General features: G+C 44.3%; 8 protein-coding genes, 5 long non-coding RNA genes and 1 pseudogene across 23 annotated transcripts; 7 read left to right on the top strand and 7 right to left on the bottom strand.

The window, feature by feature from the left end:
- Positions 1-1,597: 1,597 nt before the first annotated feature.
- LOC132711150 (uncharacterized) lies at positions 1,598-10,404 on the top strand. Of its 3 annotated transcripts, XM_087879786.1 has the most exons (3): positions 1,943-2,069; positions 6,079-7,665; positions 7,895-10,404. In XM_087879786.1, exons 2-3 carry the CDS (start codon positions 7,657-7,659, stop codon positions 9,155-9,157), a joined length of 1,272 nt encoding a protein of 423 aa, XP_087735912.1. In that variant the 5' UTR covers positions 1,943-2,069; positions 6,079-7,656; the 3' UTR covers positions 9,158-10,404. The 3 variants fall into 3 exon arrangements, with proteins under 3 accessions (XP_060545401.2, XP_087735912.1, XP_087735911.1); XM_060689418.2 differs by lacking the exon at positions 6,079-7,665 and having other exon boundaries at positions 1,598-2,069; XM_087879785.1 differs by lacking the exon at positions 1,943-2,069 and having other exon boundaries at positions 4,915-7,665.
- A 2,042-nt stretch (positions 10,405-12,446) lies between these two features.
- LOC148111753 (uncharacterized) lies at positions 12,447-39,985 on the bottom strand. Its single transcript, XR_015730218.1, has 2 exons — positions 39,554-39,985; positions 12,447-12,654 (listed from the first exon to the last, which is right to left on the bottom strand). It is a non-coding gene; the product is annotated as an uncharacterized LOC148111753 (long non-coding RNA).
- Positions 15,664-19,942, top strand: LOC148111754 (uncharacterized). The gene is made up of 2 exons (XR_015730216.1): positions 15,664-16,428; positions 16,666-19,942. It is a non-coding gene; the product is annotated as an uncharacterized LOC148111754 (long non-coding RNA).
- On the top strand, positions 26,686-30,311 carry LOC132711945 (uncharacterized). Its single transcript, XM_087879864.1, is given in 3 exon segments — positions 26,686-28,417; positions 28,419-29,178; positions 29,264-30,311. Coding segments are annotated over 3 exon segments (3,219 nt in total). The 5' UTR covers positions 26,686-26,893; the 3' UTR covers positions 30,199-30,311.
- Positions 39,986-46,237: 6,252 nt separating the features above from the next.
- LOC148111752 (uncharacterized) lies at positions 46,238-48,262 on the bottom strand (the record flags this gene model as incomplete). Its single annotated transcript, XM_087879856.1, has 1 exon — positions 46,238-48,262. A coding segment is annotated over one exon (1,026 nt), but the record flags the coding sequence as incomplete, so codon positions are not given.
- Positions 48,263-51,377: 3,115 nt separating this feature from the next.
- LOC132711159 (uncharacterized) lies at positions 51,378-61,475 on the top strand. Its single transcript, XR_009621993.2, has 2 exons — positions 51,378-51,494; positions 61,167-61,475. It is a non-coding gene; the product is annotated as an uncharacterized LOC132711159 (long non-coding RNA).
- LOC132711157 (uncharacterized) lies at positions 52,459-58,550 on the bottom strand. Of its 2 annotated transcripts, XM_087879782.1 has the most exons (3): positions 58,457-58,550; positions 57,696-58,231; positions 52,459-54,212 (listed from the first exon to the last, which is right to left on the bottom strand). In XM_087879782.1, the coding sequence occupies exons 2-3, from the start codon at positions 58,218-58,220 to the stop codon at positions 52,935-52,937; spliced, it is 1,803 nt and encodes a 600-aa protein (XP_087735908.1). In that variant the 5' UTR covers positions 58,221-58,231; positions 58,457-58,550; the 3' UTR covers positions 52,459-52,934. The 2 variants fall into 2 exon arrangements, with proteins under 2 accessions (XP_087735908.1, XP_060545406.2); XM_060689423.2 differs by lacking the exon at positions 58,457-58,550 and having other exon boundaries at positions 57,696-58,429.
- A 2,655-nt stretch (positions 61,476-64,130) lies between the features above and the next one.
- On the bottom strand, positions 64,131-66,610 carry LOC148111751 (uncharacterized). The gene has a single exon (XM_087879920.1). It carries the CDS (start codon positions 66,608-66,610, stop codon positions 64,991-64,993), a length of 1,620 nt encoding a protein of 539 aa, XP_087736046.1. The 3' UTR covers positions 64,131-64,990.
- Positions 66,611-77,891: 11,281 nt separating this feature from the next.
- Positions 77,892-100,524, bottom strand: LOC148111749 (uncharacterized; annotated as a pseudogene). Its single transcript, XR_015730148.1, has 2 exons — positions 97,213-100,524; positions 77,892-85,888 (listed from the first exon to the last, which is right to left on the bottom strand). The product of XR_015730148.1 is annotated as an uncharacterized LOC148111749 (transcript).
- LOC148111748 (uncharacterized) lies at positions 86,285-117,999 on the top strand. 3 transcript variants are annotated; one of them, XR_015730214.1, is made up of 3 exons: positions 86,285-92,534; positions 114,196-117,807; positions 117,892-117,999. It is a non-coding gene; the product is annotated as an uncharacterized LOC148111748 (long non-coding RNA). The 3 variants fall into 3 exon arrangements; XR_015730213.1 differs by lacking the exon at positions 117,892-117,999 and having other exon boundaries at positions 114,229-114,411; positions 115,678-116,273; XR_015730212.1 differs by lacking the exon at positions 117,892-117,999 and having other exon boundaries at positions 114,196-114,411; positions 115,678-116,273.
- Positions 94,900-97,188, bottom strand: LOC148111750 (uncharacterized). The gene has a single exon (XM_087879799.1). It carries the CDS (start codon positions 96,972-96,974, stop codon positions 95,523-95,525), a length of 1,452 nt encoding a protein of 483 aa, XP_087735925.1. The 5' UTR covers positions 96,975-97,188; the 3' UTR covers positions 94,900-95,522.
- Positions 100,754-138,590, bottom strand: LOC148111745 (uncharacterized). 4 transcript variants are annotated; one of them, XM_087879753.1, is made up of 5 exons: positions 138,410-138,590; positions 137,877-138,287; positions 117,701-119,584; positions 107,503-109,396; positions 100,754-102,635 (listed from the first exon to the last, which is right to left on the bottom strand). In XM_087879753.1, the coding sequence occupies exons 1-5, from the start codon at positions 138,416-138,418 to the stop codon at positions 101,881-101,883; spliced, it is 4,953 nt and encodes a 1,650-aa protein (XP_087735879.1). In that variant the 5' UTR covers positions 138,419-138,590; the 3' UTR covers positions 100,754-101,880. The 4 variants fall into 4 exon arrangements, 2 of the variants coding, with proteins under 2 accessions (XP_087735879.1, XP_087735878.1); XR_015730146.1 differs by lacking the exons at positions 100,754-102,635; positions 137,877-138,287; positions 138,410-138,590 and adding an exon at positions 105,794-106,565 and having other exon boundaries at positions 107,129-109,396; positions 117,701-119,563; XR_015730147.1 differs by lacking the exons at positions 100,754-102,635; positions 137,877-138,287; positions 138,410-138,590 and adding an exon at positions 105,794-106,565 and having other exon boundaries at positions 107,129-109,396; positions 117,710-119,563.
- On the top strand, positions 123,230-127,213 carry LOC148111747 (uncharacterized). Of its 2 annotated transcripts, none has more exons than XM_087879809.1 (2): positions 123,230-123,375; positions 124,135-126,098. In XM_087879809.1, the coding sequence occupies exons 1-2, from the start codon at positions 123,367-123,369 to the stop codon at positions 125,473-125,475; spliced, it is 1,350 nt and encodes a 449-aa protein (XP_087735935.1). In that variant the 5' UTR covers positions 123,230-123,366; the 3' UTR covers positions 125,476-126,098. The 2 variants fall into 2 exon arrangements, with proteins under 2 accessions (XP_087735935.1, XP_087735934.1); XM_087879808.1 differs by lacking the exon at positions 123,230-123,375 and adding an exon at positions 123,394-123,888 and having other exon boundaries at positions 124,135-127,213.
- Positions 127,315-135,644, top strand: LOC148111746 (uncharacterized). The gene is made up of 2 exons (XR_015730217.1): positions 127,315-128,134; positions 130,862-135,644. It is a non-coding gene; the product is annotated as an uncharacterized LOC148111746 (long non-coding RNA).
- Positions 138,591-141,182: the final 2,592 nt, after the last annotated feature.

Below are 141,182 nucleotides of genomic sequence, written 5' to 3'. Positions count from 1 at the left end.
TTCCTTCCTGCTAATGAATTTCCTCTCATTCCAATACATTATTGTTGGAAAAAGGAAACAGGGAATCATGCAATTTTGATAAGATCCAAGTTGGTTTCTTTCTGAGTCTCCTAATTGCTGGATCCCTCAACATTTGGCCAAAAGAGGATCATGTGACTAGGGGGTTCAGCATCCTGTCAGATCCCTAAAAGTGATACTGCCATTCAAGTGAAGGAAGGGGGGATGTGGATTCGATTTACTAGCATGGCCTGTGTCATCATATATTTTACAACCTATATCCTGGCGCCAAGGAAGCCTGAGATTCCCTTTACCTGCAGGAATTTATATGATAGTCATGTGGGTTGTCTTACTTTAAAGGGTAGTGGTGGGAATGCATGTTTGTTCGGGTTCTCAAAAGAAATAGTAAAGAAAACCTCTTCCCACTTGTGTATTGGCTAAAATCTGCATTCTGACTTAAAGGGAGGGGTCTCTACCACTTTAATCCTACTGCTTTGCCTAAAGGTATTCAGATTGTGATTTAGCTGGATGGTTTTCACTTCTGCTTAATAAAAGAATCCTTTTGAATAACTACGTTTCAAGAGTTCGTACTTTCTTAGGTTGGAAGGAGAGGAGATCCTTACAGAAAGCACAATCTGCAAAACGGTCAACCCAGAGAAGCAATCTTTGCCCTGCTGAGGGGACCTTGCAAACTATGTCTGAACAAAGCAGAGAGCTGGGAGAAACCGATTGCTGGGGAGAGACAGTAAGCGCCACCCAGTCGGATGCCTGCCTCGTGCACCCCATCGGAGAGGATGAGGTAACCCTGGAGAATCCGGAAAAGCCCCGCTGGTCAATTGGCATTGGGAAGAAAGATGGCTGGGATGAGAGAACCAGAGGAGTCACCCTCAACCGTGGCAACCGAAAACCGGGGTGGAAACTGGAACTAGAAGCCCTTACTGACCAGGGGGGGCTGACCGAAGCACCCCTGAGGGAGGACTATCTGAAGAGGCATGTAACCCGATTGGTGATGGAGACTTTGGAAAATCTTAACATCCGAAGGGAGCCAGGACAACAACCAAAGAGCACTGAAAGGGCAGCAGTCATGGATGATGCCAGGGGAGGCACCCCCCCCGGAGGCCGCCTATCGAGCAGATGGTGCAGCAGCTACGGGAGGAGACCCAGCAAACCCTCCCCTCCAGGCAGCACGCACACCGGCGCCCATTCCCAATCAACCCCGGGCTCCTCAGCTGGAAAGAGAAACTCCCCCTCTTGGGGTGAAGTTTGATGGGAATCCGCAACAATTAGGATTCTTTGTGGCACATGTGCTCACCTACATGCAAGAGTATGGGCGTGATTTCCAAACCCAAGGCTCCCGAGTGCGAGTTGTGACCCTAGCCCTAGAGGGTGCCGCAGCCAGATGGATGGTGACCCTACATAATGCCAACGCACCAGAACTGTGGAATTTCGACCATTTCATGATGGCCCTGCGACGTCGGTTCGAGGACCCACTGGCAGATCGCAAAGCACGTGACCGCATTAAGGTGGTGAGGCAGGGGCGACGGCCAGTAGCAGAGTATACTGAAGAATTCCGGGACCTTGCGTGTCGTGTGCACTGGCCGGAAGATATTTTGGTGAGCTGTTTCAAGGATGGACTGAGTGATGATCTATACAATGCCTGCGTGGCCCGAGGGGCACCGAATGACCTACATGAATGATATGTCACCGCCGAAGAAGCTGAGATCGATATGGCCAGAAACCAGTATCGAGCGGGGCGAGCATGGAAGAAATCCTCACCCCAATGGAAGCAAGAGCCCCACAAACCACAAACCGCATTCTCCCCGAGATCTTCAGCCTGTTTCAAGTGTGGAAAAGAAGGGCACCGAGCTGCAGAGTGTCGTTCGCAAACACCCGCCCGGAACCACCCACCGGGGGAGGGTCCTGGAAAACCGGGTCGGCATGGGAAGGAGACTGCCCTGAGGAGCAGGGAGACCATAGAAGTCCCATCCTCTCCCCTCTTTGGGGAAGAAACCCTGGCATCTGAACAGGAGAAATCACACTCGTTCGGAAGCAATCCAGATGATGAGCCACTGGTAAGCAAACCAATTAAACCGCTTACCCTCCCCTTAAGACTATTTATCCCAAACCAGGACAGGGAGATAAGTATCCCCACCCTAGTGGATTCGGGGTGCACCCGTTGTTTGATCAGCCCAACCTTAGTAGGGAAGTTAGGGATTAACGTAAGAAAGCTGAAAACCCCCATTGCTTTCTGCCAACTAGATGGGTCAATAGCAGGAGGGGAGCCAGCTTCTCTGGCCACCGTGCCTCTACATATAGGCATTGGAAGCCACGAGGAAAGGCTTACCTTTATAGTGGCACCTGGCATGGAATGGCCGTTGGTTCTGGGCCTTGCGTGGCTAAAAAGATGGAACCCACAAATCAATTGGAAACAAGGCATCATAAAATTTCAGAGGAAGGTGACATTTGCTGAGTATCCACATAAAGGACTTGAGGGGGCAGAGAATCGAGAAACGGCCATGCCTGGTCACGCCACACCAACTGAGGGCATACCCATAGAATACAAGGATTTAGCTGAGGTTTTTAGCGAAAAAGCCTCAGATGAGCTCCCCCCCCACCGCGCCACTGACTGTGCAATAGAAATCTTACCCGGCGCGAAACTCCCTAAAGCCAAGATGTACAGCATGTCACCGAGGGAGTTGGAAGAGCTGAGAACATTCATTGAGAAAAACCTAGCAAGGGGTTTCATCGAGCCAGCCCAACCAAAAATTGCAGCCCCAGTGTTGTTTAGAGAGAAAAAAGATGGTTCAAAACGCTTATGCGTTGACTACCGGAACATTAATACTATCAGTGTGCAGAACGTGTATCCTCTCCCCCTTATGAAATATATGTTAGCACACCTCACTAAAGGGAAATTTTTTTCAAAGCTGGACTTAAGGGAGGCTTACTACTGTGTCAGAATTAAGGAAGGGGATGAGTGGAAAACAGCATTTAACACCCCCCTCGGCTGCTACCAATTTAAGGTGCTCCCCTTTGGGTTACAAGGAGCCCCTGCAGTGTTTATGCAGTTAATAAATGAAGTGCTGTATCATGAAGTTCTGGTCTATTTGGACGACATTTTAATCTATACCGAGACCAAAGCAGAACATGTAAAACTAGTCAGGGCAGTTTTAAACAAACTCCGTGCTGCCAAACTTTATGCCAAACTTTCCAAATGTGAATTCCATCAAGAGAAGATTGACTATTTGGGATACCGCATTTCACACCAGGGGGTTGAGATGGATCCTCTAAAAGTGCAGGCTGTACTTGATTGGGACCCTCCACGCACACGTAAACAGTTACAGAGCTTCCTGGGGTTTGCCAACTTTTACCGCCAGTTTATCCCTGCATTCGCTCAGATTGCCCTCCCCATCACCAAGCTCTTAAAAACAAAGGGGGAGGACAACCCTAAACTAAAGCAACCATTGAACTGGACTATGGAATGCCAGGCAGCATTTGAAAAACTTAAACGGCTGTTCTCAGCAGAACCAATTCTACAACACCCGGACACGGAGAAACCATTTGTCATACAAGCAGATGCCAGCGATGTGGCAATAGGAGAGGTCCTGCTTCAGAAGAATGAGCAAGACCAACTACAACCCTGCCCTTACACATCCAAAAAGTTGAATGAGACTGAGCAAAGGTGGGCTATTTGGGAGAAAGAGGCGTATGCAGTTCGTTGGGCATTGTTAACCTGGCGGCACTTCCTAGAAGGCAGTAAGACCCCTTTTGAAGTCTGGACTGATCATAAAAATCTAGAAGCCCTAAAGACCCCAAGGAAACTCTCCCCAAAACAAGTATGATGGGCTCAGTACTTTAAACGGTTTGATTTTACTCTAAAATACCTCCCGGGGGAAAAAAACTTCCTGGCGGATGCGCTATCCAGAAAACCGCAATACATTCGTGCAAGGTCAGACGTAATCAAACCTATAGTACAAAACAGTCAACTAGCCGCTAAAGTAGTCACCAGATCCCAGGAAAAACAAGAAACAGTGACAGACAATGACATCACCCAAAATTTTAAACAAGCATTGGCCACTGATGAATGGTTTTTGAACAACAAATCCAGCTGTCTGATGAAAGAAGACTTGGCTTGGGTGGGGGGGAAGTTGTATGTCCCTGCAAGCCAAAGACTATACTTAATGGTACGGTGCCATGACTCCAAATTAGCTGGACATTTTGGGTTTGTGAAAACTTTACACCTGATTAAAAGACAATTTTGGTGGCCATCACTAAAAAAGGACATAGAAAGCTATGTAGCAGCTGCCCCATTTGTGCAGCAGCAAAAAGACGCCAGGGGAAATCCCCAGGTCTATTGCAGAAGGTAGCTGAACCTGCAGCGCCTTGGAGAGAGATTGCTATGGATTTCATCGTGGAATTGCCAAATAGTGAGGGAAATACTGTTATTTGGGTTGTGACAGACCTATTTTCAAAACAGGCACATTTTATACCTGCCAAAAGATCCCAACTGCTAAAAGTTTAGCCAAATTATTCCTAATACACATTTATCGACTTCATGGTGCTCCACAAAGGATCATCTCCGACAGAGGGGCTCAATTCACCTTCAACTTTTGGAGGGCGTTTTTGGGCTTACTTGCTATTGGCCAGGGGTTGAGCACATCCTTTCATCCTTGTACTAATGGTAATTCTGAAATTTTGAACTCGGTACTAGAACAATATTTTAAGATGTTTCATTAATTTTCAACAGGATAACTGGACCGAACTTTTGCCTTTTGCTGAAGTTGCGTTTAATAATGCTGTCCATTCAAGCACTGGTTTTACCCCTTTTAGAGTAGCAACAGGCCAGGATTTCAGCCCCATGCCTGAACTACCCACAGAAGAACCCACCATCCCCTCACTTAAGGAGTGGATGGATAATTTGCAAAACACGTGGCCAGTGGTTAGATTAGCCTTACAGGAAGCTAGAGAAGCTTTTAAGATTCAAGCTGACAAGAAAAGGATGGAACCCAAACCTTTTCATATTGGAGACAGAGTATACTTATCTACAAAATTCTTGAAATCATTACAACCATCAAAGAAACTAGGGCCAAAGTTCACTGGACCTTTCCCCATCACTAGAATCATCAATCCAGTAGCAGTTGAACTACTTCTTCCAAAGACACTCAGGCAGATCCACCCAGTATTCCATATCAGTTTACTCAAACGAGAAGTAATCTCATCCCTCAGACCACCTGCATCTACACCACCCGTTCCCATCATGATTGAAGGTGAACAACACTTTGAAATCAAGGAAATCCTTGATTCTAGGATCCACAGAGGGAAAGTCCAATACTTAGTTGCTTGGAAACATCTACCATCAGCACACAATGAATGGGTCGCCAAACACCACGTTAGGGCTCCGATCTTACTGAGAAAATTTCACTCCCAACACCCTAACAAACCTTGTTGATCTACTATCATGAAATCTTGTGTATATTTGTTTTTGTTTTTTTACAGGTGGACCCTTTTGTTTTCTAAGGAGGGTAGCATGTCAGATCCCTAAAAGTGATACTGCCATTCAAGTGAAGGAAGGGGGGACGTGGATTCGATTTACTAGCATGGCCTGTGTCATCAGATATTTTACAACCTATATCCTGGCGCCAAGGAAGCCTGAGATTCCTTTTACCTGCAGGAATTTATATGATAGCCATGTGGGTTGTCTCACTTTAAAGGGAAGTGGTGGGAATGCATGTGTGTTCGGGTTCTCAAAGGAAATAGTAAAGAAAACATCTTCACACTTGTGTATTGGCTGAAATCCGCATTCTGACCTAAAGGGAGGGGTCTCTACCACTTTAATCCTACTGCTTTGCCTAAGGGCATTCAGATTGTGCTTTAACTGGATGGTTTTCACTTCTGCTTAATAAAAGAATCCTTTTGAACAACTACGTTTCAAGAGTTCGTACTTTCTTAAGTTGGAAGGAGAGGCGATCCTTACACATCATTTGTTTACTGACACTGAATACATGTATCATTTCTTTCTGTACCCTCTTTAAAAACATGAATGTTTTTGCTTTGCTTGAATTAACTGATGATCTGTATTTTCAGGTGGGCAAAGAAACACATTTGCAAAGGTAAAAGTTTCAAATTCAGGATCTCAAGTCCTTTTCAGCTCCACAACAAACTTGGTGCCTGAGTTTGGAGATTAAGACATGATTCAAATTCATCAACCAATAATTAAAAGTAACAGGAAAAACAGCTGGGTGTTCTCATTTTCTCTCTGCTTCCCTTTCCTAAGAGGCCAAATGAGCGTTTTCGTCCTTGCAATACAATTCTTGATAAATTGGCTGCAAATAGAGGGAAGATTTCCCAGAGTCCAGGAGCTCTTCTGAAGACTGACTAACCTCTTGAAGGCATCTTCACTCTGACAACTGACAGTAACTGGCAGTTTAGCCTGCATGGATGAGGTCATAAAGCCATCAGAATTCCCATGGAGATGACAGGTGCCTATCAAACCTCACCTGCTCCACCTTTTCATTCCAATGCCAGGCAAATGCCTTTAGGAGGCAACCAGACAAATCACTCAAGCTGCCCATTTCTCATCTTTTTGCACAAAATGCAGATCTTTGGATGTAGACTGCCTCTGCCAAAGGAAGCTCTACACATTAATGTAGCTCCGGGTCAACTTCCCATCACATTCCCTTTGTGTTGCCGTGCTGTTTTGTGTTTTGTTCCATCATCCCAGGTGAGCTCCCCCCATTATTTCTGCTTAAGTGCAGACATGGCCCCCAAGGCACATGACCCTCTTTTGGCCAAGTTCCAGATGTTGAGGGATAAAGCAGTTAGAGAGACCCAGGAAGAAACCAACTTGGATCCTGTCAAAATTGCATGATTTCCCCTTTTCTTTTTCCCAACAACGAGCTATTGACTTCTATGAGAAAATTCACCAGCAGGAACCACTGGCAGGAGGTTCTCCTCCTTAGCTCCTCTCTAACTGGAGATGGTCTCCTTTTGTGCATGAATTCCGAATTCTTCTATCTAGGATCAAGAATTTTCCTGCATCAAATGGAGGCCATGTAGTTGCTATTTAAAAACATCAGACATAGTGAGTTTATGTATTTATTGGGATCCTGCCTTTATTATTTTTACAAATAAGGTGGAGAACATATGCAACAAAACAAAGGAGAAAGCCTGCAAGAAGACAAGGTCTTCTCCCAATGATGACACCTTCCTCCTCTTTTCTCCCAACAACAACCCTGTGAGGTGGGCTAGACAGAAAGTGGGGCTGATTCAAACTTGAACTCTGCTCTCTTGCTTTCTACCCGGTGCCTTAATCACTGGATCCCCTTCATAGACTGCTATAAGGTCGCAGCCACAGAAGAGCCTCTGATCTCCGCCTGCCTCAATACAGAGCGGCTGGGAGGGGGAGATCGGACCCCAAAGTTCAAGGGAAGCCCCGCCCCCCTTCCACGTCCTCGGCACCGTGCAGTCACCATCTGGGTTATTGAATGAACACGGACGTCCATTGGTCGCTCTGGGGAGGGCAGCGATTGGCAGGAGGACTCCATGGGGCGGATCCTCCAAAGGAAGAGGTGGAACTAGTGGAGAAAAGGGCATGAAGCCTCCACTTCCGGAACTAAACCGGGCAACGACTGAGCTGCAAGAATCGGCGACAGAGGAGCGCGGATGATGCAGGTTGGGCGCAGGGGATGCTGGGAGTTGAAGTCTGGGAGGGTCTCTCCGGAGGCCTGGGAGCCCGAGGCCTAGTCTGGGGGGCGGGCGGGGAGGGAGACGGGAGGCTGGGAGGGGGCCATGTCCGCCTGGAGAATGCCTGGGTGGCCCGTGGGAGGCGGGGGCTTGGGCCTGGGCGTCCCCTGCGGGGAAGGGGAGGCAGCCGTGACCCTCTTCTCTTTCTCCCCTGCAGGAGGACGGAGGATGGCAGCGGATGCAGGAAAGAGGCGCCGCCCAGGAGGAGGAGGAGAGCGGGCCCCGCAGAGCAGCCCTGACCGGTCCTGGAACGGCTTCCCCGGGAGACAGCGGAGAAAGGCCGGGGGGCTCCGGGGCTGCAGGAGGGATGAGCCCAGGAGGAGCCCAGGAAAGGCGGCTGCCTGGAGGGCGATGCGGGGAGGAGGAAATGGGCGGAGACCCCGAGATGGGTCTGGAGGGCGGAGGCTCCTTCGGAAGACCCCCAAAGCCTCGAAGGATCCAGGAGGAAGCAAAGGAACATCCATGCCCAGAATGTGGAAAATCCTTCAAAAGAAATCATCATCTCCAAAGGCATCTTAGCATCCACTCAGGAAAAAAACCTCATAAATGCCTGGAGTGTGGAAAGAGCTTCAGTCAAAGGGAAAATCTCCATTCACATCAAAGACTCCATTTAGAAAACCAGTACCAATGCTGGCAATGTGAAAAATCCTTCAAAACAATTCAAATCCTTGAAAAACATGTAAGAATCCATTCATTAGAGAAACCATTTAAATGCCTGGAGTGTGGAAAGAGCTTCCATCATTGGAGTAACTTCGATATACATGAAAGAATCCATTCAGAAGAAAAAAAGTATGAATGCCCAAAATGTAAAAAATCCTTCAAAAGAAACGACCATCTTCAAAGGCATCTAATAATCCACTCGGTAGAAAAACCTCACAAATGCCTGGAGTGTGGAAAGAGCTTCAGTCAGAGGGGACATCTTTATAGACATCAAAGAGTGCATTTACAAGAAGAGTATGAATGTGGGGAATGTGAAAAATCCTTCAAAACAATTCAAATCCTTGAAAAACATCTAAGAATCCACAAGCCAAATATATGCCTGGAGTGTGGAAAGAGCTTCAGTCAAAGGGGAAGTCTTGATAGCCATCAAAGAATCCACACAGGAGAAAAACCCTACAAATGCCTGGAGTGTGGAAAGAGCTTTACTGAGGGTGGACACCTCCGTCGACATCAAAGAGTCCACACAGGAGAAAAACCACATAAATGCCTTGAATGTGGAAAGTGTTTCAGTAGGAGAGGAACTCTGTATGGACATAAAATGATTCACACAGGAGAAAAACCGCATAAATGTCTGCAGTGTGGAAAGAGCTTCAGTCAGAAAGGAACCCTTGACGGACATCAAAGAATCCACTCAGGAGAAAAACCCTACAAATGCCTGGAGTGTGGAAAGAGCTTTATTGAGCGTAGTAGCCTCCGTTGACACCAAAGTGTCCACACAGGAGAAAAACCACATAAATGCCTCAAATGTGGAAAGTGTTTCAGTCGGAGAGGACACCTTAAAAGACATCAAAAAATCCACTCATGGGAGAAGCCATATAAATGTCTGGAGTGTGGAAAAAGCTTCAGTCAGAGAGGAAAACTTTCACTCCATCAAAAAATCCATTCCGGAGAAAAACCACATTAATACCTGGAGTGTGGAAAGAGCTATATTCAGTGTAGGGGCCTCCATCGATTCATGCGGGAGAAAAATTATAAACATGAGTGTGAAAAACCTTCAGTCCCAGAGTGTATCTCAGGAATTGAATTGAATTGCGCATTAAATCTGGCCAAGTGTGAATAGGCACACTAGGAATTTGTCTTAAGCTCTCAGTGTACATACAAAGCAACAGAATAATGATATTCATGATAATTATAATAATTCCAATATGAGGGCGGAGTAAAGAAGATATTAAGAAGGGTAAATAATAACTGCCAAATAAGGGACTTTCCCAGGCTGAATAATAAAGGGCTTTTTCAATTGTACATACGAAATGTTTCAACTGGCTGAAATTGTACTTTTTCACAACAGACTTTCCTGACTCATGATGCCATTTCCCATCTGGACGTTCTTTTAATGCAAGGCTCATTATTATAATATGGGATGTTAATTTCCATGTCTCTGATGTAACTGTAACTGAGCAAGGTGATTTCTTCCAGGGTGGATTTCATTTAAATCAGGTTGATTTAAATCACGATTTAATTTATTATGTAAATCACTAGCAAAAAGGCCCATGGTTACTGTGAAATTGTGTGAATGTATCAGTGCAGTGCATGTTATCTCAGCTTGCAGAGCTTGGATTCATCGAATGAGTTTCCCAGAAATTTAAATATTGCAGAAAATACCCCTTCATGCTTCATAACTAAGCTCCATTTCATGCTGAATAAACTAGATTGTTAATACATCTTAAATATAGAACCATCTTTAGATAGATTTTTACATCAAAAGCATTTTATTGAAATGAATTTGCTAAAAATAAAAAACCCGATTTCAATAAAAAAAATCTATTTTTTTTTAAATTAAATTGATTTCTATCCACTGATTTCTTCTAAGCAATCAACTGTTGTTTTGTACTTTTTCTACTGTTTGGAGTATAAAATGAAACCTGATTCTGTGTCCTGGATTCCTTCTTTTCATTGAGGGAAATCTCTTTGCTACAATACTCTTAATAAATTGCCTTTGAATGCTCATCCCACTCAGATCCTAATTGGAGCAAGTGTGCTGTGGCTGAATCTAGGGCTCATTTGGCCTTCATTGTTGGGGGTGGGAAGGAGCTTCTCCCTGCCATTGTTTGATATAATCTATGTGGATTTCCCAAATGTGGGGACCTATTAAGACCATCTCCAAGCATCTGAAGCTCTCAGTTGGATTCCCTGAATGGTCCCCTTGTCTTCCAGCAGAAACCCCTACAAGAGACTCTCTAAGGCCAAGGAAGCTTTGTGAGATATGAGCCATATTCTTAAAAAGCCTCCACTCTTTTAGCCTTAAACACCTGGCTCTTCCCCAGGTGCTGGGAGATGAGACAAGGAGAAGGTGGCATGGATTGGCCCCAGGTTTTTCTTTATTTTTAAAACGGTTTTTGGGAGCTGCACTGAGTTGACTGAAAGATGGGCAGTTATAAGAATTTTTCAAATGAATCAGACCCATTGGGGACCTCTTTGATCTCCCACTAGGTGCAGAGACTAGGTTTTCCCCAGTTGTCAGGATAGCGAGAGTCCCCCATTACTAGGCTTTCCCCTTCTCTCCCTCAGGCTGGTCCCCCAGAAGCCTCTCCTGTCATCTCCTCTCCCCTTCTCTCCCTCAGGCTGGCCCCAAAGATCCCCTCCTTCCGATCCCCTTTACTCCCTCAGGCCTCCCCATAGATCTCCTCCTATCCCCTTCTCTCCCTCAGGCTGGCCCCATAGATCCCCTCCTTCCTATCCCCTTTTCTCCCTCAGGCCTTCCCATAGATCTGCTCCTATCCCTTTTCTCCCTCAGGCTTCCCCATAGAAGCCTCTCCGCTTCTCTCCCTCAGGCTTTCTAGCTGCTTCTCTCCATGAGGCTTTCCCCACAGAAGCCTCTCCTATGCTATCCCATTCCCTCCAGAGTTATTTTCAAGTTGGGAGGGGGAGTTGAACGTCTAACTAATTAGCATCAGAGCGTGTTATAATAATATAGGAAATACTAATGCTCTGATGGTCGTTTCAAAAAATCCTTTCTTAGTGAGCACCTAGAAGCCAAGAGGAACATAGGTGGCAAATTTCAAGCTTGTAGGCTTTACGGTTCTGGAGATTTCGTGATTAATGCGTGAGTGGTTTTCGCTTATATGTAGATTAGTATCCTGCACTGGATACTTTGGCTCCTCTGGACTAATGCAACCCATGAATTTGTCTCTTGTGGGATGTTATCTAGAATCAAGGTTTTCTGTTGTTCAAACTTCATAAGCAATCAGTGTATTTAACATTTGATCATTTGTTTACTGACACTGAATCAGAGGTGGGTTGCAGCAGGTTCTGACCAGTTCTGGAGAACCCGTAGCGGAATTTTTGAGTAGTTTGGAGAACCGGTAAATACCACCTCTGACTGGCCCCGCCCCCATCTATTCTCTGCCTCCCGAGTCCAAACTGATAAGGGAATAAATGGGGATTTTGTAGTATCCTTCCCCTGCCATGCCTATCAAGCCACACCCCACTGTGCCATGCCATGCCCACCAAGCCACACCCACAGAACCGGTAGTAAAAAAATTTGAAACCCACCACTGCACTGAATATACGTATCATTTCTTTCTGTACCCTCTTTAAAAACATTAATAAATGTTTGTCTCAAGTGCATCAGCCCTCAGTGTATCTAGAAAGCAACAGAATAATGATATTTGTGATAATAATTATAATTCCAATAAGAGGAATTATTTATCTTTACTTCAATTGGGTAAAGAAGACAATAAGGGTAAATAATAACTGCCAAATAAGGGACTTTCTCAGGCTGAATAATAAAGGACTGTTTCAATTGTACATGCTAGATTGTACAACTGGCTGAAATTGTACCTTTTCACAACAGAGACTCCTGGTGCCATTTCCCATGTGAATGTTCTTTTAATGCAAGGCTCATTTCAGTGGTTATCCTTAATATTATGGGATGTTCCTGTCCATGTCTCTGATGTAACTAACTGAGCTGGATGATTTCTTCCAGGTTGGAATTGATTTAAATCATGTCGATTTAAATCATGATACAAATCACTATTAAGAAGCCTTGATTTAAATCAACTTTTTATATCATACTTTTTAAAGAGCAACCCTCATCTCTGTCCCGCAGTGTCTCCTCCTCAGACCCGCTGTTGACTCACCCACAGTCCCGTTCACTTTCAAGGGATGGCTGGTGATGCGGCAGGGACACAACTCGGTGAGGGTCGTGGCTGGCAGGAGGTGAGTGGATGCCCGCTAGCAGGTGCTGCCCCGATGGATCTGAAATGACAGGTGCTCTTTAATACATTTATAAGCTGCTTAGAAGGCTTCACTTCCATTTTTATTGCTTGCCCTTTCTCCTCACACTGGGAGCCTGGTGGTACAGATGCATTTCTCTTCCCACAATCAGAGTTTGTAGTCTACATAGATTTGCAAAAGAATGGGATAAAGGAATATTCCTGCGCTTTATGATTTATCCCACAGTTACTGTGGAATTGTGTGAATGTATCAGTGCAGTCCGTGTTATCTCCGCTTGCAGAGCTTGGATTCATTGAATGAGTTTACTAGAAATTTAAATATTGCAGAATATACAGCTTCATGCTACACAAGCAAGCTCCATTTCAAGATGAATAAACTACATTATTAATGTATCTTGAATAGAAAATTATCTTTAGCTAGATTTTTACCCCAAAAGTATTTTATTAAAATAAATTTGATAAAAAATGACCAAAAAAATCTGATTTAAATTTTTTAAAATCTGATTTTTTATTTTTATCTTTTTAAATCTATTTTTATCGACCCTGATTTCTTCAATGCAATCAACTCTTATTTTGTACTTTTTCTACTTCATGGAGTATAAAATGAAACCCGATTCTGTGTCCTGGATTCCTTCTTTTCATTAAAGGAAATCTCTTAATACTCTTCATAAGTTGCCTGTAAATAGTCATCCCACTCAGTGCCTAATTGGAGCAAGTGTGCCGTGGCTGAAGTCTCTACTGTCTAGTATTGTAAGGGGTGGAAGTATAGGAGGGTTTCTCCTAAAATCTACCACCATTTCTACGGTTTTGAGTGCATTTAGTTCAAGATTGTTCTGGTTGCACCACAAGGCTAGTTGTTCAACCTCCGGACTGTATGCAGATCCATTGTCGTCTCGAATGAGACCAGTCACTGTTGTGTCATCTGCAAACTTCAGTACTTTAACAGAGGGATCTTTTGAGATGCAGCCCTTGGTGTAGAGAGAGAAGTGGCGAGAGCACACAGCCCTGGGGGCTCCTGTGCTAATTGTACAAGTATCTCCAGTCAGAAATGAAGAAGCTTCTTGGATGAGAAGCGAAATACCTTCAAAGGAAAACCAGAAAGTCCAGCTGCTTCTTGAAAAAGCACCTTTGGGACAACCATGACCTGGATGACGGAGAATCTCCAGAGACATTCAGGAGGCCTTCTACAGTTCCAGACAAGCGGGAAGATGCTGCATTGGGAGCAGCTGGTAGAGTCTTTATTGGCTTCTATGTTATTGTCTGCGTGCGCTTGTATAAATGTCATGCATTCCTCTCAATGGAAATAAGGAATTCAGTTCTGGGAGCCTGAGGTGCTGGCCCCACCACTGGGGGGGTGGGGGGTGATGGCCAGTTTGGGGGACGGGGCCCACGTATATATCTTTTATATCATTTATATCTTCTGACTTTGCAACATTTGAAGGAACTTGAGTACAATGTCAAGGTAAAATAAAAATCAACACTGCCATTTCTTGCCAAGTACTACCTGTAAAGATCTAGTACTACCTGTACAGTTTGGGGGCAATATATCAAACTCATGAGCGATAACTGCAAAATACGTCCCAGAGACAGTAAGCAGGGTTGAGTCAGCCGGCCCCTCCCCACCTCTAGCTGCCTTACCAGCCCCTCCCTCCCTGGATCCAGCTTCTCCTTTCTCTTTGCTCCTCCTTTCTGAAGGACCTTTGGAAAACTACAGCAGAGGGGGAAATCCCCTCCAATACTGCCCCCTTCATATTTGGATTTTGCAATCTTTTTTGAGCCCTTGGAAACCTGATGCCGAAGTTGAGACGTGTGTGTATATATTTTCCTCCCACACACCCTCTTTGGAGAGGCTCCTCTTGCAGCTGCTGCTGGGGCCAGGGTGCCCTGCGATATGGCCCTCCGCCTCCCTCATTTTCTCTTATTCTTGCAGCCGGCTGGCAAAGCAACACACCTGCTTATCTGCCAGCACATTTGCAAGTTCCCTTCACACCAACCCACCCTTGGGCTACCTGTAAAGCCAGGCCTCTCCCCCTTAATCAAGGAGGTAAAGACTCTTGAAATTTTGCATTTCAAAAGGATCCTTTTATTGAGAAAGAACTGATAGTTGGGCGAAAGCAAAGCAGGATCTGGGGTCCTTAAGGCAATACAATAGGAATAAAAGAAGTTAGAATCCCCTCCCAACCGTCTGATGTGGATTTAGCCAATCCACATTCCCTCCCCACTCCTGGGGGAAGGATACCGCAAAATCCCCATTCCCCATACAATAAGCCACCCAGAGTTATTGGGAGTTGGGCTGCTCTACAAATTTAATAGAAGTCATACCTAAATAAATGGGTTCGTCCCCCCGAAATTTCCTGCCCTTGGATATCCCAGAGGGCCACTTTGAAACATCCCCAAGGACCCCAAAGTATTGTTGGATGGTGCCACGTTTAAGGACAGTGGGAGAGAAATTCTCTCCTCAAAAGTTTGAACTTCAGGCATCGTTTCTCATACAGCAGTCCAGGACAGAAAGCAAAATCCCGTCTCCGTTGAACCACTTCTGCCAAAATAAAATACCGCATAGCTTAATGATGCTGAACCCCCAAGGCACATGACCCTCTTTTGGCCAAGTTCCAAATGTTGAGGGATCCAGCAGTTAAAGAGATCCAGAAAGAAACCAGCTTAGATCCTATCAAAATTGCCCGATTTTTCTGCTTCCTTTTTCCAACAATTATGTGTTGGAATGAGAGGAAATTCACTAGCAGGAACCATTGGCAGGAGGTTTTCATCCTTAGGTCCTCTTTAACTGGAGACGGTCTGCTTTTGTGCATGAATTCTGAATTAGAATAGAATCCCAGAGTTGGAAGGGACCTTGGAGGTCTTCTAGTCCAACCCCCTGCTTAGGCAGGAAACCCTACAGCATTTCAGGCAAATGGTTATCCCATATCTTCTTTAAAACTTCCAGTTTCCACCTGTTGCTTCTTGTCCTGCCCTTGGACAATAGAGAGAATAGCTTGGCTCCCTCTTCTTCTATCTCGGAACAAGAATTCTCCTGGATCAAACAGAGACCATGTAGTTGCTTCTTAAAAACAAATTTCTCAGTTATTGAATCCATATAGAGAATTTATTAGAATCCTGGATTTATTTTTACCAATAAGGCGGAGAAGACATGCAGCAAAATGAAGGGGAATATTTGGAGCTGAGGGTTGAACTGAGGGGTCTTTGGAGCTCTCTGAGCCCCCCTCCCTTCTAGCCATGAGGAAGGAAGCTACTTTGGGCAATGAAATGTCTGCAAGAAGAGAAGCCCCCAGGAGCCCCTCCCCCTCCTCCCATCCAGCACAGCTTCCTCCTCTCTTCCCCCAACAACAACCCTGTGAGGTGGGCTGGACTGAAAAAGGAGCTGTGCAACCCTTGAACTCAGGGTCTCTTCTTTCTCCCCTCCCAGCCTTCATCCCTGGCTCCCCTTCAGAGGTTGCTAGGAGGCCGCAGCCCCAGAAGAGCCCCTGACCTCCCCCTCCGTCAATACGGAGGGTGCAGGGGGGGGGGAGATCAGACCCCAAATTTCAAGGGGAGCTCCGCCCCACTTCCAAGACCTCGGCACCACGCAGGCGACATCTGGTTGATTGGAGGAAGGTGGACACCGATTGGACATTCTGAGGAAGGCGGCGATTGGCAGGATGACTCCGTGGGGTGGTCCCTCCGAATTTAGAGGCGGAGCTTTTGGAGAAAAAAAAGGCACGAAGACTCCAATTCCGGAACTAAAATGGGCAACGAGGGAGCTGTCTGAATTGGCGACAGAGAAGCTCGGATGATGCAGGTTTGGCTCACGCGATGATGGGAGTTGAAGTCCGGAAGGATCTCTCCGGAGAGGGCAGGCCCGGGAACACGAGGCCTAGATTGGGGGGTGGGCAGGGAGGGAGACGGGACGCTGAGAAGGAGGCTGTGCCTGCCTGGAGCATGCCCGGGAGGCCCGTGGAAGGCGGGGGCTTGGGCCTGGGCCTCCCCTGCGGGGAAGGGGATGCAGCCGTGACAGTCTTCTCTTTCTCCCCTGCAGGAGGATGGAGGATGGCGGCAGATGCAGGAAAGAGGCACTGCCCAAGAGGAGGAGGAGGAGAGCGGGACCCGCAGAGGAAATGCATTGGTTACAATTGATGCTCCCCAACTTCTGATTCTTTTGCCTTTTGAACATCTTAGAAAGATTGGAAAAACTTCTCACAAAACGCCAAGGTCCCCAGTGTGTTTTCGATCCTCTCTAGTCTGGTCTCTTTGCTGCCGCCCGGTGCTGGTAGCACTGTTTATTTATATCGATAAAGTAGGGATAATCCCTGAAGGGTGGAGGTTAGCTATAGTTTTTCCAATTTTTAAGAAAGGTGACAGAGCCGCCCCATCCAACTACCGCCCCATCAGTCTTCTTAATATAATTTCAAAAATGTATACGAAACATCTCCTAAATAAAATAGAGGACTGGTGCTTGGATAAGGAAATTCTGGCAAATGAGCAGGCAGGTTTTAGATCAGGTAGGTCTACCATAGACAATTGTTTTGTCCTTTCCCACTTAATTAATAAATACAAGACCCAGGGGAAAAAACTATATACCGCCTTTATTGATCTTACTGCTGCTTTTGATTCTATAGATAGGAACCATTTGTGGAGGAAACTACAAGTTATGGGGATGGACCCCAGACTTATTTTGTTGATCAGGACTCTCTATACTAATACGGCAATTAGAGTCAGATATGCAGCAAATGGGGCCTCAACAAACAGCATACCGACAACTAGAGGAGTGAGGCAGGGCTGCCTGCTGGGCCCTACTCTTTTTAACCTTTATATAAATGATATCCCAGCGCAGCTGGATGATCTTATGACGCACAGCCCCCAAATAGGCTCTAGATTTATTAACGTATTAATGTATGCCGATGACTTAGTGTTGTTTTCTAGAACCCAAATAGGAATGAGGAGACTTCTTGACAAGCTCACACATTACTGTACTGCAAACCACTTGACTATAAATGTAGCTAAATCAAAAGTTTTAGTCTTTGGCAACAAGAATAAAAAGCACAATTGGCAGATTAACAACACAAAAATTGAACAAGTTACCCAATATACTTATCTTGGAATTGTTTTTTCCAGTGCAGGAGGTTGGACTCCGCACCATCAATACCTTTCTCAAAAGGTTAGAGCAGGAACAAGCCTTGTATCTAAATTAAGTAAACGAATCCAACCAACCTCCATTTTACCTCTTCGTAAAGTCTTTCAGGCTAAACTTGTTCCGATCATGCTCTATGGTGCTGAAATTTGGGGTCTTACAGAGGCCCCCATATTAGAGAGAACTCAAAATAATTTGTTAAGGAGGATGCTTGGGGTAAACAATTCCACTTCAGCTGCAGCCGTCAGAGCTGAATTGGGACATTTCTCACTATACACCTATACAATCACTAGGGCGGTAGCCTACTGGCTAAAAATGACCCAGATGGATGCCAGCAGACTCCCTAAAATATGTCTAGAGGAACAGCAGATTTCAAATCCTCAAAGGTATTCCTGGCTAACCCGGCTGTCAGAAATATTGAACCGATATGGCGTAGGGTTCCCGTTGTGTGACACACTGAACCAAGTTAAACAACGGATTAAAGATATACATGGGCAAATGGATATGGCAACCCTTTCAACTAATCATTCCCTTAAACTGCTGACAGCAGTTAAAACAACTTTCACTCTGGAAAAGTATTTACATTTAGAAATGCCATCAGTGGAGAGACAGTTATTTGTTAAGTTTAGATTCGAACTTCTAGATACCAACGTTAGTTTCAGCCGTCATCGGAAAATCCCGTATGACAAAAGAATATGCATATGTGGGGTAAACGTCGTGGAGGACACGGCGCATATAATATTCGAATGTAGTCTCTATCAGGAAGTTAGAAATCAATATCTGTCCCCAATTATAAATAAATTTCCCCACTGGAATATAAGCCAAAAATTAGCATTTCTGTTGAGGGCTGACTCTCCTCCCCTGGTAAGAGCGATCACTCGATACCTTAAAAGGTTGACGGCAATACGAGCCAGTTATATCAAGGAAAATTTTATCGATTGTAAGAAAGATGAGCTCAGTTAGAGAGGAGCTATCCTATTTGGGTTATCTAGTCTTCTAGTCTTGGCAACTTAGCTATCGAAATTTGATATGGTAAAATTTTAATGTCATCTATCATATATTTTTAGATTGCTATTTTTGTAACTGTTTTATCTTTTTCCCTTTTTCTCTTCTGTTTTGTTTGAAAAGGCCTTCGGGCTATTCAATAAACTATACATGCTGCTGCCCAGAACTGTCCCGAACTGCAGACCAAGACCCCAGAAAAGGTTGAGAAGGGAGACCCCGATAACCCCACGGTCCTAGACCTGGACCAGATCAAGGAAGCCTTTGCCCAATGTGTGGGGCCCAAAGGCCTCGATGGGAACCAGTCCAGGCCATGTGCACAACTCAGTGAACCCAGCTGGCTGTGTTGTAAGGGTGCCTTTCCCCCCCAAAATAAACCTATGAGGGAGCCTCCCACCATCGGGAGGAAAAGGGCCCTTCATGCAACCTGTATCTTGAGCCAAAGGATCCGGGCTCTTGGTGGAGGAGAAACCCATCACGTGTGGTCATGGGAACCCAACTGCAGCAGTTCAGAAACCCTGGCAACTACGGTGAAGGGCTGGCTCTGCTTCCCTGACTCCATCCCGTCCATCGAATGGCCAGCTTGATGAACAGAAGGACCGAGGTGGGGGATTGTTCACCTTGCTGGTTGAGAATATCCCAAATTGTCTCCTCAGCAAAAGCATCTTTGATCGCATCCTACAAAGCCTCCAGTGGTAGAGGACGTGCCCTGAGGGTTCAAAGGGTCCCAAATCCCCCTTTCTGGGCATAGCCACACCTGGAAAGCCTTTCTCCTCAGAGTCCGTGGGCAGTGAGGGAGACGTGGCGGCTGCTGGGGCAAACAGCCCCACCCTTTGCTTCATGCCACAGTAAGGGTCTCCGTGCCCCGAGGCCAAAGCCCCACTCCGCTTCTCTGCTGCAGAGGGGAAGGTCAGCTGGTGGAGAAGGCCAGGCCCTTCCCTTCCTCCAGGCTGGGGCAGAGCAGGAGAAGAAAAGCTGTTGCAGGGATCACCTTGGCTGCTATACTTGAAGGTATCGCTAATTTATTGTTTTTGAAGCGGGTCTCTTGTGATTTGTGGGAAGGACAGGTGGGGAAAGGAAGCAAAGAGTTTGAATTCTTTCCCTTCCCTCTGAGAAGTCAAAGAGCTGCCAAATTCATTCAGAGATCTTGGAGTAGAGAGAGAAAATAAAGTTGTTGAATAAACTGTTTGTGAGCCAAGTTCTTTGGAAATTATTTTCTCAACACTCCGGGACTAATGCAGGTGTAGGAAGGAAACACAGGGAGAATAAAAAAAGGAGGAGATGCCTACACATCAACACCCAAAGTATGAAGAATAAACAGAGGGAACCTGACGTCCCAGAACACGAGAGCAAAGATGAGTTTGCTTCCGTTACTGAAACATGGTGGGATGAAATTCAGGAGGATTTAAATTTTTCAAAACACCTAATAAAAAGAGGTGGAGGTGGAGTTGCACTTAAACAGCTGCACCTTTGTAGAAATGCAAAAAGTAAAAAATGAAGAAAACCTCCTTGAATGCATTTGGGTTAATATGAAAGGAAAACGGAATGAGGTTGCCATAGGTGTATACGATGGACTGCCCAATCGGAGGAACTAGATCAGGGGCGTCAAACTGAAGGGTGCTTGGATCTGGCCCGTGGGGAACAGATCGGACTGGCCCACAATGTCTCTGCCAGTGAAAACAGAGCTTGGGAGGGAAGCGTGTAGCCCTACCAGGCCCAGTTTTCAGTTGCAACGGCCGCCTGCACTCCTCCGCCCCCAGCTCCATTTTCACTGGCAGAGGATTAGGAAAAGAAACTAAAAGCAAAAGAAATGTTTCTCCTTTTGCATTTGAGCATCCAAGAAGGGCCAGGAAGGAGAAAAGGCATAGAAGGAAAGACGAGAAGGGAGGAAGAAAGGAAAAAGAAGGAAAAAGGGAAGGAAAAAGAAGAAAAGGGAAGGGAGGGGAGGGCAGGAGGAAGGAAGGAAGGTTATGAGGGAGGGAGGGTCTGAGAGAAGTCCTGTCCTAGCACTTGGACACCACAGGTGCCCACAAGAAGAGTGAAGATGAGAATATTTTGAATATTTTTGAAACAGCGGGGATCTCACAAAGAGTTACAAGAAACACAACAAAGCTCAAAATAACAGACAAATAAACACTAGCGGAAATGGAAGAAGAAATAAAGCTCATTTCCATAAATATAAATGGTTTAAACTCACCAAGCAAAAGACATCAAATGTTTACAAGGTTGCAAAAATTAGAGGCAGACATAATTACATTACAAGAAGTACACATAAGAAAACAACAGAAAAAACTACTTGAAAATAAAAAATTAGGAGTAATATATACATCTTTAGAAGATTGCAAAAAAAGGGGAGTGGTAACATATATTAGAGATCATATAAGATCTAAACTGATTTACACTGATAAAGAAGGCCGAGTCTTAATGGTAGAACTAAAATTGGAAATAAAAACAATATTGTTAGTAGCTATTTACGCTCCAAATGGAAACCAATTAGATTTTTACAAAAAATTACATGACAAACTAAAGGAGTTGGACTACGAAAATGTATGCATTGTCGGCGACTTTAACGCGATAGTAAACTTACGAGGAGATTACCACAGCACTAGGAAGAATAAAATTAAAAGGAATACATTGCCACAAACATTCAAAGATTTAGTACAAGAAATGAGCCTACACGACACCTGGCGAGAAATAAATACCAAAACAAAACAATATACATATTTCTCGGGCCCACATCAATCGTGGTCCAGGCTGGATATGGCTTGGATGACACCTCAACTAAGTAAAGAAACACACGAAGTAGAAATTATGTCTAGTATATGGGCCGATCACAATCCTATCAAAATAGTCTGGAAAGGTTTCCAAAAACAGAAGAGATGGAAAATGAACACAAGTATAATAAAGGAAAAAGAATATCAGCAAATGATAGAAAAGGAAATCAAGATATTTCTACAAATAAATACAAAAGACACAACATCATTACAAAACCTATGGGATACCACGAAAGCCTATATTAGAGGCCTAACTATTGCATATATGGCAAGAAAGAAAAAGGAGAAACAAAGAATCAGAAATGAATTATTGGAAGAAATTAAGACAGAGGAACTTAAATTACAACAACAGCCCAACAACACGAGTGTGCTACAAAAGCTAAATTTGGCCAAACATAAACTGAATCTAACCACAAAAACTGAATTGGCACAGAAAATAAGAATGGTAAAACAAAATAATTTTGAACATGCTAACAAAACTGGACGCTGGTTAGCATATAAGCTAAAAAAGCAAACAGAAAAAAGAATTATACACCAACTCCAAGACGAATCAGGAACTCTTTACCACACACATCTGGAGAAGAAAAACATAGCCAAAATTTTTTTTTCAAAAACTTTATTGTCAGGAAGAGGTCCCGGAAGACCAAATAAAAAAATACCTCCAAAAAACCAACCTTATGCACTTCACAGAAGATCACAGAGAGATGTTAAACCGGCCCATAACAATGCTGGAACTAATGGAAGCCCGCAAAAAACAAAAGAACAATAAGACTCCAGGACTGGATGGAATTCCTACTGAATTCTATAAACTTTGTCAACAATCGATAGACCAAATACTGTTACAAGTTTTTAACGAAGCACTACTGATAGCAGAAATTCCAAAATCTTGGACAGAAACTATTATTACATTAATACACAAAGAAGACTCAGATCCGACGCAAATTAAAAATTACAGACCAATTTCATTACTCAACGTGGACTATAAGCTATTCATGTCAATACTAGCTCAGAGACTCAAAGCAATAACACATAACTATATACATCCAGACCAAAACGGTTTCATACCTAAAAGACAAATAAAGAATAATTTGAGAATGATTATAAATATTCTGGAATACTATGATCAGAAGATAGACAGAGAAATGGCCATAATCTCCCTTGATGCCCAGAAGGCCTTCGACAATTTGAATTGGTCTTTTTTCACAAAACAACTTGAACTAATGAACTGTGGAGAGAAATTTCATAATCTGATTAAAAAAATTTATTCCCAACAAACAGCAAAAATCTCAATAAATGGCGACATGACACAAATTTTTGATATTCAGAAAGGAGTACGACAAGGATGTCCCATGTCACCGCTAATATTTATAATAGCATTGGAGGTATTATTAAACGAAATAAGGAACGAGGAAGAAATCAAAGGACTCAAGATCCGGGGAGAGGAGTACAAATTGCTCGCCTTTGCAGACGACGTAATTTTCAACTTGGAAAACCCAAGACGATCTGGACCCAGACTGATGTCGATGATAGAACAATATGGGGAAGTCGCGGGCCTCAAAATAAACAAACAAAAAACAAAACTAATGACGAAAAATATGACCCAGACTCAGAGATCGGAATTAGAAGAAGAATTAGGAATCCAATTAGTAAAGAAGATAAAATATTTAGGTATTTGGTTGACGGCAAAAGCAACCACAATTAAAGAAGACAATTACACGAAATTACTAAAAGAAATTAAAAAAGACCTGGAAATCTGGAACAGGCTACAATTGTCATTGATGGGCAGAATCAGTTCAATTAAAATGAATATATTACCGAGGGTACTATATCTATACCAGGTAGTACCATTACGTCCAGGAAGGGACTTCTTCAAAAATCTCAACAAAATTACAACGACCTATATATGGCAGGGAAAGAAGGCCAGAATTAAGATTAAAGCGCTACAAGACACACGAGACAGAGGAGGCCTTGCAGTACCAGACTGGGAGCTATATTATAAAGCAGCCGGATTGACCTGGATCAAAGAATGGATGAGATTAGATGACAAAAGAATGTTATATCTAGAAGGCTTTGATCTCATACGAGGATGGCACGCGTTCCTATGGGATGGACCAGACAAACAACACATGTACTTCCAAAGACACATAATTCAGGCCTCACTCTTCAAGATTTGGCAGGGAATTAAGAAAACTTATTATACTAAAATACCAAAATGGTGGTCCCCGATGGAGGCATTGATATTTCCAAATACCCTTGAAATCGGAAAGATGATGAGATACCAAGATTTACTGAATCATGAAGGAGAACTCACTCCAAGACATCAACTCCAAAATGGCGATATAAATATTGATTGGTGGCACTACACTCAAATACACTCAAGATACAATGCGGATAAAATCAAATATGGAATTGCAAAAGATCTGAACGAACTGGACAGAATTTTATTGGGAGCAGACCAGAAAATGATTACTAAAACATATAACTACCTTTTGAGAGACAAATTAATAGAAGAAACAGTTAAACATAATATGACAATGTGGGCCAGGGACATAGGACATAATATTCAATTGGCAGACTGGGAGAAATTATGGAAGCAGAACATAAAAATGACAAGATCCTACAAGGAGAACCTCATTAAGATGTTTTATAGATGGCACTTACCACCAGCCCGACTTGCCAAAATACACCCAAACACTTCGGCGTTGTGTTGGAAATGTAAATCAAAAAAGGGGACATATTATTACACTTGGTGGAAATGTAGGAAAGCCCAACACTATTGGCAAGATATAAAAAATATTATCGAAGAAATAACAAACATTCAAATAGAAAACAGTCCAGAATTTTTTTCTATTTGGCATGATAACGGCACAACATCTTAAGGAAACGAAATATCTCATCATACATATCTTGACAGCAGCAAGACTACTGTTCGCGCAAAACTGGAAATCAGACCAACTCCCATCCAAAGACAAAATCGTTGCAAAGATAACAGAGTGTGCTGAAATGGACAGATTGACGCTGGAACTCCAGGAAAAGGAAGAAAGCGAATACTATCTTGTATGGCACCAATGGTATCAATGGCTGGAAAGGAAAATCAGCAAAAATGTAGAGGACAGAAATTAGGGTAAAGACTTTCACAAGGAGATGAACCCATAAGAAATGTAAATTTGTAGTGGAAAGTTATAACATTGGAATTAGACATTTAATAATTACTCTTTATTAAACTATATAAGCTCAATGACATATATTCTGTTGATGACAAAAGCGTAAATGTAAAATGTTAGGTGGGTTTGTAGGTGGTGGGTTTTTTGTTTGTCTTTGTATTGTATTGTCTTTATATCTGTGTTTATATTTTAATAATAAAAAAAATTAAAAAAAAAGAGAATATTTTGAATAATCCACCATATTTTCATCCAAAATGCTTTAACTTTTTTACAAGTCCACCAAACATGAAAATAGGTAGAATCAACACAATCACATCTCCAACATTTGGGCTGTAGTTTTGGGTACATACAAGCTAACTTTTTGGGATCCAAATGCCATCTATAAAACATTTTATAAAAATTTTCTCTCAAATTTTGAGCTTGTGTAAATATGGTGGATTATCCAAAATATCCTTAAATATCCTTAAAAAGAAGATAAAGTTTACTCCACAGATTGTACGGCTATAGAGACTAATTTGATTTTGAACCTAATAACTGCAGCAAGACTCTTGGTGGCACAGTACTGGAAGAAGGAAGATTTATCTACTATTCAAGAATGGACATTAAAAGAAGTAAATTTAGCAGAAATGGTGAAAATTTCAGCATATCTAACGGACCATTTAAATGAGAAATATATTTTAGAATGGAGAAGATGGATTGATTATATTCAAGGCAAATATCGGACTAAAAAATTTCAAATAGCTTATGAATGATCAAAGAGATTTTATAAAGTTCTTAAATTTAGTTTAGTAAAAGGGGAGTTAAAAGCTCAAGAGGGGGATAGGAGGTTATAGATAATTAGTTTATGTTAGTTTATGATTGTCAAATGTTATACCCTGTATTTTGCTCTGGGAAGTGGGGGGTGGGGGTGGGAGGGGAGGGGGGGTTGGAAGGGGAAATGTTTGTAAAACTTCAATAAAAAAAAAAGAAGAGAGAAGATGAGCTGGCCACGCTTACCCAGGGACCTCCCCCCCAGGTCAAACATAACCCTGATGCAGCCCTGAAGGAAATAAGAGTTTGACACCACTGAGCTAGATGCACCTTTTGCTAAGCATTTAGCTGATGAACAGAAAGCAGAGGAATGGGGGACTTTCCCTATCCTGACAACTGGGGAACACCCAGTCTCTGCACCTAGTGGGAGGACCAAACAGGTCCCCAAAGACTCTTATTCATTTAAAACGTTCTTATAACTGCCCATCTTTCAGTCAACTCTGTGCAGCTCCCAAAAGGGTGTTTTCAAAAGTATCCAACACATTAAAACATAAAATAAAAACCATCAAAGAAAAACCTGGAGCCAATCCATGCCACCTTCTCCTTGTCTGACCTCCCAGCGCCTGGGGAAAAGCCAGGGGTTTAAAGGCTAAAAGGGTGGGGGCTTTTTAAGAATATGGCTCATATCTCACAAAGCTTCCTTGGCCTTAGAGAGTCCCTTGTAGGGGTTTCTGCTGGAAGACAAGGGGACCATTCAGGGAATCCAACTGAGAGCTTCAGATGCTTGGGGATGGTCTTAATAGGTCCCCACATTTGGGAAATCCACATAGATTATATCAAACAATGGCAGGGAGAAGCTCTTTCACACCCAGAACAATAAAGTTCAAATTAGCAATAGATTTCAGCCACAGTACACTTGCTACCATGAGGATCTGAGTGGGAGGAGCATTCAAAGGCAATTTATTAGAATATTGTAGCAAAGAGATTTCCCTCAATGAAAAGAGGGAATCCAGGACACAAAGAGCGGCTGATTCAAACTCAGGGTCTCCGAAGGTCCCACAATAGACCCAACGGGCTGCCCTTCATGGGCTCATATAAGGCTTCAACCCTTGACCTCCGCTGGCCTCAATATGGGGGGGGGGAGACCGGACCCCAAAGTTCAAAGAAAGCCCCCCCCCGTCCCACCTCCGCCCCGGACCGTAATAACTTGCGGAACTGCGCAGGTGCCATGTGCCTTGTTGCAGGAAGAAGGACGCTGATTGGTCACGCTCGGGATGTCAGCAATGGGCAAATGGACTCCAAGGGGCGGATCCTACAAGGGAAAAGGCGGAACTAGTGGAGAGAAAAGGGCGTGAAGCCTCCACTTCCGGAAACAAAAAAGGCAGTGAGGGAAGCTGCCTGAATCGGCGACAGAGGAGGCCGTTTGATGCAGGTTTGGCGCAGGGGATGCTGGGAATCGTAGTCCGGGAGGGTCTCTTTCAGGTCCGCATGGGGGGGGGCTTGGACCTGGGCCTCCCCTGTGGGGAAGGGGACGCAGCCGTGACCTTCTTCTCTCTCTCACCTGCAGGAGGACGGATGCAGGAAAGAGGTGCCGCCCGAGAGGAGGAGGAAGAGGAGAGCGGCGGGGAAAGGCCGGGGGGCTCTGGGGCTGCAGGCAGGAGGAGCCCAGGGGGAGCCCGGGAAAGGCAGCTGCCTGGAGGGCGATGCGGAGAGGAGGAAACGGGCGGAGACCCCGAGACAGGCCTGGAGGGCGGAGGTTCCTTTGAAAGATCCCGAAAGCCCCGAAGGATCCAGGAGGAAGAAAATGAACATCAGTGCCCAGAATGTTGTAAAACCTTCAAAAGAAAAGGAAACCTTCAAAGCCACATAATTATCCACACAGGAGAGAAACCTCATAAGTGCCTGGAGTGTGGAAAGAGCTTTGGTGATAGGAGCACCCTCTATAGACATCAAAAAATCCACTCAGGAGAAAAACCACATAAATGCCTTGAGTGTGGAAAGAGATTCAGTCAGAGGGGACATCTTTATAGACATCAAAGGATCCACTCAGGAGAAAAACCTCATAAATGCCTGGAATGTGGAAAGAGCTTCAGTCAGAGGGGACATCTTTATATACATCAAAGAATCCACACAGGAGGGAAACCTCATAAGTGCCTGGAGTGTGGAAAGAGATTCAGTCAGAGGGGATATCTTTATAGACATCAAAGAATCCACTCAGGAGTAAAACCTCATAAATGCCTTGAGTGTGGAAAGCGATTCAGTCAGAGGGGACATCTTTATAGACATCAAAGGATCCACTCAGGAGAAAAACCTAAGTGCCTGGAATGTGGAAAGAGCTTCAGTCGCAGCAGCAGCCTTTATACACATCAAAGGATCCACTCAGGAGAAAAACCTCATAAGTGCCTGGAGTGTGGAAAGAGCTTCAGTAAGAGGGGACATCTTTATACACATCAAAGAATCCACTCAGGAGAAAAACCTCATAAATGCCTGGAGTGTGGAAAGAGCTTCAGTAAGAGGGGACATCTTTATACACATCAAAGAATCCACTCAGGAGAAAAACCTCATAAATGCCTGGAGTGTGGAAAGAGCTTCAGTCAGAGGGGACATCTTTATGTACATCAAAGGATCCACACAGGTGAAAAACCACATAACTGCTTGGAGTGTGGAAAGAGCTTCAATCAGTTGGGAAACCTTTATACACATCAAAGGATCCACACAGGAGAAAAACCTCATAAATGCCTGGAGTGTGGAAAGCGCTTCAGTAAGAGGGGACATCTTTATACACATCAAAGGATCCACACAGGAGAGAAACCTCATAAGTGCCTTGAGTGTGGAAAGAGATTCAGTCTGAAGGGAAATCTTTATATACATCAAAGGATCCACACAGGAGAAAAACCTCATAAATGCCTTGAGTGTGGAAAGAGCTTCAGTCATAGCAGCGCCCTTTATACACATCAAAGGATCCATTCAGGGGGTGGAACCTCATAAATGCCTGGAATGTGGAAAGAGATTCAGTCTGAGGGGAAATCTTTATACACATCAAAGGATCCACACAGGAGAAAAACCTCATAAATGCCTTGAGTGTGGAAAGAGCTTCAGTCTGAGGGGAAATCTTTATATACATCAAAGGATCCACACAGGAGAAAAACCTCATAAATGCCTTGAGTGTGGAAAGAGCTTCAGTCTGAGGGGAAATCTTTATGTATATCAAAGGATCCACACAGGAGAAAAACCTCATAAATGCCTGGAGTGTGGAAAGAGATTCAGTCTGAGGCGAAATCTTTATATACATCAAAGGATCCACACAGGAGAAAAACCTCATAAATGCCTTGAGTGTGGAAAGAGATTCAGTCTGAGGGGAAATCTTTATGTACATCAAAGGATCCACACAGGAGAAAAACCTCATAAATGCCTGGAGTGTGGAAAGCGCTTCAGTAAGAGGGGACATCTTTATACACATCAAAGGATCCACACAGGAGAGAAACCTCATAAGTGCCTTGAGTGTGGAAAGAGATTCAGTCTGAAGGGAAATCTTTATATACATCAAAGGATCCACACAGGAGAAAAACCTCATAAATGCCTGGAATGTGGAAAGAGCTTCAGTCAGTTGGGAAACCTTTATACACATCAAAGGATCCACACAGGAGAAAAACCTCATAAATGCCTTGAGTGTGGAAAGAGCTTCAGTCATAGCAGCGCCCTTTATACACATCAAAGGATCCATTCAGGGGGTGGAACCTCATAAATGCCTGGAATGTGGAAAGAGATTCAGTCTGAGGGGAAATCTTTATACACATCAAAGGATCCACACAGGAGAAAAACCTCATAAATGCCTTGAGTGTGGAAAGAGCTTCAGTCTGAGGGGAAATCTTTATATACATCAAAGGATCCACACAGGAGAAAAACCTCATAAATGCCTTGAGTGTGGAAAGAGCTTCAGTCTGAGGGGAAATCTTTATGTATATCAAAGGATCCACACAGGAGAAAAACCTCATAAATGCCTGGAGTGTGGAAAGAGCTTCAGTAAGAGGGGACATCTTTATACACATCAAAGGATCCACTCAGGAGAAAAACCTAAGTGCCTGGAATGTGGAAAGAGCTTCAGTCGCAGCAGCAGCCTTTATACACATCAAAGGATCCACTCAGGAGAAAAACCTCATAAGTGCCTGGAGTGTGGAAAGAGCTTCAGTAAGAGGGGACATCTTTATACACATCAAAGAATCCACTCAGGAGAAAAACCTCATAAATGCCTGGAGTGTGGAAAGAGCTTCAGTAAGAGGGGACATCTTTATACACATCAAAGAATCCACTCAGGAGAAAAACCTCATAAATGCCTGGAGTGTGGAAAGAGCTTCAGTCAGAGGGGACATCTTTATGTACATCAAAGGATCCACACAGGTGAAAAACCACATAACTGCTTGGAGTGTGGAAAGAGCTTCAATCAGTTGGGAAACCTTTATACACATCAAAGGATCCACACAGGAGAAAAACCTCATAAATGCCTGGAGTGTGGAAAGCGCTTCAGTAAGAGGGGACATCTTTATACACATCAAAGGATCCACACAGGAGAGAAACCTCATAAGTGCCTTGAGTGTGGAAAGAGATTCAGTCTGAAGGGAAATCTTTATATACATCAAAGGATCCACACAGGAGAAAAACCTCATAAATGCCTTGAGTGTGGAAAGAGCTTCAGTCATAGCAGCGCCCTTTATACACATCAAAGGATCCATTCAGGGGGTGGAACCTCATAAATGCCTGGAATGTGGAAAGAGATTCAGTCTGAGGGGAAATCTTTATACACATCAAAGGATCCACACAGGAGAAAAACCTCATAAATGCCTTGAGTGTGGAAAGAGCTTCAGTCTGAGGGGAAATCTTTATATACATCAAAGGATCCACACAGGAGAAAAACCTCATAAATGCCTTGAGTGTGGAAAGAGCTTCAGTCTGAGGGGAAATCTTTATGTATATCAAAGGATCCACACAGGAGAAAAACCTCATAAATGCCTGGAGTGTGGAAAGAGATTCAGTCTGAGGCGAAATCTTTATATACATCAAAGGATCCACACAGGAGAAAAACCTCATAAATGCCTTGAGTGTGGAAAGAGATTCAGTCTGAGGGGAAATCTTTATGTACATCAAAGGATCCACACAGGAGAAAAACCTCATAAATGCCTGGAGTGTGGAAAGCGCTTCAGTAAGAGGGGACATCTTTATACACATCAAAGGATCCACACAGGAGAGAAACCTCATAAGTGCCTTGAGTGTGGAAAGAGATTCAGTCTGAAGGGAAATCTTTATATACATCAAAGGATCCACACAGGAGAAAAACCTCATAAATGCCTGGAATGTGGAAAGAGCTTCAGTCAGTTGGGAAACCTTTATACACATCAAAGGATCCACACAGGAGAAAAACCTCATAAATGCCTTGAGTGTGGAAAGAGCTTCAGTCATAGCAGCGCCCTTTATACACATCAAAGGATCCATTCAGGGGGTGGAACCTCATAAATGCCTGGAATGTGGAAAGAGATTCAGTCTGAGGGGAAATCTTTATACACATCAAAGGATCCACACAGGAGAAAAACCTCATAAATGCCTTGAGTGTGGAAAGAGCTTCAGTCTGAGGGGAAATCTTTATATACATCAAAGGATCCACACAGGAGAAAAACCTCATAAATGCCTTGAGTGTGGAAAGAGCTTCAGTCTGAGGGGAAATCTTTATGTATATCAAAGGATCCACACAGGAGAAAAACCTCATAAATGCCTGGAGTGTGGAAAGAGATTCAGTCTGAGGCGAAATCTTTATATACATCAAAGGATCCACACAGGAGAAAAACCTCATAAATGCCTTGAGTGTGGAAAGAGATTCAGTCTGAGGGGAAATCTTTATGTACATCAAAGGATCCACACAGGAGAAAAACCTCATAAATGCCTGGAGTGTGGAAAGAGCTTCAGTCATAGCAGTGCCGTTTATACACTTCAAGGGATCCATTGGGGGGGGGGGACACCATATAAATGCGTGGAATGTGGTTCTTCCAAGATAAACACCAAGTCATCGGCAAATGCTTGCAATTTATATTCTTGATTTTGAATTTTCATTACTTTTATTCCTTTTTCTTCTCTAATATTTCTATTTAGTACTTCTAGTGTTAACACAAACAACAATGGTGACAATGGACATCCTTGTCTCGTTCCTTTTTGTATTTCAATAGATTCTGTCATCTCTCCATTCATCATTATTTTGGCTGTTTGTTTATAATATATAGCTTCTATAGCTTGAACAAATTTCTCTCCAAAGCCCATCTGTTTCAATTGTAATATCATAAATCGCCAGTTCACATTGTCAAAGGCTTTTTGTGCATCTAAAAACATCAAAGCCACTTGCTTTTCTGGGTGTGCATCGTAATATTCCAATGTATCCAAAATTATCCTCAAATTATCTCTAATCTGCCTTTTTGGCAGAAATTCATTTTGGTCGGGGTGTATAAAATTATTTAGATATCTTTTAAGTCTTTCTGCTAATATTATAGCGAAGATTTTATAGTCTGAGTTTAACAAGGATATTGGCCTATAGTTTTTGACTTGTTGTAGATCAGTATCTTTTTTTGGAATAAGTGTAATATATGCTTCTAACCATGAGTTGGGTATTTCCTTCTGTAACATTACTTCATTCATAATTTCTAGTAATGGGAGACTCAGTGATTCCTGCAAAGTCTTATAATATTCCGCCTGTAATCCATCTGGACCTGGTGCTTTCCCACTTTTTTGTTTTTTAATAGCCTCTGTCAACTCCATCATTGTTATATTCCTTTCTAACATCATCTCAATATCTTTTGGGATCTGAGGTAAGTTCGCCTTATGTAAATATTGTTTAATATTTTCCTCTTCTATCTTTTCCTTTTCATATAACTTTTTGTAATAGTCTTGTACAATGTTCTTCTTTTCCTCATTTCCAAATCTAATTTGTCCTTGATCATCTGTTAGCTGAGTTATTTTCCTTGAGCTTCTTTCTTTTTTCAATTTATAAGCTAGCCATCTGCCTGGTTTATTAGCATCTTCAAAATATTTCTGTTTAGCATTCCTGATTTTTTGTGCTAACTCTTCTTTCTCTAATAATCCCATTTTATGTTTAATCGTATCCATTTTCATTTTAATGTCTTTTTTTGTGGGAACTTCTGCAGTTCTTTTTCTAATGTCTTATAATCATCCTCTAAAGTTTTATATGCTTGTCTTTTCTTAATATTTCTTTTCCTTATATAGTCTATAATCAGGCCTCTGGCATAGGCTTTCACGGTGTCCCATCGATTCTGCAGTGATGTATCCTCTTTTCTATTTTCTTTTTTAAAAAAGCTAATTCTTTCTCCATCTTCTGTAGGAAATCCTTTTCTTTTAAAATTGTAGTGTTTAAAGTCCATCTGGACCTTCTCCTTTGTCCTTTCCAACTCATCATCATTGGATTATGATCTGCCCAGGTATTAGCCTCTATGGCTATTTCTTCTATATTCGAGGTCAAGTCCATTGTCAACCATATCATATCTATTCTAGACCATGATAAATGTCTATTGGAGTAAAAAGTATATTGTCTATTTTCTGCATTTCTTTCTCTCCATATATCTTTTAAGTTTATTTCCTCTATAAAGATTTCGGCAAAGTTTTCCTACTTTGTTTTGTTGTCTTTTGTGTATTGTAGTCCATTTTCTCATCTACTATTCCATTGAAGTCTCCCATCATACAGATGTTTTCGTAGCCCAGCTCTATTACTTTCAAATGTAATTTTCTATAAAAGTTTTCTTGATTGTCACTAGGAGCATATATCGCTGTTAACAATATTTTCCTGTTATTGTCTGTTATTTCCACCATCAGAATTCGTCCTTCTCCATCTTCATGAATTTTTTCTGCTAATATTGTATCTTTAATGTACAAAACCACTCCTCTTTTCTTACATTGTGGCAGTGAAGCAAATAGTTTCCCTAGTTTGGTTCATGCTGCTTTTTAATATGCACTTCTTGTAAACAAATTATGTCCATTTTCAATTTCTCCAATTTGTGAAATATCTTTCTTCTTTTAGTTGCTATATTAAGTCCATTTATATTTATTGTGATTAATTTTTTCTCCTCCATGTTTATATTTTTTGTATTGGTTTTGTTGATCTATTAGGTCTCAATTCACGTTGTTCCTTGTATTCTATGGCACCTCCTACTGCGCCTTCTAATGCGCTCTCCTCCTTTCCCATCATCAGGAGATCCTCTTCTTCTAGTTGGAGCAGTGACTCTTCCCTTCTTGGCACATCTTTTTCTCTTATATATTCCACAAGAAATGCTTTAGCTTTGTCAATTGAATCTATTTTGAATCTTTGTGTTTGCCATGTAAACACCAATCCTTCTGCTATCAGCCATCTGTAGTTCACTCCTTTCTGGAGCAGTATTTTTGTCAAAAATTGATACTCTCTTCTCAGCTCTCTTATTCTTCTCGGTATTTGCTTCAGCACCGTAATTTCCTTGCTCTTGTATTGTAACGCCTTCTCTTTTGCTATCTGCAATATTTGTGTTTTGATTGATTTTTTTGGTAAATCTTATGTGGACTTCTCTTGGTAGTTTATTTCTCATTGCATATCTAGTATATACTCGGTATATTTCATCAACACCATCAAACATTTTTTCTTTAGAAATTTCTAGAGCTCCTGCAAGAATTTCTATCATTTTTTTCCGCCAAATTTTCTCCTTTTTCTTCCTCCACATTTTGAAATCTTAAGTAAAATTCTGATTTATCCATCTCCCATCCTAAGCCGCTTCTATCACGTTCAACTTCTTCTAATCTATAATCCATATCTCTGATTTTTTTATCTCTTTGTTCCTCTTTTTCTTCAATTTTTTTCAAGTCTGTCTTCATATTTCTTCATCATCTGTTGTATATTCTCCACTTTTTCATCTGTTTTCTCTATTTTAGATTTTATGTCTTGTATTCCTTGCAAAATCATCCGCATTGTTGCATCTTTTTCTTTCTCACGTTCTTTCTCTTTTTCCTGCTGAATCATTGTCTGTATTGATCGTTGTCCTCCCGCTGGTGATGAAGAAGGGGTCGATCCGGCAGAACTAATAACTGCTGTTTTTTTGCTCATTTCTATAAGTAATCCAATTCGACACAGTAGGGTAATATATCTTCAGGTTCTTCTCAACCCTAATCCGTTTTGTAGATGGCAGGAGATTACAAAAGGTTAAAGAGAAAAAGAGAAAACAGAAAAAAGCAAAAAAAGGGAAAAAAGGAAAGTGCAGCAAAGCAAGAAAAAAAAAACCCTAAAAAGAAAACCAACACTCTTCAGGCTCTTGTGTGCCCTAATCCAATCATCTGAGATAGCCAAAAACAAATTCAAGTAAAAATCTCCAATCAACAAGTGAGAAAGAAAAAAGAAAGAAAGAAAAGAAAAGAGACCAAAGGAGAAAATGGGAAAATTTCTTCAGACTCTTGTATGTCTTAATCCAATTGTGTAAAATAGCCAAAAACCCATTCAAATAACAATCTCCAATCAGTAAATTAAAAAAATAAAAAAGAAGAAAGAAAAAAATGAATTTCTTCAGGCTCTTATGTATCTTAATCCAATTAAGTAAACATTTATTGTGAAGGAATAAAGGAATAAAAAAGGGAGAAAAAAATATATGTATATATCTGTTCCAATATTTTAAAATGTTTTTAAAAATATAATTATTAGTGAAGTGGAAGAGTGGAGCTAGAGAGAGAAAGAATTTCCATTTTATATAAAAGTCCACAACTGTGTAACATTCAAAATTTCTTTCTTGTGCACACTTAGTCTAACAGCTCTCTTTTCCAGAGCCGCTGTTATTTTCTTCTTTCCAGTTTTAATCGCCTTTCAACAATGCTTTTCTCAGCAAGACACCTGTATAAACAAACTGGTAGGCACTCTTTGATGTCCTTTTTAAATTTTATCTGTAAGTTAGCCAATTGACCTTGAAAAATAACACAGTTGCTACTTTTTTCCCTTTCCCCTCAGTTCAAAAAAACACCAAAAAGAAGATACAACGTTTCAATCCACTAGATGGCAGTCTCTTATTTCTTCCACTTTCACTTCTGCTTTCAATTAGCAATATAGCAAAAAGAATATTAAAAAAAATGAAGGTCTGCCAAAAACAAAAATGACAAATCTAATTCCAAAATTAGTAATCTCAGTCAACATCAAAAATTCAATAAAAAAGTAAGCCTCCTTTCCAGTCCAGTCCAGTCCAGTCCAGTTAGGTTTAAAGTAAAACTTTCCGCAGATATCCACACATAGGAATAGTTTATATTTTAGGAAAATTAACTTAAATTCAGGCTCAATTCCGCCGCTAAATTACTTCTATATTAAATCCTAGTTGCATTTATTCTTCAGGGTGTTTGTAAAATCAAATTAGAAAAAAACTCTCACCAGATCGTAACATTTTCACTCATTCTCTTCCGTTCGGGGCTGTCCCAACTTCAGCAGCTTAATGGCTGCCTCTTCAGCGCTGGAAAAAAGAGCTTCTCCTGGATCAACCAGGGACTTTGCGGTGTCCCTGGGATCAACAGAATGTGCCCTCCTCTATCACTGTCTCAACAGGACAGTGAGATCCAATTTGGATTGTCCCGCAGTGGAGATATCAGTGGTAGTTCCGGAGCCCCGAAAACTTCCCGCTGTCTCGTTGCGATGCCAGCCCCGCCCCCCACTTCAATCTGTAAACAAATTGATAGATAAAATAGGAGATTTTGGGAAAGTGGCTGGGTTGAAAATAAACAAAGACAAAATGAAGATGTTGACAAAAAATATGTTAAAAAAACAGAAAGAAGAATTGGCGGAAGTATCAAGGATGCAGGTCATGAATAAGGTTAAATATTTGGGAATACACTTGACAGCAAGATGTGGTACTCTTAAGGAGAATAATTATGATAAGCTTAAACAACAGATAGTGACAGACCTAACAAAATGGGAGAATTTGCAGTTATCATTAATAGGGAGAATTTCAACTATTAAAATGAATATACTGCCCAGACTTCTATACTTGTTTCAGACAATTCCAATTAAGTTGGGGAAAAAATATTTTGAAGATTGAAATAAAATGGTGTTAAAATATATATGGCAGGGCAAAAAGGCAAGGATAAAATTAAAATTGATGCAAGATGTTAGATTAAGAGAAGGTTTTGGTTTGCCGGATTGGGAATTGTATTATCAAGTTTGTAACTTGATGTGGATTAAAGAATGGATAACACTAAGGAATATTAGATTGTTGACCTTAGAAGGACATGACTTATTGTTGGGTTGGCACGCTTTTATGTGGTATAAAAGTACAAAAATACAGGGTTATTTTAGAAGACATATGATACGAGAGTCTTTGTTATTAAACTGGGAGAAGATCAAACAATGTTACTACTTAAAAATTCCAGTCTGGCTATCACCTATTGAAGCAGTCTCACACGCAGTAACGTTTAGGAAGGAACAAATTGTTAGATATGGTGAATGGGGTGAACTTAAATCGAAGCAAGAATTAGAAGAACAAGAGCTTGAAATGGATTGGTTTTCATATATGCAAATACAGTCTAGATATGATGAAGATTCTGAAAAGGAGGGTTTTTATAGCACCTTGACAAACTTAGATAAAATTTTAATAGGTTCTGATGACCATGTGATTAAAAAATTGTATAGCCATTTATTAGAAGTAAAATTGGCAGAAGAACAAGTTAAAGAAACAATGATTGCATGGGGGAAAAATGTGGGTCATGGGATTGAGTTAGAGAAATGGGAAAAATTATGGTCACAGAATTATAAAATGACAATGTCAACAGCATATAAGGAAAACTTGTATAAGATGTTTTACAGGTGGCATCTACCCCCGGCGAGAATAGCCAGAATGTACAAGAACAAATCGGAGAAATGTTGGAAGTGTCATCAGTCCCCGGGCACATATTACCATATGTGGTGGACATGCGCAAAAGCTAAAAGATATTGGACTAAAATCCACAGGTGGTTGGAAAAAATGACAAAGAAACATATTGACTTTAAACCAGATATATTTTTATTGGGGATTTTACCAGAAATATATGACAGAGAAATGAGATATTTAATTGTGAATGTTTTAACGACAGCTAGAATTGTATTTGCTAGAAACTGGAAAGGTGAGAAGATACCCACGGATGACGACGTTATCAAGAAAATCTTGTTTCAGATTGGCATATTTTTGTTGTACCAACTCTTTAATTTCCTGCCTGAATTTTTCAAGATTCTGGTTCACAATCTCATCATGTCTTGCCATCTCCTCCAAGACAAATTCTTTTAGGTCTTTAAAGCCATTCTTCTGAGTCTGCAAGTTCAAAACTTGTTCATATGGTTTATAAATGCCCCCCCCCCCCCCGCTGCTTGTTTGTCTGGCTTTGTCAGTTTTAACGCCATCCTGCCACACAAACAAACTCTTTTTAAAGAAAAAGACTTCTCTCCAAACGGTATCAGTATCAAGTCTCCAAGAAGGAAGAAACATAATGTTACCCTAACATAGGCGATGGAATTAATAATCTAGTTGAAAGACATTACAGAAGATATCATATGGATTACAAACTTAAAGTCATTTGAGGATTTTGTTTATATATGGAAATATCTTTTAGTGGTGTGGTGTGGGCAGAAGAACAAAGATATTAAAATATTATGTATGGTAGACCTGTAGGAAAATGGGTGGGGATAGGTTAGGTTACTGATTGTTTAGTTTAGGAAAAGGGATGTTAGGTTCAGATATTAATATACGTAAATGATTTGAATTAAGAGATATATGTATGGGGGTGGAGGAAATGGGTAGATTATGGGTTGAATAAATGCCAAATTAGGATTTATTATATAGTTTTATAGCTGAAGGTTGCTTTGAAATGTATAGTATAAGGGGGATATAATAACAATGTTAGAAAGAAATGGTTAGCATGTGGGGGGGGTGTAAAAGGATGGTAAAGTATTATTTAATTTGATATCAGTGATTTTATTTTGAAGAAGCCATGGGGGGAGGGGAGGGGGAGGGGGGGTTAGGGAGAAGGGGGGGAAAAGGAGGAAAATCTGTATTTGAAAAACTTTTTCAATAAAAAAAAAAGAAAATCTTGGAGTGTGCTGAAATGAGTAAATTGACATTTGAAATTAGGGAACAAGAAGATTAACAATATTACTTGATATGGGATTTATTTTATCAACGGTTAGACAAGAAAGAATGGAAATGAAATATAAAATGAAATGGATAAGATAATAAAATATATAAAGGGTTTTTTTCCCCCCCTTATAGAGGATAATTTACTGTTAAATAATTGGTAAAGGAGAATAATAATGTAATAAACTGTTAAATAAGAAAATATGGGATAGAGGATTAAGCACAAAAGATTTGTAACCGATCAATACACTTTCTGTAATTGTAATGGATGACAATTGTTTTATGTTTTAAGTTTTGTTTAAAAATAAAAAAAAAATTCAATAAATAAATAAATGCCTGGAGTGTGGAAAGAGCTTCAGTCATAGCAGCAGCCTTTATACACATCAAAGGATCCATTCAGGGGAGGGGAACCATATAAATGCCTGGAATGTGGAAAGAGTTTTAGATACAAGACAAGCCTTAATAGGCATCAAAGAATCCATTCATTAGAGGAACCAGATGAAGTCCTCATGTATGAAAACACATTCAATCACAGTGGAAACTTTTATAAACATCAAAGGAGCCACACAAGAGAGAAACCACATAAATGCCTGGTAAGAAAGGTAATAAAATCCAATTAACGCTTTCACTTTTAATAAATTTAATATATTTTTTCTTTTAATAAATTCCTTTAGTCTTCCAGGGCCATGCCCAGGGCCCCAGGCCTGAGTTTGACTGGGGATTGAGTTGAAATCCGAATTGGAAACAGTGTGGGCAGTTGAACGGTTTTTCTACCAAATTGGGCTAGTTTTGCAGATTTGTTGCAGGAAAAAGTTTGACCTCTGTGGGTTCCAATTTGGAGGCTATTTTGGATTATTTTTAAAGCACTGTAGAGATAGTCCTTGACCTACAACTATTTGCTTAGTGACTTAGTGAAGTTTTAGCAGCACTGAAAAAAGTGGCCTTGACCAGTTTTCACACTTACGACTGTTCCAGCATCCCTGTGGTCATGTGGTCAAAATCCAGGCGTTTAGCCACTGGCAAGTATTTATGACGGCTGCGCTGTCCCAGGGTCACATCATCAGCATTTGTAACCTTCCCAGCTGGTGTCCCACAAAGTCAGTGGAGGATTCACATAACAACTCCACAACTCACTTCACAACTGTAGGATATGAGCTGCGAATTATGGCAAAAAATGGGATGCAGCAACTGTCAAGAACAGAAATTTTTTTCTCAATTCTGATTGGAGATCTAGTTAGTACTACCTGTACAGTTTGGGGGCAATATATCCAACCGTCATGAACGATAACTGCAAAATACATCCCAGAGACAGTAAGAAGATTAAGTCAGCCAGGCCCTCCCCCCAGCTGCCTTGCCAGCCCCTCCACAGACCCCCCCACACACACACATACACACACACACATGGATTCATCTTCTCCTTTCTCATCCCTCCTCCTTTCTGAGGGGCCCCTTTGGAAAACTGCAGCAGAGGGGGAAATCCCCTCCAATACTGACCCCTGCATATTTGGACTTTTCAACTTTTTTTGAGCCCTTGGATGCTCCATTTGACACACACATATATATTTTCCTCCTCCACCCACTCCCCCTTTGGAGGGGGCTCCTGCTGCTGCTGCTGCCCAGGCCAGTGTGCCCTGCGATGTAGCCCTCCACCCACGGACTGGCAGCTTTTAAATGACTAACTTAAAATGACATATTAGCCCTTTTAACATGGCAGTCTATACCTCTTTTTTAAGGTTAAGAATGCTTGTTTTTTTCCCTTCTTGACGAAGGCTCTTTATTTGATATGTGAGAACTTGCTTTTTCAGCAACTACACAACAGAGTATTCCGAGTGTCTCTAAATACATCTGCAACTTTCAGGAAAGACACAAACCCAGCTGGGAAAGACTGACACAAAAATTGGTCCGTGTGGAATTTTATCCAGAATCAATGTTTTCTGTTTGCGCTTCACAAGCACTCAATGTATTTTATGGTTTCATCATTTCTTTACTGACTTCTATGAGGAAATTCACTAGCAGGAACCATTGGCAGGAGGTTCTCATCCTTAGCTCCTCTTTAACTGGAGATGGTCTCCTTTTCTGCATGAATTCCTAGTTTTTCTACCTAGGAACAAGAATTGTCCTGGATCAAACGGAGGCCATATAGATGCTTCTTAAAAACACATTTGCGAGTTGTAGGATCTTATTTATTAGAATTCTGCATTTATTTTTACAAATCAGGGGGATACAAATAAAAGAATATTTGTAGCTCAGGATTCAAATGAGGGGACTTTTTAGCTCCCTGAGGCTCCCACACCCTTCCAGCAACTATGATGTTAGCTAGGAAGTAATGAAACCCGCAACGCGCCCCCCTCCTCTCTTCCCCCAACAACAACCCTGTGAGGTGGGCTGCACCGAAAGAGGGGCTTGAACTCCGGGTCTCTTGCTTTCTACCCCGGTGCCTTAATCCATGGACCAAACTGGGTCCCCTTTATAGTCTGCTATAAGGTCGCAGCCCCAGAGGAGCCCCTGATCTCCGTCTGCCTCAATACAGAGCCGGGGGGTGGGGTGGGGGGGAGACTGGATCCCAAATTTCAAGGGAAGCGGCTTGAATCGGCGAAAGAGGAGCCCGGATGGTGCAGTTTGGCGCAGGGAATGTTGGGAGTCGCAGTCCGGGAGAGTCTCTTTCCAGTCCGCAGGAGAGGGGGGGCCTCGGCCTCCCACATCTCCGCTGGTAACCATAACAACTATCGACACTGCATAGGCGCCATCTGGCTGGTTGGTGGAAGAAGGACGTTGATTGGTCTCTCTGGGGCAGTTTGTCGATTGGCAGGAAGACAACTTGGGGCGGTCCCTCCGAAGGAAGAGGTGGAGCTTATAGAGAAAAAAGGGCATGAAGTCTCCACTTCCGGAAACAAAACGGGCAATGAGGGAAGCTGCCTGAATCGGTGACAGAGAAGCTGGGATGATGCAGGTTGGGCACAGGGAATGCTGGGAGTTGAAGTCCGGGAGGGTCTCTCTGGAGAAGGCAGGCCCGGGAGCCCAAAGCCTAGTCTGGGGGGGCGGTTGGGGAGGGAGACAGGAGGCTGGGAGGGAGGCCGTGTCCACCTGAGGCTATATAGATGTTTCCTAAAAACACATTTGCGAGTTGTAGGATCTTATTTACTAGAATCCTGGACTGATTTTTACAAATCAGGCGGATATTTTTCTTTGTTTCCAAAAAAATAGAAGAATATTGGTAGCTCAGGGTTCAAATGAGGGGACTTTTTAGCTCCCTGAGGCCCCCACACCCTTCCAGCAACTATGATGTTAGCTAGGAAGTAATGAAACATGCAACGCGCCCTCCTCCTCTCTTCCCCCAACAACAACCCTGTGAGGTGGGCTGCACCGAAAGAGTGACTTGAACTCCGGGTCTCTTGCTTTCTACCCTGGTGCCTTAATCCATGGACCAAACTGGGTCCCCTTTATAGTCTGCTATAAGGTCGCAGCCCCAGAAGAGCCCCTGTTCTCTGCCTGCCCCAATACAGAGTGGGAGTGGGGGGTGGGGGGGAGACTGGATCTGAAATTTCAAGGGAAGCGGCTTGAATCGGCGAAAGAGGAGACCGGATGTTGCAGTTTGGCGCAGGGAATGTTGGGAGTTGCAGTCTGTGGGGGTCTCTTTCGGGTCCGCAAGAGGCGGGGTCTTCAGCCTGGGCCTGCCCTGCAGGGAAGGGGACGCAGGCGACACCCTCTTCTCTATCTCCCCGGCAGGAGGACGGAGGATGGCGGCAGATGGAGGAAAGAGGTGCCGCCTGAGAGGAGGAGTGCAGGCGCCGCGGAGCAGCCATGCCCGGTCCCAGCGCGGCTTCCCCTTGAGACGGTGGGGAAAGGCCGGGGGGCACCGGGGCTGCAGGAGGGATGAGCCCAGGGGGAGCCCGGGAAAGGTGGCTGCCTGGAGGGCAATGCAGGGAGGAGGAAATGGGCGGAGACCCCGAGACGGGCCTGAAAGGCGGAGGCCACCCCTCCACTGGTAACCATAATAACTATCGACACCACACAGGCACCATCTGGCTGGTTGGAGGAAGAAGGACGCTGATTGGTCTCTGTGGGGCAGGTGTCGATTGGCAGGAAGACTACGTGGGGCAGTCCCTCCGAAGGAAAAGGCGGAGCTTATAGAGAAAAAAGGGCATGAAGCTTCCACTTCCGGAAGTAAAACGGTCACCGAGGGAAGCTGCCTGAATCGGTGACAGAGAAGCTGGGATGATGCAGGTTGGGCACAGGGAATGCTGGGAGTTGAAGTCCGGGAGGGTCTCTCTGGAGAAGGCAGGCCCGGGAGCCCAAGGCCTAGTCTGGGGGATTGGGCGGGGAGGGAGACAGGAGGCTGGGAGGGAGGCCGTGTCCACCTGAAGCATCCCCGGGAGGCCCGTGGGAGGTGGAGGCTTGGGCCTGGGCCTCCCCTGCGGGGAAGGGGATGCAGCTGTGACCCTGTTCTCTTTCTCCCCTGCAGGAGGATGGAGGATGGTGGCAGATGCAGGAAAGAGGCGCCGGCCAAGAGGAGGAGGAGTAGAGCGGGCCCCGCGGAGCAAATGCATTGGTTACAATTGATGCTCCCCAACTTCGGATTCTTTTGCCTTTTGAACATCTCAGAAAGATTGGAAAAACCTCTCAAGAAACGCCAAGGTCCCCAATGTGTTTTCGATCCTCTCTAGTCTGGTCTCTTTGCTGCCGCCCAGAACTGTCCCGAACTGCAGACCAAGACCACAGAAAAGGTTGAGAAGGGAGATCCCGATAACCACACTTTCCTAGACCTGGACTAGATCAAGGACGCCTTTGCCCAATGTGTGGGGCCCAAAGGCCTCAATGGGAACCAGTCCAGGCCATATGCACAACTCAGTGAACCCAGCTGGCTGTGTTTTAAGGGTGCCTTTCCCCCCCAAAAAAAACCTATGAGGGAGCCTCCCACCGTCGGGAGGAAAAGGGCCCTTCATGCAACCTGCATCTTGAGCCAAAGGATCCGGGCTCTTGGTGGAGGAGAAACCCATCACTTGTGGTCATGGGAACCCAACTGCAGCAGCTCAGAAACCCTGGCAACTACAGGGAAGGGCTGGCTCTGCTTCCCTGTCTCCATCCCATCCATCGAATGGCCAGCTGGATGAACGGAAGGGCCAAGGTGGGGGATTGTTCACCTTGCCGATTGAGAATATCCCAAATTGTCTCCTCAGCAAAAGCATCTTTGATCGCATCCTACAAAGCCTCCAGTGGTAGAGGACGTGCCCTGAGGGTTCAAAGGGTCCCAAACCCCCCTTTCTGGGCATAGCCACACCCGGAAAGCCTTTCTCCTCAGAGTCCGTGGGCAGTGAGGGAGGCGTGGCGGCTGCTGGAGCAAACAGCCCCACCCTTTGCTTCATGCCACAGTAAGGGTCTCCGTGCCGTGAGGCCAAAGCCCCATTCCGCTTCTCTGCTGCAGAGGAGAAGGTCAGATGGTGGAGAAGGCCAGGCCCTTCCCTTCCTCCAGGCTGGGGCAGAGGAGCAGAAGAAAAGCTGTTGCAGGGATCACCTTGGCTGCTATACTTGACGGTATCGCTAATTTATTGTTTTTGAAGTGTGTCTCTTGTGATTTGTGGGAAGGGCAGGTGGGGAAAGGAAGCAAAGAGTTTGAATTCTTTCCCTTCCCTCTGAGAAGTCAAAGAGCTGCCAAATTCATTCGAAAGAACAGAGATCTTGGAGTAGAGAGAGAAAATAAAGTTGTTGAATAAGCTGTTTGTGAGCCAAGTTCTTTGGAAATTATTTTCTCAACCCTCCGGGACTAATGCAGGTGTAGGAAGGAAACACAGGGAGAATAAAAAAGGGAGGAGATGCCTACACATCAACACCCAAAGTATGAAGAAGAAACAGAGGGAACCTGACGTCCCGGAACACGAGAGCAAAGATGAGATTGCTGCCGTTACTGGTGGGATGAAACTCAGGAGGATTTAAATTTTTCAAAACACCTAATAAAAAGAGGTGGAGGTGGAGTTGCACTTAAACAGCTGCACCTTTGTAGAAATGCAAAAAGTAAAAAATGAAGAAAACCTCCTTGAATGCATTTGGGTTAATATGAAAGGAAAACGGAATGAGGTTGCCAGAGGTGTATACGACGGACTGCCCAATCGGAGGAACTAGATCAGGGGCGTCAAACTGAAGGGTGCTTGGATCTGGCCCGTGGGGAACAGATCGGACTGGCCCACAATGCCTCTGCCAGCGAAAACAGAGCTCGGGAGGGAAGCGTGTAGCCCTACCGGCCCCATTTTCAGCTGCAACGGCCGCCTGCACTCCTCCGCCAGCGAAAATGTGGCCTCCACCCCCAAAGCTACATTTTCACTAGCAGAGGATTAGGAAAACAAACTAAAAGCAAAATAAATGGTTCCTCTTTTGCATTTGAGCATCCAAGAATGGACAGGAAAGGAGAACGGGAAAGAAGAAAGACAAAGAAGGAAAGACAAGAAGAGAGCAAGGAAAGAAAAATGAGGAAAGTGGGGAAGGAAGAGGGAAGGAAAAAGAAAAGGGAAGGAAGATTATAATGAGGGAGGGTCTGAGAGAAGTCCTGCCTTAGCACTTGGCCACCACAGGTCCCCAAACAGGAGTGACTACGAGCTGGCCATGCCCACCCCGGAAATCCCTCCCCCCCAGGTCAAACAATCCTGATGCGGCCCTGAATGAAATAAGAGTTTGACACCACTGAGCTAGATGCACCTTTTGCTAATCATTTAGCTGATGAACAGAAAGCAGAGGAAAGGGGGACTCTCCCTATCCTGACAACTGGGGATCACCCAGTCTCTGCACCTAGTGGGAGGACCAAACAGGTCCCCAAAGAGTCTTCTTCATTTAAAACCTTCTTATAACTGCCCATCTTTCAGTCAACTCACTGCAGCTCCCCAAAAGCCATTTTAAAAACAAACGCCAGGCGCCAATCCATGCCAACTTCTCATTGTCCGATCTCCCAGCGCCTGGGGAAAAGCCAGATGTCAGCTTTGGAAGCCATATTAGGCCGGAAGCTTCCATGCTGCCACCTTCTCCTGTGTGGGAAAGTAGGAGGGGGGATTCAGGAGAGGGGTTGTTAGTAGACAGAATAGCATTCTTCCTGTCGGTCAAGGTCAGGGCGATCCAGCATCTGGAGAAGGAGAGGTCAGGAGGCTGAGTCGAGATGGGATGGACGTTGATTGGAGCATGTGATCGACTGGGGAGTGAGGGGATGGTTTGGGGGGGCTTTGACTTACTGAGGGAAAACCCGGGCCTTTCAGATTCGGGTTTTCCCAGATGTGCCAGTTTACCTATTCTAGTAAAGAGAAGTTTGGAAAATGCTTGCTTCTGCGTCTTTACTCGGAGTTGGGGTTTCCTGGAACGCTGACACCAGGTGTTTAAGGCTGAAAGGATGGAGGCCCTTTGAGAATCTGGCTCGTATCTCGCAAACCTTTGTTGGCCTTAAGTCAGTCTCGACTTAAGTGGCTTCTGCTGGAAGACAAGAGGACCACTGAGAGAATCCAATTTTCAGATGCTTGGGGATGGTCTTACATGGCATGGACATTTGAAAAACCCATATAGATTATATCAAACAATGGCAGGGAGCAGCTCTTTCATGCCCACAACATTACAGGTCAAATTAGCCCTAGATTCAGCCACGGGCACACTTGCTTCAATTAGGATCTGAGCGGGATGACTATTCAAAGGCAATTTATTAGAATATTGTAGCAAAGAGTTTTCCCTTACTGAAAAGAGGGAATCCAGGACACAGAATTGGGTTTCATTTTATATTCCATACAGTAGAAAAAGTATAAAAGAAGAGTTGATTGTATGGAAGAAATCATCCTGGTCAGTTACAGACAAGGACAGTAACATCCCATAATATTAAGGATAACCACCGAAATGACCATTGAATTAAAAACAGAATGTTCAGATGGGAAATGGCATCATGAGTCACGAAAGTCTGTTGTGAAAAGGTACAATTTCAGCCAGTTGAAACATCAAGCATGTACGATTGAAAAAGTCCTTTGTTATTCAGCCTGAGAAAGTCCCTTATTTGGCAGTTATTATTTACCCTTATTATCTTTATTCAACCGTCTTATTGGAATTATTATAAGTACTATCATGAATATCATTATTCTGTTGCTTTGTAGGTACACTGAGAGCTTTTGCACTCAACACAAACTCCTACTGTGTCTATTCATACTTGGCCAAATTAAATATGCAATTCAATTCAATTCCTGAGATACCTTCTGTGACTTCTCACACTCAGGCATGTTTATCATTTTTCTCCCACGTGAATTCTTTGGTGTCGATTGAGGCTACTACTCTCAATATAGCTCTTTCCACACTCAAGGCATTTATGTGGTTTCTCTCCTGAGTGGATTCTTTGATGCACGTAAAGATTTCCTCTCCGATTGAAGCTCTTTCCACAATCAAGACATTTATGTGGTTTTTCTCCTGTATGAATTATTTTATGTCGACAGAGATTTACACGGTTAGTAAAGCTCTTTCCACACTCCAGGCACTTATGAGGCTTTTCTCCTGTGTGGATTCTTAGATGAGTTTGAGTATAGTCATTTCTTTTGAAGGCTTTTCCACACTTGAGGCATTTGTATGGCTTCTCTCTTGAGTGGATCCTTAGATGCCTTTGAAGACTTCCCTTTCTTTTGAAAGTTTTTCCACATTCTGGTCACTGATGTTTCTTTCCTCCCTCCTGGATCCTTTGGGGCCTTCTGAAGGAGCCTCCGCCCTCCAGGCATTTCTTCGGTATCTCTATCAAATGGATCCTTTGATGTCTATGAAGGTGGCTGGTATGACGAAAGCTCTTTCCACACACCAGGCATTTATGAGGTTTTTCTCCTGAGTGGATCCTTTGATGTGTATAAAGATGTCCCCTCTGACTGAAGCGCTTTCCACATTCCAGGCATTTATGAGGTTTTTCTCCCGTGTGGATCCTTAAATGACTTTCAAGATGGTCGTTTCTTTTGAAGAATTTTTCAAATTCTGGGCATTCATATTTCTTTTCTCCTGAGTGGATTTTTAAATGGTTTTCAAGATTTCCCTTTCTTTTGAAGGTTTTTCCACATTCCGGGCACTGATGTTCCTTTGCTTCCCCCTGGATCCTTCGGGGCTTTCGGGGTCTTCCGAAGGAGCCTCTGCCCTCCAGGTATTTCTTTGGTTTCTCTCCCCAACGGATCCTTTGATGTCTATAAAGGCTGCTCCTCTGACTGAAGCTCTTTCCACACTCCAGGCACTTATGAGGTTTTTCTCCTGTGTGGATTCTTAGATGAGTTTGAAGATGGTCATTTCTTTTGAAGGTTTTTCCACACTCAAGGCATTTGTATGGCTTTTCTCCGGAATGGATGTCTATTTGATGTCTACTAAAGTGGCTCCTAGAATTGAAGCTCTTTCCACACTCTGGGCATTTAAGTGGATTCTTTCTTGAGTGGATTTTTAAATGGTTTTCAAGATTTCCGTTTCTTTTGAAGGATTTTTCACATTCCGGGCATTCGTATTTCCTTCCTCTCTTGTGGATCCTTTCGGAATTCCCAGATCTTCTGAAAGTCTCTCCACCCTCCAAGCATTTATTCCGTTTCTCTCCTGAGTGGATTCTTTGATGTCTATAAAGATATTCCTTCCGACTGAATCTCTTTCCACACTCCAGGCATTGATATGGCTTATCTCCAGAATGGATCCTCTGATGCTTATAAAGGTTTCACAACTGACTGAAACTCTTTCCACATTCTAGGCATTTATGAGGTTTTTCTCCTGAGTGGCTTCTTAAATGTCTATCAAAGTTGCTCCTATAATTGAAGCTCTTTCCACACTCCAGGCATTCAAATATATTCTTTCTTGAGTGGATGCTAAGATGCCTTTGAAGATAGTCGTTTCTTTTGAAAGTTTTTCCACATTCCGGGCACTGATGTTCCTTTCCTCCCTCCTGGATCCTTCCGGGCTTTGAGGGTCTTCCGAAGGAGCCTCCGCCCTCCAGGCTCGTCTCGGGGTCTCCGCCCATTTCCTCCTCCCTGCATTGCCCTCCAGGCAGCCGCCTTTCCCGGGCTCCCCCTGGGCTCCTCCCTCCTGCAGCCCCAGAGCCCCCTGGCCTTTCCCCGCCGTCTCCAGGGGAAGCCGCGCCGGAACCGGGCAGGGCTGCTCCGTGGGGCCCGCTCTCCTCCTTCTCCTCTCAGGCGGCGCCTCTTTCCTGCATCCGCCGCCACCCTCCGTTCCCCTGCAGGGGAGAGAGAGAAGAGGGTCACGGCTGCCTCCCCTTCCCCGCAGGAGAGGCCCAGGCCCAAGCCCCCACCTTCCACGGGCCTCCCGGACATTCTCCAGACAGACACGGCCTCATTCCCAGCCTCCCGTCTCCCTCCCCGCCCGCCCCCAGAGTAGGCCTCGGGCTCCCAAGGCTCCCTTCTCTGGAGAGACTCTCTGTCGCCGATTCAGGCACCTTCCCTCGTGCCCATTCTGTTTCCGGAAGTGGAGGCTTCACGCCCTTTTTTTCTCCACTAGTTCCGCCTTTTCCTTTGGAGGATCCGCCCCACGGAGTCCATTTGCCCATCGCCGACATCCCGAGCGCGACCAATCAGCGTCCTTCTTCCCTCAACAAGGCAGATGGCGCCTGCATGGTGCCGCCAGTTATTACGGTCCGGGGCGGAGGTGGGGGGGTCTCCCTTTGAACTTTGGGGTCCCGTCTCCCCCCACCTCGTATTGAGGGAGGGGGAGGTCAGGGGGTCTTCTGGGGATGCGACCTTATACCAGCCCATGAAGGGCAGCCAGTTGTGTCTATTCTGGGACCTTACGAGACCCTGAGTTTGAATCAGACGCTCTTTCAGTCCAGCCCACCTCACAGGGTTGTTGTTGGGGGAAGAGAGGAGGAAGCTGTGCTGGATGGGAGGGGGGAGGGGCTCCTGGGGGCTTCTCTTCTTGCAGATGTTTCATTGCCCAAAGTAGCTTCCTTCCTGATGGCTAGAAGGGAGGGGGGCTCAGAGAGCTCCAGAGACCCCTCAGTTCAACCCTCAGCTGCAAATAGTCCCCTTCATTTTGCTGCATGTGTTCTTCCCCTTATTTGTAAAAATAAATCCAGGATTCTAATAAATTCTCTATATGGATTCAATAACTGACAAATTTGTTTTTAAGAAGCAACTACATGGCCTCTATTTGATCCAGGAGAATTCTTGTTCCGAGATAGAAGAAGAGGGAGCCAAGCTATTCTCCAAAGCCCCTGAGGGCAGGACAAAAGAAGCAACAGGTGGAAACTCATCAAGGAGAGAAACAACTTAGAACTAAGGAGAAATTTCCTGACAGTTAGAACAATTAACCAGGGGAACAACTTGCCTCCAGAAGTGGTGAACGCTCCAACACTGGAAGTTTTAAAGAAGAGATTGCATAACGATTTGTCTGAAGTGCTGTAGGGTTTCCTGCTTAAGCAGAGGGTTGGACTAGAAGACCTCCAAGGTCCCTTCCAACTCTGTGATTCTATTCTAATTTGGAATTCATGCACAAAAGCAGACTGTCCCCAGTTAAAGAGGACCTAAGGATGAAAACGTCCTGCCAATGGTTCCTGCTATCATTCCAAAAACTTTGGAAAAAGGAGGCAGGGAATCAGGCAATTTTGATAGGATCCAAATTGGGTTCTTTCTGGGTCCCTTTAATTGCTGGATCCCTCAACACTTGGAACTTGGCCAAAAGAGGGTCATGTGCCTTGGGGGTTCAGCATCATTAAGCTCTGCAGTATTTTGTTTTGGCAGAAGTGGTTCAAGGGAGACGGGATTTTGCTTTCTGTCCTGGATTGCTGTATTACTTTGGGATTCAGAAAAAGTTGCCTCACCTAAGCAGAAAAAACGGAGGGAGCTCACCTGGGATGATGGAACAAAGCACAAAACAACATGGCAACACAAAGGGTGTGATGAGAAGTTTATCCAGAGCCACATTAATGAGTGGAGCTTCCGTGTCATCATATTCAGCATGTATCATCATTTTCTTAGAACATATTTATCTTTCCTCTTACATTTAAATTTAATGTATTGCAACAAATTTTCCCCATATTTCTTATTTTTACATTGCCTATTGCCTATATTCAGTCTCTATCCATTGATAAAATTGCCCCCATATGCTGTAACACTCCGATTCCTCCTTCCCACTAATTGCTAATATTAATCTATTCATTTCTGCACATTCTAATATTTTCTTAATTAGCTCTCCCTTTGTAGGAATTTTTTTCTGCTTCCCAATTTTGTGCAAATACCATTCTTGCTGCCTTTATTACATGAATAATCAAATATGTATTTTCTCTACTAAATTTCTCCGGTTAGATACCCAACAGGAACAGCTCCGGCTTAAGATCAATGTGTTGCTGTATCAGTTTTTGTGATTATTGTGCCCAATAATTTCTCGCTTCTGGACATGTCCACCACATGTGATAGTACGATCCCAATGTCTGGTGGCATTTCCAAAATTTAGCTGATTTATCTTTGAACATTTTTGCCAATCTATATCCGGTGACATGTGCCATCTATAAAACATGTCACCAGAAAGATTGGCAAAAATGTTCAAAGATAAACTTTGTTTAAATTTTTAAATGAATGTTGTACCAAGATGTTACACTGATTAATGATGAATTGTTTGTTTAAAAAAAAATATTTTTTTTCTCAAAAAAAAAAAAAGAGAGAGAGAGTGGAGCTTCCCTTGACAGAGGCAGTCTATATCCAAAAATCTGCCTTTTGGGCAAAAATATGAGAACTGGGCAGCTTGAGTGATTGGTTTGGTCGCCTCCTTCAGACATTTGCCTGGCATTGGTGGGTGTGGAAAAGGCGGAGCAGGTGAGCCTTGGGAGGAGGCCAAGGGAGGCCTGCCATCTCTGAGGGAATTCTGAGGGCTTCATGACCTCACCCATGCAGGCTCAACTGCCAGTTACTGTCAGTTATCAGAGTGAAGGTGCCTTCCAAGAGGTGGGTTGGTTTCTGAAGGGCTCCTGGACTCTGGGAAATCTTCCCTCTATTTGCAGCCAATTTACCAGAGTTGTATTGCAAGGGGGAAAATGCCCATTTGGCCTCTTACCTGCCTGGGTGCCCCTCCAACCTCCCCCCCACCTTGCCTAGGGAGGGAGCCTGGATGGGGGGGGAGTCCCAGTCCCAGAAGGGCCCCTCAACCTCTGCCTGTCAGAATGCGGGAGGGGCCCCCCAAAGGAGAGACTGGACCCCAAAGATCAAAGGGAGCCCCCCCTGCCTCACCTCTACACGGGACTCGGGACTTGTGCAGGCGCCCTCTGGCTGCTTGAAGGAAGGCGGACGCCGATTTAGCTGATGAAGAGAAAGCCTAGTAATGGGGGACTTTATCCTGACAACTGGGGGACACCCAGTCTCTGCACCTAGTGGGGGATCAAAGAGGTCCCCAATGAGTCATTTAAAGCATTCTTTTAACTGCCCATCATTCAGTCAACTCACTGCAGCTCCCCAAAAGCTGTTTTAAAAACAATACAACACATTAAAACATGGAAAATGAAAACAAAGAAAATCCAGGCTCCAATCCATGCCACCTTCTCCTTGTCTGACCTCCCAGCGCCTGGGGAAAAGCCGGGTGTTTAAGGCTGAAAGGCTGGAGGCCCTTTGAGAATCCGGCTCGTATCTCACAAAGCTTCCTTGGCCTTAGAGAGTCCCTTTAGCAGTTTCTGCTGGAAGACAAGGGGACCGTCGAGAGAATCGAATTGACAAGAGTTTCTGATGTCTGGGGAGGGTCTTACATGGTATGGACAGTTCACACCCCCAACAATGGAGGCCAAATTAGCCCTAGATTCAGCCACGGCACACTTGCTTCACTTAGGCACTGAGTGGGATGACTATTTAAAGGCAACTTATTAGAATATTGTAGCAAAGAGATTTCCCTTAATGAAAAGAGGGAATCCAGGACACAGAATTGGGTTTCATTTTATACTCCATACAGTAGAAAAAAAAAATACAAAACAAGAGCTGATTGCATGGAAGAAATCACTCTGCTCAAGTTACACTTACATCAGAGACATGGACAGTAACATCCCATAATATTAAGCATAAGCATTAAAAGAACATTCACATGGGAAATGGCATGTCTCTTGTGAAAAGGTACAATTTAGACCAGTTGAAAAATCTAGCATGTACAATTGAAACAGTCCTTTATTATTCAGCCTGAGAAAGTCCTTTATTTGGCAATTATTATTTACCCTTATTGTCTTCTTTACTCATTTGGAGTAAAGACCAATAATTCCTCTTATTGGAATTATTATAATTATCATGAATATGCACTAGGTGAATTCCTAGGGTGTCTATTCACATTTGGCCAAATTAAATATACAATTCAATTCAATTCCCGAGATACACCGTGACTGAAGGTCTTCTCACACTCAGGTGTGTTTTTCATTTTTCTCCCACGTGAATTCTTAGGTGTTGATTGAGGCTACTACGCTCAGTATAGCTCTTTCCACACTCCAGACATTTATGAGGTTTTTCTCCTGAGTGGATCCTTTGATGTGTATAAAGGGTGCTGCTATGAGTGAAGCTCTTTCCACACTCCAGGCACTTATGAGGTTTTTCTCCTGAGTGGATTCTTTGATGTGTATAAAGGCCGCTGCTATGAGTGAAGCTCTTTCCACACTCCAGGCACTTATGAGGTTTTTCTCCTGAGTGGATCCTTTGATGTGTATAAAGGGTGCTGCTATGAGTGAAGCTCTTTCCACACTCCAGGCACTTATGAGGTTTTTCTCCTGAGTGGATCCTTTGATGTTTATAAAGGGTGCTGCTATGACTGAATCTCTTTCCACACTCAAGGCATTTATGAGGTTTTTCTCCTGAGTGGATTCTTTGATGTGTATAAAGATGTCCCCTCTTACTGAAGCTCTTTCCACACTCCAGGCATTTATGAGGTTTCTCTCCTGTGTGGATCCTTCGATGTGTATAAAGGCTGCTGCTATGAGTGAAGCTCTTTCCACACTCAAGGCACTTATAAGGTTTCTCTCCTGTGTGGATTCTTTGATGTGTATAAAGGCCGCTGCTATGAGTGAAGCTCTTTCCACACTCAAGGCATTTATGAAGTTTTTCTCCTGAGTGGAACCTTTGATGTTTATAAAGGTTGCTCCTCTGACTGAAGCTCTTTCCACACTCAAGGCATTTATGAGGTTTTTCTCCTGAGTGGATTCTTCGATGTGTATTAAGGTTGCTCCTCTGACTGAATCTCTTTCCACACTCAAGGCATTTATGAGGTTTTTCTCCTGAGTGGATTCTTTGATGTGTATAAAGGTTGCTCCTATCACTGAAGCTCTTTCCACACTCCAGGCACTTATGAGGTTTTTCTCCTGTGTGGATAATTAGATGCCTTTGAAGATTTCCGTTTGTTTTGAAAGTTTTTCCACATTCCAGGCACTGATGTTTCTTTGCTTTCTCCTGGATCCTCTGGGGCTTTCGGGGTCTTCCAAAGGAGCCTCCGCCCTCCAGCCCCGTCTCGGGGTCTCCGCCTGTTTCCTCCTCCCCGCATCGCCCTCCAGGCAGCCGCCTTTCCCGGGCTCCCCCTGGGCTCCTCCCTCCTGCAGCCCCGGAGCCCCCCGGCCTTTCCCTGCCGTCTCCCGGGGAAGCCACGCCGGGGCCCGCTCTCCTCCTCCTCCTCTCGGCCGCCGCCTCTTTCCTGCATCCGCCGCCATCCTGCAGGGGAGAAAGAGAAGAGGGTGATGGCTGCATCCCGTTCCCCGCAGGGGCAGCCCAGGCCCAAGCCCCCCCTCGTGCGGACCAGAAAAACTCTCCCGGACTACGATTCCCAGCATCCCCTGCGCCAAACCTGCATCAAATGGCCTCCTCTATCGCCGATTCAGGCAGCTTCCTTCGTTGCCCATTTTGTTTCCGGAAGTGGAGGCTTCCGGAAGTGGAGGCTTTTTTCTCCACTAGTTCCGCCTTTTCCTTTGGAGGAACTGCCACTCAGAGTCCATTTGCCAATCGTCGACATCCCGAACAAGACCAATCAGCGGCCTTCTTAAACTTTGGGGTCGGGTCTGATCCCCCCCCCGTATTGAGGCTGGCGGAGGTCAGGAGTTGAAGCCTTATATCAGCCCATGAAGGGCAGCCAGTTGGGTCTATTCTGGGACCTTAGGAGACCCTGAGTTTGAATCAGCCGCTCTTTGTGTCCTGGATTCCCTCTTTTCATTGAGGGAAATCCCTTTCCTTAATAAATTGCCTTTGAATGCTCATCCCACTCAGATCCTAATTGGAGCAAGTGTGCTGTGGCTGAATCTAGGGCTCATTTGGCCTTCATTGTTGTGAGTGCGAAGGAGCTTCTCCCTGCCATTGTTTGATATAATCTATGTGGATTTCCCAAATGTGGGGACCTATTAAGACCATCCCCAGCATCTGAAACTGTCAGTTGGATTCCCTGAATGATCCCCTTGTCTTCCAGCAGAAACCCCTACAAGGGACTCTCTAAGGCCAAGGAAGCTTTGTGAGATATGAGCCATATTCTTAAAAAGCCCCCACCCTTTTAGCCTTAAAACACCTGCCTCTTCCCCAGGTGTTGGGAGGTCAGACAAGGAGAAGCTGGCATGGATTGGCCCCCAGGTTTTTGTTTGTTTCTTTGTTTTTAAAATGGCTTTCTGGGAGCTGCACAGAGTTTAACTTCAAAGTCTAACAATTGGAGCAGCCCTCAACTGCAGCCCTTGGACAGGGATCAGGCAGGGATCTCGTCCACAGCTGCCCCGTTGAGAATCCAACATTCCTACAGATATCTGCAGTGCTGGTGTTTCTGGATGCGGAGAAGGCCTTTGATAGAGTGGGTTGGAACTTTCTATTAAAGATTTTGAGAAAAATGGACTTTGGGGATCAGTTTACACAGGCGGTTTCAGCAATTTATCAACAACAAATGGCACAAATTATTATTAATGGAAGTCTGACTACAAATTTTAGTATTGAAAAAGGAACAAGACAAGGTTGTCCGTTATCCCCATTGTTATTTATTCTAACATTAGAAGTCTTGTTGAATACAATGCGGGATTCAAACTTATTACATGGCATAGCTATTAGGCATGAGGATTATAGGACCAAGGCATTTGCAGATGATCTGGTTTTTACCCTAACACAGCCGATGGAATCAATAATTCAGATGAAAGACATTATAAAAGAATATGGTATGATATCAGGATTTAGACTGAACCAGAAAAAGACTAAGATGATTGTTCAAAATATGACACAAGATCATAAGCAGGAACTTGAAAGCAAGGCAGGCTTTGAAATAGTATCAAAAGTTAAATATTTAGGAGTACAAGTTGCAGACTCAAATATAAAATTATTTCAAAATAATTATGAGGTGTTGTGGCGAGAGGTACAAAAGGATTTGGAGACGTGGAAAAAACTGCAACTGTCGTTGCTTGGAAGAATAGCAGCAGTTAAGATGAACGTTTTGCCTAGATTTCTCTTTTTGTTTCAAATGATTCCGGTGCTTAAAAGTGATAAGCAATTGAGAGAATGGCAAAATGGACTGAATAAGTTTGTCTGGAATGAGAAAAAGCCAAGAGTCAAACTGAAAATTATGCAAGATGTTCCAGAAAGGGGAGGCCTTAAACTTCCAAACCTACAATTGTATTATGAAGCAGCAGCTTTGACGCAAGCAAGTGATTGGTTTGGAAGGATAAAGACTGGAATATTGAATATAGAAAGTCATGATCTTGAATTTGGTTGGCATGCATATTTATTCTATGAGAACAAAGTGGATAAAGTATTCAAAAGCCGCATTCTTAGGAACTCTTTGATGAGAGTTTGGAAGAAGCACCGATTCAAATGGGATTACAAAATACCATTATGGCTGGATCTTGGTCATATCATGTGGAATACAAATATAATGTCACTCGGGGGGGGGGTTATACAAAGAAGTTCTTTTTATGGATGGGGGCAGATGGCAATTAAAGACATTAGAAATACTGTTGGAAGAATTTAACTTGGCTACAGTATAATCAACTTCAACTGAGATGGAAAGAAGATAAAAAAACTGGTATAATGATGCATGAAGAAGAATTGGTTAGACATATAAGAGAGAAAGGTCCAATGCATATTAAGAGGGTTTGCTAGAAAGGGATTCGGAAAATGAATTGGTTAAAGATTGTATGATAAAGTGGGCACAAAATTTTGCAGAACCAGTGATGTTGGAAACATGGGAAAAAATATGGGTCTAGAATGTTAAATTTACACAGTCGCAGAATCTGAGGGAAAATTTTTATAAAATGTTTTATAGGTGGCATTTAGATCCTAAGAAATTATCGTGTATGTATCCTAATGTTCAACCAAAATGCTGGAGATGTGATTGCATAGATGCCACATATTATCATATGTGGTGGACTTGTAAGAAAGTGAAGGCTTTTTGGATAAAAATTTGGTGGGTTATGCAAAATGTTTTGAAGAAAAAACTTCAGTTTGCTCCACAACTGTTTCTATTGGGTATAGTTAAGGGTTTTACTTTGGGTGAAACAAAGCTGATATTGTATATGGTGACAGCAGCGAGATTATTGATAGGTCAATACTGGAAAAATGAAGCTATGCCCACTATTGAAGAATGGACTTTGAAGATGGCCAGTTTTGCAGAGATGGCGAAGATTTCAGCATATTTAAAAGACCGAACTCAAGAGTCTTATGTATGGAAGTGGAAAAAGTGGATAGATTATGTGCAGAATAAATATCAAACTAGGAAATATCAGATAGCTTTTAGCTGAATGAATGTATTATGTAGGGATAGATTAATTGAGTTTTATGAAGGTATAAATAGTATACAGGGGGTGGAGGGGTTTAAGTTTCATAAAATGTATTTTTGATTAGGATTTTATTTTGTGGAAGTCCTGGGGGGGAAAGGGGAGGGTTAGGGAGGGTTTGGGGGGGTGGAAATTGGGGAGAAAATGTATTTGTAAAACTTTTTAAATAAAAAAAGAGAGAGAGAGAGAGAATCCAACATTCCTGAACCACCATCCAGACTCATACAAGGCCTCCCGCCCCTCCCAGGACAGCCTGCTCTGCTAGTTGCCATCAGAATGACCGACAGCAGTCAAACTCAGGTCTGGGACCCTGGGCATGGCCCTGGAAGACTAAAGGAATTTATTAAAAGAAAAAAATGTATTAAATTTATTAAAAGTGAAAGTTTTAATTGGATTTTATTACCTTTCTTGCCAGGCACTTATGAGGTTTTTCTCCTGAGTGGATCCTTTGATGTCTATAAAGATCTCCCCTCTGACTGAAGCCCTTTCCACACTCCAGGCATTGATATCGGTTTCCAACTGAGTGGTTTTTTAGATGGTTTTCAAAACGTCCATTTGTTCTGAAGGATTTTTCACATTCCGGGCATTTAAATGGTTTCTCTGCTGTGTGGATTTTTAAATGGTTTTCAAGATTTCCGTTTGTTTTGAAGGTTTTTCCACATTCCGGGCACTGATGTTCCTTTCCTCCCTCCTGGATCCTTTGAGACTTTCGGAGTCTTCCGAAGGAGCCTCCGCCCTGCAGGTCCGTCTCGGGGTCTCCGCCCGTTTCCTCCTCCCCTGGGCTCCTCCCTCCTGCAACCCCGGAGCCCCCGGCCTTTCCCCACTGTCTCCCGGGGAAGCCGCGCCGGGACCGGGCAGGGCTGCTCTGCAGGGCCCGCTCTCCTCCTCCTCCTCTCAGTCGGCGCCTCTTTCCTGCATCCGCCACCATCCTCCGTCCTCCTGCAGGGGAGAAAGAGAAGAGGGTCACGGCTGCATCCCCTTTCCCGCAGGGGAGGCCCAGGCCCAAGACCCTGCCTCCCATGGGCCTTTCAGGCATTCTCCAGGCGGACACGGACTCTCTCCCAACCTCCCGTCTCCGTCCCCGCCCTCAAGATTAGGCCTCAGGCTCCCAGGCCACTGGAGAGACCCTCCCGGACTTCAACTCCCAGCATCCCCTGTGCCAACCTGCATCAAACGGCCTCCTCTATCGCTGATTCAGGCTGCTTCCCTTGTTGCCCATTTTGTTTCCGGAAGTGGAGGCTTCACGCCCTTTTCTCTCCACTAATTCCGCCTTTTCCTTTGGAGGATCCGCCCCTCGGAGTCCTCCTGCCCATCACCGACATCCCGAGCGCGACCAATCAGCGTCCTTCTTCCTGCAACAAGGCAGATGGCGCCTGCGCAGTGCCACGGGTTATTACGGTCGGGGCGGAGGTGGGACGGAGGGGGGGGAGGATTTATATCAGCCCATGAAGGGCAGTCAGTTGGGTCTATTGTGGGACCTTCGGAGACCCTGAGTTTGAATCAGCCGCTCTTTGTGTCCTGGATTCCCTCTTTTCATTGAGGGAGATCTCTTTGCTACAATACTCTTAATAAATTGCCTTTGAATGCTCCTCCCACTCAGATCCTCATTGGAGCAATTGTGCTGTGGCTGAAATCTAGGGCTCATTTGGCCTTTATTGTTCTGGGTGTTAAAGAGCTTCTCCCTGCTGTTGTTTGATAGAAAATTATCTTTAAATAGATTTTTACTCCAAAAGCATTTTATTAAAATGAATTTGATAAAAATAAAAAAAATGATTTAAGTTAAAAAAAAACTGATTTTCATATTTTAAAATAGATTTTTGTTGACACTGATTTTTTCTATGCAATCAACTTTTTACTTTTTCTACTGTTGTGGAGTATAAAATGAAACCTGATTCTGCGTCCTGGATTCCTTCTTTTCATTGAGGGAAATCTCTTTGCTACAATACTCTTAATAAGTTGCCTTTAAATGCTCATCCCACTCAGATCCTCATTGGAGCAAGTGTGCTGTGGCTGAATCTAGGGCTCATTTGACCTCCATTGTTGGGGGTGTGAACTGTCCATACCATGTAAGACCCTCCCCAGACATCAGAAACTCTTGTCAGTTGGATTCTCTCAACGGTCCCCTTGTCTTCCAGCAGAAACTGCTAAAGGGACTCTCTAAGGCCAAGGAAGCTTTGTGAGATATGAGCCATATTCTTAAAAAGCCCCCACCCTTTTAGCCTTTAAACCCCTGGCTTTTCCCCAGGCGCTGGGAGGTCAGACAAGGAGAAGGTGGCATGGATTAGCACCAGGTTTTTCTTTGATGGTTTTTTTTAAATTACATTTAAATTACATTTTAATTTATTTTATTTTTATTACGTTGGGGGGGAGGAGGGAAGGGAGGGGCTCCCTTTGAACTTTAGGGTCCGGTCTTCCCCCCCCACCTCCGTATTGAGGGAGGGGAAGGTCAGGGGCTCTTCTGGGGCTGCAGCCTTATACCAGTCCATGAAGGGGAGCCAGTTGGGTCTATTCTGGGACCTTAGGAGACCCTGAGTTTGAATCAGCCGCTCTTTCAGTCCAGCCCACCTCACAGGGTTGTTGTTGGGGGAGGAGAGGAGGAAGCTGTGCTGGACGTGAGGGGGGAGGGGCTCCTGGGGGCTTCTCTTCTTACAGACGTTTCATTGCCCAAACTAACATCATCTTTGCTAGAAGGGAGAGAGACCCCTCATGGCAACCCTCAGCTACAAATATTCCCCTTCATTTTCTTGGATTTGTTCTCCACCTTATCAGTAAAAGTAAGAAAGGCAGGTTGCAAATAAATAACTATACTCTCTCCATGTGACTCTCTCAAGTGTGTTTCTAAGCAGCATCAACTATTTGATCCAGGACAATTCTTGTTCCTAGGTAGAAGAACTAGGAATTCCTGCACAAAAGCTGAGCAGCTCCAGTTAAAGAGGACTGGAGGCTCCGAATCTCCTGCCAACGGTTCCTGCTGGTGAATTTCCTCATAGAAATCAATAGCTCATTGTGGGAAAAAGGGAGCAGGAAATCATGCAATTTTGAAAGGATCTAAGTTGGTTTCTTTCTGGGTCCCTTTAACTGCTGGATCCTTCAGCATTTGGAACTTGGCCAAAAGAGGGTCATGTGCTTTGTGGGTTCAGCATCATTAAGCTGTAAGGTCCCAAAATATACTTGAGTCACCAGAATGCGAAAGACAGAGACTCAAGACGAGGCTTGCAAAAAAAAGCAGATTTTATTCATGGCCAAAAACAAAATACTGGGTGGGACTATATCCGGAACATACAGATACAATGCATGCGAGGAGATAGGCACCCCTTGGGGAAGGTATGGCGTCCTTTTACACCCTCAGAGACATCAGCTTAGTCCCCAATTCTGGCCTCCTAGTTTAGCTTTGTGTATTCCTTGTTGCCCTGCAAGGGAATAGAAGCCTCCCAATTAGCCTTATCTCTTCCTTTGTTCTCCCAATTGCTCATTTGGCCCCCTGGGCTGCAGGGAACAGATCAAAGGTGGAAGTTAGGGCTGAAGTGTAAATTATCCCTCGGATGATGATGTCTGGAGTTCCAGCTGAGATGCCTACCATGCTCTTAGATGGCAGGAGAAAAACAGGAAGAAGATGGATATGGGTTCAGATCAAATGGCAGGAACAAATGTTTGACAAATACCAGAGACATTACAGAGGCCTAATAACAGAATGTGTTTGTTACAGGAGATACATAAAGGCATAATATATGTGATTCAAATGCAAAGGCATATATGTATTACAGGAACCTCATGGTTACAGAATCTGGTATACCAGTATGTCATATTCTAGTATTCTTTATTATATCCTTATTATTTTTTCCCTTCAAAGCTATGCAATATTTTGTTTTGGTAGAACTCGTTCAAGGGAGACAGGATTTTGTCCTGGATTGCTATATTGCTTTGAAATTCAGAAAAAGTTGCCTCACCTAAGCAGAAATAATGGAGGGAGCTCACCTGGGATGATGGAAAAAAGCACAAAACAACATGACAACACAAAGGGTGTGATGGGAAGTTTATCCAGAGCTACATTAATGAGTGGAGCTTCTGTGCCATCATATTCAACATGTATCATCATTTTCTTAGTACATAATTATCTTTCTTCTTACATTTGAATTTAATGTATTGTGAATTTAATGTATGAAATAAATATATTTCCCCCATATTTCTTATTTTTACATTGCCTATTGCCTATATATAATAATAAAAATAAATTTATTTACGGTCACAGACCAAAATGCAAGCATAGCTACAGAAAAACATAGGGAAAAGAACATCACGAACAGCCGGCCACCGGAAGCCCCGGCTGAGAGGGACCACAGCGCTCTCCTCTAATGGTTACAGCTCTTAGAAAAAAATTTGAGACCTGAGAGGTAATGTATGAGGAGCCATCCCCTAGACAATACAAGGCCAAATCACTATCATTGGGCCCACAGAAATCTGTCTCTAAGAGAGACATCAAATTAGTCCTGGCTACGTTGTACATGGGGCAGTGTAAAAGGACATGCTCCACAGTCTCAACCTCCGCTCTACCACAGGGACATAGCCGCTCGCCCCTCGGAAGCCTCTTGAATCGACCGTCCAGCAATGCTGAAGGCAAGACGTTAAAACGAGCAAGGGAGAAGACTCTTCTATACTTAGGGATGGTTAGAGTATAGAAATATGAGGCCATCCTCAGTCCAAAATTATTAAGTTGGCTGAAGACCAGAGGGGAGCAGGTTTTATTGGCTCTAGCTCTCAGATATTGTAAGTCTATGTCCACAAGCCGTTGGACTACCCTACATTGGGCATCTTTAAGGCCATAGTCTCCCATGGCATCCCCCGAAAAACCTAACAGGTGGAGTTTCTTCGTCAGATCCCTCTCCCACCGAGACGTATAGGGGTCAGCTAACACCAGGGAGAGGTAGCTGCCAGGGGCTGCCAAAAAGAGTGCCCGAAACCACCATTTAAAGGTGTTGATCCACGCCATGCATTCGACTGATCGAATGCCCAGTTCCAGATACATCGGAGCAAAGCCAACACAGGGAGGGAGACCCAAAAGTTTCCTTAAAAAAGCAGCCTGCGTTCTTTCAATACACTCCTTGAAGCCCTGTATCCATATCGGAATTCCATAAAGAGTTTGGGCCAAGGTTTTGGCTTTGTAAATACGCAGAGCAGAAGGAATAAATTGGCCACCTTGGGTATAGAAAAATCTTAAAATCTGCTGATGGCTACAAAAAGCTGAATTCAGCACCTGGGTTCGGTGTCTAGTCCAAGCACCAGTGTTCTGAAAATGTATACCTAAATACTTAAAATGGGAAACCTGCTTAACAGCATTACCCTTAATAGCCCAGTTGTGTAACTTCCGGGCACTAGAGAACACCAAGACTTTTGATTTGTCGTAGTTAATGGACAAGTGATTCTCAGCACAGTAGGACCCAAATGCAGAGAGAAGCCTTTTCAGGCCAAGCCTCGTCAGTGATAGGAGGACTGCGTCATCAGCATAAAGGAGAAGCGGGATCTTCGTTGTTGACAGCTTTGGGGCGTGAGACTCAATACATCCAATATAAGAGGCCAAATCAGATAAAAATAGGTTAAACAAAAGAGGAGCCAGGAGACAGCCCTGCCTTACTCCACTCTTTATCGGGATAGGGTTAGAGAGTTCTCCCTGCAAACTACACCTGACCTGACTAGAAGTCTGATTGTATAGGGATCTAATTAGGAACAACAGACGTCTGTCGATGGAGCTTTTGAACAATTTTGTCCACAACAATTCCCTTGGGATTGAATCAAATGCTGCCTTTAGATCGATAAAAGCAGTAAAAAGTTTACCACCTGGTATGGTGGCATATTTGTCAACCAGGTGCGCTAGGACAAAGCAGTGGTCCAATGTGGCACAGCCTGCTTTAAACCCAATCTGTTCAGCACCAATAATGTTGGACTCCTCGACCCAGGTGAGGAGTCTGCGTTGGAGATATTTAGCGTACAATTTCCCAATGATGGAGAGCAGACTTATAGGACGATAATCGGCTGGGTTGTTCCTATTTCCTCGTTTAAAAATAGGGACAATAATTGCTTGGTTCCAGGAGGTAGGAATCCTGCCAGAGGTATTGATATGGGTAAAGAGTGTTGCTAAAAGAGGAGACCACCACTTGGGATTAGATTTTAACAGATCAGGAGGTATAGCATCAGGGCCAGGAGCTTTGCCTGACTTAAGTTCAGAGATAAGCTCGTTGATCTCAGCATGAGTCACGGGGTGCCAGTCCGGAATTGCAGGGGGCAGTTGTTGTCCGAGTCCGGTCGTGGCTATTGAAGCCTGGAAGATTGATCCAAAATGACTTTCCCAATCTCTGTTGGAAATACAACAGAGAGGGAGTTCTTGATGACCAGGCAGCGAACAGGCGACCATTTGCCAAAATAGTCGGGTGTTCTTCTGCTGAATAGAGAGGAGAAGTAGGTCCCACTTCTCTTTTTCTTTAGCCCTCTTTTTCTTAACAATTAGTCCTTTATACTCCCGCTTCAGGTGGTAATAGTCCTCAGGTAGGCGTTTATCCCCTCGATTACGATAGAGCAGGTAAACCTGTCTGATCTTGTTCCTGAGCAGCACACATTCTTCATCGAACCAGGGATTGCTTCTTGGACGATATGGGCCACTTGGCCTACGATCAGCTCCTAGTTCCCTTTGAATACTGTTAATTAATGATTCGAAGGTCGAGATTGCCGCTGAGTCACTGCATGTTAAGGCCTGATTGTATAGGCTAAGACACTCCGGCGATGATAAAAGAGAGTGGAACTTTCTTTCAGTCTTGGGAGACCATTTGATCCTCCTTGCATAAGAGGTCACATAAGATCCAGTATTTGGGGGCCCTTAGGCAGATGTATATTTGTAAAGAGCCCAATGATTGTGACCAGGGGGTAGTGGTCGCTCTCTGTGAGGCAGTCCACAAAAAAAGCATGGACTGCCTGTCTTAGTGGCTGGGAAACCATCACAAAATCAATAACACTACTCCCCCGTGAAGAGCTAAAAGTAAATTCACCCGCTAGATCGCCTGGGGTACTCCCGTTAAGGATTGTCATATTGTGTTGGGATGCTAAGAGGGCTAATTGAACGCCGGCAAAATTTGTTAGCTCATCCTTAGAATGCCTGGCTGAGAACTGGTGTCCTATGGCCTGGCAGATTTCTTGGGAGTAGAGTGCCTCAATTGGTGGGGGAATTTGGCCTCCCAATCGGGCATTAAAGTCACCCCCTATAAAGATGTACGGCGCTGGAAATTTAGTTTCTGTATGGGTAATATAGCTCTCCAGTTCGCCCCATTGAGCCTTAGTGTCGGCTTGCCTCACCGTCGGGGGAAGGTAAACGTTGAACACTAGCATTTTACTGTGTCCTCTCTTAATTAGGAGTGCCATGGCTAAGGACCCACTGGGGGGGAGCTCCACTGTCTCCACTTTCAGGGAGGTAGAGACCAAACAAGCTAAACCACCCTTAGGTCTTCCCGACTTGAATTGTTTGGTAGCAGCCAAAGAAATGGCCGTAAACCCTGTAAGGGATATCTTATCGCATGCCCAGGTCTCCTGAAGCAGGACCACATCAAATGACTGAATATAGTTAATAAAATCGGTGGTGCCGCACCTTCTCCCCCAACCTGCTATATTCCATGAAAGGCATCTAAGTGTGCAAGGGGGGGATGCCGGGTTTGCTAGTCATTCTGTATAATTAATTTTTTCCAGAGAGCCCTTCAAATCCGAAAAAATACAGCCGTTATTCGATGGAAGTGTCACCCTTTTGGGAGATAAAGGCAAAGAAAAGTGGAAGGGAGGCGAGCCTTGTTCATGAGGCTGTAGGGCTCTACACGCAGTCCAGTTTATGCTTCTATCGTTCATTGGTTGCTTACCTGGCAAGCATTCGGTGACATCAACAGATGGGGTTTGGAGTAGCCCTGGATCTTCAAGTTTACAAGTTGGACATTCTGGAGGGAGGGCCGAGGGAACTGCCTCTGATAAATTGATGTGGACTCCCTGGGGTCCAGGGGGATCCTTATCAGGTAGTGAAAGACTCCAGAGCTTGGATTTAACTGCAGACAGGCGCGTTATAATTTGGGCCCTTTCTGGTTGTGGAAGTGCGCGAAAGGAGTCGAAAAGCTGTATCTCCTCCAGATTCCAAAAATTGTCTTGAGATGGAATGGTTTCATAGATGGGTGGAATCCCAGAGGCACTAGCCTGAGGCTTATTCACTAAGGAACTTTGGAGGCCCTGGGCTGGTGTCGCTTCCTTTGGGGCCATTTCTTCCCAGCTGATCAGATCGTGACAAACTTCCTGATGAGATGGGCCTCGCTGAGGGGAGAAGATTTGACCAGCTGTAGGAGGAACAGACAAGGTACCATCTGAGAAGATGCCATCGGGAAGTCTTGCAGGAATGGATCTGTGTTTGATAAATGGTCTAGTATTAGGGATGGCATTCAAAATTGGCACATTAGTATGTGCTGCTAAGGGTCTTTTTGGGGCTGTAAGTCTCCTGCTGGTCACAGATTGTCTGTTTCTTAAGAGTGGCTTAATCGATATATCTTTGAAGACTCTGCTTGGCATGATGCCGAAAGATCTTAGCAGAGAACTTCTCCTGAAGAATAATTTCGGGGTGCTGGAGTTATCAAAATTAAGTAACACTCTGGAGCAGTATGCAGGGGAGGGTAAAAGTTCAATCTTCTTCAGATCATCAGCAGTCAACCCCAGTAGCTGTAGTATATGACCCCTTGCCAGCTGAATTGAGCCCCAGTAAGGCAAATTGCCGTTAATGGGATTAATATTAAGGGCCACCTGTCTTGGCTGTAAAACCAGGTGGCTTCTCGCACCCAGAGGTGTAGAGTTCAACCCACTGGCAGAGCCACCCCAACCGGTACTTTTGCTGGGGCCCGACAGGGAGGGCCCTGTCACTGAACCAGGCTGCCGAGCAGTCCGTCCAGGGCAGCCGGCGGTAATCGAGGAAACTAGACAATCTAAAGTACTTATTATTTTATCAAGCTGTGACTGTATACTCGCAGTTGTTTCTGCAACCAGAAAACATTGCTGGGCCAAGAGTTCTATAAGAGTAGGTTCATTTGAAGGTTGAGTGGGGGCCATAGTTTTTGAAGAGCCTTTGTTCTCAACTCGGGGGACGACATCCTCGACCAACGGAAGATCACGATGACCAGCAGCAGTCAGATGAAAGGGAGCTAGAGTTTCCAGGCAGGGAGGTCGAATTAAAGCAAAGTCCTCAATCTTAGATTGCTTCAAAGAAGGTTGGGGAGCCAAGTCAGTAAGGGGTCTGGTCCTTTTCCTTGACTTCATTATATAATATGGTGAAAAATCTAGTTTCTGGGACGAGTCCAGGTCCAGAGGCAGAGGGATCAAGAGGAAACAAGCCCTGATGCAAATAACAACAAAACTCCTCACGAGTAAGGCAAGGATCCTACCCTCCCGGCAGAGCAAGGAGCAGGGAGTAGATAAAAATAATAAGATAAATGCAGTAACAAAATGATAGTTAAAAATAATTGTCAGATAGAAAAAAAAGTCAGATCAAAGCTTGGCAGTACTCGGCTTCCAAGCTAAAGCAATAAATCGTAGATAGCAGCAACAAAAGCGGCAGCAAAAACACTCCCAAAACTGAGGCCAGCTCAGGTAGTTAAAAGTTGTTAAAAATACAGCTACTATAGCCGGGGTATAGCTAAAGGTAAATTGAGAAATATAAAAATATAAATATAGAAATATTTAAAATTTAAAACTTAAAAATTTAAAAATTAAAACAGAAACCTTAAAAACAGTTAGAAGATAAAATAAGTCAGTTTAAGCTTGGATAGGAGCCGTTGTAGTTGCCTGCAGCTCTCCATTCCCTCAACATATATTTCTTTATCTAATTTTGCATGTAAATACGCAGTCTGTATGTCGTATTGGAACACATCGAGGTTGAGTGCTGATGCTATAACCAGAGCTGTCTTGACACTCTCTGTTCTTACTGTGGGGGAGTATGTATCTGTATAATCCTCGGGATATTTCTGTGCATAACCTTGTGCAACTAATCTAGCTTTGTATAGAGTATTGCCTCCCTCTAAATTTTTAATTTTATATATCCACCTAGTGCCAATTATGGTTTTGTCCTTTGGTGCAATTGTAGGTGTGAATACATTTAGCCCTCGTAAACTATCCATCTCTTTAGTCATGGCTGATTCCCATTTTTTCTTTTCTTCAGGAGGAAGTTTTAACACTTCCTCATATGTGTTAGGTGTTGGTGATTCTCCATCCATATACATTACATAATCTTTGTATTTGTTTGGCACTTGGTTTCTGCTACTTCTGATTGCTCTTTCTGGTTTAGTATCATTGTCATGTAAATACCTTGCTTCCTTTTTAGTTAATGAATCTGTTCTTATTTTGTGTTGACTGTTTGTCCATGTTTTGATTTTATTTTTATGCGTGTTGTTACTATGTTCTTCTCTATTCCTTTTTTCTTGGAGTTTAGTGCCTGGGTTGGTGTTTGGGAATATTTCATTAAGATGTATTCTAGACCAGTTGGCCTGTTCATGGAACACAGCTGTTCTGGAAACTATAAATTTGTTATTACTATCGATAAATCTGTATCCTTTTGTACCTGTCTCGTATCCCATGAATCTAAGTCTTCTGGATACGTTCTCACCTTTGCGCCTTAATTGTTTAGGTATGTGTACGTCTGCAGTGACTCCAAATATGTGCATGTGTGCTAGTTTTGGTTTTCTGTTATACATTGCTTCATACGGTGTCTTATTTACAATACTGGACCAAGTTCTGTTTTGTGTGTAATTAGAATATTGTAGGGCTTCTGACCAGAATTGTTTACCTAAGCCAGCATCCTCTAATGTGCATCTAATCATGGTTTGTAATGTTGAGTTCTTTCTCTCTACCACTCCGTTCTGGAATGCAGAAAATGGGCTAGATGTGTAATGTAACATTCCTTTGTCTTTTAGCCATTGGGAGAATTCCTTAGATATGAATTCACATCCCCTATCTGTCATGATTTGTTTTATTTTAATATTGTGTTGTGTTTCTATACGTTTGTAAAACTCCTTAAATTTCTGAAAGGTTTCACCTTTATGTTTTAATGTGTAAACAAATCCATAACGACTATAATCATCCACAATGGTTAGAAAGTAACGTTTTTTATAAGTAATTGATGGTGTTAATGGACCAACTAGATCCATGTGTACCAAATCAAAAATTTTGTTAGTTGATCTCGTTGACTTTCTAGGTCTGGGACTAGTTTTGAGTTTTGTAGATTTACATACTGAGCATTCCAAATAGTTTTCACAATTTTTTATCTTAACACCATCTGCATATTCAGTCATCTTTTGCACTACAGGAAAACTGGCATGTCCTAATTTCCTATGTAAGACATGAGCACACTCATCGTGAATTGGTTTACCTATTTTAGGTTTTTTTTCATTGTGTGTATCTTTGTGATTATGAGTTACTTCATGTTCCTCATTGTCACCGTTACTATTGTCTCCATTATCTATCTCATTGTCATCTTCCATATTTGAATCAATGTTGTTTAACCATTTCTCCTTTGTCATTAAATAAGGTAGACCTCCTTTGATTATTACTGTGCCTATGTTTGTTCTGTTTTTCTCTAATGTTGCCTTTCCCTTTGAGAACACAATGTTAATGTCAGAATCTCTGCTTAGTTTTATTGCACTAAGTATGTTATGAGGTATTTCAGGTATTAGTAATACCCCCTCTACTTTTCCTAGGCCAGGTAAGATTACATTCCCTCTACCTATTACTTGAACCTTTTCTTGATTAGCTACTTTGATTACAAATTTATCTTCTACAAAAGAAGATAATATATTTTTATTATTTGTAGTGTTGCTCCAGAATCAATAAGCCAATTGTTGTTCTCTGGTTGTTGTATGTTAATATTGTCATGTTTGTTTAGCCCATTCAGTGAGCCAGACTTTCTATCCTTTGAATTATCTCTGCCCCCTCTATGTTCTCTATAGTTGAGTGGACTTCTATACCTATGTCTATCAATGGAAGGTTGTCTGTTGTTGTACCTATTTCTATATTCTGACCTATGTCTTTCTCTTAGAATTTTAGGACAATCCCTCCTATTATGTTCTCTGGACCCACAGTTGTGGCATCCAAATGGTTCATGATATCTTTCTTGAAATGCTACCTTTTTATATTGTTTGTGTTCTATGTGGTTGTTATAACGACTCCTCCTTGAATTGTCTTCAGCTATTAACTTGTTAGATAGACTTTCTATGGATAAGTATCCTAGATTGATTGTGTCTAAATGTGACATATAATTATCCCATGATGGGTCAAGTGAGTTGATGATAACACTTTTCATCGTTTGATCTGAAATTACCTCCCCCCTTAAGTGCAGTTCTGCTCTAATTTTGTTTAAAGATATTAAATGTTCACTTATGGTAACCCCTGGCTTTATCCTAGAAGAGAAGAAATCTTTAGACATTCTTGTGGTAGTGGCTACACTTTCACTGTGAAATAAATTAAACATGCATTGAATAATTTCTGAGACAGTCAGATTTTGCTTAATACTGTGATACATGGCAGGAGATACACTGGAAATTAATAAGAAGAATGCTCTATGGTGTAGGCAATCTAACTTTAGAGTCCAAGGTCTTTTTGGGGGGTTAGTAATAAAAAAGAGTAAATTTTCTTTCATAAAGACAACCTGGAGCTGCTGATACCATTCTTGCAAATTAATGCCATCTATTCTCAGCTTTGGGAAGTCATTGGGTAAATTCCCAACATTGTTGGGTCCATTACTTACAACCGGAGGTAGTCCATGGTCTTGCAAATGATGAAAGTTGCAAAACAGCGTGGGGATGCTCGCAACGAGTTTGCATGATTCTCTCCGCATCTCATGTCTTCCGAAGTTGTCTGCGTAGTCTTGCGCATGCGCGTTGCTCATTTCGTTCCTGGAGTCATCGTGAGAGATTCTCGCTGCTGCAGCTCCCCCACTTTGTTCTTCTTCCAATGAATCAGTCTCCGGCTCGATCTTTGGAGTCCTGGTGATAGCGGGCGTCTTTTGATTTTTCAGTAGCGATGTGCTTCTCTCTCGCTGCTCCGTTGTTTTTTAGTATATCTTGGAGGTTCGCGACGAGACTTTCATCGCTCTTTTGGCTTTTTAAAAGTTTTAGTATCTCTGACCTGAGTTCGTTGTTTTCTATTTCGTTTTCTTCTTGGTCATCATCTTTTTTTTTTTTTATTGCAAAAGTTTTACAATTACATTTTCACCCCTTTTCCCCCCCCACCCCCCCAAACTTCCCAACCTCTCTAACCCTCCCTAACCCTCCCCTCCCCCCAGACTTCCCTATAATATACTCATAACTCGTAAAAAAAAAACCTTAATATAACATTTATGTATAAACTTGAACCCCTCCCTCCCCTGTATAATTTCTCTTTTTACCTCATTACATTAAAATATTTCTAAAACATTATTTTCAAATAAAGGCTATTTGATACTTTCTAGTTTGATATTTGTTCTGAACATATTCTATCCATCTTTTCCATTCCCATTCATAAGTCTCTTGTGAACAATCTTTTAAATATGCTGAAATCTTCGCCATCTCTGCAAAACTGGCCATCTTCAAAGTCCATTCCTCAATAGTGGGCAAAGCTTCATTTTTCCAGTATTTACCTATCAACAATCTTGCTGCTGTTATCATATACAATATCAGTTTTGTTTCACCCGATGTAAAACCCTTAACTATTCCCAATAAAAACAATTGTGGAGAAAATTGAATTTTTTTCTTCAACACATTCTGCATGACCCACCAAATTTTTATCCAAAAAGCCTTAACTTTCCTACAGGTCCACCAAACATGATAATACGTAGCATCCAAACATTCACATCTCCAACATTTTGGCTGAACATTAGGGTACATACATGACAACTTTTTGGGATCTAAATGCCATCTATAAAACATTTTATAGAAATTTTCCCTCAGGTTCTGCGACTGTGTAAATTTAACATTCTGAACCCAAATTTTTTCCCATGTTTCCAACATCACTGGTTCTTCAAAATTTTGTGCCCACTTAATCATACAATCTTTAACTAATTCAGTTTCTGAATCCCTTTCTAGCAAAACATTATAAAGCCTTTTGATATGCATTGGACCTTTCTCTTTTATATGTCTAACCAATTCTTCCTCATGCAACATAATACCAGTTTTTTGGTCCTCTTTCCATCTCAATTGTAATTGATTATATTGTAACCAAGTTAAATTAATCCCTTCGTCCAACAGTGTCTGCAATGTCTTCAGCTGCCATCTGCCCGCATCTGTAAAAAGAACCTCTTTGTATAAAACCCCCCCGAGTGACATTATATTTGTATTCCACAAAGTATGACCAAGATCCAGCCATAGCGGTATTTTATAATCCCATTTGAGTCGGTGCTTCTTCCAAACTCTCATCAAAGAGTCTCTAAGTATATGACTGTCAGGTATGCTTCCTTCAGTATCCAGGAAAGAAAACCCCAAACTCAAGCATTTTGAAGAATTTGGTACTTTTACTGAATATGAAAGATTAACAGCCCAGGAAAAGCTGGAAGTGATCAAAACGCGCGAAATGCATCTACTAAGCTTCTTCCCCCCCTCGTGTTTATATTTTCTCAGCCAATCTAAAGGTCTTCCAAAGGTCAGGTGGCAACACGTCTGGCAGCGTCATCCATCAGGAATGTCGAGACAGTTGGTCAGCCATCCCCTTCTGAAATCCAGTTTCGATTCCCACGAAGTCCCCTCCTAAAAAGACAAACCCCCTCCTGCTCTCTTCCCCCCCTTTGCTCCATACCTAATCCCTCCCCGTTTCTTATGGCAGCTAAAGCAGAAAAGCTGAGGCTGACATTGACTTTTAAATACTTTATCAACTTTGTCATCATAAAATAAGTAAGCATGCCATCCAAATTCAAGATCAAAACTTTCTGCATTCAATATTCCAGCCTTTTTACTTCCAAACCAATCACTTGTTAAAGTTAAAGCTGCTGCATCATAATATAGCTGTAGGTTTGGAAGTTTAAGACCTCCTCTTTCTGGAACATCTTGCATAATTTTCAATTTCACTCTCGGCTTTTTCTCGTTCCAGACAAACTTATTGAGTCCAGTTTGCCAGACTTTCAATTGTTTATCACTTTTAAGCACCGGAATCATTTGAAACAAAAAAAGAAATCTTGGCAAAATGTTCATCTTAACTGCTGCTATTCTTCCAAGTAGAGACAGCTGCAGTTTTTTCCAAGTCTCCATGTCTTTCTGCACCTCTCGCCACAACACCTCATAGTTATTCTGAAACAATTTCATGTTTGATTCTGCAACCTGAACTCCTAGATATTTTACCTTAGGTACAGTCTCAAAACCTGCCCTCCTTTCAAGCTCATGTTTACGATCTTGTGTCATGTTTTTAGCTATCATTTTAGTCTTTTTTGGATTCAGTCTAAAACCTGAAACTTTACCATAGTCTTGTATAATGTCCTTCATCAGGATTATTGATTCCATTGGTTGTGATAGGGTAACAACCAGGTCATCATCTTCATTTATTATTTCTTCGTCGTCTGTGGTGTATTCTTCAGATTCTCTCGAAATTGCATTCGTGGACTCATCACTTATTTCTTGATCCGCTTCCATTTCTTTGCTGTATGCCCTGGTGTTGGGCCTATCTCTTTTAGACATGTTTAAGTTTTTATTGAGTCAATTTAACCATCCTCTGCTACCAGATTGTTACGATATTTTCAGGATCAGACTCAATAAATAAGTTGAGAATTATAAATTCAAATAAATCACTGTTTATTTACATAAGGCATTCTATATTCACTGAATATTCACAGATAGAAGCACAGAATGGACGTATGCAGCTCCTTATATATACAATGGGTGGAGCTAGATATGGGAGTGGTGAAATATGAATACATTAAGAGGTGAAGAATAAGTTAACCCCTGATACCCTGTTCATGTACTATTTACATAATGGAGAATAAGGCATTTACTTGTGACATTATATCTTAAAAAAGAAATTGATAATTGTAAATTAAAAAATTTCTTAGAAAAATATGGTCAGAAGAAAATTGATAATAAATATAAAGAAAAAATGGAAAAGGATATTACCTCTGAGGAAATTAAAGATGTGATTCAGAAGCTAAAACTTGGAAAATCTCCAGGTGAGGATGGGTTACCAGCAGAATTTTATAAAGAGTTTAAAGAAATTTTGATCCGGACTTCAACTCCCAGCATTCCCTGTGCCCAACCTGCATCATCCCAGCTTCTCTGTCACCGATTCAGGCAGCTTCCCTCATTGCCCGTTTTGTTTCCGGAAGTGGAGACTTCATGCCCTTTTTTCTCTATAAGCTCCACCTCTTCCTTCGGAGGGACCGCCCCAAGTTGTCTTCCTGCCAATCGACAAACTGCCCCAGAGAGACCAATCAACGTCCTTCTTCCACCAACCAGCCAGATGGCGCCTATGCAGTGTCGATAGTTGTTATGGTTACCAGCGGAGATGTGGGAGGCCGAGGCCCCCCCTCTCCTGCGGACTGGAAAGAGACTCTCCCGGACTGCGACTCCCAACATTCCCTGCGCCAAACTGCACCATCCGGGCTCCTCTTTCGCCGATTCAAGCCGCTTCCCTTGAAATTTGGGATCCAGTCTCCCCCCCACCCCACCCCCCGGCTCTGTATTGAGGCAGACGGAGATCAGGGGCTCCTCTGGGGCTGCGACCTTATAGCAGACTATAAAGGGGACCCAGTTTGGTCCATGGATTAAGGCACCGGGGTAGAAAGCAAGAGACCCGGAGTTCAAGCCCCTCTTTCGGTGCAGCCCACCTCACAGGGTTGTTGTTGGGGGAAGAGAGGAGGGGGGCGCGTTGCGGGTTTCATTACTTCCTAGCTAACATCATAGTTGCTGGAAGGGTGTGGGAGCCTCAGGGAGCTAAAAAGTCCCCTCATTTGAATCCTGAGCTACAAATATTCTTTTATTTGTATCCCCCTGATTTGTAAAAATAAATGCAGAATTCTAATAAATAAGATCCTACAACTCGCAAATGTGTTTTTAAGAAGCATCTATATGGCCTCCGTTTGATCCAGGACAATTCTTGTTCCTAGGTAGAAAAACTAGGAATTCATGCAGAAAAGGAGACCATCTCCAGTTAAAGAGGAGCTAAGGATGAGAACCTCCTGCCAATGGTTCCTGCTAGTGAATTTCCTCATAGAAGTCAGTAAAGAAATGATGAAACCATAAAATACATTGAGTGCTTGTGAAGCGCAAACAGAAAACATTGATTCTGGATAAAATTCCACACGGACCAAATTTTGTGTCAGTCTTTCCCAGCTGGGTTTGTGTCTTTCCTGAAAGTTGCAGATGTATTTAGAGACACTCGGAATACTCTGTTGTGTAGTTGCTGAAAAAGCAAGTTCTCACATATCAAATAAAGAGCCTTCGTCAAGAAGGGAAAAAAACAAGCATTCTTAACCTTAAAAAAGAGGTATAGACTGCCATGTTAAAAGGGCTAATATGTCATTTTAAGTTAGTCATTTAAAAGCTGCCAGTCCGTGGGTGGAGGGCTACATCGCAGGGCACACTGGCCTGGGCAGCAGCAGCAGCAGGAGCCCCCTCCAAAGGGGGAGTGGGTGGAGGAGGAAAATATATATGTGTGTGTCAAATGGAGCATCCAAGGGCTCAAAAAAAGTTGAAAAGTCCAAATATGCAGGGGTCAGTATTGGAGGGGATTTCCCCCTCTGCTGCAGTTTTCCAAAGGGGCCCCTCAGAAAGGAGGAGGGATGAGAAAGGAGAAGATGAATCCATGTGTGTGTGTGTATGTGTGTGTGTGGGGGGGTCTGTGGAGGGGCTGGCAAGGCAGCTGGGGGGAGGGCCTGGCTGACTTAATCTTCTTACTGTCTCTGGGATGTATTTTGCAGTTATCGTTCATGACGGTTGGATATATTGCCCCCAAACTGTACAGGTAGTACTAACTAGATCTCCAATCAGAATTGAGAAAAAAATTTCTGTTCTTGACAGTTGCTGCATCCCATTTTTTGCCATAATTCGCAGCTCATATCCTACAGTTGTGAAGTGAGTTGTGGAGTTGTTATGTGAATCCTCCACTGACTTTGTGGGACACCAGCTGGGAAGGTTACAAATGCTGATGATGTGACCCTGGGACAGCGCAGCCGTCATAAATACTTGCCAGTGGCTAAACGCCTGGATTTTGACCACATGACCACAGGGATGCTGGAACAGTCGTAAGTGTGAAAACTGGTCAAGGCCACTTTTTTCAGTGCTGCTAAAACTTCACTAAGTCACTAAGCAAATAGTTGTAGGTCAAGGACTATCTCTACAGTGCTTTAAAAATAATCCAAAATAGCCTCCAAATTGGAACCCACAGAGGTCAAACTTTTTCCTGCAACAAATCTGCAAAACTAGCCCAATTTGGTAGAAAAACCGTTCAACTGCCCACTGTTTCCAATTCGGATTTCAACTCAATCCCCAGTCAAACTCAGGCCTGGGGCCCTGGGCATGGCCCTGGAAGACTAAAGGAATTTATTAAAAGAAAAAATATATTAAATTTATTAAAAGTGAAAGCGTTAATTGGATTTTATTACCTTTCTTACCAGGCATTTATGTGGTTTCTCTCTTGTGTGGCTCCTTTGATGTTTATAAAAGTTTCCACTGTGATTGAATGTGTTTTCATACATGAGGACTTCATCTGGTTCCTCTAATGAATGGATTCTTTGATGCCTATTAAGGCTTGTCTTGTATCTAAAACTCTTTCCACATTCCAGGCATTTATATGGTTCCCCTCCCCTGAATGGATCCTTTGATGTGTATAAAGGCTGCTGCTATGACTGAAGCTCTTTCCACACTCCAGGCATTTATTTATTTATTGAATTTTTTTTTATTTTTAAACAAAACTTAAAACATAAAACAATTGTCATCCATTACAATTACAGAAAGTGTATTGATCGGTTACAAATCTTTTGTGCTTAATCCTCTATCCCATATTTTCTTATTTAACAGTTTATTACATTATTATTCTCCTTTACCAATTATTTAACAGTAAATTATCCTCTATAAGGGGGGGAAAAAAACCCTTTATATATTTTATTATCTTATCCATTTCATTTTATATTTCATTTCCATTCTTTCTTGTCTAACCGTTGATAAAATAAATCCCATATCAAGTAATATTGTTAATCTTCTTGTTCCCTAATTTCAAATGTCAATTTACTCATTTCAGCACACTCCAAGATTTTCTTTTTTTTTTATTGAAAAAGTTTTTCAAATACAGATTTTCCTCCTTTTCCCCCCCTTCTCCCTAACCCCCCCTCCCCCTCCCCTCCCCCCATGGCTTCTTCAAAATAAAATCACTGATATCAAATTAAATAATACTTTACCATCCTTTTACACCCCCCCCACATGCTAACCATTTCTTTCTAACATTGTTATTATATCCCCCTTATACTATACATTTCAAAGCAACCTTCAGCTATAAAACTATATAATAAATCCTAATTTGGCATTTATTCAACCCATAATCTACCCATTTCCTCCACCCCCATACATATATCTCTTAATTCAAATCATTTACGTATATTAATATCTGAACCTAACATCCCTTTTCCTAAACTAAACAATCAGTAACCTAACCTATCCCCACCCATTTTCCTACAGGTCTACCATACATAATATTTTAATATCTTTGTTCTTCTGCCCACACCACACCACTAAAAGATATTTCCATATATAAACAAAATCCTCAAATGACTTTAAGTTTGTAATCCATATGATATCTTCTGTAATGTCTTTCAACTAGATTATTAATTCCATCGCCTATGTTAGGGTAACATTATGTTTCTTCCTTCTTGGAGACTTGATACTGATACCGTTTGGAGAGAAGTCTTTTTCTTTAAAAAGAGTTTGTTTGTGTGGCAGGATGGCGTTAAAACTGACAAAGCCAGACAAACAAGCAGCGGGGGGGGGGGCATTTATAAACCATATGAACAAGTTTTGAACTTGCAGACTCAGAAGAATGGCTTTAAAGACCTAAAAGAATTTGTCTTGGAGGAGATGGCAAGACATGATGAGATTGTGAACCAGAATCTTGAAAAATTCAGGCAGGAAATTAAAGAGTTGGTACAACAAAAATATGCCAATCTGAAACAAGATTTTCTTGATAACGTCGTCATCCGTGGGTATCTTCTCACCTTTCCAGTTTCTAGCAAATACAATTCTAGCTGTCGTTAAAACATTCACAATTAAATATCTCATTTCTCTGTCATATATTTCTGGTAAAATCCCCAATAAAAATATATCTGGTTTAAAGTCAATATGTTTCTTTGTCATTTTTTCCAACCACCTGTGGATTTTAGTCCAATATCTTTTAGCTTTTGCGCATGTCCACCACATATGGTAATATGTGCCCGGGGACTGATGACACTTCCAACATTTCTCCGATTTGTTCTTGTACATTCTGGCTATTCTCGCCGGGGGTAGATGCCACCTGTAAAACATCTTATACAAGTTTTCCTTATATGCTGTTGACATTGTCATTTTATAATTCTGTGACCATAATTTTTCCCATTTCTCTAACTCAATCCCATGACCCACATTTTTCCCCCATGCAATCATTGTTTCTTTAACTTGTTCTTCTGCCAATTTTACTTCTAATAAATGGCTATACAATTTTTTAATCACATGGTCATCAGAACCTATTAAAATTTTATCTAAGTTTGTCAAGGTGCTATAAAAACCCTCCTTTTCAGAATCTTCATCATATCTAGACTGTATTTGCATATATGAAAACCAATCCATTTCAAGCTCTTGTTCTTCTAATTCTTGCTTCGATTTAAGTTCACCCCATTCACCATATCTAACAATTTGTTCCTTCCTAAACGTTACTGCGTGTGAGACTGCTTCAATAGGTGATAGCCAGACTGGAATTTTTAAGTAGTAACATTGTTTGATCTTCTCCCAGTTTAATAACAAAGACTCTCGTATCATATGTCTTCTAAAATAACCCTGTATTTTTGTACTTTTATACCACATAAAAGCGTGCCAACCCAACAATAAGTCATGTCCTTCTAAGGTCAACAATCTAATATTCCTTAGTGTTATCCATTCTTTAATCCACATCAAGTTACAAACTTGATAATACAATTCCCAATCCGGCAAACCAAAACCTTCTCTTAATCTAACATCTTGCATCAATTTTAATTTTATCCTTGCCTTTTTGCCCTGCCATATATATTTTAACACCATTTTATTTAAATCTTCAAAATATTTTTTCCCCAACTTAATTGGAATTGTCTGAAACAAGTATAGAAGTCGGGGCAGTATATTCATTTTAATAGTTGATCTTCTCCCTATCAATGATAACTGCAAATTCTCCCATTTTGTTAGGTCTGTCGCTATCTGTTGTTTAAGCTTATCATAATTATTCTCCTTAAGAGTACCACATCTTGCTGTCAAGTGTATTCCCAAATATTTAACCTTATTCATGACCTGCATCCTTGATACTTCCGCCAATTCTTCTTTCTGTTTTTTTAACATATTTTTTGTCAACATCTTCGTTTTGTCTTTGTTTATTTTCAACCCAGCCACTTTCCCAAAATCTCCTATTTTATCTATCAATTTGTTTACAGATTGAAGTGGGGGGCGGGGCTGGTGTCGCAACGAGACAGCGGGAAGTTTTCGGGGCTCCGGAACTACCACTGATATCTCCACTGCGGGACGATCCAAATTGGATCTCACTGTCCTGTTGAGACAATGATAGAGGAGGACACATTCTGTTGATCCCAGGGACACCGCAAAATCCCTGGTTGATCCAGGAGAAGCTCTTTTTTCCAGCGCTGAAGAGGCAGCCATTAAGCTGCTGAAGTTGGGACAGCCCCGAACGGAAGAGAATGAGTGAAAGTGTTACGATCTGGTGAGAGTTTTTTTCTAATTTGATTTTACAAACACCCTGAAGAGTAAATGCAACTAGGATTTAATATAGAAGTAATTTAGCGGCGGAATTGAGCCTGAATTTAAGTTAATTTTCCTAAAATATAAACTATTCCTATGTGTGGATATCTGCGGAAAGTTTTACTTTAAACCTAACTGGACTGGACTGGACTGGACTGGAAAGGAGGCTTACTTTTTTATTGAATTTTTGATGTTGACTGAGATTACTAATTTTGGAATTAGATTTGTCATTTTTGTTTTTGGCAGACCTTTATTTTTTTTAATATTCTTTTTGCTATATTGCTAATTGAAAGCAGAAGTGAAAGTGGAAGAAATAAGAGACTGCCATCTAGTGGATTGAAACGTTGTATCTTCTTTTTGTTTTTTTTTAACTGAGGGGAAAGGGAAAAAAGTAGCAACTGTGTTATTTTTCAAGGTCAATTGGCTAACTTACAGATAAAATTTAAAAAGGACATCAAAGAGTGCCTACAAGTTTGTTTATACAGGTGTCTTGCTGAGAAAAGCATTGTTGAAAGGCGATTAAAACTGGAAAGAAGAAAATAACAGCGGCTCTGGAAAAGAGAGCTGTTAGACTAAGTGTGCACAAGAAAGAAATTTTGAATGTTACACAGTTGTGGACTTTTATATAAAATGGAAATTCTTTCTCTCTCTAGCTCCACTCTTCCACTTCACTAATAATTATATTTTTAAAAACATTTTAAAATATTGGAACAGATATATACATATATTTTTTTCTCCCTTTTTTATTCCTTTATTCCTTCACAATAAATGTTTACTTAATTGGATTAAGGTACATAAGAGCCTGAAGAAATTCGTGTTTTTTTTTCTTTCTTCTTTTTTATTTTTTTAATTTACTGATTGGAGATTGTTATTTGAATGGGTTTTTGGCTATTTTACACAATTGGATTAAGACATACAAGAGTCTGAAGAAATTTTCCCATTTTCTCCTTTGGTCTCTTTTCTTTCTTTCTTTTTTTTCTTTCTCACTTGTTGATTGGAGATTTTTACTTGAATTTGTTTTTGGCTATCTCAGATGATTGGATTAGGGCACACAAGAGCCTGAAGAGTGTTGGTTTTCTTTTTAGGGTTTTTTTTTTCTTGCTTTGCTGCACTATCCTTTTTTCCCTTTTTTTGCTTTTTTCTGTTTTCTCTTTTTCTCTTTAACCTTTTGTAATCTCCTGCCATCTACAAAACGGATTAGGGTTGAGAAGAACCTGAAGATATATTACCCTACTGTGTCGAATTGGATTACTTATAGAAATGAGCAAAAAAGCAGCAGTTATTAGTTCTGCCGGATCGACCCCTTCTTCATCACCAGCGGGAGGACAACGATCAATACAGACAATGATTCAGCAGGAAAAAGAGAAAGAACGTGAGAAAGAAAAAGATGCGACAATGCGGATGATTTTGCAAGGAATACAAGACATAAAATCTAAAATAGAGAAAACAGATGAAAAAGTGGAGAATATACAACAGATGATGAAGAAATATGAAGACAGACTTGAAAAAAATTGAAGAAAAAGAGGAACAAAGAGATAAAAAAATCAGAGATATGGATTATAGATTAGAAGAAGTTGAACGTGATAGAAGCGGCTTAGGATGGGAGATGGATAAATCAGAATTTTACTTAAGATTTCAAAATGTGGAGGAAGAAAAAGGAGAAATTTGGCGGAAAAAATGATAGAAATTCTTGCAGGAGCTCTAGAAATTTCTAAAGAAAAAATGTTTGATGGCGTTGATGAAATATACCGAGTATATACTAGATATGCAATGAGAAATAAACTACCAAGAGAAGTCCACATACGATTTACCAAAAAATCAATCAAAACACAAATATTTCAGATAGCAAAAGAAAAGGCGTTACAATACAAGAGCAAGGAAATTACGGTGCTGAAGCAAATACCGAGAAGAATAAGAGAGCTGAGAAGAGAGTATCAATTTTTGACAAAAATACTGCTCCAGAAAGGAGTGAACTACAGATGGCTGATAGCAGAAGGATTGGTGTTTACATGGCAAACACAAAGATTCAAAATAGATTCAATTGACAAAGCTAAAGCATTTCTTGTGGAATATATAAGAGAAAAAGATGTGCCAAGAAGGGAAGAGTCACTGCTCCAACTAGAAGAAGAGGATCTCCTGATGATGGGAAAGGAGGAGAGCGCATTAGAAGGCGCAGTAGGAGGTGCCATAGAATACAAGGAACAACGTGAATTGAGACCTAATAGATCAACAAAACCAATACAAAAAGTATAAACATGGAGGAGAAAAAATTAATCACAATAAATATAAATGGACTTAATATAGCAACTAAAAGAAGAAAGATATTTCACAAATTGGAGAAATTGAAAATGGACATAATTTGTTTACAAGAAGTGCATATTAAAAGCAGCATGAACCACTTTTGGTACAGCCCAAACTAGGGAAACTATTTGCTTCACTGCCACAATGTAAGAAAAGAGGAGTGGTTTTGTACATTAAAGATACAATATTAGCAGAAAAAAATTATGAAGATGGAGAAGGACGAATTCTGATGGTGGAAATAACAGACAATAACAGGAAAATATTGTTAACAGCGATATATGCTCCTAGTGGCAATCAAGAAAACTTTTATAGAAAATTACATTTGAAAGTAATAGAGCTGGGCTACGAAAACATCTGTATGATGGGAGACTTCAATGGAATAGTAGATGAGAAAATGGACTACAGTACACAAAAGACAACAAAACAAAGTAGGAAAACTTTGCCGAAATCTTTTTTTAAGATGATAGAGGAAATAAACTTAAAAGATATATGGAGAGAAAGAAATGCAGAAAATAGACAATATACTTTTTACTCCAATAGACATTTATCATGGTCTAGAATAGATATGATATGGTTGACAATGGACTTGACCTCGAATATAGAAGAAATAGCCATAGAGGCTAATACCTGGGCAGATCATAATCCAATGATGATGAGTTGGAAAGGACAAAGGAGAAGGTCCAGATGGACTTTAAACACTACAATTTTAAAAGAAAAGGATTTCCTACAGAAGATGGAGAAAGAATTAGCTTTTTTTAAAAAAAGAAAATAGAAAAGAGGATACATCACTGCAGAATCGATGGGACACCATGAAAGCCTATGCCAGAGGCCTGATTATAGACTATATAAGGAAAAGAAATATTAAGAAAAGACAAGCATATAAAACTTTAGAGGATGATTATAAGACATTAGAAAAAGAACTGCAGAAGTTCCCACAAAAAAAAGACATTAAAATGAAAATGGATACGATTAAACATAAAATGGGATTATTAGAGAAAGAAGAGTTAGCACAAAAAATCAGGAATGCTAAACAGAAATATTTTGAAGATGCTAATAAACCAGGCAGATGGCTAGCTTATAAATTGAAAAAAGAAAGAAGCTCAAGGAAAATAACTCAGCTAACAGATGATCAAGGACAAATTAGATTTGGAAATGAGAAAAAGAAGAACATTGTACAAGACTATTACAAAAAGTTATATGAAAAGGAAAAGATAGAAGAGGAAAACATTAAACAATATTTACATAAGGCGAACTTACCTCAGATCCCAAAAGATATTGAGATGATGTTAGAAGGGAATATAACAATGATGGAGTTGACAGAGGCTCCATTAAAAAACAAAAAAGTGGGAAAGCACCAGGTCCAGATGGATTACCGGCGGAATATTATAAGACTTTGCAGGAATCACCGAGTCTCCCATTACTAGAAATTATGAATGAAGTAATGTTACAGAAGGAAATACCCAACTCATGGTTAGAAGCATATATTACACTTATTCCAAAAAAAGATACTGATCTACAACAAGTCAAAAACTATAGGCCAATATCCTTGTTAAACTCAGACTATAAAATCTTCGCTATAATATTAGCAGAAAGACTTAAAAGATATCTAAATAATTTTATACACCCGGACCAAAATGGATTTCTGCCAAAAAGGCAGATTAGAGATAATTTGAGGATAATTTTGGATACATTGGAATATTACGATGCACACCCAGAAAAGCAAGTGGCTTTGATGTTTTTAGATGCACAAAAAGCCTTTGACAATGTGAACTGGCGATTTATGATATTACAATTGAAACAGATGGGCTTTGGAGAGAAATTTGTTCAAGCTATAGAAGCTATATATTATAAACAAACAGCCAAAATAATGATGAATGGAGAGATGACAGAATCTATTGAAATACAAAAAGGAACGAGACAAGGATGTCCATTGTCACCATTGTTGTTTGTGTTAACACTAGAAGTACTAAATAGAAATATTAGAGAAGAAAAAGGAATAAAAGTAATGAAAATTCAAAATCAAGAATATAAATTGCAAGCATTTGCCGATGACTTGGTGTTTATCTTGGAAGAACCACATTCCACGCATTTATATGGTGTCCCCCCCCCCCAATGGATCCCTTGATGTGTATAAACGGCGCTGCTATGACTGAAGCTCTTTCCACACTCCAGGCATTTATGAGGTTTTTCTCCTGTGTGGATCCTTTGATGTACATAAAGATTTCCCCTCAGACTGAAGCACTTTCCACACTCAAGGCATTTATGAGGTTTTTCTCCTATGTGGATCCTTTGATATACATAAAGATTTCCCCTCAGACTGAAGCTCTTTCCACACTCAAGGCATTTATGAGGTTTTTCTCCTGTGTGGATCCTTTGATGTATATAAAGATTTCCCCTCAGACTGAAGCTCTTTCCACACTCAAGGCATTTATGAGGTTTTTCTCCTATGTGGATCCTTTGATATACATAAAGATTTCCCCTCAGACTGAAGCTCTTTCCACACTCAAGGCATTTATGAGGTTTTTCTCCTGTGTGGATCCTTTGATATACATAAAGATTTCCCCTCAGACTGAAGCTCTTTCCACACTCAAGGCATTTATGAGGTTTCTCTCCTGTGTGGATCCTTTGATATATATAAAGATTTCCCCTCAGACTGAAGCTCTTTCCACACTCAAGGCATTTATGAGGTTTTTCTCCTGTGTGGATCCTTTGATGTGTATAAAGATTTCCCCTCAGACTGAAGCTCTTTCCACATTCCAGGCATTTATGAGGTTCCACCCCCTGAATGGATCCTTTGATGTGTATAAAGGGCGCTGCTATGACTGAAGCTCTTTCCACACTCCAGGCATTTATGAGATTTTTCTCCTATGTGGATCCTTTGATGTGTATAAAGGTTTCCCAACTGACTGAAGCTCTTTCCACATTCCAGGCATTTATGAGGTTTTTCTCCTGTGTGGATCCTTTGATGTATATAAAGATTTCCCTTCAGACTGAATCTCTTTCCACACTCAAGGCACTTATGAGGTTTCTCTCCTGTGTGGATCCTTTGATGTGTATAAAGATGTCCCCTCTTACTGAAGCGCTTTCCACACTCCAGGCATTTATGAGGTTTTTCTCCTGTGTGGATCCTTTGATGTGTATAAAGGTTTCCCAACTGATTGAAGCTCTTTCCACACTCCAAGCAGTTATGTGGTTTTTCACCTGTGTGGATCCTTTGATGTACGTAAAGATGTCCCCTCTGACTGAAGCTCTTTCCACACTCCAGGCATTTATGAGGTTTTTCTCCTGAGTGGATTCTTTGATGTGTATAAAGATGTCCCCTCTTACTGAAGCTCTTTCCACACTCCAGGCATTTATGAGGTTTTTCTCCTGAGTGGATTCTTTGATGTGTATAAAGATGTCCCCTCTTACTGAAGCTCTTTCCACACTCCAGGCACTTATGGAGTTTTTCTCCTGAGTGGATCCTTTGATGTGTATAAAGGCTGCTGCTGCGACTGAAGCTCTTTCCACATTCCAGGCACTTAGGTTTTTCTCCTGAGTGGATCCTTTGATGTCTATAAAGATGTCCCCTCTGACTGAATCGCTTTCCACACTCAAGGCATTTATGAGGTTTTACTCCTGAGTGGATTCTTTGATGTCTATAAAGATATCCCCTCTGACTGAATCTCTTTCCACACTCCAGGCACTTATGAGGTTTCCCTCCTGTGTGGATTCTTTGATGTATATAAAGATGTCCCCTCTGACTGAAGCTCTTTCCACATTCCAGGCATTTATGAGGTTTTTCTCCTGAGTGGATCCTTCGATGTCTATAAAGATGTCCCCTCTGACTGAATCTCTTTCCACACTCAAGGCATTTATGTGGTTTTTCTCCTGAGTGGATTTTTTGATGTCTATAGAGGGTGCTCCTATCACCAAAGCTCTTTCCACACTCCAGGCACTTATGAGGTTTCTCTCCTGTGTGGATAATTAGGTGGCTTTGAAGGTTTCCTTTTCTTTTGAAGATTTTACAACATTCTGGGCACTGATGTTCATTTTCTTCCTCCTGGATCCTTCGGGGCTTTCGGGATCTTTCAAAGGAACCTCTGCCCTCCAGGCCTGTCTCGGGGTCTCCGCCCGTTTCCTCCTCTCCGCATCGCCCTCCAGGCAGCTGCCTTTCCCGGGCTCCCCCTGGGCTCCTCCTGCCTGCAGCCCCGGAGCCCCCCGGCCTTTCCCCGCCGTCTCCAGGGGAAGCCGTGCCGGGACTGGGCAGGGCTGCTCCGTGGGGCCCGCTCTCCTCTTCCTCCTGCTCTCGGGCGGTGCCACTTTCCTGCATCCATCCTCCGTCCTCCTGCATGGGAGAGAGAGAAGAGGGTCACGGCTGCGTCCCCTTCCCCACAGGGGAGGCCCAGGTCCAAGCCCCCCCCATGCGGACCTGAAAGAGACCCTCCCGGACTACGATTCCCAGCATCCCCTGCGCCAAACCTGCATCAAACGGCCTCCTCTGTCGCCGATTCAGGCAGCTTCCCTCACTGCCTTTTTTGTTTCCGGAAGTGGAGGCTTCACGCCCTTTTCTCTCCACTAGTTCCGCCTTTTCCCTTGTAGGATCCGCCCCTTGGAGTCCATTTGCCCATTGCTGACATCCCGAGCGTGACCAATCAGCGTCCTTCTTCCTGCAACAAGGCACATGGCACCTGCGCAGTTCCGCAAGTTATTACGGTCCGGGGCGGAGGTGGGACGGGGGGGGGGGGCTTTCTTTGAACTTTGGGGTCCGGTCTCCCCCCCCCATATTGAGGCCGGCGGAGGTCAGGGGTTGAAGCCTTATATGAGCCCATGAAGGGGAGCCAGTTGGGTCTTTTCTGGGACCTTTGGAGACCCTGAGTTTGAATCAGCCGCTCTTTGTGTCCTGGATTCCCTCTTTTCATTGAGGGAAATCTCTTTGCTACAATATTCTAATAAATTGCCTTTGAATGCTCCTCCCACTCAGATCCTCATGGAAGCAAGTGTACTGTGGCTGAAATCTATTGCTAATTTGAACTTTATTGTTCTGGGTGTGAAAGAGCTTCTCCCTGCCATTGTTTGATATAATCTATGTGGATTTCCCAAATGTGGGGACCTATTAAGACCATCCCCAAGCATCTGAAGCTCTCAGTTGGATTCCCTGAATGGTCCCCTTGTCTTCCAGCAGAAACCCCTACAAGGGACTCTCTAAGGCCAAGGAAGCTTTGTGAGATATGAGCCATATTCTTAAAAAGCCCCCACCCTTTTAGCCTTAAAACCCCTGGCTTTTCCCCAGGCGCTGGGAGGTCAGACAAGGAGAAGGTGGCATGGATTGGCCCCAGGTTTTTCTTTCATGGTTTTTCTTTTATGTTTTAATGTGTGGATACTTTTGAAAACACCCTTTTGGGAGCTGCACAGAGTTGACCGAAATATGGGCAGTTATAAGAACGTTTTAAATGAAGAAGACTCATTGGGGACCTGTTTGATCCTCCCACTAGGTGCAGAGACTGGGTGTTCCCCAGTTGCCAGGATAGGGAGAGTCCCCCATTCCTCTGCTTTCTGTTCATCAGCTAAATGCTTAGCAAAAGGTGCATCTAGCTCAGTGGTGTCAAACTCTTATTTCCTTCAGGGCTGCATCAGGGTTATGTTTGACCTGGGGGGGGGGGAATCCCTGGGTAGGCGTGGCCAGCTCATCTTCACTCTTCTTTTTTTTTTTATTGAAAAGTTTTACAAACATTTCCCCTTCCAACCCCCCCTCCCCTCCCACCCCCATCCCCCACTTCCCAGAGCAAAATACAGGGTATAACATTTGACAATCATAAGCTAACATAAGCTAATTATCTATAGCCTCCTATCCCCCCCTTGAACTTTTAATTCCCCTTTTACTAAACTAAGTTTAAGTACTTTATAAAATCTTTTTGATCATTCATAAGCTATTTGAAATTCTTTAGTCCGATATTTGCCTTGAATATAATCAATCCATCTTCTCCATTCTAAAATATATTTCTCATTTAAATGGTCCGTTAGATATGCTGAAATTTTCACCATTTCTGCTAAATTTACTTCTTTTAATGTCCATTCTTGAATAGTAGATAAATCTTCCTTCTTCCAGTACTGTGCCACCAAGAGTCTTGCTGCAGTTCTTAGGTTCAAAATCAAATTAGTCTCTATAGCCGTACAATCTGTGGAGTAAACTTTATCTTCTTTTTAAGGATATTTAAGGATATTTTGGATAATCCACCATATTTACACAAGCTCAAAATTTGAGAGAAAATTTTTATAAAATGTTTTATAGATGGCATTTGGATCCCAAAAAGTTAGCTTGTATGTACCCAAACCTACAACCCAAATGTTGGAGAAGTGATTGTGTTGATTCTAACTATTTTCATGTTTGGTGGACTTGTAAAAAAGTTAAAGCATTTTGGATGAAAATATGGTGGATTATTCAAAATATTCTCATCTTCACTCTTCTTGTGGGCACCTGAGGTGCCCAAGTGCTATGACAGGACTTCCCTCAGACCCTCCCTCCCTCATAATCTTCCTTCCTTCCTCCTGCCCTCCCCTCCCCTCCCCTCCCTTTTCTTCTTTTTCCTTCCCTTTTTCCTTCTTTTTCCTTCCTTCCTCACTTCTCATCTTTCCTTCTATGCCTTTTCTCCTTCCTGGCCCTTCTTGGATGCTCAAATGCAAAAGGGGAAACATTTCTTTTGCTTTTAGTTTGTTTTCCTAATCCTTTGCCGGTGAAAATGGAGCTGGGGGCGGAGGAGTGCAGGCGGCCGTTGCAACTGAAAACTGGGCCTGGTAGGGCTACACGCTTCCCTCCCGAGCTCTGTTTTCGCTGGCAGAGGCATTGTGGGCCAGTCCGATCTGTTCCCCATGGGCCAGATCCAAGCACCCTTCAGTTTGACACCCCTGATCTAGTTCCTCCGATTGGGCAGTCCGTCGTATACACCTCTGGCAACCTCATTCCGTTTTCCTTTCATATCAACCCTCCTTCCCAGCGTCTCGTCTCCCTCCCTGCCCACCCCCCAATCTAGGCCTTGGGCTCCCGGGCCTGCCCTCTCCGTAGAGATCCTTCCGGACTTCAACTCCCATCATCGCGTGAGCCAAACCTGCATCATCCGAGCTTCTCTGTCGCTGATTCAGACAGGTCCCTCATTGCCCGTTTTAGTTCTGGAATTGGAGTCTTCGCGCCTTTTTTTTCTCCAAAAGCTCCGCCTCTAAATTCGGAGGGACCACCTCACGGAGTCATCCTGCCAATCGCTGCTTTCCTCAGAATGTCCAATCGGTGTCCACCTTCCTCCAATCAACCAGATGTCGCCTGCGTGGTGCCGAGGTCTTGGAAGTGGGGCGGAGCTCCCCTTGAACTTTGGGGGCTGATCTCCCCCCCCTGCACCCTCCATATTGAGGGAGGGGGAGGTCAGGGGCTCTTCTGGGGCTGCGGCCTCCTAGCAACCTCTGAAGGGGAGCCAGGGATGAAGGCTGGGAGGGGAGAAAGCCAGAGACCCTGAGTTCAAGGGTTGCACAGCTCCCTTTTCAGTCCAGCCCACCTCACAGGGTTGTTGTTGGGGGAAGAGAGGAGGAAGCTGTGCTGGATGGGAGGAGGGGGAGGGGCTTCTGGGGGCTTCTCTTCTTGCAGACGTTTCATTGCCCAAAGTAGCTTCCTTCCTCATGGCTAAAAGGGAGGGGGGCTCAGAGAGCTCCAAAGACCCCTCAGTTCAACCCTCAGCTGCAAATATTCCCCTTCATTTTGCTCCATGTCTTCTCCGCCTTATTTGTAAAAATAAATCCAGGATTCTAATAAATTCTCTATATGGATTCAATAACTGAGAAATTTGTTTTTAAGAAGCAACTCCATGGCCTCTATTTGATCCAGGAGAATTCTTGTTCCGAGATAGAAGAAGAGGGAGCCAAGCTATTCTCCAAAGCCCCTGAGGGTAGGACAAGAAGCAATGGGTGGAAACTGGAAGTTTTAAAGAAGATATGGGATAACCATTTGCCTGAAATGCTGTAGGGTTTCCTAAGCAGGGGGTTGGACTAGAAGACCTCCAAGGTCCCTTCCAACTCTGGGATTCTATTCTAATTCAGAATTCATGCACAAAAGCAGACCAGCTCCAGTTAAAGAGGACCTAAGGATGAAAACCTCCTGCCAATGTTTCCTGCTAGTGAATTTCCTCTCATTCCAACACATAATTGTTGGAAAAAGGAAGCAGAAAAATCGGGCAATTTTGATAGGATCTAAGCTGGTTTCTTTCTGGATCTCTTTAACTGCTGGATCCCTCAACATTTGGAACTTGGCCAAAAGAGGGTCATGTGCCTTGGGGGTTCAGCATCATTAAGCTATGCGGTATTTTATTTTGGCAAAAGTGGTTCAACTGAGACGGGATTATGCTTTCTGTCCTGGATTGCTGTATGAGAAACGATGCCTGAAGTTCAAACTTTTGAGGAGAGAATTTCTCTCCCGCTGTCCTTAAACGTGGCACCATCCAACAATACTTTGGGGTCCTTGGGGATGTTTCAAAGTGGCCCTCTGGGATATCCAAGGGCAGGAAATTTCGGGGGGACGAACCCATTTATTTAGGTATGACTTCTATTAAATTTGTAGAGCAGCCCAACTCCCAATAACTCTGGGTGGCTTATTGTATGGGGAATGGGGATTTTGCGGTATCCTTCCCCCAGGAGTGGGGAGGGAATGGGGATTGGCTAAATCCACATCAGACGGTTGGGAGGGGATTCTAACTTCTTTTATTCCTATTGTATTGCCTTAAGGACCCCAGATCCTGCTTTGCTTTCGCCCAACTATCAGTTCTTTCTCAATAAAAGGATCCTTTTGAAATGCAAAATTTCAAGAGTCTTTACTTCCTTGATTAAGGGGGAGAGGCCTGGCTTTACAGGTAGCCCAAGGGTGGGTGGGTGTGAAGAGAACTTGCAAATGTGCTGGCAGATAAGCAGGTGTGTTGCTTTGCCAGCCGGCTGCAAGAATAAGAGAAAATGAGGGAGGCGGAGGGCCATATCGCAGGGCACCCTGGCCCCAGCAGCAGCTGCAACAGGAGCCTCTCCAAAGAGGGTGTGTGGGAGGAAAATATATACACACAGTCTCAACTTCTGCATCAGGTTTCCAAGGGCTCAAAAAAGATTGCAAAATCCAAATATGAAGGGGGCAGTATCGGAGGGGATTTCCCCCTCTGCTGTAGTTTTCCAAAGGTCCTTCAGAAAGGAGGAGCAAAGAGAAAGGAGAAGCTGGATCCAGGGAGGGAGGGGCTGGTAAGGCAGCTAGAGGTGGGGAGGGGCCGGCTGACTCAACCCTGCTTACTGTCTCTGGGACGTATTTTGCAGTTATCGCTCATGAGTTTGATATATTGCCCCCAAATTGTACAGGTAGTACTAGATCTTTACAGGTAGTACTTGGCAAGAAATGGCAGTGTTGATTTTTATTTTACCCTGACATTAGACTCAAGTTCCTTCAAATGTTGCAAAGTCAGAAGATATAAATGATATAAAAGATATATACGTGGGCCCCGTCCCCCAAACTGGCCATCACCCCCCACCCCCCCAGTGGTGGGGCCAGCACCTCAGGCTCCCAGAACTGAATTCCTTATTTCCATTGAGAGGAATGCATGACATTTATACAAGCGCACGCAGACAATAACATAGAAGCCAATAAAGACTCTACCAGCTGCTCCCAATGCAGCATCTTCCCGCTTGTCTGGAACTGTAGAAGGCCTCCTGAATGTCTCTGGAGATTCTCCGTCATCCAGGTCATGGTTGTCCCAAAGGTGCTTTTTCAAGAAGCAGCTGGACTTTCTGGTTTTCCTTTGAAGGTATTTCGCTTCTCATCCAAGAAGCTTCTTCATTTCTGACTGGAGATACTTGTACAATTAGCACAGGAGCCCCCAGGGCTGTGTGCTCTCGCCACTTCTCTCTCTACACCAAGCGCTGCATCTCAAAAGATCCCTCTGTTAAAGTACTGAAGTTTGCAGATGACACAACAGTGACTGGTCTCATTCGAGACGACAATGGATCTGCATACAGTCCGGAGGTTGAACAACTAGCCTTGTGGTGCAACCAGAACAATCTTGAACTAAATGCACTCAAAACCGTAGAAATGGTGGTAGATTTTAGGAGAAACCCTCCTATACTTCCACCCCTTACAATACTAGACAGTAGAGACTTCAGCCACGGCACACTTGCTCCAATTAGGCACTGAGTGGGATGACTATTTACAGGCAACTTATGAAGAGTATTAAGAGATTTCCTTTAATGAAAAGAAGGAATCCAGGACACAGAATCGGGTTTCATTTTATACTCCATGAAGTAGAAAAAGTACAAAATAAGAGTTGATTGCATTGAAGAAATCAGGGTCGATAAAAATAGATTTAAAAAGATAAAAATAAAAAATCAGATTTTAAAAAATTTAAATCAGATTTTTTTGGTCATTTTTTATCAAATTTATTTTAATAAAATACTTTTGGGGTAAAAATCTAGCTAAAGATAATTTTCTACTCAAGATACATTAATAATGTAGTTTATTCATCTTGAAATGGAGCTTGCTTGTGTAGCATGAAGCTGTATATTCTGCAATATTTAAATTTCTGGTAAACTCATTCAATGAATCCAAGCTCTGCAAGCGGAGATAACACGGACTGCACTGATACATTCACACAATTCCACAGTAACCATGGGATAAATCATAAAGCGCAGGAATATTCCTTTATCCCATTCTTTTGCAAATCTATGTAGACTACAAACTCTATGATTGTGGGAAGAGAAATGCATCTGTACCACCAGGCTCCCAGTGTGAGGAGAAAGGGCAAGCAATAAAAATGGAAGTGAAGCCTTCTAAGCAGCTTATAAATGTATTAAAGAGCACCTGTCATTTCAGATCCATCAGGGCAGCACCTGCTAGCGGGCATCCACTCACCTCCTGCCAGCCACGACCCTCACCGAGCTGTGTCCCTGCCGCATCACCAGCCATCCCTTGAAAGTGAACGGGACTGTGGGTGAGTCAACAGCGGGTCTGAGGAGGAGACACTGCGGGACAGAGATGAGGGTTGCTCTTTAAAAAGTATGATATAAAAAGGTGATTTAAATCAAGCCTTCTTAATAGTGATTTGTATCATCATTTAAATCGACATGATTTAAATCAATTCCAACCTGGAAGAAATCATCCAGCTCAGTTAGTTACATCAGAGACATGGACAGGAACATCCCATAATATTAAGGATAACCACTGAAATGAGCCTTGCATTAAAAGAACATTCACATGGGAAATGGCACCAGGAGTCTCTGTTGTGAAAAGGTACAATTTCAGCCAGTTGTACAATCTAGCATGTACAATTGAAACAGTCCTTTATTATTCAGCCTGAGAAAGTCCCTTATTTGGCAGTTATTATTTACCCTTATTGTCTTCTTTACCCAATTGAAGTAAAGATAAATAATTCCTCTTATTGGAATTATAATTATTATCACGAATATCATTATTCTGTTGCTTTCTAGATACACTGAGGGCTGATGCACTTGAGACAAACATTTATTAATGTTTTTAAAGAGGGTACAGAAAGAAATGATACGTATATTCAGTGCAGTGGTGGGTTTCAAATTTTTTTACTACCGGTTCTGTGGGTGTGGCTTGGTGGGCATGGCATGGCACAGTGGGGTGTGGCTTGATAGGCATGGCAGGGGAAGGATACTACAAAATCCCCATTTATTCCCTTATCAGCTTGGACTCGGGAGGCAGAGAATAGATGGGGGCGGGGCCAGTCAGAGGTGGTATTTACCGGTTCTCCAAACTACTCAAAAATTCCGCTACGGGTTCTCCAGAACTGGTCAGAACCTGCTGCAACCCACCTCTGATTCAGTGTCAGTAAACAAATGATGAAATGTTAAATACACTGATTGCTTATGAAGTTTGAACAACAGAAAACCTTGATTCTAGATAACATCCCACAAGAGACAAATTCATGGGTTGCATTAGTCCAGAGGAGCCAAAGTATCCAGTGCAGGATACTAATCTACATATAAGCGAAAACCACTCACGCATTAATCACGAAATCTCCAGAACCGTAAAGCCTACAAGCTTGAAATTTGCCACCTATGTTCCTCTTGGCTTCTAGGTGCTCACTAAGAAAGGATTTTTTGAAACGACCATCAGAGCATTAGTATTTCCTATATTATTATAACACGCTCTGATGCTAATTAGTTAGACGTTCAACTCCCCCTCCCAACTTGAAAATAACTCTGGAGGGAATGGGATAGCATAGGAGAGGCTTCTGTGGGGAAAGCCTCATGGAGAGAAGCAGCTAGAAAGCCTGAGGGAGAGAAGCGGAGAGGCTTCTATGGGGAAGCCTGAGGGAGAAAAGGGATAGGAGCAGATCTATGGGGCCAGCCTGAGGGAGAGAAGGGGATAGGAGGAGATCTATGGGGAGGCCTGAGGGAGTAAAGGGGATAGGAAGGAGGGGATCTATGGGGCCAGCCTGAGGGAGAGAAGGGGAGAGGAGATGACAGGAGAGGCTTCTGGGGGACCAGCCTGAGGGAGAGAAGGGGAAAGCCTAGTAATGGGGGACTCTCGCTATCCTGACAACTGGGGAACACCTAGTCTCTGCACCTAGTGGGAGATCAAAGAGGTCCCCAATGGGTCTGATTCATTTGAAAAATTCTTATAACTGCCCATCTTTCAGTCAACTCAGTGCAGCTCCCAAAAACCGTTTTAAAAACAAAGAAAAACCTGGGGCCAATCCATGCCACCTTCTCCTTGTCTCATCTCCCAGCTCCTGGGGAAGAGCCAGGTGTTTAAGGCTAAAAGAGTGGAGGCTTTTTAAGAATATAGCTCATATTCTTAAGAGTCTTGGTAATACAGTGGTCTAAAGCACCCTGTTATTAACACAGCTGCCTGCAATTACTGCAGGTTCGAATCTTACCAGGCTCAAGGTTGACTCAGCCTTCCATCCTTTCTAAGGTAGGTTAAATGAGGACCCAGTTTGTGGGGGCAATAAGCTGACTTTGTATAAATATACAAAAGTATGAAGGCTATTGCTTAACACCTTGTAAGCCACTCTGAGTCTCCGGAGAAGGGCGGCATATAAATCAAATTTTAATATATATATATATATATCACAAAGCTTCCTTGGTCTTAGAGAGTTCCTTAAAGTGGTTTCTGCTGGAAGACAAGGGGACCATTCAGGGAATCCAACTGAGAGCTTCAGATGCTTGGGGATGGTCTTAATAGGTACCCACATTTGGGAAATCTACATAGATTATATCAAACAATGACAGGGAGAAGCTCTTTAACACCCAGAACAATAAAGGTCAAATGAGCCCTAGATTCAGCCACAGCACACTTGCTCCAATGAGGATCTGAGTGGGATGACCATTTAAAGGCAATTTATTAAGAGTATTGTAACAAAGAGATTTCCCTCAATGAAAAGAGGGAATCCAGGACAAAGAATCAGGTTTCATTTTATACTCCAAACAGTAGAAAAAGTACAAAACAACAGTTGATTGCTTAGAAGAAATCAGTGGATAGAAATCAATTTAATTTTTTTTAAAAATAGATTTTTTTTATTGAAATCGGGTTTTTTATTTTTAGCAAATTCATTTCAATAAAATGCTTTTGATGTAAAAATCTATCTAAAGGTCATTCTATATTTAAGATGTATTAACAATTTAGTTTATTCAGCATGAAATGGAGCTTAGTTATGAAGCATGAAGGGGTATTTTCTGCAATATTTAAATTTCTGGGAAACTCATTCAATGAATCCAAGTTCTGCAAACTGAGATAATTATTCTGTTGCTTTGTATGTACACTGAGAGCTTAAGACAAATTCCTAGTGTGCCTATTCACACTTGGCCAGATTTAATACGCAATTCAATTCAATTCCTGAGATACACTCTGGAACTGAAGGTTTTTCACACTCATGTTTATAATTTTTCTCCCGCATGAATTGATGGAGGCCCCTACACTGAGTATAGCTCTTTCCACACTCCAGGCATTAATGTGGTTTTTCTCCGGAATGGATTTTTTGATGGAGTGAAAGTTTTCTTCTCTGACTGAAGCTTTTTCCACACTCCAGACATTTATATGGTTTCTCCCATGAGTGGATTTTTTGATGTCTTTTAAGGTGTCCTCTCCGACTGAAACACTTTCCACATTCGAGGCATTTATGTGGTTTTTCTCCTGTGTGGACACTTTGGTGTCGACGGAGGCTACTACGCTCAATAAAGCTCTTTCCACACTCCAGGCATTTGTAGGGTTTTTCTCCTGAGTGGATTCTTTGATGTCCGTCAAGGGTTCCTTTCTGACTGAAGCTCTTTCCACACTGCAGACATTTGTGTGGTTTTTCTCCTGTGTGAATCATTTTATGTCCATACAGAGTTCCTCTCCTACTGAAACACTTTCCACATTCAAGGCATTTATGTGGTTTTTCTCCTGTGTGGACTCTTTGATGTCGACGGAGGTGTCCACCCTCAGTAAAGCTCTTTCCACACTCCAGGCATTTGTAGGGTTTTTCTCCTGTGTGGATTCTTTGATGGCTATCAAGACTTCCCCTTTGACTGAAGCTCTTTCCACACTCCAGGCATATATTTGGCTTGTGGATTCTTAGATGTTTTTCAAGGATTTGAATTGTTTTGAAGGATTTTTCACATTCCCCACATTCATACTCCTCTTGTAAATGGACTCTTTGATGTCTATAAAGATGTCCCCTCTGACTGAAGCTCTTTCCACACTCCAGGCATTTGTGAGGTTTTTCTACCGAGTGGATTATTAGATGCCTTTGAAGATGGTCGTTTCTTTTGAAGGATTTTTTACATTTTGGGCATTCATACTTTTTTTCTTCTGAATGGATTCTTTCATGTATATCGAAGTTACTCCAATGATGGAAGCTCTTTCCACACTCCAGGCATTTAAATGGTTTCTCTAATGAATGGATTCTTACATGTTTTTCAAGGATTTGAATTGTTTTGAAGGATTTTTCACATTGCCAGCATTGGTACTGGTTTTCTAAATGGAGTCTTTGATGTGAATGGAGATTTTCCCTTTGACGGAAGCTCTTTCCACACTCCAGGCATTTATGAGGTTTTTTTCCTGAGTGGATCCTTAGATGCCTTTGAAGATGATGATTTCTTTTGAAGGATTTTCCACATTCTGGGCATGGATATTCCTTTGCTTCCTCCTGGATCCTTCGAGGCTTTGGGGGTCTTCCGAAGGAGCCTCCGCCCTCCAGGCCCATCTCGGGGTCTCCGCCCATTTCCTCCTCCTCGCATCGCCCTCCAGGCAGCCGCCTTTCCCGGGCTCCTCCTGGGCTCCTCCCTCCTGCAGCCCCGGAGCCCCCCGGCCTTTCCCCGCTGTCTCCCGGGGAAGCCGTGCCGGAACCGGTCAGGGCTGCTCTGCGGGGCCCGCTCTCCTCCCCCTCCTCCTCCTGGGCAGCACCTCTTTCCTGCATCCGCCGCCATCCTCCGTCCTCCTGCAGGGGAGAAAGAGAAGAGGGTCACGGCTGCGTCCCCTTCCCTGCAGGCCCAAGCCCCTGCCTCCCACGGGCCTCCCGGGCATTCTCCAGGCGGCCTGCCCCCCTCCCAGCCTCCCGTCTCCCTCCCCGCCCGCCCCCCAGACTAGGCCTCGGGCTCCCAGCCCTCCGGAGAGACCCTCCCGGACTTCAACTCCCAGCATCCCCTGCGCCCAACCTGCATCAAACCGCCTCCTCTGTCGCCGATTCTGGCAGCTCAGTCATTGCCCGTTTTAATTCCGGAAGTGGCGGCTTCATGCCCTTTTCTCCACTAGTTCCACCTCTTCCTTTGGAGGATCCGCCCCATGGAGTCCTCCTGCCAATCGCCGCCCTCCCCAGAGCGACCAATGGACGTCCGTGTTCATTCAATAACCCAGATGGTGACTGCGCGGTGCCGAGGATGTGGAAGGGGGCGGGGCTCCACTTTAACTTTGGGGTCCGATCTCCCCCTCCCAGCCGCTCTGTATTGAGGCAGGCGGAGATCAGGGGCTCTTCTGTGGCTGCGACCTTATAGCAGTCTATGAAGGGGATCCAGTGATTAAGGCACCGGGTAGAAAGCAAGAGAGCAGAGTTCAAGTTTTAATCAGCCCCCCTTTCTGTCTAGCCCACCTCACAGGGTTGTTGTTGGGAGAAAAGAGGAGGAAGGTGTCATCATTGGGAGAAGACCTTGTCTTCTTGCAGGCTTTCTCCTTTGTTTTGTTGCATATGTTCTCCACCTCATTTGTAAAAATAATAAAGGCAGGATCCCAATAAATACATAAACTCACTATGTGTGACTCACTCAAGTCTGTTTTTAAATAGCAACTACATGGTCTCTATTTGATGCAGGAAAATTCTTGATCCTGGATGTAAAAATTCGGAATTCATGCACAAAAGGAGACCATCTCCAGTTAGAAAGGAGCTAAGGAGGAGAACCTCCTGCCAATGGTTCCTGCCGGTGAATTTCCTCATAGAGGTCAATAGCTCGTTGTTGGGAAAAAGGAAACGGGAAATCATGCAATTTTGACAGGATCCAAGTTGGTTTCTTCCTGGGTCTCTCTAATTGCTTTATCCCTCAACATTTGGAACTTGGCCAAAAGAGGCTCATGTGCCTTGGGGGGCCATGTCTGCACTTAAGCAGAAATAATGGGGGGAGCTCACCTGGGATGATGGAACAAAACACAAAACAGCACGGCAACACAAAGGAAATGTGATGGGAAGTTGACCCGGAGCTACATTAATGTGTAGAGCTTCCTTTGGCAGAGGCAGTCTACATCCAAAGATCTGCATTTTGTGCAAAAAGATGAGAAATGGGCAGCTTGAGTGATTTGTCTGGTTGCCTCCTAAAGGCATTTGCTTGGCATTGGAATGAAAAGGTGGAGCAAGTGAAGTTTCATAGGGAACCTGCCATCTCTTAGGGAATTCTGAGGGCTTTATGACCTCATCCATGCAGGCTAAACTGCCAGTTACTGTCAGTTGTCAGAGTGAAGATGCCTTCAAGAGGTTAGTCAGTCTTCAGAAGAGCTCCTGGACTCTGGGAAATCTTCCTTCTTATTTGCAGCCAATTTATCAGAATTGCATTGCGAGAGTGAAAATGCCCATTTGGCCTCTTCTTAGGAAAGGGAAGCAGAGAGAAAATGAGAACACCCGGCTGTTTTTCCTGTTACTTTTAATTATTGGTTGATGAATTTGAATCATGTTTTAATCTCCAAACTCAGGCACCAAGTTTGGTGTGGAGCTGAAAAGGACTTGATTTCCTGAATTTGAAACTTTTACCTTTGCAAATGTGTTTCTTTGCCCACCTGAAAATACAGATCATCAGTTAATTCAAGCAAAGCAAAAACATTCATGTTTTTAAAGAGGGTACAGAAAGAAATGATACATGTATTCAGTGTCAGTAAACAAGTGATGAAATGTTGAATACACCGATTGCTTATGAAATTCGAACAACAGAAAACATTGATTCTAGATAACATCTCACAAGGGACAAATTTATGGGTTGCATTAGTCTTTCGTAGCTGGGTTTGTGTCTTTCTTGAAAGTTGCATATGTATTCAAAGACTTTCAGAATACTTTTGTTCTCACATATCAAATAAAGAGCCTTAGTCCAGAAGGGAAAAACATGTATACTTAACCTGAAAAAAGAGGCAGACTGCCATGTTCAAAGGGCTAAATACAGGGGTGAAATCCACTTACCTTCGCTACCGGTTCGGGAACAAGAGCTTTTCACGCACGCACGCTTCTTCTGTGCATGCGCAGATGGTAAAAAAAGGGACGTAATGACATCTCAGGGGTTCGGCAGAGCCGAGTGCTGCTGGCACTACCGGAAAGAATCGCGGGGTGGGGGGGGATTTCACCGTTGGCTAAATATGTCATTTTAAATTTGTGATGAAGCGTAAAATGTGAGACAACAGCATCACACAGTCCGTTTAACTTGCTGTGAATCCACTTGCCTTCTTAGACTTTGCTCAGTCCTCTCCTCCTCTGCTCTAGGCCTTTTCCCAAGGGTTGTAATTGCTGGGGGAGGGGAGATGGTGGGGGGGAGGCTGGTTGCATAGAACATCTGTGAGCTGATGTTCAAAGTTATCCAGAGGAGCCAAAGTATCCAGTGCAGGATACTAATCTATATATATATATAGCGAAAACCACTCACCACGAAATCTCCAGAACCGTAAAACCTACAAGCTTGAAATTTGCCACCTATGTTCCTCTTGGATTCTAGGTGCTCACTAAGAAAGGATTTTTCAAAACGACTATCAGAGCATTAGTATTTCCTATATTATTATAACATGCTCTGATGCCAATTAGTTAGACGTTCAACTCCCCTTCCCAACTTGAAAATAACTGGAAAGAAGGGGATAGGATAGGGGAGGCCTCTGCTGGCAAAGCCTCATGGAGAGAAGAGTCTAGAACGCCTGAGGGAGAGAAGGGGATAGGAGGAGATCTATGGGGCCAGCCTGAGGGAGAGAAGGGGATAGGAGGAGATCTATGGGAAAGTCTGAGGGAGAGAAGGGGATAGGAGAGAGATCTATGGGGCCAGCCTGAGGGAGAGAAGGGGATAGGAGAGATATCTATGGGGAAGCCTGAGGGAGAGAAGGGAATAGGAGGAGATCTATGGGAAAGTCTGAGGGAGAGAAGGGGAGATGGGAGGATCCATGGGGAAGCCTGAGAGAGAGAAGGAGAGACAGGACGATATATGGGGAAGCCTGAGGGAGAGAAGGCAATAGGAGATATATCTATGGGGCCAAAGGAGAAGAAATTACTCTTTATATATTCATATATGTTGGTTGTTGCATTTCACTATCACGACTCCATGATGATAAACCACATTGGAAATAGTTTTTGGAGACTGTGTCCTGCATACCTGGAAGAGAAGCCAGGACCCTCTGAGGGATGTTTCCAAGGGCAGGAAATTTGGGGGAACTTTTAATAAATTTGGAGAGCAGCCCAATCCCAATGACTGGGTGGCTTGCAAGAGAAAAATTAACAGATTAACAGAGTTGGAAGGGACCTTATAGGTCATCTAGTCCAACCCCCCGCACAAGCAGGAGACCCTACACCATTTCTGACAGATGGCAGCCCAGGCTCTTCTTTTTTTTTTATTGAAAAAGTTTTACAAATACATTTTCTCCCCAATTTCCCCCCCAAAACCCTCTCTAACCCCCCAACTCTCCCTGACCCCCCCTAACCCTCCCCGCCCCCCTAACCCTCCCCACCCTCAAGACTTCCACAGAATATAATCCAAATCAGAAACATATTTTATAGAACTTGAACCCCTCCACCCCCTATATATTTTTCACATCTTCACAATTCAATTATTCTATCACTATATAATACATTCAGTTAAAAGCTATCTGATATTTCCTAGTTTGATATTTATTCTGCACATAATCTATCCACTTTTTCCACTCCCATACATAAGTCTCTTGAGTTCGGTCTTTTAAATATGCTGAAATCTTCACCATCTCTGCAAAACTGGCCATCTTCAAAGTCCATTCCTCGATAGTGGGCAAAGCTTCATTTTTCCAGTATTTACCTGTCAATAATCTCGCTGCTGTCACCATATACAATATCAACTTTACTTCCCCCAATGTAAAACCCTTAACTATACCCAATAAGAACAATTGTGGAGAAAACTGAATTTTTTTCAAATCCTCATGGCTAGAAGGGAGAAGGGCTCAGAGCTCCAAAGACCCCTCATCTGCAAATATTCCCCTTTATTGGTGTGTTCTGTGCCTTATTTGTAAAAATAAATAAATCCAGGATTCTAATAAATTCTCTATATGGATTCAATAACTGACAAATGTGCTTTTAAGAAGCAACTACATGGCCTCTATTTGATCCAGGATAATTCTTGTTCTGAGAAAGAAGAAGAGGGAGTCAAGCTATTCTCCAAAGCCACTGAGGGCAGGACAATAGAAGCAACGGGTGGAAACTCATCAAGGAGAGAAACAACTGAGAAATGGCATCATGAGTCATGAAAGTCTGTTGTGAAAAGGTACAATAACCACTGAAATGAGCATTTCATTAAAAGAAAATTAACATGGGAAATGGCATGTCTCTTGTGAAAAGGTACAATTTAGACCAGTTGAAAAATCTAGCATGTACAATTGAAAAAGTCCTTTATTATTAGCCTGAGAAAGTCCCTTATTTGGCAGTTATTATTTACCCTTATTGTCTTCTTTACACATTTGGAGTAAAGATAAATAATTCCTCTTATTGGAATTATCATAATGATATTGAATATGCACTAGGTGAATTCCTAGGGTGTCTATTCACATTTGGCCAAATTAAATATACAATTCAATTCAATTCAATTCCTGAGATACACCGTGACTGAAGGTCTTCTCACACTCAGGTGTGTTTATCATTTTTCTCCCACGTGAATTCTTAGGTGTCGATTGAGGCTACTACGCTCAGTATAGCTCTTTCCACACTCCAGACATTTATGTGGTTTCTCTCCTGAGTGGATCCTTTGATGTATATAAAGATGTCCTCTCTGACTGAAACTCTTTCCACACTCAAGGCATTTATGTGGTTTCTCTCCTGAGTGGATCCTTTGATGTATATAAAGATGTCCTCTCTGACTGAAACTCTTTCCACACTCAAGGCATTTATGTGGCTTCTCTCCTGAGTGGATTCTTTGATGTATATAAAGATGTCCTCTCTGACTGAAGCTCTTTCCACACTCCAGACATTTATGTGGTTTCTCTCCTGAGTGGATCCTTTGATGTATATAAAGATGTCCTCTCTGACTGAAACTCTTTCCACACTCAAGGCATTTATGTGGCTTCTCTCCTGAGTGGATTCTTTGATGTGTATAAAGATGTCCTCTGTGATTGAATCTCTTTCCACAATCAAGACATTTATGTGACTTTTCTCCTGTGTGAATTCTTTGATGTCCATACAGACTTCCTCTCCTACTGAAGCTCTTTCCACACTCCAGACATTTATTTGGTTTCTCTCCTGAGTGGATCCTTTGATGCATGTAAAGATTTCCTCTGTGATTGAATCTCTTTCCAGACTCCAGGCACTTATGAGGTTTCTCTCCTGTGTGGATAATTAGGTGGCTTTGAAGATTTCCTTTTCTTTTGAAGGTTTTTCGACATTCCGGACACTGATGTTCCTTTGCTTCCTCCTGGATCCTTCGGGGCTTTCAGGGTCTTCCGAAGGAACCTCCGCCCTCCAGACCCGTCTCGGGGTCTCCGCCCATTTTCTCCTCCCCACATCGCCCTCCAGGCAGCCGCCTTTCCCGGGCTCCCCCTGGGCTCCTCCCTCCTGCAGCCCCAGAGGCGCCGGCCTTTCCCTGCGGTCTCCAGGAGAAGCCAAGCCGGGACCGGTCAGGGCTGCTCCACGGGGCCCACTCTCCTCCTCCTACTCTCGGGCGGCGTCTCTTTCCTGCATCCGCCACCATCCTCCGTCCTCCTGCAGGGGGGAAAGAGAAGAGGGTCACGGCTGCGTTCCCTTCCCCGCAGGAGAGGCCCAGGCCCAAGCCCCTGCCTCCCATGGGCCTCCCGGGCATGCTCCAGGCGGACAAGGCCTCCTTCCCAGCCTCCCGTCTCCCTTCCCGCCCTCAAGACTAGGCCTCGAGATTCCAAGCCTCCCTCCTCAGGAGACCCTCCCAGACTTCAACTCCCAGCATTCCCTGTGCCCAACCTGCATCATCCCGGCTTCTCTGTCGCTGATTCAGGCAGCTTCCCTCATTGCCCGTTTTGTTTCCGGAAGTGGAGACTTCACACACTTTTTTCTCCACTAGTTCCGCCTTTTCCTTTGGAGGATCCGCCCCTCGGAGTCCATTTGCCAATCGCCGACATCCCGAGCGCGACCGATCAGGGTCCTTCTTCCTGCAACAAGGCAGATGGCGCCTGTGCAGTTCCGGGGTTCTTACAGTTCGGAGTGGAGGTGGGACGTTGATGGGGGGGTGGGGGAAGGATTCATATCAGCCCATGAAGGGCAGCCAGTTGGGTCTGTTCTGGGACCTTCGGAGACCCTAAGTTTGAATCAGCCGCTCTTTGTGTCCTGGATTCCCTCTTTTCATTGAGGGAAATCTCTTCGCTACAATACTCTTAATAAATTGCCTTTGAATGCTCCTCCCACTCAGATCCTCATTGGAGCAAGTGTGCTGTGGCTGAATCTATTGCTAATTTGAACTTTATTGTTGGGGGTGCAAAGGAGCTTCTCCCTGCCGTTGTTTGATATAATCTATGTGGATTTCCCAAATGTGGACCTATTAAGACCATCCCCAAGCATCTGAAGCTCTCAGTTGGATTCCCTGAATGGTCCCCTTGTCTTCCAGCAGAAACCCCTACAAGGGACTCTCTAAGGCCAAGGAAGCTTTGTGAGATACGAGCCATATTCTTAAAAAGCCCCCACCCTTTTAGCCTTAAAACCCCTGGCTTTTCCCCAGGCGCTGGGAGGTCAGACAAGGAGAAGGTGGCATGGATTGGCCCCAGGTTTTTCTTTGATGGTTTTTATTTTATGTTTTAATGTGTTGGATACTTTTGAAAACACCCTTTTGGGAGCTGCACAGAGTTGACTGAAAGATGGGCAGTTATAAGAACGTTTTAAACGAATAAGAGTCTTTGGGGACCTGTTTGGTCCTCCCACTAGGTGCAGAGACTGGGTGTTCCCCAGTTGCCAGGATAGGGAAAGTCCCCCATTCCTCTGCTTTCTGTTCATCAGCTAAATGGTTAGCAAAAGGTCCATCTAGCTCAGTGGTGTCAAACTCTTATTTCATTCAGGGCTGCATCAGGCTTTGACTCAACCCTTCCAAGACCGAGTGGCTGTGGCTGCTGGCGTCCCGGTATAGCCAGCCGACGCCATCGCTGGTTATTGGGAGCGAATCATAGGCCCCCACAGAAAGGGCCTGCAACTTGGGCGTCCTCCTGGACGCACGGCTGTCTTTAGAAGGGCACATGACGGCCGTGGCCAGGGAGGCTTTCTATCAGGTTCGCCTGATACGCCAGTTGCGCCCCTTTCTGGATCGGGACTCCCTACGCACGGTCACTCAAGCACTCGTCACTTCTCGTCTGGACTATTGTAACGCTCTCTACATGGGGCTCCCCTTGGGGTACACCCGGAGGCTCCAACTGGTACAGAATGTGGCTGCGTGGGGGATTATGGGAGCGACGGGGCGCTCCCATGTGACTCCTCTCCTGCGCGAGCTGCATTGGCTTCCGGTGGACTTCCAGGTGCGCTTCAAGGTGTTGGTGATCACCTTTAAAGCGCTCCATGGCTTAGGGCCGGGGTACTTACGGGACCGCCTTCTGCCACCCATTGCCTCCCACCGGCCAGTTCGCTCCCACAGAGAGGGCCTCCTCAGGGTGCCCCCAGGGGGAGAGCCTTCTCTGTGGTGGCACCTACCCTTTGGAACAATCTACCCCCAGAGATACGAGTGATCTCCGACCTCCGGACTTTTCGTCGGGCCCTAAAAACTTATTTTTTTTCAGTTAGCCGGACTGTCCTGATTTTATGGTTGGTTTTAAAATTTGATATGGATTTTAAATTGATAAGTTTTAAATTACGGGCCAAATTTATTTAATTATTTTAAATCTATTTTTAACTTTATGTATAAATGTTTTTTATCTTGGCTGTTCACCGCCCTGAGTCCGAAAGGAGAAGGGCGGTATAGAAGTTTGAAAAATAAATAAATAAATGTTTGACCTGGGGGGGGGGTTGTCCCTGGGTAGGCGTGGCCAGCTCATCTTCACTCTTCTTGTGGGCACCTGTGGTGGCCAAGTGCTATGACAGGACTTCCCTCAGACCCTCCCTCCCTTATAATCTTCCTTCCTTCCTCCTGCCCTCCCTTCCCTTTTTATTTTATTTATTTATTTTATTTTATTGAATTTCTATACCGCCCTACTCCCGAAGGACTCAGGGCGGTGCGCAGCCATGAGATAAAACACATAGATATACAAAATTTTCTTCTTTTTCCTTCCCTCTTTCCTTCTTTTTGCTTCCTCCCTCCCTTCTCGTCTTTCCTTCTTTGACTTTCCTCTTTCCTGTCCCTTCTTGGATGCTCAAATGCAAAAGGAGAAACATTTCTTTTGCTTTTAGTTTCTTTTCCTAATCCTCTGCCGGTGAAAATGGAGCTGGGGGGGGGCACATTTTCGCTGGCGGAGGAGTGCAGGCGACCGTTGCAGTTGAAAATGGGGCTGGTAGTTTGGGTGTTGATGTGTAGGCATCTCGTCCTTTTTTTATTCTCCCTGTTTCCTTCCTACACCTGCATTAGTCCCGGAGGGTTGAGAAAATAATTTCCAAAGAACTTGGCTCACAAAGAGTTTATTCAACAGCTTTATTTTCTCTCTCTACTCCAAGATCTCTGTTCTTTCGAATGAATTTGGCAGCTCTTTGACTTCTCAGAGGGAAGGGAAAGGATTCAAACTCTTTGCTTCCTTTCCCCACCTGCCCTTCCCACAAATCACAAGGGACACACTTCAAAAACAATAAATTAGCGATACCTTCAAGTATAGTAGTCAAGGTGATCCCTGCAACAGCAACATGACCACAAGTGATGGGTTTCTCCACCAAGAGCCCGGATCCTTTGGCTCAAGATACAGGTTGCATGAAGGGCCCTTTTCCTCCCGACGGTGGGAGGCTCCCTCATAGGTTTTTTTTGGGGGGGGGGGGGGAAAGGCACCCTTAAAACACAGCAAGCTGGGTTCACTGAGTTGTGCAGATGGCCTGGACTGGTTCCCATTGAGGCCTTTGGGCCCCACCCATTGGGCAAAGGCTTCCTTAATCTGGTCCAGGTCTAGGACCGGGGGGTTATTGGGGTCTTCCTTCTCAACCTTTTTTGTGGTCTTGGTCTGCAGTTTAGGACAGTTCTGGGCGGCAGCAAAGAGACCAGACTAGAGAGGATCGAAAACACACTGGGGACCTTGGCGTTTTTTGAGAGGTTTTTCCAATCTTTCTGAGATGTTCAAAAGGCAAAAGAATCAGAAGTTGGGGAGCATCAATTGTAACCAACGCATTTGCTCCGCGGGGCCCGCTCTCCTCCTCCTCCTCTCGGGCAGTGCCTCTTTCCTGCATCCGCCGCCATCCTCCGTCCTCCTGCAGGGGAGAAAGAGAACAGGGTCACGGCTGCATCCCCTTCCATGCAGGCGAGGCCCAGGCCCAAGCCCCCACATCCCACGGGCCTCCCGGGGATGCTTCAGGTGGACACGGCCTCCCTCCCAGCCTCCTGTCTCCCTCCCCGCCCACCCCCCTAGACTAGGCTTCGGGCTCCCGGGCCTACCTTCTCCAGAGATACCCTCCCGGATTTCAACTCCCAGCATTCCCTGTGCCCAACCTGCATCATCCCAGCTTCTCTATCACCGATTCAGGCAGCTTCCCTCCATGCCCGTTTTGTTTCCGGAAGTGGAAACTTCATGCCCTTTTTTCTCTATAAGCTCCGCCTCTTCCTTCAGAGGGACCACCCCACGTAGTCTTCCTGCCAATCGACACCCGCCCCAGAGAGACCAATCAGCGTCCTTCTTCCTCCAACCAGCCAGATAGTGCCTGTGCGGTATCGATAGTTGTTATGGTTACCGGTGGAGGGGTGGCCTCCGCCTTCCAGGCCCATCTCGGGGTCTCCGCCCATTTCCTCCTCCCTGCATTGCCCTCCAGGCAGCCACCTTTCCCGGGCTCCTCCCTCCTGCAGCTCCAGAGCCCCCCGGCCTTTCCCCGCCGTCTCAAGGGGAAGCCGCACTGGGACCGGGCAGGGCTGCTCTGCGGAGCCCGCTCTCCTCCTCTCGGCCAGCACCTCTTTCCACCATCTGCCACCATCCTCCGTCCTCCTGCAGGGGAGAAAGAGAAGAGGGTGACGCCTGCGTTCCCTTCCCTGCAGGGGAGACCGATGCCCAAGACCCCGCCTCTTGCGGACCCAAAATATATCCCCACAGACTACGACTCCCAACATTCCCTGCGCCAAACTGCAACATCCAGTCTCCTCTTTCACCGATTCAAGCCGCTTCCCTTGAAATTTGGGATCCAGTCTCAATCCATTTATGAGGTTTCTCTCCTGTGTGGATTCTTTGATGTGTATAAAGGTTTCCCAACTGACTGAAGCTCTTTCCACATTCCAGGCATTTATGAGGTTTTTCTCCTGTGTGGATCCTTTGATGTATATAAAGACTTCCCCTCAGACTGAATCTTTTTCCACACTCGAGGCATTTATGAGGTTTCTCTCCTGTGTGGATCCTTTGATGTGTATAAAGATGTCCCCTCTGACTGAAGCTCTTTCCACACTCCAGGCATTTATGAGGTTTTTCTCCTGTGTGGATCCTTTGATGTATATAAAGATTTCCCCTCAGACTGAATCTTTTTCCACACTCGAGGCATTTATGAGGTTTCTCTCCTGTGTGGATCCTTTGATGTGTATAAAGATGTCCCCTCTGACTGAAGCTCTTTCCACACTCCAGGCATTTATGAGGTTTTTCTCCTGTGTGGATTCTTTGATGTATATAAAGACTTCCCCTCAGACTGAATCTTTTTCCACACTCGAGGCATTTATGAGGTTTCTCTCCTGTGTGGATCCTTTGATGTGTATAAAGATGTCCCCTCTGACTGAAGCTCTTTCCACACTCCAGGCATTTATGAGGTTTTTCTCCTGTGTGGATTCTTTGATGTGTATAAAGATGATCCCTGTTACTGAAGCTCTTTCCACACTCAAGGCATTTATGAAGTTTTTCTCCTGTGTGGATTCTTTGATGTTTATAGAGGCTGCTCCTACCACCAAAGCTCTTTCCACACTCCAGGCATTTATGTGGTTTTTCTCCTGTGTGGATCCTTTGATGTGTATAAAGGTTTCCCAACTGACTGAAGCTCTTTCCACATTCCAGGCATGTATGAGGTTTTTCTCCTGTGTGGATCCTTTGATGTTTATAAAGGCTTTTCCTCCGACTGAAGCTCTCTCCACACTCCAGGCACTTATGAGATTTTTCTCCTGAGTGGATCCTTTGATGTCTATAAAGATGTCCCCTCTGACTGAATCGCTTTCCACACTCAAGGCATTTATGAGGTTTTTCTCCTGAGTGGATTCTTTGATGTTTATAGAGGGAGCTCCTATCACCGAAGCTCTTTCCACACTCCAGGCACTTATAAGGTTTCTCTCCTGTGTGGATCCTTTGATGTGTATAAAGGCCGCTGCTATGAGTGAAGCTCTTTCCACATTCCAGGCATTTATGAGGTTTTTCTCCTGTGTGGATCCTTTGATGTCTATAAAGATATCCCCTCTGACTGAATCTCTTTCCACACTCAAGGCATTTATGAGGTTTTTCTCCTGAGTGGATTGTTTGATGTTTATAGAGTGAGCTCCTATCACCGAAGCTCTTTCCACACTCCAGGCACTTATAAGGTTTTTCTCCTGTGTGGATTCTTTGATGTGTATAAAGGTTGCTGCTCTGACTGAAGCTCTTTCCACACTCCAGGCATTGATATCGGTTTCCAAGTGAGTGGTTTTTTAGATGGTTTTCAAAACGTCCATTTGTTCTGAAGGATTTTTCACATTCTGGGCATTTAAATGGTTTCTCTGCTGAGTGGATCCTTAAATGAATTTTAAGATGGTCATTTCTTTTGAAGCTTTTTCTACATTCCGGGCACTGATGTTCCTTTCCTCCCTCCTGTATCCTGTGGGGCTTTGGGGGTCTTCCGAAGGAGCCTCCGCCCTCCAGGCCCATCTCGTGGTCTCTGCCCGTTTCCTCTTCCCCGCATCGCCTTCCAGGCAGCCGCCTTTCTCGGGCTCCCCCTGGGCTCCTCCCTCCTGCAGCCCTGGAGCCCCCCGGCCTTTCCCCTCCATCTGCCAGGGAAGCCACGCCGGGACCGGGCAGGGCTGCTCTGTGGGGCCCGCTCTCCTCCTCTCGGGCGGCGCCTCTTTCCTGCATCCGCCGCAATCCTCCGTCCTCCTGCAGGGGAGAAAGAGAAGAGGGTCATGGCTGCGTCCCCTTCCCCGTAGGAGAGGCCCAGGCCCAAGCCCCCGCCTCTCACGGGCCTCCCGGGCAGTCTCCAGGTGGACACAGCCTCCTTCCCAACATCCTGTCTCCCTCCCCGGCCGCCCCCAGACTAGGCCTCGGGCTCCCAGGCCTCCGGAGACCCTCCCGTACTTCAGTTCCCAGCATCCCCTGCGCTAAATCTGCATCAAACGGCCTCCTCTGTCACCGATTCAGGCCGCTTCCCTCGTTTCCCGCTTTGTTTCCGGAAGTGGTGGCTTCACGTCCTTTTTTCTCCACTATTTCCGCTTTTTCCTTTGGAGGATCTGCCCCTCGGAGTCCATTTGCCAATCGCCGATATCCCGAGTGCGACCAATCAGCGTCCTTCTTCCCTCAACAAGGCAGATGGCGCCTGCGCAGAGCCGCTGGTTATTACGGTCCGGGGAGGAGGTGGGACGGGGGCGGGGCATTCATATCAGCCCATGAAGGGCAGCCAGTTGGGTCTATTGTGGGACCTTCGGAGACCCTGAGTTTGAATCAATCGCTCTTTGTGTCCTGGATTCTCTCTTTTCATTGAGGGAGATCTCTTTGCTACAATACTCTTAATAAGTTGCCTTTAAATGCTCATCCCATTCAGATCCTCATTGAAGCAAGTGTGCTGTGGCTGAATCTATTGCTAATTTGAACTTTATTGTTCTGGGTGTTAAAGAGCTTCTCCCTGCCGTTTTTTGATATAATCTGATAGAAAATTATCTTTAAATAAATTTTTACCCGAAAAGCATTTTATTAAAATAAATTTGATAAAAATAAAAAAAAACTGATTTAAGTTAAAAAAAAAAACTGATTTTCATATTTTAAAATTGATCTTTATCGACCCTGATTTTTTCCATTCAATCAGCTTTTTACTTTTTCTACTGTTGTGGAGTATAAAATGAAACCTGATTCTGTGTCCTGGATTCCTTCTTTTCATTGAGGGAAATCTATTTGCTACAATACTCTTAATAAATTGCCTTTGAATGGTCATCCCACTCAGATCCTTATCGGAGCAAGTGTGCTGTGGCTGAATCTAGGGCTCATTTGACCTTTATTGTTGTGGGTGTGAAGGAGCTTCTCCCTGCCATTGTTTGATGTAATCTATGTGGATTACCCAAATGTGGGGACCTATTAAGACCATCCCCAAGCATCTGAAGCTCTCAGTTGGATTCCCTGAATGGTCCCCTTCTCTTCCAGCAGAAACTGCTAAAGGGATTCTCTAAGGCCAAAGAACCTTTGTGATTATATATATATATATATATATATATATATATATATATATATATATATATATATATATAAAATATATATGCAACAGTAGTAATGAACACAGTGGACTATGAAAAGAAACTGTCTGACTTACTTCAAGACGCCACATATAAACCCATAAACACAGACCCAACAACATATCTAGAAAAAACCACAAAGATAAAGATAAAATCAAGTACTATAAGTAAAGAAATCCAACAAACAATTATTCCCAGAGAAAAATCATCAAAATGCCCAAAACTGTATGGCCTCCCAAAAATACACAAAGATGGAATACCTCTCAGACCCATAGTAAGTTCCATAGGCTCACCGTTACAAAATCTAGCCAGATATTTAGCAAAACATCTGCAACCTTACGTAGAATCTGCTGCTTCATATGTACAGAAGTCATACCATTTCATACAAATAATAAAAAAGCAACACATAAAAGAAAATGACCTTCTTGTAAGCTTCGATGTTGTATCACTATTCACACAAATACCTGTCAAAGAAGCCCTGTCATCAATTAAAAACAAATACATAAGCCTGATGATGGCAGATGAGATTCTGTCGAAACGTCGCTTCTACCCTTTTAGGGATATATCCACAATTACACGGGAAGAAACCAGAAATATTAACTGTACACACACACACACACACACACACACACACACACACACATATAATTATCAAATTTATATACCGCCCTTTTCCCGAAGGACTCAGCGCGCTGCACAGCCAAAGTAAAAACATAAATACAAACATTAAAATACAGTTAAATACGTTTGGCCCCCAAGTTAAAAAACAGTAACAAACCCATTAAAAACATTTTAAAAAATGTGTTAAGCCAGCCCGGCTTCCTGAAAAAGAAAGGTCTTAAGGGCACGGCGGAAGGCACCGAGGTCTTGGATTCTTCGTATCTCTGGGGGCAGCTGATTCCAGAGGGCAGGTGCCCCCACAGAAAAGGCCTTTATATTTATATGAGCCATATTCTTAAGAATCCCCCACCCTTTTAGCCTTAAAACCCCTGGCTTTTCCCCAGGCGCTGGGAGGTCAGACAAGGAGAAGGTGGCATGGATTGGCCCCAGGTTTTTCTTTGATGGTTTTTATTTTATGTTTTAATGTGTTGGATACTTTTAAAAACACCCTTTTGGGAGCTGCAGAGTTGACTGAAAGATGGGCAGTTATAAGAACGTTTTAAACGAATAAGAGTCTTTGGGGACCTGTTTGGTCCTCCCACTAGGTGCAGAGACTGGGTGTTCCCCAGTTGCCAGGATAGGGAAAGTCCCCCATTCCTCTGCTTTCTGTTCATCAGCTAAATGCTTAGCAAAAGGTGCATCTAGCTCAGTGGTGTCAAACTCTTATTTCCTTCAGGGCTGCATCAGGGTTATGTTTGACCTGGGGGGGGGGGTCCCTGGGTAGGCGTGGCCAGCTCATGTTCACTCTTCTTTTTTTTTATTGAAAAGTTTTACAAACATTTCCCCTTCCAACCCCCCTTCCCCTCCCACCCCCCCACCCCCCCACTTCCCAGTGCAAAATACAGGGTATAACATTTGACAATCATAAGCTAACATAAGCTAATTATCTATAGCCTCCTATCCCCCCCTTGAACTTTTAACTCCCCTTTTACTAAACTAAGTTTAAGTACTTTATAAAATCTCTTTGATCATTCATAAGCTATTTGAAATTTTTTAGTCCGATATTTGCCTTGAATATAATCAATCCATCTTCTCCATTCTAAAATATATTTCTCATTTAAATGGTCCGTTAGATATGCTGAAATTTTCACCATTTCTGCTAAATTTACTTCTTTTAATGCCCATTCTTGAATAGTAGATAAATCTTCCTTCTTCCAGTACTGTGCCACCAAGAGTCTTGCTGCAGTTCTTAGGTTCAAAATCAAATTAGTCTCTATAGCCGTACAATCTGTGGAGTAAACTTTATCTTCTTTTTAAGGATATTTTGGATAATCCACCATATTTACACAAGCTCAAAATTTGAGAGAAAAATTTTATAAAATGTTTTATAGATGGCATTTGGATCCCAAAAAGTTAGCTTGTATGTACCCAAACCTACAACCGAAATGTTGGAGATGTGATTGTGTTGATTCTACCTATTTTCATGTTTGGTGGACTTGTAAAAAAGTTAAAGCATCTTGGATGAAAATATGGTGGATTATTCAAAATATTCTCATCTTCACTCTTCTTGTGGGCACCTGTGGTGGCCAAGTGCTAGGACAGGACTTCAGACCCTCCCTCCCTCATAATCTTCCTTCCTTCCTCCTGCCCTCCCTTCCCTTTTCTTCTTTTTCCTTCCCTCTTTCCTTCTTTTTCCTTCCTTCCTCCCTTCTCGCCTTTCCTTCTTTGCCTTTCCGCTTTCCTGTTTAACAATTCAACAGTTTAACAATTCATTCTTTATCTAAATATCTTTATATTTGTTTGGGGTTGGCTTTCTTCCCTTTCATTTTTTTTATTGTACAGCAATCTTTCTCCTCAAACCTATCACCTCTCTCTTTTCTTTCTTTCTTACTTTCTCTTCCCCCCAACCTCTTCTTCTCCTCCCTACTTCCTCTTCCTTTCTCCTTCTCCTCCTCTCTTCCCCTCACTCCTACTCTAATTTCTCTTCCCTTCCTTCATCCTCTCTATTGCTGTATCCTTTTATGCATATGGACTATTCAGAGGGCTGAAAAAGTTATTTTTGACTGGTCCTCGCACTTTTGACCAGTCCTCAAACTTACGACTGTCCTCACATTTTACGTTTTTTGCCCTATCTTGTCACCATGGTGAAGAGAAGCAGTTGTGAAATGAGTGACATGGTTGTTAAGAATGCTGCACGGGCATAAATGTGAGGATGGTCATAAGTGTGAGGACCAGTCAAAAGTGCGAAGACCTGTCAGAAATGACTTTTTTCAGCCCTCTGAGTAGTCCCTATACACATAGCCATGGCCACCCGGTCACATGACCAGCTAGCCACGCCCACCCAGTCACATGACCTCCAAACCATGCCCACAAAATAAGCCACGCCCACAATGGTGTCCCTCTTTACCAATGTTAAAATCTGGTCACCTTAGTTTAAGTGCAACTCCACCTCCACCTCTTTTTATTAGGTGTTTTGAAAAATTTAAATCCTCCTGAGTTTCATCCCACCATGTTTCAGTAACGGCAGCAATCTCATCTTTGCTCTCGTGTTCTGGGACGCCAGGTTCCCTCTGTTTCTTCTTCATACTTTGGGTGTTGATGTGTAGGAGGAGGGATGAGAAGGAGGAGGGATGAGAAAGGAGAAGATGAATCCATGTGTATGTGTGTGTGAGGTCTATGGAGGGGCTGGCAAGGCAGCTGGGGGGGAGGGCCTGGCTGACTTAATCCTCTTACTGTCTCTGGGATGTATTTTGCGGTTATTGTTCATGACGGTTGGATATATTGCCCCCAAACTGTACAGGTGGTACTAACTAGATCTCCAATCAGAATTGAGACAAAAATTTCTGTTCTTGACAGTTGCTGAGCCCCATTTTTTGCCATAATTGGCAGGTCATATCCTACAGTTGTGAAGTGAGTTGTGAAGTTGTTATGTGAATCCTCCAATGACTTTGTGGGACACCAGCTGGGAAGGTTACAAATGGTGATGACGTGACCCTGGGACAGTGCAGCCGTCATAAATACATGCCAGTGGCTAAACGCCTGGATTTTGACCACATGGATGCTGGAACAGTCGTAAGTGAGAAAACTGGACAAGGCCACTTTTTTCAGTGCTGCTAAAACTTCACTAAGTCACTAAGCAAATAGTTGTAGGTCAAGGACTATCTCTACAGTGCTTTAAAAATAATCCAAAATAGCCCCCAAATTGGAACCCACAGAGGTCAAAAAATTTCCTGAAACAATCCGGCAAAACTAGCCCATTTTGGGAGAAAAGCTGTCCAGCTGCCCACAACTGTTTCCATCTTGCAGTTCCACTCAATCCCCAAACTTTGAGAGGGTGGCTGAAGCCCCTGGAGGTTTATCTGTGTCCTCAGGGTCACCCGAGTGGTGCGAATGGTTCTTGCAGTCTGCAATTTTTCCCTCTGGAAATCCATTCCTGCTCCCACACCATGCAAAGGGGGTTCAGCCCAAATTGCATCGCTAAAAGTCTGTAGAGATTCTCCATCATCCAGGTCAGGGTTGTCCCACAGGTGCTTTGCTCAAGAGGCAGCTGGACTTTCTGGTTTTTTTCTTTTGAAGGAGTTTCGCTTCTCATCCCAGAAGCTTCTTTGGTACTGAAGAACTGAAGAAGTTTCTTGGATGAGAAGTGAAACGTCTTCAAGGAAAAATGAAGTCAAGTTGCCTCTTGAAAAAGCACCTTTGGGATGAGGCCTCCTTCGCTGCAGGGGAGGCCCAGGACCAGGACCCCACCTCTTGCGGACCCGAAATAGATCCCCACAGACTGTGACTCCCAACATTCCCTGCGCCAAACTGCAACATCCGGTCTCCTCTTTCGCCGATTCAAGCCGCTTCCCTTGAAATTTGGGATCCAGTCTCCCCCCCCAACCCACAGCTCTGTATTGAGGCAGGCGGAGATCAGGGGCTCTTCTGGGGCTGTGACCTTATAGTAGAATATAAAGGGGACCCAGTTTGGTCCATGGATTAAGGCACCGGGGTGGAAAGCAAGAGACCCAGAGTTCAAGCCCCTCTTTCAGTGCAGCCCACCTCACAGGGTTGTTGTTGGGGGAAGAGAGGAGGAGGGCGCGTTGCACGTTTCATTACTTACTAGGTAACATCATAGTTGCTTGAAGGGTGTGGGGGCCTCAGCGAGCTAAAAAGACCCCTCATTTCAACCCTGAGCTATAAATATTCTTTTATTTTGTTGGAAACAAAGGAAAATATCCCCCCGATTTGTAAAAATAAATCCAGGATTCTAGTAAAAAGGATCCTACAACTCGCAAATGTGTTTTTAAGAAGCATTTTTATGGCCTCCGTTTGATTCAGAACAATTCTTGTTCCTAGGTAGAAGAACTAGGAATTCATGCAGAAAAGGAGACCATCTCCAGTTAAAGAGGAGCTAAGGAGGAGAACCTCCTGCCAATGGTTCCTGCTGGTGAATTTCCTCATAGAAGTCAGTAAAGAAATGATGAAACCATAAAATACATTGAGTGCTTGTGAAGCGCAAACAGAAAACATTGATTCTGGATAAAATTCCACACGTGACCAATTTTTGTGTCAGTCTTTCCCAGCTGGGTTTGTGTCTTTCCTGAAAGTTGCAGATGTATTTAGAGACACTCGGAATACTCTGTTGTGTAGTTGCTGAAAAAGCAAGTTCTCACATACCAAATAAGGAGCCTTCGTCAAGAAGGAAAAAACAAGCATTCTTAACCTTAAAAAAGAGGCATAGACTGTCATGTTAAAAGGGCTAATATGTCATTTTAAGTTAGTCATTTAAAAGCTGCCAGTCCGTGGGTGGAGGGCTACATCGCAGGGCACACTGGCCTGGGCAGCAGCAGCAGCAGGAGCCCCCTCCGAAGGGGGAGGGGGTGGAGGAGGAAAATATGTATGTGTGTCAACTGGAGCATCAGATTTCCAAGGGCTCAAAAAAAATTGAAAAATCCAAATATGCAGGGGTCAGTATTGGAGGGGATTTCCCCCTCTGCTGCAGTTTTCCAAAGTGGCCCCTCAGAAAGGAGGAGGGATGAGAAAGGAGAAGATGAATCCATGTGTGTGTGTGTGTATGTGTGTGTGGGGGGTCTGTGGAGGGGCTGGCAAGGCAGCAGGGGGGGAGGGCCTGGCTGACTTAATCCTCTTACTGTCTCTGGGATGTATTTTGCGGTTATCGTTCATGACAGTTGGATATATTGCCCCCAAACTCTACAGGTAGTACTAACTAGATCTCCAATCAGAATTGAGAAAAAAATTTCGGTTCTTGACAGTTGCTGGACCCTATTTTTTGCCATAATTGGCAGGTCATATCCTACAGTTGTGAAGTTGTTATGTGAATCCTCCAATGCCTTTGTGGGACACCAGATGTGAAAGATACCAATACTGATGATGTGACCCTGGGACAGCTCAGCCGTCATAAATACTTGCCAGTGGCTAAGCGCCTGGATTTTGACCCCATGGATGCTGGAACAGTCGTAAGTGAGAAAACTGGTCAAGGCCACTTTTTTCAGTGCTGCTATAACTTCACTAAGTCACTAAGCAAATAGTTGTAGGTCAAGGACTATCTCTACAGTGCTTTAAAAATAATCCAAAATAGCCCCCAAATTGGAACCCCCAGAGGTCAAACTTTTTCCTGCAACAAATCTGCAAAACTAGCCCAATTTGGTAGAAAAATTGTTCAAGTGTCCACACCGTTTCCCACTCGCATTTCAACTCAATCCCCAAACTGTCCTCCTAGACTCGGTTTGGCTTTTCAAGGAAAAGAAAATGCCATTCTTGATCTTTACCCTGATGTTCTCCTCAATAAAGTTCAATAAAGTTTTGCAAACTCACAAGATATAAATAGGGGAATTCTCAAATTCACAATAAAATGTCTCATCCCACTGAAGAACTTTCCGTCCCAGAAACTCAACTGGTTTCTAATCAGCTAGAAACGATGCCTGACCAGGTTGTGCAGGATTGTCTGGGACACAACACATCCACCTTGTGAACTCCCAAGTCTTTTGTTATGTAATCTAAATGGGCTGTGATTAATGTGTACGTAGCAGATGTATGGGTATATCTATATTCTTTTGAGAGTAGGCCTCAGAATTCCATTCAGTCTAACAATCGGAGCAGCCCTCAACTGCAGCTCTTGGATCAGGGATCAGATGGACAGATGGACATCAGATGGACATCAGATGGACATCCAGACTCATACAAGGCCTCCCGCCCCTCCCAGGACAGCCTGCCCTGCTAGTTGCCATAAGAATGACCGACAGCAGTCAAACTCAGGCCTGGGACCCTGGGCATGGCCCTGGAAGACTAAAGGAATTTATTAAAAGAAAAAAATGTATTAAATTTATTAAAAGTGAAAGTTTTAATTGGATTTTATTACCTTTCTTACCAGGCATTTATGTGCTTCCTCTCCTGTGTGAATCCTTTGATGTTTATAAAGATGTCCCCTGTGACTGAAGCTCTTTCCACACTCCAGACATTTATGAGGTTTTTCTCCTGAGTGGATCTTTTGATGTGTATAAAGGTGGCTCCTCCGACTGAAGCTCTTTTCACACTCAAGGCATTTATGAGGTTTTTCTCCTGAGTGGATTCTTTGATGTGTATAAAGATCTCCACTCTGACTGAAGCTCTTTCCACACTCAAGGCATTTATGAGGTTTCTCTCCTGTGTGGATCCTTTGATGTCTATAAAGGTTTCCCCTCAGACTGAATCGCTTTCCACACTCAAGGCATTTATGAGGTTTTTCTCCTGAGTGGATTCTTTGATGTATATAAAGATTTCCCCTCTGATTGAAGCTCTTTCCACACTCAAGGCATTTATGAGGTTTCTCTCCTGTGTGGATCCTTTGATGTCTATAAAGGTTTCCCCTCTGATTGAAGCTCTTTCCACACTTAAGGCATTTATGAGGTTTTTCTCCTGTGTGGATTCTTTGATGTGTATAAAGAAGTCCCCTCTGACTGAAGCTCTTTCCACACTCCAGGCATTTATGAGGTTTTTCTCCTGTGTGGATTCTTTGATGTGTATAAAGATGTCCCCTCTTACTGAAGCCCTTTCCACACTCCAGGCACTTATGAGGTTTTTCTCCTGTGTGGATTCTTTGATGTGTATAAAGATTTCCCCTCAGACTGAAGCTCTTTCCACACTCCAGGCACTTATGAGGTTTTTCTCCTATGTGGCTCCTTTGATGTGTATAAAGATTTCCCCTCAGACTGAAGCTCTTTCCACACTCCAGGCATTTATGAGGTTTTTCTCCCGTGTGGATCCTTAGATGTGTATAAAGATTTCCCCTCAGACTGAAGCTCTTTCCACACTCCAGGCATTTATGAGGTTTTTCTCCCGTGTGGATCCTTAGATGTGTATAAAGGCCGCTGCTTTGAGTGAAGCTCTTTCCACACTCCAGGCATTTATAAGGTTTTTCTCCTGTGTGGCTCCTTTGATGTGTATAAAGATTTCCCCTCAGACTGAAGCTCTTTCCACACTCCAGGCACTTATGAGGTTTTTCTCCTGTGTGGCTCCTTTGATGTGTATAAAGATTTCCCCTCAGACTGAAGCTCTTTCCACACTCCAGGCATTTATGAGGTTTTTCTCCCGTGTGGATCCTTAGATGTGTATAAAGGCCGCTGCTTTGAGTGAAGCTCTTTCCACACTCCAGGCATTTATAAGGTTTTTCTCCTGAGTGGATTCTTTGATGGTTATAAAGAGGTCTCCTCTGACTGAAGCTCTTTCCACACTCCAGGCATTTATGATGTTTTTCTCCTGAGTGGATTCTTTGATGTTTATAAAGATCTCCCCTCAGACTGAAGCTCTTTCCACACTCCAGGCATTTATGAGGTTTTTCTCCCGTGTGGATCCTTAGATGTGTATAAAGATCTCCCCTCTGAGTGAATCTCTTTCCACACTCCAGGCATTTATGAGGTTTCTCTCCTGTGTGGATTCTTAGATGAGTTTGAAGGTTTCCGTTTCTTTTGAAGGTTTTTCCAGATTCCGGGCACTGATGTTCCTTTCCTCCCTCCTGGATCCTTCGGTGCTTTGGGGGTCTTCCGAAGGAGCCTCCGCCTTCCAGGCCCGTCTCGGGGTCTCCGCCCGTTTCCTCCGCCCCGCATCGGGATCCCCCTGGGCTCCTCCCTCCTACAGCCCTAGAGCCCCCCGGCCTTTCCCGGGGAAGCTGTGCCGGGACGGGCTGGGCTGCACCACGGGGCCCGCCCTCCTCCTCCTCCTCTCGGCTGGCGCCTCTTTCCTGCATCCGCCGCCATCCTCTGTCCTCCTGCAGGGAAGAAAGAGAAGAGGGTCATGGCTGTGTTCCCTTTCCCGCAGGGGAGGCCAGGCCCAAGCCCCCACCTCCCACGGGTCTCCCAGGCATGCTCCAGGGGGACACGGCCTCCTTCCCAGCTTCCTGTGTCCCTCCCCGCCCTCAAAACTAGGCCTCTGGCTCCCAGGCCTCTGGAGAGACCCTCCCGGACTTCAACTCCCAGCATCTCCTGCGCCCAACCTGCATCATGCTGGCTCTGTCACCAATTCAGGCGGCTCCCTCGTTGCCCTCTCTGTATTGATGCAGGCGGAGATCAGGGGCTCTTCTGGGGCTGCGACCTTATAGCAGTCTATGAAGGGGATCCAGTGATTAAGGCACCGGGTTGAAAGCAAGAGAGCAGAGTTCAAGTTTGAATCAGCCGCACTTTCAGTCTAGCCCACCTCACAGGGTTGTTGTTGGGAGAAAAGAGGAGGAAGGTGTCACCATTGGGAGAAGACCTTGTCTTCTTGCAGGTGTTCTCCTTTGTTTTGTTGCATATGTTCTCCACCTTATTTGTAAAAATAATAAAGGCAGGATCCCAATAAATACATAAACTCACTATGTGTGACTCACTCGTCTGTTTTAAATAGCAACTACATGGCCTCTATTTGATGCAGGAAAATTCTTGATCCTGGATGTCAAAATTCGGAATTCATGCAGAAAAGGAGACCATCTCCAGTTAGAGAGGAGCTAAGGAGGAGAACCTCCTGCCAATGGTTCCTGCTGGTGAATTTCCTCATAGAAGTCAGTAAAGAAATGATGAAACCATAAAATACATTGAGTGCTTGTGAAGCGCAAACAGAAAACATTGATTCTGGATAAAATTCCACACGTGACCAATTTTTGTGTCAGTCTTTCCCAGCTGGGTTTGTGTCTTTCCTGAAAGTTGCAGATGTATTTAGAGACACTCGGAATACTCTGTTGTGTAGTTGCTGAAAAAGCAAGTTCTCACATACCAAATAAAGAGCCTTCGTCAAGAAGGGAAAAACAAGCATTCTTAACCTTAAAAAAAGGTATAGACTGCCATGTTAAAAGGGCTAATATGTCATTTTAAGTTAGCCATTTAAAAGGTGCCAGTCTGTGGGTGGAGGGCTACATCGCAGGGCACACTGGTCTGGGCAACAGCAGCAGCAGGAGCCCCCTCCAAAGGGGGAGGGGGTGGAGGAGGAAAATATGTGTGTGTGTCAGCTGGAGCATCCAAGGGCTCAAAATAAGTTGAAAAATACAGATATGCAGGGGTCAGTATTGGAGGGGATTTCATGTGAATCCGTCTGTGTGTGTGAGTGTGTGGGGTCTGTGGAGGGGCTGGTAAGGCAGTTGGGGGCAGGGCTGCGTGAATTAATCCTCTTACTGTCTTTGGGATGTATTTTGGGGTTATCGTTCATGACGGTTGGATATATTGCCCCCAAACTGTACAGGTAGTACCAACTAGATCTACAATCAGAATTGAGACAAAAATTTCGGTTCTTGACAGTTGCTGCACCCCATTTTTTGCCATAATTGGCAGGTCATATCCTACAATTGTGAAATGAGTTGTGAAGTTGTTATGCGAATCCTCCAATGACTTTGTGGGACACCAGATGTGAAAGATACCAATACTGATGACGTGACCCTGGGACAGCACAGCCGTCATAAATACATGCCAGTGGCTAAACGCCTGGATTTTGACCACATGGATGCTGGAACAGTCGTAAGTGCAAAAACTGGTCAAGGCCGCTTTTTTCAGTGCTGCTATAACTTTACTAAGTCACTAAGCAAATAGTTGTAGGTCAAGGACTATCTCTACAGTGCTTTAAAAATAATCCAAAATAGCCTCCAAATTGGAACCCACAGAGGTCAAACTTTTTCCTGCAACAAATCTGCAAAACTAGCCCAATTTGGTAGAAAAACCGTTCAACTGCCCACTCTGTTTCCAACTCGCATTTCAACTCAATCCCCAAAGTGTCCTCCTAGACAAAAAATAAATAAAAAAAATAAATAATCCAAAATAGCCCCCATATTGGAACCCAGAGGTCAAAATCTTTCCTGCAACAATTCAGCAAAACTAGCCCATTTTGGTAGAAAAGCTGTCCAGCTGCCCACAACTGTTTCCAACTCACATTTCCACTCAATCTCCAAAGTTTGAGAGGGTGGCTGAAGCCCCTGGAGGTTTATCTGTGTCCTCAGGGTCACCTGAGTGGTGCGAATGGTTCTTGCAGTCTGCAATTTTTCCCTCTGGAAATCCATTCACACCCCCACACCATGCAAAGGGGGTTCAGCCCAACTGCATCGGTAAAAAGTCTGTAGAGATTCTCCGTCATCCAGGTCAGGATTGTCCCAAAGGTGCTTTGTTCAGGAGGCAACTGGACTTTTTGGTTTTTTCATTTGAAGGTGTTTTGCTTTTCATCCCAGAAGCTTCTTTGGTTCTGAAGAACTGAAGAAGCTTCTTGGATGAGAAGTGAAACATCTTCAAGGAAAAATAAAGCCCAGTTGCCTTTTGTTAAAGGCTTGGGATGAGGCCTCCTGCACGAGCAGGGGGTCAGACTAGAAGACCTCCAAGGTCCCTTCCAGCTCGGTTGTTCTTATTCTGTTAGCCGAGAAGGGAACTTCCTACATACACCTAAAAACAGCTTGAGAAGCTCACTGGGCTCCAGCATCAGATCCCCTCAGGTCTTTGGTGCAAAACAAGAAGAACATTAAAAGGATGTCAAATTGCGGCCCCTTTAGCTCTCGCCTGCCTGAGCGTCCCTCTACTAGATCTCCACCCACCTTCCCCAGGGAGGGACCCTGGATGGGGGGGGAAAGCCAGAGACCCGGGGGGGCCCCCAACCTCCAGAGGGCAACGGAGGGAAAGGTTTACCTTTGAGGGGGGTCAGCAAAGGCTGAGAGGCCCACATATTAATGGGGGGGTGTCCTGGGGGGATTTCTCCCCCTCCTGCAGATTTGCAAAGGGGTCTTTTGGGGGGGGGGAGCTTGAGGGGGGGTGTCGCTGCTTGGAGGCCACGGAGGAGCCTGGCTGGAGCCCCCCAGGAGGAAGGGGAGACCCCTCAGCCCCGCCTGCCTGGGTGCCCCCCCCATATTTCCACCCCCCCCCGCCTTGCCTAGGGAGAGACCCCGGTTGGGGGAAGGGTGGGAGAGCCAGAGACCCAGGGGGGCCCCCCAACCTCGGCCTGCCTGAATGCGGGGGGGGAGGGGCGGAGGGGGAGAAGAGGGACCCCAAAGATCAAAGGGAAAATCCCACCCCCCGCCTCACCTGAGCGCGAGAACAGAAAGTGAGTCGGCACCGCGCAGGCGCTCTCGGTGACTGAAAATGGAGGATGCCGATTGGTCGCTCTGGGGGACGGCGGCGATTGGCTGGAGGACTCCTTGGGGCGGTCCCTCCAAAGGAAGGGTGCCCCCCTCCCCCGCCCCTCGCTTATGGATAGACCTCTGATGGTGTGGGGGGGGGAAAGTCGCAGCCGCAGAAGGGCCCCCCAACCTCCGCTTGCCTGGATGCCGGGAGGGGGGAAAGCAGAACGGACCGCAAATTTTAAGCGGCCCACCTCCACGTGGAACCAGAACAACCCTGGGCAACGCGCAGGCGCACTCTGGTTCTTTGAGGGAAGGTGGACGCTGATTGGTTGCCCTGCGGAGGGCGGCGATAGGCAGGAAGACTCCTGGGGGGCGGTCCCTCCAAAGGAAGAGGAGGAGCTTCTGGCAAAAAGGGCGCGAAACCTCCACTCCCGGAAGCCAATCGGGCAAGGAAGGAACTCCCTGTATCGGCGATCAGAGGAGCCCGGATGATGGAGGTTTGGCGCAGGGGATGCTGGGAGTCGTAGTCTGGGAGGGTCTCTTTCGGGTCCGCAAGAGCTGCCCCCCCCCCCCCCGGGGGAGCATTAGGCGCCATCTAAGAAAATGAAGTTGAAGGTTGAAAGAAAAAAAGGAGGTTCCACATTTAGGCAAGGAAAACAAAATGCTCAGGGAGAGTATAGGTGGCAGCTCACTCAACAGTGGTGACTCTGAGGGGGATCTTGGAGTCCTAGTGGACAATCACTTAAATAGGAGCCAGCCGTGTGCAGCAGCTGCCAAAAAGGCCAACACAGTTCTGGGCTGCATCAACAGAGGGAGAGAATCAAGATCACGCAAAGTGTTGACACCACTTTATGATGCCTTGGAAAGGCCACACTTGGAAGAATGGATCCAGTTCTGGTCGCCATGATGTAAAAAAGATGTGGAGACTCTAGAAAGAGTGCAGAGAAGAGCAACAGAGAGGATAAGGGGACTGGAGGCTAAAACGTATGATGAACGGTTGCAGGAACTGGGTATGTCTAGTCTGATGAAAAGAAGGACTAGGGGAGACAGGATAGGAGTCTTCCGATATCTCAGGGGCTGCCACAAAGAAGAGGGAGTCAAGCTATTCTCCAAAGCACCTGAGGGGGGCAGGACAAGAAGCAATGAGTGGAAACTAATCAAGGAGACCTCCAAGGTCCCTTCCAACTTTTATTCTATTTTATTCCCGTGTGGGGAAGGGGATGGAGCCGTGACCCACCTCTCTTTCCCTCCTGCAGGAGGATGGAGGAGCCCGGCGGAGGAAGGAAGGAAGCATCGCCCGAGAGGAGGAGGAGAGCGGGCCCCGCAGAGCAGCCCTGCCTGGAGACGGCGGGGAAAGGCCGGGGGGCTCTGGGACTGCAGGAGGGATGAACCCAGGGGGAGCCCGGGAAAGGCAGCTGCCTGGAAGCCGATGCGAGTTGGAGGAAACGGGCGGAGACCCTGAGACGGGCCTGGAGGGCAGAAGCTCCTTCGGAAGACCCGGGAGACCCCAAAGGATCCAGAAGGGAGGAAAGGAATATCAGTGCCCAGAATGTGAAACATCCTTCACAAGAAATGGACATCTTCAAAGGCATATAAGCATCCACACAGGAGAGAAGAAATACAAATGCCCAGAATGTGAAAAATCCTTCAGGACAAATGGTCTTCTTCAAAGCCATCTAAAAATCCATTCCGGAGAGAAACCTCATAAATGCCTGGAGTGTGGAAAGAGCTTCAGGCATTTGGGAAACCTTTATAGACATCAAAGGGCCCACTGGAGAGAGAAACTGAATAAATGCCTGGAGGGAGGAGAGTCCTTTGGAAGACTCAGGAATCTCCAAAGAATCCAAGAGGGAGAAAAAAAGTATCAGTGCCCGGAATGTGAAAAATCCTTAAAAACAAATGGACATTTTCAAAGGCATCTAAGGATACACTTGGGAGAAAAGAAATTTGAATGCCCAGAATGTGAAAAATCTTTCAAAAGAAATGGACATCTTATAAACCATCTAAGAATCCACTCAGGAGAGAAACCATATAAATGTCTGGAGTGTGGAAAAAGCTTTGTTGTTGTTGGACACCTCAATCAACATCAAATGATTCACTCAGGAGAGAAACCTTATAAATGTCTGGAGTGTGGAAATAGCTTCAATAGGAGGGGAAACCTTTATAAACATCAAAGAATCCACTCAGGAGAAAAACCATATAAATGTCTGGAATGTGGAAAGAGCTTCAATAGGAGGGAACATGTTCATACACATCAAAGAATCCATTCAGGGGAAAAACCATATAAATGCCTGGAGTGTGGAAAGAGCTTGAGGCAGAAGAGAAGCCTTAAGAGGCATCACAGAATCCATTCATTAGAGGAACCAGATAAATTCCTGACGTATGGAAAGACATTCAATCAGAGAGGAAACTTTTATAAACATCAAAGAATCTGCTCAGGAGAGAAACCATATAAATGCCTGGACTGTGGCAAGAGTTTGTCTTCAAAGAGAAACCTTTATTCACATAAAAAAATCCACAGAAGAGCACGGTCACTCATGCCCTTGTCACCTCCCGCCTGGACTATTGCAACGCTCTCTAAATGGGGCTCCCCTTGAGGAGCACCCGGAGGCTCCAACTGGCGCAGAGTGCGGCCGCACGGGTGGTAATGGGAGCGACATGGTGTTCCCATGTAACAGCTCTCCTGCACGAGCTGCACTGGCTCCCGGTGGTCTTCCGGGTGCGCTTCAAGGTTTTGGTTACCACCTTTAAAGCGCTCCATGGCTTAGGACCTGGGTACTTGCGGGACCGCCTACTACCACCAATAGCCTCCCACCGGCCGGTATGGTCCCATAGAGAGGGGCTCCTCCGGGTGCCGTCGGCCAAACAATGCCGACTGGCGGCCCCCAGGGAGAGAGCCTTCTCTGTGGGGGCACCTACTATCTGGAACAAGCTCCCCCCAGAGATACGGAGGATCCCGGATCTGCACACCTTCCACCGCGCTTTAAAGACCTTATTTCACCAGGCGGGCCTGGCCTAATTTTCTCCCTCTTTCATAAAAGATTTTAATTTTTAAATATCTTTTAGTATTTTATACATTCAATTTTAAAATTGGTTTTAAATAGTTCGGGGTTTTAAATTTGTCGGAGCCAAAATTATTTAGTTTGATTTTATTCTACTTTTAAATTTTGTATGGATGTGTTTTATTGTTTGGCTGTGCACCGCCCTGAGTCCTTCGGGAGTAGGGCGGTATAGAAATCAAATAAAATAAATAAATAAATAAATAAAAACCATGTACCGTATATATGCGTGTATACGCTGAGTTTTTCAGCACATTTTTTATGCTGAAAAAGCCCCCCTCGTTTTATACTCGAGTTAGGGTCCCACTCGGGTGAAATCTAAAATTTTCGCTACCGGTTCTGTGGGCGTGGCTTGGTGGGGGGGTGTCCTGTGACTGAGTGGGCGTGGCCAACTCGATGTCACAGCCACACCCACTCAGTCACAAGAACCCCACACACACCACACCACGCCCACAGAATCTGGTAGGAAAACTTTTTTAATTTCTATTCTTCCACCTGCTCTCTCTTCGCTTTGGGTTGGAGACAGGGCCGCGCCATTCCCCGAGGCCCCAGAGCCGCCACCTGCTCACCACTTGCCTCAACCAGGTAAGGGAATGCACCATTCTCCGACACCAGCCTTGCCCTGGAGCCGCCGCCCGCTCGTCCTTCGCCACGCGACGTTTCCTACTCCTCACTTTTCTCCTGCAGCTGGCTGTCAGGGTAGGCAAGTGCCCGAAAGTTACCAGAGTCGCTCACTCTCCTTCTTGAATGTGCCGCCACCAACGCCGCCCTGTTCCACGCGCCAGCTGCACACGCGCACACCCAACCTGCCGATGATGAGTGAATGAAATTTACACCACAGTTTTTTTTGTTGGGAATAGTTATGGATTGTACTGTGATAGAGACTAAGTTGGTTTTAAATCTAATAACAGCAGCCAGGCTACTGGTGGCCCAGTATTGGAAGAAGGAAGATCCACCTACTATTGAGAAATGGACAATAAAAGTTGCGCATTTGGCAGAGATGGCGAAAATTTCATCATATCTTAAAGATCACTCAAACGAAAGATACATATCGGAATGGAGAAGATGGATTGACTATATTCAAAACAAGTATCAGACTAAGAAGTTTCATATAGCTTATGAATGAAACATCTTTAATCTTTAATTTATGTTTATAGTGCTTTGAGTTATAAGGAGTTAAAGACCTAGGGAGAATCTGAAGTCAACAAATTGTTAGCATACTTTAGTTTTATGTTTGTGAATGTTATACCCTGTGCTTGTTCTAGGAAGTCTAGGGAGGGGGGTGGGTGGGCAAGGGGGGTGGGATGGGGTGAGGGTGGAGGGGGGGAGAAAATGTTTGTATCTTTTATAAAACTTTTCAATTAAAAAAAAGAGCGAGCGACTGGTAACTTTCGGGCGCTTGCCTTTTCTGACAGGCAGCTTGCGGGAGAAAGGTGAGAAGTAGGACACGCCGCGTGGCGAAGGGTGAGCCAGCGGTGGCTCTGCAACAAGGCCAGAGTCAGGGAATGGTGCATTCCCTGACCAGGTTGAGGCAGGCAGTGAGCAGGCGGTGGCTCCGGGGCTTCGGTGAATGGCACATCCATGGCCCCTGGCCTCTGACCCAAGGTGAAGGGCGAGTGGGCAGTGGCTCCGGGGCAAGGCCGGAGTCCCTTTCTGGGCATGTCACTTCTGCCTGTTGGGCCACTTCCAGGAAGTAATGACTTTTAGGCGGGTGGGCGGACCCTCCAGCTGCCATCCCATTTCCCACCCTAGGCTTATACTCAAGTCAATAAGTTTTCCCAGTTTTTTGTAGATTAGGTGCCTCGGTTTATATTCGGATCGGCCTATACTTGAGTATATACGGTAAATGCCTTGAGCGTGGAAACAGCTTTACCGAGGATGGAGACCTTCATTAACATCAAAGGATCCACATGGGGGAAGAAACTACAAATGTGGCTGAGCGTGGAAAGACATTTAGTTACGATGTATGTCTGAGGAATTGAATTGAATAATTTGTTTAGCCAAATGTGAAATTTGTCTCTGGTGCAGAAGCTCTCAATGTACATGTAAAAAAACACAAAAATGATAACGGAAGGGACCTTGGAGGCCTTCTAGTCCACCCCTCTGCTCAGGCAGGAAATCCTCTACCGTTTCAGACAAATGGTTGCCCAATCTCTTTTGAAAAGACTTTAGTGATTGAGCACAACAACTTCTCTAGGCAAGCCATTCCACTGCTTAATTTTTCTCACTGTCGGGAAATTTCCACTGAATTCCAGGTTACTTGTCTCCCTGGTTATTTTCCGTCCATTATTTCTTGTCTTCCCTTCTGGTGCTTTGGAAAATAGGCTGACCCCTCCCCTCTTCCTTGTGGCAGCCCCTCAGGTATTGGAACAGTGCTATTGTGTCACTGCTGCTCCTTTTTTTCACTATCGTCAGGATAGAGAATCAGAGGGACCTTGGAGGTCTTCTAGTCCAACCCCCTGCTTAAACAGCAGAACACTGCAATTTGAAAGAAGTGGCTGTCCAGTCTATTCTTAAAAGCCTCCAGTGATAAAGCACCTACAATTTTTGGAAGGCAAGCTGTTCCACTGGTAGATTTCATATAATCATGCCATGGATACGGTGTCACTAAAATAGCAATTGGATTTAGGCTTATATACCTCCCCATAGTGTTTCCCAGTAGCTGGCGAGAAGCTTTCTGTAAGTGTTGGAAACTATCCTACTTTCACTGCAGCTGCACAGGAGCACTGCAGCGCTAAAACTTTCCAAATTTCGATCCCAAAGGAATATATGGGTCCTCTATTTTGGACGCGTTCTATAGAGGTATATTGGTCCCAAGAATTGTCCTATTGTGCACCGTTTTGCCCAGTGTGAATCAAAAGGCACAACCCAAAGCAAATAATCCAGGCTCACTGCTGTGTTTATTGAACGGTATGTACCGCAGTGGCTGTCCTGCAACAGAATAGTGGGAGACTCCACTGCAGACCAATAGGTATATTTATACACTGCAGAAAAGAGGGAAAATATTAGAGAAGGTGATGAGTACGTGTTCTTAAGTAATGGATCTCAGGTTGCTTTTCTGTTATCTACTATGTTCTTAGAAGAAGAAACACTTGGATCTTGAGATTCAGGGGTTGCTACTGGAACCTTGTGGGGAAACTTACCAATTTCCATTTTGCCCACAGTTCTTTCCATGCGCCTGGAAATTTCTCTCCTGGGTTCATTCTTCCCTTGAAAATAAGGCTCTTGACCCGCCTTCCATACATGCTCATAGGCTGGTGGGAGGGGGGTTAGGGTGTTCCTTGAGCCACGGGGGGGGGGGCTTCATTTTTAATATAATAAGAGTTTTCCCCATGTATTTTTCCTCTTTTATTTTTCCCTTTTGTAAGCCACCCAGTGTCATTAGCAGTTGGGCTGCTCTCCAAGTTTAATAAAAGGAGTCCTACCTAAATAACTGGGTACGTGTCTCAAATTTCCTGCCCTTGGATATCCCAGAGCACCACCCTAGAGGATCCTGACTTCTCTTTCAGCTATGCAGGACATGATCTGTAAAACTATTTCCAAGGTGGCTTCTCATCCTGGAGTCGTGATAGTGAAATGATTGGGGTGTAACCACCACTTCGTGATTGCTGATAACTTGATTCCATCTTCTCCGGCGTAGATGGAAAAATGTAAGCATTCGGTTCTTTAGGGTTTGATGCTTCAGCTGCTGAAGGTGGACTTAGTTTGTGGGAACTGTTCAGAAGTAAAATTAGTTGCGAGTCAAGGCAGCTGAAGTTTAGTCTGAAACCAGCACATGAAAATAGTCTTAAGAGTCTTCTTAATAGGTGGCTCTTACACTTCTAGGATAGAAGAAGGAAAGTGGTGTGTTTCATGTTAGGAACCAGAGTTCGATGGATAAAAAAAAAAAAATCCAGAAAATTGGGGTTTTATTTTGTTTCATATAAGCAACTTGGCTTCCTTACTAATCCCGTGTTCTGTCCCTGTCTCACACACTCACTCAAACAGCCAGCCGAGGGTTAAATAAACTTCTTCCTAACAATACTGATAAGGAACTTGGCAGAAACTCTGTAACTGCCTGCCAAGCATTTCTTTACTCCGATAACAAAACATAAACAAAATACACACAGTTGGTAATAGTCCAAGAGTAATAAAATCCAAAACGTCCAAAGGTACAAAGTGACTCGCCAGAAGATTTAGCTTTGTCCGTCACAGAGTCCGAATGGCCACCACACTCCCTTTTATAGCCTGTGGGGTGTGGTCCAATGACTCAGCTTAATCTCTGGCATGCCTCCTTTTCTGCTGCGCATGCTTATCCCGTCGGCGCTAGCGTGGGTCCAACCATAATGTTTCTTCGTCATTCTCTGACAGCTCGGAAACACCTGGCTCCTGGCCAATCTCTTCCCCTTCGGGAGACACCTGAGGCATTGCCAGAGAGGAGGGGCCTGGAGAGGAAGGCCTGGCCATCTCCTCTCCTTCATGTTCAGAGCCTTCTTCCTCCGATAAGATAGGCTCGGAGGACGGAGCCACAACATGCCAATAGCTTAATAATCCAGAGTTTGTTTCAGAGAACAGAAATCACTGACAAGTGACTTATAAGCTTGGCAGAATTCATAATCCAGAAATTGTGCTTATTTTGAGCAACTTGCAAAGTGAGAATTCCTTCCCTGAGCAGAATGTCCTAGAAATCCTTTTATCACATTATTGTTGACTGAGTTCTTTTCTGAGGCTCATGAAGGGCTTGGCCTACGCGCCGTCTCTGGGCAGCCTTGAATTTGGGAAGAGAAGAGACGTTCCTTCTCTATAAGCCTCTCTGGTCGATTCCCTACTTTACCTCTCACAGTTCCTCATCACAGAGCAAAAGCTCTCCCAACCACAATGATCCAGGAATAGAAATAATAATTTTAGATATAAAGAATTGCTCTCTCTCCTTTGCTCTCTGTAGGGATTAGTATCCTGAACTCGGGACGTTGGTTCCTCTGGATAACTTTGAACATCAGCTCACGGATGTCCTACACACCAAGCCTCCTCCCCTCATCTCCCCCCCTCCTCCTGCAAGAACCATCCTTGAGAAAAGGCCTAGAGCAGAGGAGGAGGAGACTGAGGCAAAGTCTAAGGAAGGAAGTGAATTCACAGCAAGTTAAATGGAGTGTGTGAATTGTAAGCTTCATCGCTAATTTAAAATGACACATAAGCCCTTTTAACATGGTTGTCTACACAATGCATTTTTTCCCCATCTTAACCAAGGCACTTTATCTGGTATGTGAGAATCAATGTTCTACGTGCACCAATGCCAGCAAATGTCTGTAGGAGGCGAAGAAACCAATCACTCAAGCTGCCCATTTAGCACAAAAGGCAAAGCTCTTTGGATGTAGGTTGCATTCTGTTCAGGGAAGCGCCACTCATTAACGTAGCTCTGGGTGAACTTCCCATCGCATTCCCTTTGGGTTGCCCTGCTGTTTTGTGTTTTCTTCCATCATCCCAGGTGAGCTCCCTCCATTATTTCTGCTTAGGTGAGGCACCTTTTCCTGACACCATGTTGTTAGATGGTGCCAAGTTTAAGGACAGAAAGAGAGAGCGAAATTTTCTCCTAGAATTTTGAACTTGATTGAATTACCAGCAGGGTTGATCTCCTCTTGGGACAGGCAGCACTGCAGCACTGGCTTTAGGCCAGGCAGAGGGAGGGCTGGATCCTGTGTCAGAGCAGCCCTCAACTGCAGCCCTTGGACAGGGATCAGGCAGGGATCTCGTCCACAGCTGCCCAGTTGAGAATCCAACATTCCTGAACCACTGACAGATGGACATCCAGACTCATACAAGGCCTCCCGCCCCTCCCAGGACAGCCTGCTCTGCTAGTCGCCATCAGAATGACCGACAGCAGTCAAACTCAGGCCTGGGACCCTGGGCATGGCCCTGGAAGACTAAAGGAATTTATTAAAAGAAAAAAATATTAAATTTATTAAAAGTGAAAGTTTAATTGGATTTTATTACCTTTCCTGCCAGTTATATAAAGTTGAATCTGGTTTTCCCATTGACTTTTCTTGTAGGAAGGTCACAAAAGGTGACGAGACCCTGGAACACTGCCGTCATAAAAAGGAATCAGTTTATAAGCATCTGAATTTTGATCATGTGACATTAGTGTGAAAAAGAGCCACACGTCACTCTTTTCAGTGCCATTGTAACTTTGAACAGTCACTAAATGAAGTGCTGTAAATCGATTACTAACTATCAGGTTATTCTCCCATTTTGATTCGTTGATAGTTATAAAGACTTCCGGTCTCCCAGAAACTTTCCATACTCCAGTCACTGATATGGTTTTACTCTTGTGTGAAGCATTTGATGTCTATACAGAGAACATCTCCTATCGAAGCTCTTTCCACACTCCAGGCATTAATGTGGTTTTTCTCCTGTGTGGATTCTTTGATGTTTATAAAAGTTTCCACTGTGATTGAATGTGTTTTCATACATGAGGACTTCATCTGGTTCCTCTAATGAATGGATTCTTTGATGCCTATTAAGGCTTCTCTTGTATCTAAAATTCTCTCCACATTCCAGGCATTTATATGGTTCCTCCCTTGAATGGATCCTTTGATGTTTATGAAGGCTGCTGCTTTGACTGAATCTCTTTCCACACTCCAGGCATTTATGAGGTTTTTCTCCTGTGTGGATTCTTTGATGTGTATAAAGGTGGCTCCTATGACTGAAGCTCTTTCCACATTCCAGGCATTTATGAGGTTTTTCTCCTGTGTGGATTTTTTGATGTCTATAGAGGGTGCTCCTACGACCAAAGCTCTTTCCACACTCCAGGCATTTATGTGGTTTTTCTCCTGTGTGGATTCTTTGATGTTTATAAAAGTTTCCACTGTGATTGAATGTGTTTTCATACATGAGGACTTCATCTGGTTCCTCTAATGAATGGATTCTTTGATGCCTATTAAGGCTTCTCTTGTATCCAAAACTCTCTCCACATTCCAGGCATTTATATGGTTCCTCCCTTGAATGGATCCTTTGATGTTTATGAAGGCTGCTGCTGTGACTGAAGCTCTTTCCACACTCCAGGCATTTATGAGGTTTTTCTCCTGTGTGGATTCTTTGATGTTTATAGAGGGTGCTACTATCACCAAAGCTCTTTCCACACTCCAGGCACTTATGAGGTTTTTCTCCTGTGTGGATCCTTAGGTGAATCTGAAGGTGTCCATTTCTTTTGAAGGTTTTTCCACATTCCAGGCACTGATGTTTCTTTCCTCCGTCCTGGATCCTTTGGGGATCTCCAGGTCTTCCGAAGGACCCTCCGCCCTCCAGGCATTTCTTTAGTTGTTCTCCAGAATGGATCCTTTGATGTTTATAAAGGTTTCCCAACTGACTGAAGCTCTTTCCACACTCCAGGCACTTATAAGGTTTCTCTCCTGTGTGGCTCCTCTGATGTCTAGAAAGGGTGCTGCTTTGACCAAAGCTCTTTCCACACTCCAGGCATTTATGAGGTTTTTCTCCTGTGTGGATCCTTTGATGTTTATAAAGGTTGCTGGTATGACCAAAGCTCTTTCCACACTCCAGGCATTTATGAGGTTTTTCTCCTGTGTGGATCCTTTGATGTTTATAATAGTTTCCACTGTGATTGAATGTCTTTTCATACATCACGACTATATCTAGTTCCTCTAATGAATGGATTCTTTGATGCCTATTAAGGCTTCTCTTGTATATAAAACTCTTTCCACATTCCAGGCATTTATATGGTTCCCCCCCTGAATGGATCCTTTGATGTGTATAAAGGGTGCTCTTATGACTGAAGCTCATTCCACACTCCAAGCATTTATGAGGTTTTTCTCCGGAATGGATCCTTTGATGTCTATAAAGGCTGCTCTTATGACTGAAGCTCATTCCACACTCCAGGCATTTATTCAGTTTCTCTCCTGAGTGGATCCTTAAATGACTTTCAAGATGGTCGTTTCTTTTGAAAGATTTTTCACATTCCGGGCACTGATATTTCCTTTCTCCTGTGTGTATGGTTAGATGCCTTTGAAGATCTCCGTTTTTTTGGAAGGATTTTTCACATTCGGGGCATTTGTGCCTCCTTCCTCTCCTGTTGATCCCTCCACCCTCCAGGCACTTATTCGGTTCCTCGCCTGAGTGGATCCTTTGATGTTTATAAAAGTTTCCGCTCTGATTGAATCTCTTTCCACACTCAAGGCATTCGTATGGCTTCTCTCCCGAGTGGATCCTTTGATGTTGATCAAGATTTGATGTCCCGTTGAACTTCTTTCCACACTCAAGGCATTGATATCGGTTTCCAACTAAGTGGTTTTTTAGATGGTTTTCAAAATATCCATTTGTTTTGAAGCATTTTTCACATTCCGGGCATTCGTATTTCTTCTCTCTTGAATGGATCCTTTGATGCCTTTGAAGATTTCCATTACTTTTGAAGGTTTTTCCACATTCCGGGCACTGATGTTCTTTTGCTTCCTCCTGGATCGTCTGGGGCTTTTGGGGTCTTCCAAAGGAGCCTCCGCCCTCCAGGCCTGTATCGGGGTTTCCGCCCATTTCCTCTTCCCCGCATCGCCCTCCAGGCAGCCACCTTTCCTGGGCTCCCCCTGGGCTCATCCCGCCTGCAGCCCAGGAGCCCCCCGGCCTTTCCCCACCATCTCCCAGGGAAGCCGCGGCGGGACCAGTCAGGGCTGCTCCACGGGGCCCGCTGTCCTCCTCCTCCTCTCGGCTGGCACCTCTTTCCTGCATCCGCCGCCATCCTCCGTCCTCCTGCAGGGGAGAAAGAGAAGAGGGTCACGGCTGCATTCCCTTCCCCGCAGGGGAGGCCCAGGGCCAAGCCCCCCCGCCTCCCACAGGCCTCCTGGGCCTGCTCAGAGGTGGGATTCAGCCAGTTCGCACAACTTTGGGAGAACCGGTTGTTAACTTTCTTTGCAGTTAGGCAAACTGTTTGTTGGAAGAAATTATTAGGGTAGAGAACCATTTGTTAAATTACTTGAATCCCACCACTGGGTCGGCTCGAAGCGGACACGGCCTCCTTCCCAGCGTCCCATCCCCCTCTCTGCCCTCAAGACTAGGCCTCAGGCTCCCAGGCCTCCGGAGAGACCCACCCGGACTTCAACTCCCAGCATCCCCTGCGCCAAACCTACATCATCCTGGCTTCTCTGCTGCCGATTCAGGCGGGTCCCTTGTTGCCCGTTTTAGTTCCGGAAGTGGAGGCTTCATGCCCTTTTCTCCACTAGTTCCGCCTGTTCCTTTGGAGGATCTGCCCCACGGAGTCATCCTGCCAATTACCGCCCTCCCCAGAGCAACCAATGGACGTCCGCGTTCATTCAATAACCCAGATGGTGACTGCGCGGTGCCGAGGATGTGGAAGGGGGCAGGGCTCCCCTTGAACTTTGGGGTCCAGTCTCCCCTCCCCCCCACCCGCCGCTCTGTATTGAGGGAGGGGAAGGTCAGGGGCTCTTCTGGGGCTGCGACCTTATAGCAGTCTATGAAGGGGAGTCACTTGGGGCCAGTGATTAAGCCTCTGGGTAGAAAGCAAGAGAGGAGAGTTCAAGTTTGAATCAGCCCAACTTTCTGTCTAGCCCACCTCACAAGATTGTTGTTGGGATAAAAGAGGAGGAAGGTGTCACCATTGCTAGAAGACCTTGTCTTCTTGCAGGCTTTCTCCTTTGTTTTGTTGCATATGTTCTCCACCTTATTTGTAAAAATAATAAAGGCAGGATCCCAATAAATACATAAACTCACCATGTGTGACTCACTCGTCTGTTTTTAAATAGCAACTACATGGTCTCTATTTGATGCAGGAAAATTCTTGATCCTGGATGTAAAAATTTCGGAATTCATGCACAAAAGGAGACCATCTCCAGTTAAAGAGGAGCTAAGGAGGAGAACCTCCTGCCAATGGTTCCTGCTGGTGAATTTCCTCATAGAAGTCATAGAAGTCATCATAGAATGATGAAACCATAAAATACATTGAGTGCTTGTGAAGCGCAAACAGAAAACATTGATTCTGGATGAAATTCCACACGTGACCAATTTTTGTGTCAGTCTTTCCCAGCTGGGTTTGTGTCTTTCTTGAAAGTTGCAGATGTATTTAGAGACACTCAGAATACTCTGTTGTGTAGTTGCTGAAAAAGCAAGTTCTCACATACCAAATAGAGAGCCTTCGTCAAGAAGGGAAAAACAAGCATTCTTAACCTTAAAAAAGAGGTATAGACTGCCATGTTAAAAGGGCTAATATGTCATTTTATGTTAGTCATTTAAAAGGTGCCAGTCCATGGGTGGAGGGCTACATCGCAGGGCACACTGGCCTGGGCAGCAGCAGCAGCAGGAGCCCCCTCCAAAGGGGGAGGGGGTGTAGGAGGAAAATATATATGTGTGTCAACTGGAGCATCAGGTTTTCAAGGATTCAAAAAAAGTTGAAAAATCCAAATATGCAGGGGTGAATATTGGAGGGGATTTCCCCCTCTGCTGCAGTTTTCCAAAGGGGCCCTTCAGAAAGGAGGAGGGATGAAAAAGGAGAAGATGAATCCATGTGTGTGTGTGTATGTGTGTGTGTGTGGGGGGTCTGTAGAGGGGCTGGCAAGGCAGCTGGAGGGGAGGGCCTGGCTGACTCAACCCTCTTACTGTCTCTGGGATGTATTTTTCGGTTATCGTTCATGACGGTTGGATATATTGCCCCCAAACTGTACAGGTAGTACGAAGTAGATCTACAATCAGAATTGAGACAAAAATTTCTGTTCTTGACAGTTGCTGCATCCCATTTTTTGCCATAATTGGCAGGTCATATCCTACAGTTGTGAAGTTGTTTTGTGAATCCTCCAATGACTTTGTGGGACACCAGCTGGGAAGGTTACCAATACTGATGACGTGACCCTGGGACAGCACAGCCGTCATAAATACGTGCCAGTGACTAAACGCCTGGATTTTGACCACATGACCACAGGGATGCTGGAACAGTCGTAAGTGTGAAAACTGGTCAAGGCCACTTTTTTCAGTGCTGCTATAACTTCACTAAGTCACTAAGCAAATAGTTGTAGGTCAAGGACTATCTGTACAGTGCTTTAAAAATAATCCAAAATAGCCCCCAAATTGGAACCCACAAACTTTTTCCTGCAACAAATCTGCAAAAGTAGCCCAATTTGGTAGAAAAATTGTTCACGTGTCCACACTGTTTCCAACTCGCATTTCAACCCAATCCCCAAACTGTCCTCCTAGACTCGGTTTGGCTTTTCAAGGAAAAGAAAATGCCATTCTTGATCTTTACCCTGATGTTCTCCTCAATAAAGTTCAATAAAGTTTTGCAAACTCAGAAGATACAAATATGGGAATTCTCAAATTCAAAATAAAATGTGTCATCCCACTGAAGAACTTTCCCTCCCAGAAACTCAACTGGTTTCTAATCAGCTAGAAACGATGCCTGACCAGGTTGTGCAGGATTGTCTGGGACACAACACATCCTCTCCACAACTGCTGGGAAGAGGCTCTGCGGTATCCGAAGCAGCACATTAGATTCAGTCAGTTTTCTTCCATATGAAGAAGTATCCACCTTGTGAACTCCCAAGTCTCTTGTTATGTAATCTGTATGGGCTGTGATTAATGTGTACGTAGCATATCTATGGGTATATATATATTCTTTTGAGAGCAGGCCTCAGAATTCCATTCTTTAACTTCAAAGTCTAACAATCGGAGCAGCCCTCAACTGCAGCCCTTGGACAGGGATCAGGCAGGGATCTCGTCCACAGCTGCCCAGTTGAGAATCCAACATTCCTGAACCACTGACAGATGGACATCCAGACTCATACAAGGCCTCCCGCCCCTCCCAGGACAGCCTGCTCTGCTAGTTGCCATCAGAATGACCGACAGCAGTCAAACTCAGGCCTGGGACCCTGGGCATGGCCCTGGAAGACTAAAGGAATTTATTAAAAGAAAAAAATGTATTAAATTTATTAAAAGTTTTAATTGGATTTTATTACCTTTCTTGCCAGGCACTTGTGAGGTTTTTCTCCTGAGTGGATGCTAAGATGCCTTTGAAAATGGTCCTTTCTTTTGAAGGTTTTTCCACATTCCGGGCACTGATGTTCCTTTGCTTCCTCCTGGATCCATTGGATCTTTGGGGGTCTTCCGAAGGAACCTCCGCCCTCCAGGCCTGTCTCGGGGTCTCCGCCTTTTTCCTCCTCCCTGCATCGCCCTCCAGGCAGCCGCCTTTCCCGGGCTCCCCCTGGGCTCCTCCCTCCTGCAGCCCCGGAGCCCCCCGGCCTTTCCCCGCCGTCTCCAGTGGAAGCCACGCCGGGACCGGGCAGGGCTGCTCCGTGGGGCCCGCTCTCCTCCTCCTCCTCCTCTCGGGCGGCGCCTCTTTCCTGCATCCGCTGCCATCCTCCGTCCTCCTGCAGGGGAGAGAGAGAAGAGGGTCACGGCTGCCTCCCCTTCCCCTCAGAGGAGACCCAGGCCCAAGCCCCCCCCTCGTGCGGACCCGAAAGAGACCCTCCCAGCATCCCCTGCGCCAAACCTGCATCATTTGTCACAGATCGAAGCAGCTTCCCTCGTTGCCCGTTTTGTTCCCGGAAGTGGAGGCTTCGCGCCCTTTTTCCTCCACTAGTTCCGCTTTTTCCTTCGGGGGATCCGCCCCTCGGAGTCCTCCTGCCAATCGCCAACCTCCCCAGAGCGACCAATCGGCGTCCGCCTTCCTTCAATCAGGCCCACGGCGCCTGCGCCCTGCCGAGGGGGTTGCTGGTCCTGCGCGAAGGTGAGGCGGGGGGGAGGTCTCCCTTTGATCTTTGGGGTCCGGTGTTCTCCCCCTCCCCCCATCCAGGCAGGTGGAGGTTGGGGGCCCTTCTGGGGCTCTGACTTTCCCTCCCCTCCCCCAACCCACGTCTCTCCCTAGACATGGCGGGGGGAGTGGAAATGGGGGGGCACCCAGGCAGGCGGGGCTGAAGGGGCTCCTGGGGGTCTCCAGGCTTAGAGACCGAGGAGGCTCCTCCCTGCAGCTCCTGACCCCCCTTTCCCGCCTCTCCCCCCCCAAGGACCCCTTTGAAAATCTGCAGGGGGGAAAATCCCCCCAGGACCCCCCCCATTAATATGTGGACCCCCTCAGCCTCTGCTGAGCCCCTGAGGTCGAAGCCTCCAGGAAGGCCAACCTTTCCCCCCCCCCATTGCAGCCCCCCCAGCTCTGCCCCCCTCCCCTTAAATGCCCCATAGCTGGAGGACCCCCACCGCCTTGGGTTGGTGGGGGGGCTTTTCCTATTTAAATCCTGGGCCCCAAAGGCTGGAGGGGGTCCTGGCCCTGCTCCTCTCTTGCACTGCAGCTTCTCCTGGGCTGGGAGGGGATCCTGATTGAGCAACTCCAAAAGTTTTTAAACTTTTATGCCCCCCCCCCTCCCTCTGGCCAAGAGCAACTTTTTAAGATATGACATCATTTTAATGTTCTTGTTTTACCTGGGGTTTTAATGTTGTTTTTGCAGTAAATACCTGGGGAAAGGTGATGCTGGAGCCCAGTGAGGTCCTCAAGGGGTTTTTAGGTGCATGTAGGAAGTTCCCTTGTCAGCTAACAGAATAAGAACAACCGAGTGGGAAGGGGCCTCGGAGGTCCTCTAGTCTGTCCCCCTGCTCAAGCAGGAGGCCTCATCGCAAAGGTGCTTTTTCAAAAGGGAACTGGGCTTTATTTTTCCTGGAAGATGTTTCACTTCTCATCCAAGAAGCTTCTTCAGTTCTTCACCACCAAAGAAGCTTCTTGGATGAGAAGCGAAACGCCTTCAAAGGAAATCCAGCTGCCTCTTGAAAAAGCTCCTTCGGGACAACCCTGACCTGGATGATGGAGAAGCTCCAGAGACCTTCAGGAGGCCTGATAGTGGGAATATGCTGCCTTTGGAGGATCTGGGATGCTCTTTATTGGCTCTTTATGTTATTTTTCTACTCTTATTAAAGCACGTGTAGTTGTATAAATGTCATACTTACATACATTCCCCACACTTGAAATAAGGTATTCAATTCTGGGGGTCCGAGAAGCCGAAGCCTGGGGGCAAGAGGGGGGGTGGCCAGTTGGGGGGGGGGCAACAGCTTCTCTTTTATCATTCTCTGCCCCTATTTTCAGGCCATGAGCCTTGACTCTGGGGCCAGAAGTACGGAAGCAATTGGGAAGACTGGCTTGCAAAGGCCTCAAACGCTCCTGGCAGCTGTTCACACGTAAGGAGGGCTCGCATGAAAGGCACCGTGGCTCTTGGCGGGACAGAGGCCCACGAGTGGAAGTGGTGGAGGGCTCCGTCTCTGTAGCAGAAGGGAGAGTAGCCCCCGGTGCCATCCTTGCAGCCGGCAGGAGAAGTCTGGAAGCCAAGGGAGGCATCGTTGCCCCAGGCCTTCCACTGGGAAAGAGGCGGACTGGGTCATCGCCTGAAAGGACCTCAAAGAGGACTCGGTGGGACCGGAGGCCCCGTTCACACAACATGCTTCCCACTCCTGGCCTTGCGCATCCTGAGCCCCGGCTGGGTTCACAGGCTGCCTGCAAGCAAAGTTAACCTAAGAGCAGCCAAGCTGAGCAGGCCATGCAAATGCAGCCGTGGGGGCTTCCCTTCCCGGGGGATGCATCTCGGGGGGAATCGGCTGGGGAGCCATCGAAAGGACCCTCCTCCCCCCAGGTGAGTCTCTTCCTGGGCTGCTTTGCGGGAGACGATCATGGCTTCCCTATTGCCCCATTAATCAACCCTGCGAGGTAGGACAGCCCCTCGACTGCAAAAAACAATAACCACAGTTAACTATCGATTCAGGTTTACTCTTGCTTCAGGAAAAGGACCATTTAGGACTTCCGGTTTGCTGCTTGTCCCCGCTGGACACTCCTCCGGGATCGTCGAACCCACTGCCTGTAAGAGCCGCCTTTTTCAGCGGAATGGCGGCTCGAAAAAACTCCGTTTCCATTAGGAAACGGAGATAGAGCTGGCTGGGGTGGGTAGAGTCCTCTGCCTAATCCCAAAAGTTTTTTATTTACTTTTGGGAGGGAGCGGAAGAGACTCCCCGTATCCCCAGCCGATGCTCCGGGCTCTGGGAAATCTCTGCTACACGCAGAGCTAGGGGGCAAAAGCAAGCCTGTAAATCTGTCAAATAAATTAATTAAAGAAGATATGAGCTGGACCTTTGATCCTGAAGCGCAAGTATTCTTTTTATTCTATTTTGCCTAAGAAGTGAAGTGAAGGGGAAAAAGTTTTTTTTAAAATGGCGATTGCTGCTGCGGCTTGAAGAGAGGCTGAAAGGGAAACTCCTTCCGTTTTTAATTACAAAGTAGCGGAATGAAT

The sequence above is a fragment of the Pantherophis guttatus genome, chromosome 16 (genome assembly GCF_059756535.1).
Source record: "Pantherophis guttatus breed Tessera chromosome 16, ASM5975653v1, whole genome shotgun sequence".
Lineage (NCBI taxonomy): Eukaryota > Metazoa > Chordata > Lepidosauria > Squamata > Colubridae > Pantherophis > Pantherophis guttatus.
The sequence above is the reverse complement of the archived record's forward strand: the minus strand, read 5'-3'. Positions and strand labels throughout refer to the sequence as shown.

Bases quoted from the DNA above. Each gene is read 5' to 3' on its own strand.
- LOC148111751 (XM_087879920.1), bottom strand. From the start codon at position 66,610: ATGAAGTCAAGGAAAAGGACCAGACCCCTTACTGACTTGGCTCCCCAA.
- LOC148111750 (XM_087879799.1), bottom strand. From the start codon at position 96,974: ATGCAGGAAAGAGGTGCTGCCCAGGAGGAGGAGGGGGAGGAGAGCGGG.
- LOC132711157 (XM_060689423.2), bottom strand. From the start codon at position 58,328: ATGCCTGAAAGGCCCATGGGAGGCAGGGTCTTGGGCCTGGGCCTCCCC. The intron at 54,213-57,695 runs GTAATAAAATCC...TCTCCCCTGCAG, and splicing joins ATAAGTGCCTGGCAAGAAAG to GATGGCGGCGGATGCAGGAA.
- LOC148111745 (XM_087879753.1), bottom strand. The intron at 109,397-117,700 runs GTAATAAAATCC...TCTCCCCTGCAG, and splicing joins ATAAATGCCTGGTAAGAAAG to GAGGACGGAGGATTGCGGCG. The intron at 102,636-107,502 runs ATAAATGGATTG...AAGCAAAGGAAC, and splicing joins CCACACAGGAGAGAAACCTC to ATCAGTGTCCGGAATGTCGA.
- LOC148111747 (XM_087879808.1), top strand. From the start codon at position 123,865: ATGATGAACGGTTGCAGGAACTGG. The intron at 123,889-124,134 runs GTATGTCTAGTC...TCCCTCCTGCAG, and splicing joins TGAACGGTTGCAGGAACTGG to GAGGATGGAGGAGCCCGGCG.
- LOC132711150 (XM_060689418.2), top strand. From the start codon at position 1,725: ATGGCCAGAAACCAGTATCGAGCGGGGCGAGCATGGAAGAAATCCTCA. The intron at 2,070-7,894 runs GTAAGCAAACCA...TCTCCCCTGCAG, and splicing joins ATCCAGATGATGAGCCACTG to GAGGACGGAGGATGGCAGCG.